Below are 123653 nucleotides of genomic sequence, written 5' to 3'. Positions count from 1 at the left end.
GTGTTTTAAGATTAAGAAAGAAAGTATCACCTGAGATTATTTTAAGAATATTCAACCCCAGATTCCAGTGATATTCAATACATATTGGTTCTGATTAATGGGCAGCTGTGCAGTAGGCAAGTTTTACAGTTTGGAATAAAACTGGCCAATGTACCCCATTAAATTGTGAGGATGGCAGGAGCCCCAACCTTGATTATCTCTAAATACTGGGCCTCGTGTCTTTAGACAATATATTTCATGTAGTGGCTCAAATCACATCAAATATAATCAATAAAACAGACTGAAAGGGCACTCCTGATGTTTTATATAAAGATGTACACAAGATGGCACTGTTCCCTCTCTACAGATAATCATAGCGGATTGTTTCCCCATGAACAGTAGGAGGTGCCATATTGTTTCCCTTAGACCCAGCTCTTCCCTCACAGCCAGGGATTCTGGGTAATATCCCATTTTACCCCATAATCACACAGCTCCCAGCTCTTCCCTCACAGCCAGGGATTCTGGGTAATATCCCATTTTACCTCATAATCACACGGCACCCAGCTCTTCCCTCACAGCCAGGGATTCTGGGTAATATCCCATTTTACCTCATAATCACACGGCACCCACCTCTTCCCTCACAGCCAGGGATTCTGGGTAATATCCCATTTTACCTCATAATCACACGGCACCAGCTCTTCCCTCACAGCCAGGGATTCTGGGTAATATCCCATTTTACCTCATAATCACACGGCACCCAGCTCTTCCCTCACAGCCAGGGATTCTGGGTAATATCCCATTTTACCTCCATAATCACACGGCACCCAGCTCTTCCCTCACAGCCAGGGATTCTGGGTAATATCCCATTTTACCCCATAATCACACGGCACCCAGCTCTTCCCTCACAGCCAGGGATTCTGGGTAATATCCCATTTTACCCCATAATCACACGGCACCAGCTCTTCCCTCACAGCCAGGGATTCTGGGTAATATCCCATTTTACCCCATAATCACACGGCACCAGCTCTTCCCTCACAGCCAGGGATTCTGGGTAATATCCCATTTTACCCCATAATCACACGGCACCAGCTCTTCCCTCACAGCCAGGGATTCTGGGTAATATCCCATTTTACCCCATAATCACACGGCACCAGCTCTTCCCTCACAGCCAGGGATTCTGGGTAATATCCCATTTTACCCCATAATCACACGGCACCCAGCTCTTCCCTCACAGCCAGGGATTCTGGGTAATATCCCATTTTACCCCATAATCACACAGCACCAGCTCTTCCCTCACAGCCAGGGATTCTGGGTAATATCCCATTTTACCCCATAATCACACGGCACCAGCTCTTCCCTCACAGCCAGGGATTCTGGGTAATATCCCATTTTACCTCATAATCACACGGCACCAGCTCTTCCCTCACAGCCAGGGATTCTGGGTAATATCCCATTTTACCCCATAATCACACGGCACCAGCTCTTCCCTCACAGCCAGGGATTCTGGGTAATATCCCATTTTACCCCATAATCACACGGCACCAGCTCTTCCCTCACAGCCAGGGATTCTGGGTAATATCCCATTTTACCCCTTAATCACACGGCACCCAGCCATTGAAGACATCAGTTAAAAAACAAAGAGCACTCCATGGTGGCACGTCTTGGACATAATTATGTATGATGTACATGAAGATTATTGCAGTGACTATTGAAGGTGCCATGCAGGAGGCAAGTTGAAGTTGGCACAGGTGAGTAGAGAAATAATGGCAATTGTGGGGCTTGGCTTCAGTTACTGAAATGTTCTCATTATTAATGGGCCTTTTGTTGTTTCATAATAAGGAGCGTCCAGTTCTGAGTTACTGGAATTGATTTACAAATAAAGTCTTGGTGGCCGAGAGTCTGTGAGCGTTATTTGAGCTTGGCATGTAATGGCAATGAGTCTGCCTGTGCCCAATCCAGACTGCCCTTTGCCACTATACAGTTATGTCTCTGGCAGCCCCATAATAAACTGCCTCTGGGTCTGCTGAGTTAACCCTCTTAGTACCAGTGCGACTCACATCTCCATGGGTCATCAGTGCCATAATCAAGAATTGTAACATTTTCAAGCACTGGTAGGAGCAGGAAAAAAATATAAAAACTGTGGCTGCAATTAATAAAGGCTGAAAGGAAGATTTCTAAGATTTATTAATGTTTATAAATGCCTTGAGCAGCCGTACAGTATATGGCTCTGGGCCCAGATTGGAGTTTTAAAGGGAAAACATACCCTATTTATAGGTAGAATTTTAAATGCAATCTGTTTACTATAATAGATATAATACCTTGACTGCATTTTCTTCCTTATAAGCCTTATTTATCTACATATTTATTTTAGTGGGAGCTGCCATAACTCTGCAACCACATGTTCATATATCTAGAGCAACTTTAAGGGCTCCTACTGACGAGCAGTTGTAGCTGGGCTCCCCTGCGTTCTGTTTTTCTGCGTTCAGCCGCAGGGGAGCGCAGGAATAGACGCATTACATTTTTTTCAATGGGGCTGTACTCACACAGGCGCGTGTAGGCGCCGAACGCAGGTTGAGACGCAACATGCTGCATTTTTCCTGCGTTCGGTGCCTACACGCGCCTGTGTGAGTACAGCTCCATTGGAAAAAATGTAATGCGTCTATTCCTGCGCTCCCCTGCGGCTGAACGCAGAAAAACAGAACGCAGGGGAGCGCAGCTACAACCGCTCGTCAGTAAGAGCCCTTACACAGTCAGAACACTGTAATAATGTTCATTGTCCCAAAGCTTACAAAGCTGATACACATAATGAGTGATGTATGTCTGAAAAGAAACCGGTGCAGTCTGCAGAGTCTAACTCAATTAACTGCCAATTAGCCAGACAGGGTGCGGACTGAATGTGTGTCTGGTTTTAAAGGGACAGGAGGCAATTCATCGATATAATGGAGTGAACTGTGCATTCAGTATTAAAGGAAAGGTAAAATCGCTGTGGGGGTGCTGATAAAACCTATTAAAGGAATTGTTCAGTGTAAAAATAAAAACTGGGTTAATAAATAGGCTGTGCAAAATAAAAAATGTTTTTAATATAGTTAGTTAGGCAAAAATATAATGTATAAAGCCTGGAGTGACTGGATGTGTAACATAATAGCCAGAACACTACTTCCTGCTTTTCAGCTCTCTTGCTTTCCACTGATTGGTTACCAGGCAGTAACCAATCAGAGACTTGAGGGAGGACCACATGGGTCATATCTATTGCTTTTGAATCTGAGCTGAATGCTGAGGATCAATTGCAAGCTCACTGAACAGTTATGTCCCATGTGGCCCTCCTTAGGGCTCTTACACATGAGCGTTTTTACCTGCGCTCCCCTGCGTTCCGTTTTTCGGCGTTTAGCCGCAGGGGAGCGCAGGAATGGACGCATTTCATTATTTCAAATGGGGCTGTACTCACACAGGCACATGTAGGCGCCGAACGCAGGTTGAGACGCAACATGCTGCATTTTTCCTGCGTTCAGCGCCTACATGCGCCTGTGTGAGTACAGCCCCATTTGAAATAATGAAATGCGTCTATTCCTGCGCTCCCCTGCGACTGAACGTCGAAAAACGGAACGCAGGGGAGCGCAGGTACAAAAAGCGTGTGTAAGAGCCCTTATAGTCATTGACTAACTCAGAGTTAGAGAGCTGAAAAGCAGGAAGTAGTGTTCTGGCTATTATGGTACACATCCACTCACTCCAGCCTTTATACATTACATTTTTGCCTAACTAACTATATTAGATACATTTTTTATTTTGCACCGTCTATCTATTTACCCAGTTTTTATTTTCAAACTGAACTGTTCCTTTAAGTCTGCCTAGCAGTTTTGAGGTGGAATTGCCCTTTTTTTTTTTAAAAAAAAAAAAATCACCATAAATTCATTTTAGAAATAATTAATTTATAGATATGTGTAAATGTAATTGTTATTAAAATCAGTGTGTGACTTACTTTTAATTTTCTCTGCACTGTTGACTTTTGAAACAATGTAGTAGAAGCCAGCAGAGAAAAGGACATGGAGAATTGACTTCCGCTACATTGTTTCAATAGTCAGACAAGAGAACAGAAAGGGATACTACACAAATGCTGTTTTCGATTAATACTTTCGACGAAAACATATTGGAAAGTTGCTTAGAATCACATTTTCTTTCTTGTGCAAAAAAAGAAAACTATTTTTGAGTGCAGTTCCCCTTTACTTCAGCACAAAATGTCATGCTTTCCAAACTGTAGTTTGAATAATGTTGCATTAAGAGGTACTCAGTCCTTTTACATTACTACTCTAACAACTGATTTTGTAAAAAAAAAAAAAAAATTTGTGTCAAATGCGGGACCTTGCTGGAGAATAAATCCCAGTGTATATGTATATAAATATATGTAGCACAAGCGCAGCTGCAAAGCTTCTTTGAAAATGATTTTCAGCATTTGGCAAGTTTAGTGTGGGATTAGCTGTTTCATGAAGAGTAATTTTGGCAGATAACATACACACAAACCAACCAACTGAGAGTGGCTCCTGCACTTTGTCTCCTGCCCTTCAGACATCTCTGATATTTTACTGTAAAATCTTTAGGACTATTGCTTACAATGGGGATCAGATAGGATCTGTGCAGCCACTGGGACAGAATGTTCTGTTATACAGATAGCTAGAATCTCAGCTGCCATAAAGCAGGACAGGACTGCTGCTTACAATGGGGATCAGATAGGATCTGTGCAGCCACTGGGACAGAATGTTCTGTTATACAGATAGCTAGAATCTCAGCTGCCATAAAGCAGGACAGGACTGCTGCTTACAATGGGGATCAGATAGGATCTGTGCAGCCACTGGGACAGAATGTTCTGTTATACAGATAGCTAGAATCTCAGCTGCCATAAAGCAGGACAGGACTGCTGCTTACAATGGGGATCAGATAGGATCTGTGCAGCCACTGGGACAGAATGTTCTGTTATACAGATAGCTAGAATCTCAGCTGCCATAAAGCAGGACAGGACTGCTGCTTACAATGGGGATCAGATAGGATCTGTGCAGCCACTGGGACAGAATGTTCTGTTATACAGATAGCTAGAATCCGGCCCGGACTGGCAATCAGTGTGTTCCAGCAAATGCCATAGTTAGTCACTATTTATTGGGCTGGTGGGGGACTATTTGGGCCTCTGTGCAGTTGAAATGCCAGGGCCTATTTTGACTCCCAGACCAGACCTGGCTAGAATCTCAGCTGCCCATGTGCACTTAATGCAGGGCTATCATTATTGGTAGGTAGGTAGGTAGGTGAATGGTGTCTCGCTGAGGCTGACTGATGTCCATGTACAATGAATATCCATTGATTCTGAAATCAGGCAGGGTAGAGTCTTACCGGTGCGATGTTAGAGGGATCCCCCGGATGCATTTGTGTCAAAAACCCTGTGGGACCACATCGTACAAAATTAATCATTTTATTTGGTGATTGCAAATTAACTAAAGCAAGGGCCCTAGGGGCCCACCAAGGCTGGGTCCCACTGGGTTTTTTCCCGGAACCCCGGCAGGCCAGTCCGACCCTGGGTAAAATATTTCATTTGCTGATGGACGGTGTTGGCTAGGGAAAATAAAGAGGAGCTGCAGCTCTTCCAATCATTGATACACTGACTCTGCATTAACAGTCAGAAAGATAGGAAGGCAGTCATTTCTCGTGTCACACATTTTACACTGTTTGTGCGGGAGGAGAGGATAGTCAGCCCATGTATGGCCCCCTTTAAACCAACAGTAAGTACCCAATGATCAGCAAGCTAGCAAGAGCTGCAACACCCGTGTGCTACCCATACGCACCCCTTACAGAGAGGGCACCACTTGCACCTACATAATCTCTATTCATTATTTGAGATTTAGCTGAGATTAAATCTGTGCACTTTTGTTTAGCACCAGTTTAATAAATTGGACATTGCATCTTTTTTAAAAATGTAAATGAATCATTGCTTTGTGTAGTTACACTGACACTGTCCCTGAGAGTTGTAGTTTTCCGACAGCTAGAGCATCCCAGTCTGCTAACGCTCAAGTGGTATTTTGGGGCTACAGCTATAAAAGTGGTAAAGAAACAAACAGAGTATGGGGTCAACTCTTGCAAAATACATCCACCCCTGATAGTTTAATGTTTTCACATTAACACATTCACCCCCAGAGGAATGACAAAAGAGGCAGGCGTGAAAGGCTTAGAACAACACCCCGCAGAGAGAGAGAGTGTGAAATAAGGCTGAAAAGAGATGAGTGCAGGATAAGAGACAGGCAGCAGTGAAAGGGAGAGTGTCAGACCTCACTTATGTCTCTGCCTTTATCCCTGCTCATTCCTCTTGTGCACAATCCTCCTCATCCTCACACAAGTGTCTCTGAACTGTGTCTGAAAGAAGGTGAGGAGAGTTAAACTTCCCCACCCTGCAATGCCAACAGGAAAAAGTAGCACTAGGCAGGATTAAAGGGGAAGTACATGTGGGTACCTGGGGAGAGCTACAGAGGTGAGATGGGCTGGTGACTGTAGTTAAGGGGCAAATAGAAGATGTGTGGGGGAATTAACAAAAAGTAAAAGGAGCTGAGTGACAGGACTGGGGGGAGGAGGGGTGGAAGAGAATTAATGGGGAGGGGAGGAGTAGGCAGAGGAGGAGATGGGAGTTTTAGAGAATAGAAGGAAAGGTACTGGGAGCAGAGCTAGTGATCCAGCAAATGAGACACAGAGACCAGTGACCGGCTGAGGGGGAGAAGGGCAAGAGCTGCTGGAAGGAGAGATCAGGACAGAGGCAAGGGGGAAGGGTAACATAGGAAAGAGGGACAGAGGGGGAATCAGTAGAGAAAAACACAGAAAAGATAAGAGAACCCAACAGAGAGGGGGACAAGGAGGAGAGCAGGGGAACATGTTAGGGCTTTGGGAATTGGACTAGTGGCTGACACAGGAATGAGAAGGACATTGAGGTTTTTCCTGGGATCACAGTAGGCATTCATTTCAGGAGATAAGGGGGTCACTGTAGGGTAGAGCGGGCAGTGAGGGAGACAGAAACAGTGGGGGTTTGGTCAGAGAACTCTGTCAAATTTGGTTAAGAAACAATAAGAGATTCGCTGAATATTTGGGATGAAGAACAGGAGAGGTTTCATGGAATAGGCTTGTGGAGCACAGGAGGGACCTTCCCATGAGGCACAGGAGAGTACTTACTGCAACGCTTTGTTGAAGCTTGTGACTGTGGAAGACTGGGCAGAGGCACAAGAGAGGACTCAAGTTTGGGTGAAGGCAAAAGAAAGGAGGTTGGCTGGAGCGCAGGTGAAGGCTCAGGACTCTACAAAGCTAAGTGGAGGCACAGCAGAAGGCTGCCTGGAAGGTTGAGTAGAAACCTGGAGAAGAAGCAAAGGGGTGGGTTTAATGGAAGATTAAGAAGGGGTGAAGCTGTAGGACAAGTCTTTGGAGCGGTGCGTAGTGAAAGTTGTTGCGGGAGGACTTTGAAGGGGTCTCTGGAGGAAGGTTAGGAGGGGCTAGACAAAAGAAGAGGGTCTCGGTGGGAGCGGTATAACGGGATCTGTATTGAGAGCTCTGGAAAGGCGGAGTTGCAGACAGTGCATCAGTAGGAGCAGCCACTGACTTTGCGATAAAATGTGCTCCTTGGGGGTGGGCCTTTGGATTTTCCTATCGCTTCTTCCGCTTTGCGCACCTGCGCACCCTGCAACTCGAGCGCACACAGGTGAGTGACACTGCTTTGGGGACCTCACTAGCCATTTTCTCTTCACAGAAACTGCGGGTGGGGCTTATTGATTCCTCGCTATACTCTGCTGTCAGTCTCTTCATCTTCCGAATGTGCAGATGATGGCCAGGGAATTTCTGGCTAGCCACGTGCCAAGACTATTTGCCAGACAGCTGTACTAAAGAAAGAAACATTTTCTGGGAAATTGTGGCTGCAGTTTAAATTCAGTGCTTGTGCCACACTGGTATTGGCGATTAGTAGCTGCTACTTGTAGTTTGCAGGAATCACATTTAGTCTTGTAATCCTGTATGCCCAAAACAATGAAACATAAAGATCTGCTGTATAAATATAATATTGCAAACTGCACTGGGGCTGTGACTGATGGGATCTCTGTAAATCCCTATGGAACACGTCAGAACTATATAAATAAAGGATAATAATAACATATTGGCAGCTAATATCTGCTTGTGTAGGGTCGCTTTGAGAATATCGTTTTTATCTTTATAAACCACATTTACAATGTTTACAAACACCTCAGTCTCAGTAGGATCTACTTACTGTGTATAACAAGCAAATCGACATTTGACAGAAACCAATAGGATTGTTAGGATATTCATAAAGGGCCCCTGTCCCTTTAAATCAGTTTGATTGAAAGTATAATTACAGATTCTCAGGAAATTCCCACTTTTCACTTTTCTTACTCAAACATTGACCATGTGCTGTCTGCTTTCCAGACCAAAAAAAAACAGATCAGATACCCTCCACCCCCTTTCACATGCCCCTAGGGCTTCTTTGTCTTGCATTGTTTGTGCCCCCTGCAGTACTTAACCCCCTTCAGTGCTGAGTCAGTCAGTAATGCAAAGCGAGGAACATTCTGCTCCCTAGCTGGAATAGCACTGGGTTAACCCATAGGAATTTCACTGGAGCTACTGTACCAGGGGAAGTGTCACTTAAGTTTGTTTGCAAACAGCACTTTAATTTAACTGTTTAACTGCCTCGGGGGCAAATGTCATGTATTGGTGTTGCTGAGTAACTAAGGGGTTAATGAAAAATATATAATTTACTCATTTACAGGACGGGGGCCAGCTAAGTATAAAATAAAAAGGATTAGGTAAAGCAGATAGTATGAAGGTGTCATGTAGGCCATGGCACCCAGTTTTGGGTGCTGTATTTACTGGCCAGGCAGGGGTTGGTGAGGTAGTAGAAAAATTGCTTCCCCCACCCTGTGCAACAACAACACATGCAGATTGATTCTTTTTCATACTTATACGAAATATATTTCTAAATATTAAAAAAATGACCATTTTATACATTTACATTGATAGAGTAGCATATGATATATGATTGTTAGATAACAGACATGTCTACCTGATGAGGGATGTTGAAACAAACCAGCAGCACACTGATTGTAGTGTAATAAGTGAGATTGGTATTTATTTAACCCATATACATACGAGGTAAGGGCAACGTTTCGCACCCCACTGGGCCCTTTATCAAGTATGCTGGACCTGTTGGGCAAGAAAAGATCATAAGATTAAGCACCTGATACCCTCAACAGGTTTCTATTGGAAGGGTTGAGCACTCCAAATTCTACAAATACCTGATGCGGGATGACTTGGCTTTACATTTAGAATAATAATGTAGAAAATGTTTACTTTAAAATTGGGTTAATCTATAGTTACCCACTCAGTAACTATAGAGGAAGCAGACCCTGCGGCTGCAGGGGGGCCCAGGAGGTATAGGGGCCCCACGAGGCCCTAATTCATATACAATTTCAATAAATATTGGAGAAACAAGTCAACCTCTAAACATTTTGGGGGCCTGAAAAATAATTTGCTGTGGGGCCCAGTAATATCTAGTTACGCCACTGCTGGGCAGGGTCCATCTCTGGTTCCTCATTCTGTATTTACCCCTCACCTTCTCCTCTGTCTGGGCAGGGTCCATCTGTGGTTCCTCATTCTGTATGTGCCCCTCACCTTCCCCTCTGTCTGGGCAGGTTCCATCTGTGGTTCCTCATTCTGTATGTGCCCCTCACCTTCCCATCTGTCTGGGCAGGTTCCATCTGTGGTTCCTCATTCTGTATGTGCCCCTCACCTTCTCCTCTGTCTGGGCAGGGTCCATCTGTGGTTCCTTATTCTGTATGTGCCCCTCACCTCCCCCTCTGTCTGGGCAGGCTCCATCTGTGGTTCCTCATTCTGTATGTGCCCCTCACCTTCTCCTCTGTCTGGGCAGGGTCCATCTGTGGTTCCTCATTCTGTATGTGCCCCTCACCTTCTCCTCTGTCTGGGCAGGGTCCATCTGTGGTTCCTTATTCTGCATGTGCCCCTCACATTCTTCTCTGTCTGGGCAGGCTCCATCTGTGGTTCCTTATTCTGTATGTGCCCCTCTCCTTCCCCTCTGTCTGGGCAGGGTCCATCTGTGGTTCCTTATTCTGCATGTGCCCCTCACCTTCTCCTCTGTCTGGGCAGGGTCAGTCTGTGGTCCATCTGTGGTTCCTCATTCTGTATGTGCCCCTCACCTTCCCCTTTGTCTGGGCAGGGTCCATCTGTGGTTCCTTATTCTGTATGTGCCCCTCACCTTCTCCTCTGTCTGGGCAGGGTCCATCTGTGGTTACTCATTCTGTATGTACCCCTCACTTTCACCCCTTGTCTAGGCAGACTTAAAGAGCTGGTAGCACCAACATCTGAAAGTGAACTGTTTCTGTTTAAACATAATACACTCTTACCCAACATTGGTAAAAGTTTTGTATTTGCTTCACAAACACTACAACAATTTATATAAATAAGCGGCTGTGTAGCCATGTGTGAAGCCATTCAAGCAGTTATTGGGCTGTAGGCCAGAATTTTACAAGGACCATAACAGATTAGCTGCTTAAAACACAATGGTTTTATAGAAGAACCTGAGCAGGAGTCAGATGCATTATGGGCTTTCTTGATTAAAATGAGACAATACGTAGTTTATTTGTAGCTGCTGGGTGAGCAGATGCAAATATAACATATGAAAACAATATTTTCACTCTATGGGGTTAATGGTTTTTTAACCAATCAATAGATACTTATCATAATTGCAGATATGTTCTTGTAGAAGGGTTTTTAGCTTCTTTCTTATGAAAATAATTGTTTATAGATAGCAAAGAAAGGATGACCAAATGTACTAGACTTTGTGGGCGGGCTTAGAAATCAAAGATGGCAGCTTGTATGCAGCAGGCCAGAGAAGAGCCAACGCTTATCTAATTCAATAAATAGTGCAGTAAAGATGTACAAGTTAGGGATAAAATGTTGATAAGCAGAATAGTTGTCTTCAGACATTCAAGGTTGCCCTTTTTTTTTTTTTTTAATTTTTTTAAATTTCAGTGTAATTTACTGATGCACTGAGATTTGTAAATAATAATAATTTGTAAAAATATTTGGAGATTAAAGGCTGAAATGAGTTGCTGATCCACAAATGGCCCAGATACGGGTCAGACCTGATTAGGGGGATACAAGAGAACTTCTTTCCCCAGCTCACAGTGTTGCCCTGTTTTCTGGCCCTTAAATCTGTCACGCTGAAAACGACCAGTTTGTAAGTTAAACACTCGCTGATCTTTTTTGCATTTATATGTGAACGAAAGTAAACAAACCTTTTCTCGCTAATCCCTACAATGGGACCAGTATTCTGGCCCAAAATGAAAAAAAAAAAAAACGCGTCCGTGCCGCGCGGAATCCGCTGCCAAGTTTAACTTTCCAGATTTTTTTTTTATTTTTCTCTTTTGGGGCTTTTTGGCACATCATTAATATGATTAAACATTTTTGCATATTTCAAGTAGGAGAGGAAGCTTGTGGTTACAAAGTTACAAAATGAACAAGTGGGAACACAGGCTGCCATTTTAAGGAGCCAACAAATTCAGTTACAGACGAGCGTTCCTGGTGGACTGTCCTGGGGATCTAATTTATAGAGGACCATATCTCACGTTCACTACTGCGGCAATAGCGGTGGCTCCGGCCATTGGGAATGTTTGCGAAAGTTTGGGCCGGAAATCTGTTTAAGAAAAGCATTTTGTGTAGAGTTAGAGAATATTGGCCTGTTCTACGTACATCACTGCCGTGTGTTTGCACAGTGCTCTGCCCAACCCAATCCCTGAAATGGAACCTATTTCGGCTTTTTTTTATGGTAGGCATTCTGGGACGTGCCTGGTAACTTAATCTCCTTTTTTCCATAGGTTTTGCAAATCAGTAAATGGAAAGGCTGCTCGCCTTTTAAACTCGCTGAATGAGAAATGTACATTAAGTTTTGTTTGTTTTTCTTCTTTATGTATAGTTTGAGGGAATAGCTCACTGCAAGCATAAAATTCCCCCTCTCGTTATTCCTATTTATATGTTTGGGGTGAATGTTTATTTGTGCCCTGGGTACCCCTGGAACTATAGCAGGGTGACACCCCAATGTTTCTATATATCTGTAACCTTTTTATGAGCTAAGGGGGTCCAGTCTGAAGGTCAGTTAGGGGGAGATTTGGGGTGAGTGTTTATTTGTACCCTGGGTACCCCTGGAACTATAGCAGAGTGACACCCCAATGTTTCTATATATCTGTAACCTTGTTATGAGCTAAGGGGGCCCAGTCTGAAGGTCAGTTAGGGGGAGATTTGGGGTGAGTGTTTATTTGTACCCTGGGTACCCCTGGAACTATAGCACGGTGACACCCCAATGTTTCTATATATCTGTAACCTTGTTATGAGCTAAGGGGGCCCAGCCTGAAGGCCAGTTAGGGGTAGATTTGGGGTGAGTGCTTATTTGTACTCTGGGTACCCCTGGAACTATATCAGAGTGACACCCCAATGTTTCTATATATCTGTAACCTTGTTATGAGCTTAGGGGGCCCGGCCTGAAGGCCAGTTAGGGGTAGATTTGGGGTGAGTGCTTATTTGTACTCTGGGTACCCCTGGAACTATATCAGAGTGACACCCCAATGTTTCTATATATCTGTAACCTTGTTATGAGCTAAGGGGGCCCGGCCTGAAGGCCAGTTAGGGGGAGATTTGGGGTGAGTGTTTATTTGTACCATGGGTACCCCTGGAACTATAGCAGGGTGACACCCCAATGTTTCTATATATCTGTAACCTTGTTATGAGCTAAGGGGCCCAGTCTGAAGGCCAGTTAGGGGGAGATTTGGGGTGAGTGCTTATTTGTGTCCTGGGTACCCCTGGAACTATAGCAGTGTGACACCCCAATGTTTCTATATATCTGTAACCTTGTTATGAGCTTAGGGGGCCCGGCCTGAAGGCCAGTTAGGGGTAGATTTGGGGTGAGTGCTTATTTGTACTCTGGGTACCCCTGGAACTATATCAGAGTGACACCCCAATGTTTCTATATATCTGTAACCTTGTTATGAGCTTAGGGGGCCCGGCCTGAAGGCCAGTTAGGGGTAGATTTGGGGTGAGTGCTTATTTGTACTCTGGGTACCCCTGGAACTATATCAGAGTGACACCCCAATGTTTCTATATATCTGTAACCTTGTTATGAGCTAAGGGGGCCCAGTCTGAAGGCCAGTTAGGGGGAGATTTGGGGTGAGTGCTTATTTGTGCCCTGGGTACCCCTGGAACTATATCAGAGTGACACCCCAATGTTTCTATATATCTGTAACCTTGTTATGAGCTAAGGGGCCCAGTCTGAAGGCCAGTTAGGGGGAGATTTGGGGTGAGTGCTTATTTGTGTCCTGGGTACCCCTGGAACTATAGCAGGGTGACACCCCAATGTTTCTATATATCTGTAACCTTGTTATGAGCTAAGGGGGCCCAGTCTGAAGGTCAGTTAGGGGGAGATTTGGGGTGAGTGTTTATTTGTACCCTGGGTACCCCTGGAACTATAGCAGGGTGACACCCCAATGTTTCTATATATCTGTAACCTTGTTATGAGCTAAGGGGGCCCAGTCTGAAGGTCAGTTAGGGGGAGATTTGGGGTGAGTTTATTTGTACCCTGGGTACCCCTGGAACTATAGCAGGGTGACACCCCAATGTTTCTATATATCTGTAACCTTGTTATGGGCTAAGGGGGTCCGGCCTGAAGGAAAGTTAGGGGGAGATTTGGGGTGAGTGATTATTTGTACCCTTTGTACCCCTGGAACTATAGCAGGGTGACACCCCAATGTTTATTGTATATGTAGGAGTGGGGGCACTACCTTTTTTAGTTACTAGTATCGCTTGCTTTATTTTAAACAATGTTCAATAGATTTTAATAGAATATTCATTAAACTTGTCTGTGGTTCTTCCCAATCATACAGGTGTGGATGAATGTGCAGAAGGCATAGATAATTGCCATGTAGACGCTATATGCCAGGATACACCCAGCTCATTCAAATGTATTTGCAAGGCCGGCTTTAAAGGGGAGGGAACTGTGTGTGAAGGTGAGACTTATCGCATGGCCTTTGTTTTTATTCAGTAAACCTTTGTTTTGAATTTTAGGGGTCCCTAATAAGGTGTGACAGCAGAAGGGAGACCATCAGAGTGGTGTGAGGCCCTTACAATTTCTCATAGGGGCCCCTATACAAATAGATACCTTTCCCCCAAAGTTGCACAATTATATTTCATATGATTTTAGAAGTGGAAACATTTTATTTCTGATGATAATGCCTCTTTGAAAAAAATATCTTTTTAGTCAAAGCTTTTTACCTTGAAGAAACTTCCCCTTAGGAAGTGAAATACATTACATAAATGAAAGTGCCCTTAGCCTGTTGGCACATTGTTTGTCACTAAGTGGGATTATGGGTTTAACCCTTTATTTGGAGAGAGTTAAAGAGGGGCGGTGTCAGGCGGTGGGTCATTTATTAAGAGCTGCCAGTGAATACAAATCCCACTCGGAGCTCAAACAAACGAGAGAGAAAGAGAGAGAGGCCCATCAGCACAAACACTCTATTTGCAAGACAATCCTGATTAAAAGACGAGGCAAAGTGTTTTCACTGCTGTCACTGAGCCGTGACCTGCTTGTGCCAGCGTTGCAAGCATTCATCATACTGACGCTGCCCTTTCTTCCACAGACGTTGATGAATGTGATAATGAATTTAATGGAGACTGCGTCCATGAGTGCACCAACATTCCGGGCAATTATCGCTGCACTTGTTACGATGGATTCAAGTTGGCACACGATGGCCATAACTGCCTAGGTAAGGAGCACAGGGTGACATGGGGGTGGCACGACCTGTAATAATCACACTTCATGGTGCCTCCTCTTAACAGTGCTCTGGTTTTTAAAGGGAAAGTCACATTACTGTTAATGTTAACTGATGAGATGGTAGAGAGAATGACATTGAGATACTACTTTTATTTTGATGATTTGAAGTTCACATTTGATCAAAAATAGGCTTTGGTCTGCAACAGATTGAGCAACACAGTGTATTAACTGTTGCCATTTCCCCTGCTTTCACTATCTGACCATGCTGCTTCCATCTTGTCCTCCATTTCCCCCTGCTATCATAACCAACAATCCCCATCTTCTCCTATTGTCTCCATCTTGCCCTGCTGTATCCATCTTGCCCTTCTGTCTCCATGTTGCCCTACTGTCTCTATCTTTCCCTACAATCTTCATCTTGTCCTACTGTCTCCATGTTGCCCTACTGTCTCCAGCTTGCCCTATTGTCTCCAGCTCGCCCTACTCTCTCCAGCTCTCCCTATTGTTGCCTACTGTTGTCTACTATTTTCTTTCTCCATCTTGTCCTACACTCAGCATGGTGTCATACTGTCTTAGCCTACTGTCACTGTGATGCCTTACTGTTTCCAAGGGTCAATCTAGCCCATTGGGTTCCACGGGAAAATTCCGATGAGCCCTGCCTCCATTGGGCCCTAGCCTGGTTTACTTAACCCAATATATATGCTGCTATCTAATGCCTCTGAGCTCAGTCTTATATATGTTTGATGGGGTCTCTCAGGTTAGGCTTCTCTGGTGGGACTGTGGGCCCCAGTCCAGCACTACTGTCTCCATTCTTCCCAACTATCTTTATGTTTCCCTAATGTCTCCATCCTGCCCTTCTATCTCCATCTTGCTCTACAACGTATTCCAGAGTTCCAATCTTCTTATCATGGACTGCTGCTCTTCCATGGCCTCGCTATAAATGGGGCCCAAACCCCTATTTGCACCCCACTAAAGACAACCCTAGGGGCACTTACAATAAAGAAATCAAGCTCCTGATTTATAAATAATCTTCATTTAGCTGAATGAGTGAATGTATCAGGTGAGAAGTCTCACTCTTTCTGTGCAAGTTTTGTTATTTCAAATCAAAGACAACTTCCCGGCTTCTCATTGCACATCCCAGAGTCCTGCGTTTTCCCTTTCAATCAGACGCTCATTGTTAGGATAATGCTAACAATGAATAAAAGGTTTTAAGACCCGTCTCAAGTCAATTACTTCACACATGAAGAGAAAAGGCCTGGTTGACCGGAGTTAACTGGAAGGAAAACTATAAAGTTTGATGAGGTCAATTCTCTTTGAGGATGCAAATGGATTCTCTGCCTCTGAGGACAAAGCCATTGTGTCAGGCCTTTAACAGAAGCTGTAAACTTCTAATAGAAGGGGGGCATGGAGCTATTTGCTTTGTTAAATGAAGAGGTTAATTCTAAGGCAACCATATTATACCCTGGCTCTGCTAACAGTGGCTGAAGAGCCCTTGAGTGTTCCAAAGCTTTGTGCTCTTTCTGTATAGAGCCATTATGATGGGTAAATGAGAGGAATCTATATTGGAACTAACAGGGAGAGGGGGAAATCTGAATTTAACTCCTTACTGAAAACTTGCTAGTCTAGTATACAGATCAGAGTAGCAAAGACCCTGCATATGTCATAGCAGGTATATTATGGAGAGATAGTGCCTGTAGTAGCAGTGGGATACTAGTCTCTGGTAATAGTCTCTGGGAAGGGAGTGTGACTGTGGGATAGCAGGTATAGTAGGGAGAGATGGTGTCTATAGTAACAGTGGATAATAGTCTCTGGGAAGGGAGTGTGACTGTGGGATAGCAGGTATAGTAGGGAGAGGTGTGTCTATAGTAACAGTGGATAATAGTCTCTGGGAAGGGAGTGTGACTGTGGGATAGCAGGTATAGTAGGGAGAGATGGTGCCTATAGTAACAGTGGATAATAGTCTCTGGGAAGGAAGTGTGACTGTGGGATAGCAGGTATAGTAGGGAGAGATGGTGCCTATAGTAACAGTGGATAATAGTCTCTGGGAAGGGAGTGTGACTGTGGGATAGCAGGTATAGTAGGGAGAGATGGTGCCTATAGTAACAGTGGATAATAGTCTCTGGGAAGGGAGTGTGACTGTGGGATAGCAGGTATAGTAGGGAGAGATGGTGTCTATAGTAACAGTGGATAATAGTCTCTGGGAAGGGAGTGTGACTGTGGGATAGCAGGTATAGTAGGGAGAGATGGGCCTATAGTAACAGTGGATAATAGTCTCTGGGAAGGGAGTGTGACTGTGGGATAGCAGGTATAGTAGGGAGAGATGGTACCTATAGTAACAGTAGATAATAGTCTCTGGGAAGGGAGTGTGACTGTGGGATAGCAGGTATAGTAGGGAGAGATGGTGCCTATAGTAACAGTGGATAATAGTCTCTGGGAAGGGAGTGTGACTGTGGGATAGCAGGTATAGTAGGGAGAGATGGTGCCTATAGTAACAGTGGATAATAGTCTCTGGGAAGGGAGTGTGACTGTGGGATAGCAGGTATAGTAGGGAGAGATGGTGTCTATAGTAACAGTGGATAATAGTCTCTGGGAAGGGAGTGTGACTGTGGGATAGCAGGTATAGTAGGGAGAGATGGTACCTATAGTAACAGTGGGATAATAGTCTCTGGGAAGGGAGTGTGACTGTGGGATAGCAGGTATAGTAGGGAGAGATGGTGCCTATAGTAACAGTGGATGATAGTCTCTGGGAAGGGAGTGTGACTGTGGGATAGCAGGTATAGTAGGGAGAGATGTGTCTATAGTAACAGTGGGATAATAGTCTCTGGGAAGGGAGTGTGACTGTGGGATAGCAGGTATAGTAGGGAGAGATGGTGCCTATAGTAACAGTGGGATAATAGTCTCAGGGAAGGGAGTGTGACTGTGGGATAGCAGGTATAGTAGGGAGAGATGTGCCTATAGTAACAGTGGATAATAGTCTCTGGGAAGGGAGTGTGACTGTGGGATAGCAGGTATAGTAGGAAGAGATGGTGCCTATAGTAACAGTGGGGATAATTAAATGTGGCTGTGGGATAGCAGGTATAGTCCTTCTTTTCATCAGCTGAAGAAGCTTGTTGGTTAAGTGACAGTTATTGATAAGAAGACGCACAAGGCCTTTCAGCGAATTAATAAAGATTTATTTTTCTCTTCAGATGTGGATGAGTGCTCACATAACAATGGCGGATGCCAGCATAACTGCATTAACACGATGGGAAGCTATGAGTGTCGTTGTAAAGAGGGATTCTTCCTGAGCGACAATCAGCACACGTGTATCCACCGCTCAGAAGGTAGGGTGTCTGTCCGCCATATTGAATTCTTGGCTTGTTCATGGTTGAAGTGCTGTTACAGGCCAATTTTTACTTTAGGAGACATGAGTTGTATTTGTAGTTCAGTAAAAGCTACTTGGCTGTAGGTATACGTGTACATTATCTCACTTCAGTGGTAATGGCTCATGATGTTATTTCAGGCACTTAATGCTGCTCAACGACATGGCAATAATAATGGGAAGTACCCATCCCATCTAGCCCACAAAAATGTGTGCTGCCGCAGTTTCTTTTAGGGGGCTACTCATAGCGTTTACTTGGAGCAGACCTGTGACAAATTGCCCTTTAGGTACACAAAAAGTGATGCTGTCCTTCTTCTCTGCCAGACAAACAGGAGCTAAGGCTAAGCCCCACTTGTGAATAGGTTAATGTCTCCTAAAGCAGCACAGTGGGACATGTAGAAGCGCTAACTACTGCAATGGAAATGCCCCAAACTGCCCAACACACTTATTATTTATCTTCAGAGCAGGAAACTTAATCCCAACCTTAACAGACCTGAACAAACAATGGAAATAATGCAGAATCTCTTTGATACTTCCTGCTGGGAGAACTGTGTGTAAAACCACAAAGGAAGTACAGAGTGCATGGAAATACTCCTAGCGTATTATGTTTACTGTTTTGCATACTATATTCATATAATGCACAAAAGCCATGAATATCTTGTAAATTATATCCTTATAAACGGTGAGTACTGATGTCATCAGTTATAAATGTTGAGTAGTGATGTCATTTCTGTCACGACTCACTGAAACTTGTGTATTATAATAAATAAAGCACCTCCTGTTGCAAAATTTGAGGATATTAGACGTTACCTCGGAGTTCCATGACCTGTATAAAAACACTCAGCTGTTTTATATGGTCATGAAAATCCTCGGTATCTTATAATATCCCTATAATTTACAAGAGGGGGTACTTTTTTCAATATATATTCGCACAGACATTATATATCATTAGCTCTAATGAACACGGCCTCTTTACCTCCTGTATCTATAGTTTAAAAAAATGATTTGCCTCTTCTGCCTATTTTCAGCTTTCAAGTGGGGGCTACTTTTTATTTCCTATCTTTCTATTCAGGCCTGTCCTGTTCAGTTCATCTTCCAGCCTCTCATTCAAACCACTGCCTGGTTGCTAGGGTTAACCCTAGCAACCAGAGAGCCGCTGCCATTCCAAACAAAGCTGCTGAACCAAAATCTAAATTATAACAATAAAAAAGACTAATTGCAAGTTATCTCAGAATATCATTGTCTGCATCATACTAAAAGTTAAGGCTAAACTAATTTTTATTTTTATTTTTTTAAATTGCCTGGAAAATATTGGCTAAATAGTGTAAATTCCCCATAATAAAATAGAATCTTGCTGGGTCTCACACAAAGTTTTTTTTTTTTTGTTTTTTTTAACCCAAAATACCCCAGGGGCACTTCGTTTTCATCCCTGAAATTGTTTCATTGAAAGTCAGTGAACTTTAGCACAGTACCTGCCACTGAGGGGCCCCTTCTTTGGATGCTGAACCCACACAAAGAATATTCCGTTTCATAAAAAGAAAGAAAGAAGAAAAGTAACACTTAATTTCCCAGATCCCAATATTTGGCCAGCGGTTACACATTTCACAGATCCCTCCCCAAAAAACCTCATTAATGAGACTAATTTGTAATCTTATTTGCAATATTTGCTCTTGATGGACAGTGTAAAGGCTAATGAAAGTCGTTTCATGTTTTGTCCGGGTGCTGGGAGTGAAAGATCTTTGTTCGGGTGATTTTCTCACTGTGGGAAAGAAATCAAAAAGCCATCGGAGCAGAATGATGCAAGGAACACAGAACCAGCTCCTTTTGTTGACTAAAGCCTTTTTAATAGGCGGAGAGAGCTGCGGCGTGAAACTTTAGTGTCAAAGGTGTTGCACGCCAAATAAAGGGCTAATTGGGACGTGATTGAAATTTCACCCATTCCCTTAGCACTTTAAGGTTTGTTTGTCTTGGGAACTTGCGAGACTCTTTAAAGGAAAACTATACCCCTCAAACAATGTAGGTCTCTAGAAAAATATATTGCATAAAACTCATATGTAAAACCCTGCTTTATGTAAATAAACCATTTTCATAATAATATACTTTATGAATTGTTGGTGACATTGGGTAATCATCAATAGAAAACTTCCATTTTAAAAAATAAGGGCAGCCCCCTGGGATCCTATGATTCACAGAGCACACAAACATACCAAACAAACTATACATGTTAGGTCACATGAGCCAATTAACAGACAGAGTTGTGTCTTTTGATTCCACACTTCTTCCTGTTACAGTTAGAGCTGCAGTATTTCTGGTCAGGTGACACACAGACTATTCCGAAATAGTGGTTCAAGGCAAGATATGTAATAGGGGAATATTTACTTAAATATATATATGCCACTTACGGTAATTTGATATTAACTGTCTGTTGCTCAAGTATTCATTTTGGGGGTATAGTTTTCCTTTAAATACAAGTTTATGGCACTTTCCTTCTGGCTTCTTTCATCTGCTTATTATGTACTATTAAAAAATCACACATAATATCACATATACTCTGCACTGATACTGGATATCCGGTAAGACCCATGAAAATCATAGTCTGTATCTTCTCTTATACAGATAGCTAGAATCTCAGCTGCCATAAAGCAGGACAGGACTGCTGCTTACAGTGGGGATCAGATAGGATCTGTGCAGCCACTGGGACAGAATGTTCTGTTATACAGATAGCTAGAATCTCAGCTGCCATAAAGCAGGACAGGACTGCTGCTTACAATGGGGATCAGATAGGATCTGTGCAGCCACTGGGACAGAATGTTCTGTTATACAGATAGCTAGAATCTCAGCTGCCATAAAGCAGGACAGGACTGCTGCTTACAATGGGGATCAGATAGGATCTGTGCAGCCACTGGGACAGAATGTTCTGTTATACAGATAGCTAGAATCTCAGCTGCCATAAAGCAGGACAGGACTGCTGCTTACAATGGGGATCAGATAGGATCTGTGCAGCCACTGGGACAGAATGTTCTGTTATACAGATAGTTAGAATCTCAGCTGCCATAAAGCAGGACAGGACTGCTGCTCACACAGGATCTATGCTATGAGACCTTTATACTTAATTTTAAACAATATGAAAGCATCCTCCCATAGGTATAAATTCAAACTCAGTTAGAACATGTTTTGTTTGCAGATAATCTTTACCCTGATTATCATGTTTATTGTTTATTGATGGAAAAATACAAACAATACTTAGAAATAGGTTAAAATTTCCCCTTTCACAAAAATTATAATTTTTTTGAACTGAGGGAAAACGCATTATAGATCGTAGTTGTTTTATTGTGTTTTTACATGTCCGTTTATTTGGGAGTGAATTCACAATTAGACCTCCCTATACAAAACCTGCTCATTTGTCCCTAGTCACTGGCCATTGAGCCGGCACAGAATATTTCTCAATCTCTTCATCTAAATTACCCCTAATGTGCCCTTTATCTGTCTACCAGCTGAACTTTAACCCCGAAATTGTCATACTCGGCAAAGTCACCCAGAATGGGCAGAAGTAGAAGCTTCATTACCATTTTGTATGGGCTTGTTATGGTGTTTAAAAAGAAGGGGCCCATAAGCAACTTTCCCACATATACACTATTTAAACATTTAGAGCATACCTCCCAACATTTTGGAAGTAAAAAGAGGGACAAAATGTTTTTTTCACACGTATCGCAACAAAATGTTTTGACCATGCCCCTTTCTGTGGCCACACCCCTTAATTACCATGTTCATTTTACAAAATTTGGCAGGTTATGGAAGTTTGAAAATATTTCTCCTTATCTAAACTGTTTTTTTTGTGTCTCAAAATTGTTACAAAGTATCTTATTTGCACTTGTTAGCTATTCTGGGCTCTCTGCCAAAAGCCAATTAAGTTAGAAACGTTGTTTCTTTTTCTGGCTGTTCAGTGCAGAGAAAATAGTGACATTTCAGTACAAATGAGGGACTGCGGGTTGAGCTGTCAAAAGAGGGACTGTCCCTCCAAAAAAGGGACAGTTGGGAGGTATGATTTAGAGTGGTTTCCATTTAAAATTGTTTTTTAAAGTAAAATCTGCCTGGCTGTTAATTCTCTCTGCTTCTGAACCTGAGCCTGACCCTATGAAACAGTGTAGCAGAAGCAGTAGATTAAAATTAACTTTAAGTATGAAAAAGAGCTTGATATTCAGTTTACAGCTGGTTTTCAGCAGCTATCCGGTTGCTAGGGTCCAACTCACCATAGCAATCAGGCAGTAGTTTAAATAAGAAACTGGAATATGAATAGGAGAGGCCTGGATAGAAAGATGATTAATTCAAAGTAGCAATAACAATACATTTGAAGCCTTACAGAGCATTTGTTTTTTAGATGGAGTCCGTGAACCCCATTTAAAAGCTGGCTACAGCAAAATAATACAGGCAAATAATTAAAAAAATATAATAAATTAAAAATGAAGACCAATTGAAAAGTTGCTAAGAATCAGCCATTCTATGACATGCTAAAAAATTAACTCCCTTTAAGAGACGTAGAACAAACTTCTGCTACATTTTTTTTCAATAGTGTGTTTGGTGCTTATTTAGACACATGAGGGCTCTGGATTATCAGGCGCTTTGTTGGGTTTTGTTTTTCTTCTGGTTCCATTTAGACAAGTTCCTTCCATGGCCTCGGGGTCATTTGCTCGGGAAGGAGCGAAATTGTTTGAACCACTGAAGCATAACTAGTCCTCTCAGCCAGGTTATAACTCAACTCCTGACCTTCTGATTACAAAGTGATCCGTCACCTTAACTCTATCCAGGAAACTTGTAAGCAAAGCCAAAGTATTTATTTTATGGGCTGAGAAGGTTGCGCCTGACGTCCCGTGCGACGGCCCAACTAAGCGGCTCGGTTAGAGGTCCCGGGAAATATGTTTTCTTTAGCTCAACCGAAGGATTTGAGAGAATCTGGATTAAACATGCATGGGTTCCCAGCACTGGAATCTCATTAGCTTTGGGGTTTTCATTCGCCAACATCAACTCCTCTGTTTCCAACTTTCTGGTCTGTGGTCAGGCTCCGAAGATAGAGGTCAACCGCCTATCAGACACCACAGTCGAGTATAGTAGGTGTAGAGCAATGGTGCTAGAGCATAAGGTAAATAGGCTTTACAAAGGCCAGTGTATAAAGTAGAACTCTTTTTTAACATACAGACTTCAGTTATTGTGGAGCTATAACATAATTCTTCTCTTTCATGCTAATTTGCCTTACTGTATCTGTTACCCCACAGTCTCACTCCCTTCCCAGAGACTATTATCCACTGTTACTATAGACACCATCTCTCCCTACTATACCTGCTATCCCACAGTCACACTCCCTTCCCAGAGACTATTATCCACTGTTACTATAGACACCATCTCTCCCTACTATACCTGCTATCCCACAGTCACACTCCCTTCCCAGAGACTATTATCCACTGTTACTATAGACACCATCTCTCCCTACTATACCTGCTATCCCACAGTCACACTCCCTTCCCAGAGACTATTATCCACTGTTACTATAGACACATCTCTCCCTACTATACCTGCTATCCCACAGTCACACTCCCTTCCCAGAGACTATTATCCCACTGTTACTATAGGCACCATCTCTCCCTACTATACCTGCTATCCCACAGTCACACTCCCTTCCCAGAGACTATTATCCACTGTTACTATAGACACATCTCTCCCTACTATACCTGCTATCCCACAGTCACACTCCCTTCCCAGAGACTATTATCCCACTGTTACTATAGACACCATCTCTCCCTACTATACCTGCTATCCCACAGTCACACTCCCTTCCCAGAGACTATTATCCCACTGTTACTATAGACACCATCTCTCCCTACTATACCTGCTATCCCACAGTCACACTCCCTTCCCAGAGACTATTATCCCACTGTTACTATAGACACCATCTCTCCCTACTATACCTGCTATCCCACAGTCACCACTCCCTTCCCAGAGACTATTATCCACTGTTACTATAGACACCATCTCTCCCTACTATACCTGCTATCCCACAGTCACACTCCCTTCCCAGAGACTATTATCCACTGTTACTATAGACACATCTCTCCCTACTATACCTGCTATCCCACAGTCACACTCCCTTCCCAGAGACTATTATCCACTGTTACTATAGGCACCATCTCTCCCTACTATACCTGCTATCCCACAGTCACACTCCCTTCCCAGAGACTATTATCCACTGTTACTATAGGCACCATCTCTCCCTACTATACCTGCTATCCCACAGTCACACTCCCTTCCCATAGACTATTATCCACTGTTACTATAGGCACCATCTCTCCCTACTATACCTGCTATCCCACAGTCACACTCCCTTCCCAGAGACTGTTATCCACTGTTACTATAGGCACAATCTCTCCCTACTATACCTGCTATCCCACAGTCACACTCCCTTCCCAGAGACTATTATCCACTGTTACTATAGACACCATCTCTCCCTACTATACCTGCTATCCCTTCCCAGAGACTATTATCCACTGTTACTATAGGCACCATCTCTCCCTACTATACCTGCTATCCCACAGTCACACTCCCTTCCCAGAGACTATTATCCACTGTTACTATAGACACCATCTCTCCCTACTATACCTGCTATCCCACAGTCAAACTCCCTTCCCAGAGACTATTATCCACTGTTACTATAGACACCATCTCTCCCTACTATACCTGCTATCCCACAGTCACACTCCCTTCCCAGAGACTATTATCCACTGTTACTATAGACACATCTCTCCCTACTATACCTGCTATCCCACAGTCACACTCCCTTCCCAGAGACTATTATCCACTGTTACTATAGACACCATCTCTCCCTACTATACCTGCTATCCCACAGTCACACTCCCTTCCCAGAGACTATTATCCACTGTTACTATAGGCACCATCTCTCCCTACTATACCTGCTATCCTACAGTCACACTCCCTTCCCAGAGACTATTATCCACTGTTACTATAGACACATCTCTTCCTACTATACCTGCTATCCCACAGTCACACTCCCTTCCCAGAGACTATTATCCACTGTTACTATAGACACCATCTCTCCCTACTATACCTGCTATCCCACAGTCACACTCCCTTCCCAGAGACTATTATCCACTGTTACTATAGACACCATCTCTCCCTACTATACCTGCTATCCCACAGTCACACTCCCTTCCCAGAGACTATTATCCACTGTTACTATAGACACATCTCTCCCTACTATACCTGCTATCCCACAGTCACACTCCCTTCCCAGAGACTATTATCCACTGTTACTATAGGCACCATCTCTCCCTACTATACCTGCTATCCTACAGTCACACTCCCTTCCCAGAGACTATTATCCACTGTTACTATAGGCACCATCTCTCCCTACTATACCTGCTATCCCTCAGTCACACTCCCTTCCCAGAGACTATTATCCACTGTTACTATAGGCACCATCTGTCCCAATGTAATATAATTGCTATCTTCAGCTGGTGTCTGTAGGGCCCAACAATTTTTGTGGCCCCTGGTTAGTCACCCTTTCACGGACCCTTTGAAATACAGAGTGATCTACAAAATTATCATAATGCTTAAAATATCCACAAGACGGTGGCGTTGTGCTTGTTTTATTGGCAATGAAACGACTCCCTTTAATGAGGGGATCACGTTACTCTTTGCACGGCCTGAGCATGTGGAAGTGACAAGCGATTCTTAAGCTCCAGGTCTTTGATTGCAGACCTCATCTCTTCAGTGTATTTACCCTGGCGTATAACTGCGAGGGAGAATTACGTCAGACGCAAAACTGCGGCTTTGCTTTCCCTAAATTAGAAAACGCCCAGATTTCCTGCACATTCTATAAAAAAAAATTGTAATACATTTTAAACAACATTAACCCATAATAAACCTGTGTATTATAAGAGGTAAAAGTTGCCTGTACACATGTTTTAAATTAGCAACATTTTCTTTTTCTTCCTGTTAATGAGCGAATGCTGAATGTATTTCCGTAGGCCGAGTGTCGCAATGGCGATGAGCAACTGTCTGTTCGCTGGTCAGTATCTCATTGCCAGTAAATAGTCATTTAACATTGGCACCTTGTGAAACACTTTTCCTTGGAAGTCAGACAGAATTCTTCTGGGGTCAGGAATGACATTTATGATCTTCTGAAAAAGTGACACGAGATTCTGGCGTTAAGGAGGCGGCAGGTTTATTAGGCCAGAGCCTGGGAGAACAAAGGGTGGATTTTATGGTTTTGGGGCTGAGCCCCCCCCCACTAGTGAGTTGATAGCAGCCAAGGATGGTTGGTTGTTGTGTAGTGCCTTGAGAATGTAAAAAGTGAATAAACTCTGTGCAGTCATAAAAACATTAGCTCTTGTCATCTCTGATCTTTTCCTTCGTAGACTCCACAATAAAATCCAAATAGCGAGTTTTGCCAGAATATATTGCAACCCAGATTGTGTCTAATGCTTTGCAGGCCGTCTTTATAAAACTAATTTTAAAACATGTTTTGTGTTGTTCTGACTTGTGTATAGGTACAAGAGCGCAGTGATGTGAAACCTAAAAACTGAAATTATTTTGACACCTTTTATTTTCCAGAGGGGTTAAGTTGCATGAACAAAGACCACGGCTGTGCCCATATCTGTAGAGAGAGTCCCAGGGGTGGTGCGTCCTGCGATTGCCGACCTGGGTTTGAACTAGCAAAGAACCAACGCCACTGTATCTGTGAGTATATTTGTATTTATACATATCTGAGGAGGGAGGTGCCATATTGATTCCCTTAGACAGTACAGTATGAGGGTATAGCTTATTGTGTGCCCAGAACATTCCTTCTCTGTATATTTGTATTTATACATATGGGAGGAGGAGGTGCCATATTGATTCCCTTAGACAGTACAGTATGAGGGTATAGCTTATTGTGTGCCCAGAACATTCCTTCTCTGTATATTTGTATTTATACATATGGGAGGAGGGAGGTGCCATATTGATTCCCTTAGACAGTACAGTATGAGGGTATAACTTATTGTGTGCCCAGAACATTCCTTCTCTGTATATTTGTATTTATACATATGGGAGGAGGGAGGTGCCATATTGATTCCCTTAGACAGTACAGTATGAGGGTATAGCTTATTGTGTGCCCAGAACATTCCTTCTCTGTATATTTGTATTTATACATATGGGAGGAGGTGCCATATTGATTCCCTTAGACAGTACAGTATGAGGGTATAGCTTATTGTGTGCCCAGAACATTCCTTCTCTGTATATTTGTATTTATACATATGGGAGGAGGGAGGTGCCATATTGATTCCCTTAGACCAGGGGTCCCCAACCTTTTTTACCTGTGAGCCACATTCAAATGTAAAAAGAGTTGGAGAGCAACACTAGCATGAGAAAGTCCCTTGGGGTGCCAAATAAGGGCTGTGATTGGCCATTTGGTAACCCCTTCATGGACTGGCAGCCTACAAGAGGCTCTACTTGGCTCTATACTTAGTTTATGCAATTAAAACTTGCTTTCAAGCCTGGAATTCAAAAATAAGCACCTGCTTTGAGGACATAGAGAGCAACATCCAAGGGGTTGGAGAGCAACATGGTGCTCACGAGCTACTGGTTGGGGATCACTGCCTTAGACAGTACAGTATGAGGGTATAGCTTATTTTGTGCCCAGAGCATTTCTTTTCTGTATATTTGTATTTTTATGGGTGGGATATATTTGTGATGGACGGAGCTGCCATATTGATTTCCTCAGCTATAAGATGGGCATTATAAGGAAGAAGAGTGCCATGCTAAAGCCTCGCTAAAAAAAACACATGTTGATGTTGTTGCCTCTTATAACACAACTTTGTTTTTTCTTTTTATAAAGATGAATTGGAATAGTTTTGACTGTCATTTAGTATTAGGTTTCTAAACGAATGCCACGTTTGGAAGTCGACTGCGAGCGCAGAAAAGCCATTTCGCAAGAGAAATAAATAAACACTCGGCGTGATAAAAATAAGGGGAAATGGGCCACTGGCGAGCGCCAAACATTTTCGAGACGTCCATGAGATATAAACAAGGGCTTCTCGTGTTAGCGCTAATTCTCTTTTTAAGAAGCGAGGTTGAGAAACGAGGGGGTCCTTGGGGGAAAGACGGAGAAATTAAATAAACAGACGTCTCAGAATGTGTTTCATCAGGGCAAGGGAGAGAGGCCACAAGCAAGGGCGGATTCTCAGATTTCACCACTGTTTTGTTACCCTTAATGAAGGGAGAAGGTCTCATTAGGGAGAAAGGTCTGCAGATCGTTGGCTGCTCTTTGGTCGGAACAGACGGTTTCTGCTTTTAGTTTCTACTTCTGAAACGTGTGCGGAATGCGACTGTCAAAACAGTGAAACATATGATTCCCTTTAAACAAACACTCGCGCTTAGTAGCCCAGCTAATGAGGCTCCAGGTAGAATCAATCACCCGTCTGAAGCGGCTTAGAGTGGAGATGTCAGAAACTCCAGCTGTTGGGAACTGCGCTACCCAAAATTCACAGCAGGCCAGCCACATTTACAGCTGCAGGAGCTGACAGTTTAAATGAAATGTTCTTATATTCAGGATATGTTTTAGTAAAGTGAACAGCTACGTTTGCCCTTTAAACTTGGGTTTAGGCTACTCATCATGGAAGCTCGTTGGATGCCTAGCAGTGCTGTAATAGGCCTCTTGCATGATGAGTAGCCTAAACCCAAGTTTAAAGGGGAAACATAGCTGTTCACTTTACTGAAACATATCCTGGATAAAAGAACATTTAAAGGGATACTGTCATGGGAAATTTTTTTTTTTTCAAAATGAATCGGTTAATAGTGCTGCTCCAGCAGAATTCTGCACTGAAATGCATTTCTCAAAAGAGCAAACAAATTTTTTTATATTCAATTTTGAAATCTGACATGGGGCTAGACATTTGGTCAATTTCCCAGCTGCCCCAAGTCATTTGACTTGTGCTCTGATAAACTTCAATCACTCTTTACTGCTGTACTGCAAGTAGGAGTGATATCAACCCCTCCCTTTCCCCCCCAGCAGCCTAACAAGAACAATGGGAAGGTAACCAGATAGCAGCTCCCTAACACAAGATAACAGCTGCCTGGTAGATCTAAGAACAACACTCAATAGTAAAATCCAGGTCCCACTGAGACACATTCAGTTACATTGAGAAGGGAAAACAGCAGCCTGCCAGAAAGCATTTCTCTCCTAAAGTGCAGGCACAAGTCACATGACCAGGGGCAGCTGGGAAATTGACAAAATGTCTAGCCCCATGTCAGATTTCAAAATTGAATATAAAAAAATCTGTTTGCTCTTTTGAGAAATGGATTTCAGTGCAGAATTCTGCTGGAGCAGCACTATTAACTGATTCATTTTGAAAAATGTTTTTTTCCCATGACAGTATCCCTTTAATTTAAACATTAAAATGTTATGCCCACAGCGCCAGCTTGGAAAGGCTAAGCGTAATTTACATAATTTAATGAAGTTAAATATATATTTATATTATTGCCTTTACTGTTGGGTGGTGCTGCTCATGGTAACAATTCCATATATGACAGTTAGTCTTTGTTTTTCAGTGACGTGTAACCATGGGAACGGAGGATGCCAGCATACGTGCAATGATACGGACAATGGCCTGGTTTGCAGCTGTCATCCAAAATACACAATGCACTCTAACGGGAAAGCCTGCATTGGTTAGTATATCTATATATCTGTCTACACACACACACACACATATACATATATATATATATATATATATATATATATATATATATATATATATATATATATATATATATATATATATATATATATATATATATATATATATATATATATATTCCTTTATAATACAAGGTATATAGTGCAGCCAGTTGTAGGTTGAACATTGAAAACAAAAATTGGATTGGTTGCCATAAGTTACTGCCTAGGTGCAGTAACCCATGGCAACCAATCCAATCCAATCCACCCAAGTGGGTGGAGGCACCTGGGGGTAACAAAAGAGAAAGAAAACAAAGTTGATGAAATTGCAGAATAGAAAGCACCCAGGAGGTAGTGCACAAGCTATAGAGGGAGAAACACATATGAAGATATGAGACCTGAGTTTGGTCAATATGTTGGAATATGTCCTTAGAGACCTTAGAAAATTATTAGTATTGGGGTGACCAAGTATTTTCTTGGGTTATAATGAGGATGGAGAGGGGGATTAGCTGTATTAAAGGCAGAGAGCCCAGAGGTTTAAAGGGTTGTTCATCATAGTATTAACTGTAGTGATATTCTTGGACAATTTACAATTGATTTTCATTTTTATTAATTGTGGTTTTTGAGTTATTTGGCTTTTTATTCAGCAGCTCTCCAATTTGCAATTTCAGCCATCTGATCACTAGGGTCCAAATTCCCATAGCAACCATGCATTGATTTGAATAAGAGGCTGGAATATAAATAGGAGAGGGACTGAATAGAAAGATGAGGAATAAAAAGTAGCAGTAAGAATAAATGTGTAGCCTTACAGAGCATTTGTTTTTTAGATGGGGTCACTGACCCTCATTTGAAAGCTGAAAAGAGTCCGAAGAAGAAGGCAAATAATTCAAAAACTATAAAAAATGAAAACCAATTGAAAAGTGGCTTAGTCCTCACCTCATGGGATTTTCTTGTTGTCCCTATCTAACTTTACATCACATATATTATTTGGGGAGGCTGGTGTTTTGGACCGTTACACAGTCCAATAAACTTCTGACTTTGCCTTGACTTGGTCTTACAGAGAAGGATGAACCAGAGACTAATTCCACCGCTATATCAGACATGGACAAGCGAGTGAAACGGAGGCTGGTAATGGGTGAGAACGGGACTCAGACCTGAAATTGGGAGGTGGGGGAGGATTTGGTTGGTCTCTCTTTTCCTAGTGTAGCAGAAGCCTCCCTCTGCTCTTAATCATAATAATGAAGTACGTGTTATTTATACAGCAGGAAAATGAAGGACTTGATGGATACGCTCATATTATAATTACCCATTTATGTTTAGCACAAGCTCAATTCATTGAATACAGAATAAGGCCATGTATTACCCCTTTAAAATGCCTTCTGGTGGGCCATATCATTTATGAGACTATTGATTTCATTTTAACAACCAAACAATGCCCTGTTGCTATAGCCTGTGAGCTTAGCAACCATATAGGAATCCCAGAGAGGTGCAAAGACTCAAGCTCACTAATACAAAGGGAGGCAACAGAATGAGATGTTCTGTCTCAGCTCTAGTTACAGACTTTCTCAGTTGGATTAACAGTTTGCCGTCATTTTCCTCCCAGAAACCTGTGCCGTTAACAATGGCGGGTGTGATCGCACGTGCAGGGACACATCAACGGGCGTTCGCTGCAGTTGCCCTGTCGGGTTTACCCTGCAGTTTGATGGAAAGACATGTAAAGGTATGTCCTGTTGTACTTTAGGAAACTAAAATGTAACAAACATGTTTACATGTTACAAGTGTAAATAAATAATTTAAAGAACCAGTAACATAACAAAAGTAGATATAAATCTTCCCCCATTCTGTTGAGTTCATTGGTGCTTTAGATAAAACGGCTACTATAAGGATATTAGAAGTCACTGAGGGGTTGTTCTGTGACCATATAAAGGCACAAGGCTGCAGGCTAAGTTATACAGGGAACTCTCAGTATCACTCATGTATTATAAGGGATAATGTACCCCCTACTGTAAATGATAAGGATATTAGAAGTCACTGAGGGGTTGTTCTGTGACCATATAAAGGCACAAGGCTGCAGGCTGAGTTATACAGGGAACTCTGAGTATCACTCATGTATTATAAGGGATAATGTACCCCCTACTGTAAATGATAAGGATATTAGAAGTCACTGAGGGGTTGTTCTGTCACCATATAAAGGCACAAGGCTGCAGGCTGAGTTATACAGGGAACTCTGAGTATCACTCATGTATTATAAGGGATAATGTACCCCCTACTGTACATGATAAGGATATTAGAAGTCACTGAGGGGTTTTGTGGCTATATAAAGGCACTAGGCTGCAGGCTTGAGTTAAATAAGGTTGAATATAAAATAAAACCCTTGAAATTCAAAATACAATGTATAGTTATGGTGTATAATGTATCAAAAGTAATTTGCGTCATCCTTTACACCGTACAAAGCTGTGGGATTTGAATGGTTTGTGTTGTGTTTGGAGCAGATATTGACGAATGCCAGACCAGTAACGGTGGATGTGACCATTTCTGCAGAAACACTGTTGGGAGCTTTGATTGTAGCTGCAAAACGGGCTTCAAATTGTTAACAGACGAGAAGTCTTGTCAAGGTACGTGGCTAATTGCTTGAACGCTCACATAATGAATGAGATGGGGAAGAAGATTGAGGAGCTCAATGGCTTTGCTCTCCCCCCAGTGCTGACCTCTCTTCTCACAGCTGTATCACATTGTGTCCAGACTCACAGACTTGAATGGCACTGGGAAACTCCTTGGCATAGGGAATTTAATCCCATAAAATCAGCTGTTTTGGGAAAGAGAGGAACATGTAACGGATCACGTACAAGCTTGCACATTTGCATTTTACACACTTAGTTATATTTACCCACAAACACCCGCTTCACAAATACACATTAGGAACGCACCATTGTCAGACAAACACAAGGTTCCTGCATGATCTCTGGGCATAGGACCTCCTTTGGTTTCAGGTGGGAACTGTCTGCAAATTAAAGGCAAAGTGGGGCAGATCAGTTGAGATTTATTCCAGAAAGGACTAACAGTATTGCAATGTGCAAAGTAATAATAACAGCATTGTGGGACGGATACAAGGGAGTCTACCTCCAGAGCAAAGGGTCCAACACAGAACAAGGAGTAGCAGTGAGCTTCTTATCAGCTGTGCTGCTTGTGCTCTCACATATAATAAATTAAAGAAAAAATTCCCCAGAATGATGATGTTATGTGTATGTTCCTTATTGCTCCTGCTAATCATCCCTTCTTATTGTTGTCACTCTCTTGCCTATATTAGTGCTTGCACCAGGCACCTACTGATTAGCACTGAGCTTGCAGTTGGTCACTGACTAGTTAGCGGGTGATTAGGGGGCGGAATCATGCTTACAGCAGGAATTACATACAACAGATATTTATCTTCTGAATAAAGTCATTATAATACAGTTATGAGACCTCTTATCCAGAATGCTCGGGACCTGGGGTTTTCGGCATGATGGATCGTCATACCTTAAAGTAGACCCGTCACCCAGATATAAAAATCTGTATAATAAAAGTCCTTTTCAAATTAAATATGAAATCCAATTTCTTTTTTTTATTAAAGCATTCATAGCTGTTGTAAACTCATTTAAAAATATCAGCTCTCAATCAAATATTGCCTGCCCCTCCTCTAGAGGCGGGGCAAGCAATTACTTTCACTTTCCATTCAGCACTTCCTAGATGTCACTGCTCTCCCTACATTCCCCCAGTTCTCTTAACCATTTTATTATGTAGCCATTGAATGGGGATGGACATTCTGGTGCACAAACAAGATTCTGAGATGATGCAAGGAGTGCCTTAATAACAGTGTCCACAAAATGGCTCCTTCCTGGTTGCTATAATTATGAATTCCCAGACTGATAGAAACAAGATTCAAATAAATTATACAGTGTAATTAAAGTTCATTTTGCTTGATTAATATGATAAAATAGGATTTGGAATCATTTTTTTTGGTGACTGGTCCCCTTTAAGTCTACTAGACAATTATATAAACATGAAATAAACCCAATAGGCTGATTTTGCTTCCAATAAGGATTAATTATATCTTAGTTGGGATCAAGTGCAAGCTACTGTTTTATTATTACACAGAAAAAAGAAAAGCATTTTTAAAAATGTGCATTTTTTGATTATAATGGAGTCTATAGGAGACGGTCTTTCTGTAATTCTGAGCTTTCTGGATAACAAGTTATCAGATAATGGATTATTATATATTACTTGCTTTTGGCTTCATATACAGTGGAACAAACACAAATGCTCTTTTTTTTTCTCAAATGACAGATGTTGATGAGTGTTCCTTCGAGCGGACATGTGACCAGACCTGTATCAATTACCCAGGATCCTTTGCATGCACATGTGACAAAGGCTATACATTGTATGGGATCACCCACTGTGGAGGTAGGGGAATCCCGGGGTCGGACTGGCGGGTGTAGGGCCCCACTGGGTTTCTGGGAAATAAAGGCCCACAGCACCCTACATGCAGAGACAGTACTTCATAATTCAGCCCCTGGTTCCAGTTGGGAACAATGTCCTGCTGGAGAGTAGAGGTGGGAGATGTGTCCTAGTTCAAGAGCTTACAGTCTAATGGATCAGGGATACTTTAAAGTATATTGTTGTGGCCCTTCTTTTTCCAAGCTCCAGTCAATAAATAAAAAAAGATCAAGTTCGGGTTCATATTCCTAAGGAGCCATAGAAACCCAGAAGGTTCCACCCTACTATAAACAGCATCACATTGTCATTGGCTTGCCCATCTCTTTGCTTTGCTATTTTTACCTGTGTCCAGGAATGTGTTTGCACAGTGCAGGCTACAATGGGGCTATTATATATATTATAGTCAGATTTACTTGAAGGTGGAAACTCACACTTACTATACAAGAGATGATGTCAGCCTCACACCTATACTATTTAGATATAGGCTTGTGCCAACATTCCTTCTTATTTCTCATAGACTGCATGTGCAAGAGTCCTACTCATACTGATCCCTTTTATCCCCTTTGTTTATTTAGTTGCTCGTCTCTGTCACATGTTCTCGTTTGCTATGCCCGTTGTATCACGTTAATGTTTTTTTTTTTTTTAACAGACGTAAACGAATGTAGCATCAACAATGGCGGCTGCCAGCACGTCTGTGTGAACACAGTTGGCAGTTACTTGTGCCAGTGCCACCCTCGGTATAAACTTCACTGGAATAACAGAGACTGCGTTGGTAAGAAGCCTCGGAAACACATCACGTAACTGCATTGTGTTCCCTCTGCTGTCCCTGGGCAGCTGTGAGGTTTATTTATATATATTGTATACAAGTGTAACTAATACAGACTGTACAAATTTTAGTTCCATGTTGTCTAATTGTATTTAGTGTTGAGAACGTCATTGTTGCACTGTTGAAAAACAGGAGATACTTTATATTTGCAACTATTATTTCTTCCTATTTATATTTTGTTGTCAACATTGTGCATGTCATGCAACGAAACACCCAAGCATGCACTCGCCTTTAGCTGTACTGGATGCTCGCTTGCAAAGCATTGTGGGAAATGTATACTAATGTTTGCTTGTAGTGCATTGGGGTGATACATGCTTTTTAGCATTGGCTAGCTTTGAATTATGGGGAATATCTGCTAGACTTTGCTTCAAACTGAGTGGGATTAATGTTCTGACTATTGCTTATAGCAGAGGCCTTGTTAACAATCATTCTTAGACCAAGGGCAACCTGAACCCAAGGAGTTTGAATTCCCCTTTGGCACCAGCATCCCCCTGCTTCCCAATAAGCTCTGTATAGCAATATATATATCACAAGGTTTTGCCCACTAGCTAGAACTACAATTCCCAGGATCCCTCAGCAGCCATAGGCTCACTTTATGAACTGGACCTCCAGGTTCTCTAGCCTACCAGTCCCTTGCTTTTTCTACTGATAATTCTGTTTTATTCCGTTTAGAGGTAGAGAGCGTCCCTCCTGCTTTTGTATCGCCAAAAGGCATTCTGCGTTGTGTTAAGAATGGTGGGAATGAGAGGTGTTTCCTAAGCTGCCAGTCTGATGTTCATTCTGTTCCTGGTGAGTATGGAACACATGGCTTATACATCGGGACTTTGAAAGTGCCAGTTCTATATACTGCAGAAAGCCCCGCAGGCTACGGATTATGTACCTGGCCAATAGCCATGCTTCCCAACAAATAAAAATTTAAAAACCAGGATATTTTAGGACATATCCATGTACAGTGAACCCAGTCTGACTTTTTTTGTTCATCTAACATGAACAACGATATAAAACACAGCATCAGTATGCTTATGTATTGTACTGTAAATGGACTCTGTAACCATTTATGGCCTGTAAATCAAGCTGGGCAGCTTCACTCTTAGTCAGTGACACCATCTTTATTTTAGATATACAGATATTAGCGTTGCACAGATACTGTCCTATGAAAAAGAGCATACCAATGACATTAATAAACCTTCTAAAATGATCCATATCCATAGTATGAAATCTGTGTGTATGTTCCACCCACTGCTTGAGTTATGGATACCCTGACCCCATAAGCTGCCATTATAGTGCTCTTGTCCCACCCACTGCTTGAGTTATTTATTTTTGTTTGAACCCTTTGTGGTATGTTTGTACCCTTAGGGTAAGGGCACACGGACAGATTCGGGGAGATTAGTCGCCCCAGCGACTATGGGAGTGGCCAGTGCATAAAAGGCATGCTCTGGGTGCAACAGGCTGAGATTTATCATGGGCTTGGGCAAAATCATACCGATTCACATCCTTGGATGTTGACGTCTCTTGGAGGAAACCGCCAGTCAGCTCCAATTGAACCTCCCCGAAAACAAAAACTATCTCAAAAACCAGATCAAAATAATCTAGATTACATGAATGCATTTGTTTCTGCTGCAGTGACTGTTCCCCTTTCACTTGGCAACCCCAGAATGTTGCACCCATCTCATATACTGACAGACACCTTCTTTTTTCTAGGCCTGCAAGATGCCTTCAGCATCACCTGTGGATCTCCTGTGCCTCTCAAATCTCGAAATGGGAGAAATAATGAAACACTAAACACAGGTAATGAGATGTTGTGGGGGAGTGGGCTCGGATCCTGTAGATATTGCAGGGAAATTCAGCCTTGAAAAGATGTATCAAATCTTCAAAATAAATTCTGATAATAAATTCAGTGGCCCATGCTACCTGCCCTCCTGACCTGCTAAAGGACCAGTAACATCATTTTTTTTTAAAAAAAAAAGGGTTTCTACATAACGAAAAAAAAAACCCCACCAAGACACATTTAAATTTAAAGTCTTTATTAAGAAATAACTTATAACAGATACTCCTTGCGCTCCTCTTCTGAAAAGGCTACAAGGCGACGATCCATCGTGCAGCGATCGATTTCTCTTCCCTGGCTATCTCCTATACAAGGCAGGGAGGAGAAATCGAGCGCCGCACGCACTGTAGCCTTTTCTGAAAAGGAGCACAAGCGGATATCGGTAAGTAGAAACAATTTTTTTTTCATGTTACTGGTCCTGGTTGTCGAAATAGACCACCCCCCTATTTGCTTCAACCACACCCCTTAACAGGTAGACATGGCTTTGATCTGCCCAGACAACCACCCAGTACCTGACAAACCCCAGGGTCCAAAATCAGGAGAATTGTGTCTGGCCAGGCTTCCTACTGGAACCCCTTTAACAGTGGCACTGCACTACTGGTAGATCTGTTATATAAATAAAGGAGACTCCCCCACTTACCTTTCCCTGGGCACCTTCATGTCTAAAGTTCGACTTCCCAATATTGGTGCAGGTTAACTAAATGGCACACTAGCTGCCTGGCTCCTAGGGTCGCCACCTGGCCAGTATTTTACCGAACTGGCCGGTAAAAATGAAGCTTGATGCCAATGTTATTAATAGGAAAAAATGGCAAGAATATAGGTATTTTTTTCCAGAAAAGGTGGCAACCCTACTGGCACCAAGGAAATCAGTTGGCACCTAGGGAAGTGGTGACCAGTATGAATATTGTAGAAAGTATTTTGGTTTTGGAAAACTACTAAGAATGTAAGTATCCCCCACTTTAGCCAACTTATATGTTCTAAAGGATGTGCAAGCAAGGGGCATTCAAGGGTAAACCCATGTGCCGCTCACCTCTTGCCACTTCTATATGCTGTGTTACACTCCGAAAAGGGGATCCAATAGGAAATAAGCAGCTTCTTTGTAAATCTATAGACACGCTACTCATTCCCCGTAGACTTAAGCTCCAGTGAGTAGACAGTATGGCTGCCGGCCATCTTGCTGGCAATGGGTTCAAACCCAAAAGAGCAAAATAATTGATCTGTAGAGTGAAGTATCTGCTTTTAGTATATTCAGAAACAGAAATGGTCTTTATTTCCCCTTTTAAGGTTTTATTTTATTATGTGAGTATAAAGCCCGCTTGCACGGATCTCTTTTATAGTGAAAAGATGTTTCCACTGTGAGACCCAAGTGATTTATTAAGCCCATTGCAAACAATTCATATTCTCATGGAAACCTTTTTTTCAATATGCAAATACTGTCACATTTGTCCCAGAATGCAGTGCGAGAGAAAAGCCGAAACGAAACCCAAAACTGATCCACTTGGAAAATTTTCATTTATATAACGATTTCTTAGAATTTGATTTCGCCATGTGTATTTACCAAGTCAGAACGAAAATATCCGCCGTGTTTTACAGACGTGGCGACAGTCAGAACAAGCACGACGTTTAAGGTGAGCGAGGGAACGTGCCGAGTCAGGAGATCAGATGTAAGCCAGGATTTCACTCAGCAGAAAGGATCAGGTAGGAACAAGTCAGGGATTCAGGCCGGTGATCGCTCCGTGGCTAATTACTATTTACATAAGTTAGCGAGTCTGAATTCCATGTCTGTCTATCCCGGTGCCATGTCTCAGAATCTTACTGTGCCCTCTCATCCCAAGCTATGTGTAAAGGTAATTGCTGTTGAAAGCAGTGTCTGTCTTTCCCTTGCTAACCTCTGCACTGCTGGTCCTGACTATGAGGCATATTTACTAATGTGCAAATGTCAAAGACCCGTCAAGAGTTGTATGGGGAAGAGTATTTAGGCAGCACAATTTTGGTACAGGTATGGGACCTGTTATCAAAATGCTAGTGACCTGGTGTTTTCCAGATAACAGATCTTTCCGTAATTTGGATCTTCATACGTTAACTCTACTAGAAAATCATGTAAACCAGGGGTCCCCAACCTTTTTTGGTCCGGGGATTGGTGTAACTGCAAAAAGTTTTGCAAGGCCAGCGGGGTCGGGAGGGTCGGGAGGGGGGTCGGCGTCCAATTCAGGTGCGCCGGCGCATTAATTTCAGCAGCCCAGTTAAGGACTGTTGGGGACCGACAGTCCTTAACATGAAATACATGAAATAAAGCCAATAGGCTGGTTTTGCTTCCAATAAGGATTAATTATATCTTAGTTCGGATCATGTACAAGCGACTGTTTTATTATTACACAGAAAAAGGAAATCATTTTTAAAAATTTGGATTATTTTATTATAATGGGAGACAGCCTTTCCTTAGTTTGGAGCTTTCTGGATAACGGGTTTCCGGATAATGGTCCCATATCTGTACATTACACTCAAAGTGACATATTTATGATTTAAAGTAAAATGCAATGGCACAGTAGTCCGCCAGCCCAGACTCCATTACCCATAGTGCCTTGCACACTTTGAGTTTTCCTTCTTTATGGGCCATGCACTTTTTTTTTATTATTTTTGCCGCCATGTTTTGGACAACCACCCACCCTGCTGCTGTCACTCACTTGCTTATATCCCTTCCCACCAGTCTGTCCACCATTTGGAAACGTGCCCTCCACTGCACCCTAGGCACGTGCCTCCTTTGCCTACCCCTAATTCTGATGCTGTGTGCCACCCATGTGCTGGGTCAGAAGGGTCCTGGGCCAATGACTGGATCATTAAGTGGTCCTATGGAGACTTTTTGGACAAGGACTGCATTGGAATGCTGAGGTGGTCCTTGTCCAATGAGATTTTAAAACCTCAGGTTGGGGCTCCGGAGTTCACCAATTAATACTTGGCCGGATTTGACAAATATGCCTCTATGCAGAAACGGGAAACTCAGCTGAAAGAGAACCGACCCTTGCTACATTGTTACCGTGGGACATGTAGTCAGGACCAGCAGTGCATAGAATACAAAGGGACAGAAAGTTTATGCTTTCAGTAGAAATTACATTTAAGAGATACATTTAACAGACAGAAACAATGATATATATTGGGAAGTTGCTAAGCATTTTCTTTCATTATGCAAGATTGTTTGGGTTTACGTCCCCTTTAACATATTATTGAAGTACTGTATGAATTTAGCAGTAGAGAGTAAATAACTGTGTGATCCCAAAGTGTTTAAATAGAATATAAAATGATACCCTTCTATTTACTGGAGCCTTGTTGTGTTCTCAGGAAGGAGAGAATTTAGGGAAGATTACGGGGTACAAAGAAACCTACATTTACCTTGCGCCACCACCGGGATTCTTAATTCCTGATAATGAATAGGGTGCCGCACCCACATGATAATACTTATACTCCAGCGACAATTACATGGAATTTTATAGTCTGCTGCTCAAACATATCATAAGAGATGAAACAGGGATACAATCACTGAATGAAATTATAGCTTTTATTTGATACATGTTTCATCATATTTATTCCAAACTGTCTCTCCCAATCACAATACTAACAATTAAAGGGAGGTTAAAAAAATTATACTGAAACAATGCAGCAGAAGCCTGCTGAGTACCACGCTTGTAAGGAAGTGCGCAAGGCTTAATTTGTTTCATTGTATCACCAGTCGGAACCAGAGAACTGAAAGGGACAGACACAATGACAGTTACACAGAACTATAAACCCAGTGAGAATGAGGAATGAATGGATATTGGGAAGTTGTATCAGGAGTCAGAAGCAGCAGTGCAGAGAAAGGGACAGACACAATGACAGTTACACAGAACTATAAACCTAGTGAGAATGAGGAATGAATGGATATTGGGAAGTTGTATCAGGAGTCAGAGGCAGCAGTGCAGAGAAAGGGACAGACACAATGACAGTTACACAGAACTATAAACCCAGTGAGAATGAGGAATGAATGGATATTGGGAAGTTGTATCAGGAGTCAGAAGCAGCAGTGCAGAGAAGAGAAAGGGACAGACACAATGACAGTTACACAGAACTATAAACCTAGTGAGAATGAGGAATGAATGGATATTGGGAAGTTGTATCAGGAGTCAGAAGCAGCAGTGCAGAGAAAGGGACAGACACAATGACAGTTACACAGAACTATAAACCCAGTGAGAATGAGGAATGAATGGATATTGGGAAGTTGTATCAGGAGTCAGAAGCAGCAGTGCAGAGAAAGGGACAGACACAATGACAGTTACACAGAACTATAAACCCAGTGAGAATGAGGAATGAATGGATATTGGGAAGTTGTATCAGGAGTCAGAGGCAGCAGTGCAGAGAAGAGAAAGGGACAGACACAATGACAGTTACACAGAACTATAAACCCAGTGAGAATGAGGAATGAATGGATATTGGGAAGTTGTATCAGGAGTCAGAAGCAGCAGTGCAGAGAAAGGGACAGACACAATGACAGTTACACAGAACTATAAACCCAGTGAGAATGAGGAATGAATGGATATTGGGAAGTTGTATCAGGAGTCAGAGGCAGCAGTGCAGAGAAAGGGACAGACACAATGACAGTTACACAGAACTATAAACCCAGTGAGAATGAGGAATGAATGGATATTGGGAAGTTGTATCAGGAGTCAGAAGCAGCAGTGCAGAGAAGAGAAAGGGACAGACACAATGACAGTTACACAGAACTATAAACCCAGTGAGAATGAGGAATGAATGGATATTGGGAAGTTGTATCAGGAGTCAGAGGCAGCAGTGCAGAGAAGAGAAAGGGACAGACACAATGACAGTTACACAGAACTATAAACCCAGTGAGAATGAGGAATGAATGGATATTGGGAAGTTGTATCAGGAGTCAGAGGCAGCAGTGCAGAGAAAGGGACAGACACAATGACAGTTACACAGAACTATAAACCCAGTGAGAATGAGGAATGAATGGATATTGGGAAGTTGTATCAGGAGTCAGAAGCAGCAGTGCAGAGAAGAGAAAGGGACAGACACAATGACAGTTACACAGAACTATAAACCCAGTGAGAATGAGGAATGAATGGATATTGGGAAGTTGTATCAGGAGTCAGAGGCAGCAGTGCAGAGAAAGGGACAGACACAATGACAGTTACACAGAACTATAAACCCAGTGAGAATGAGGAATGAATGGATAATGGGAAGTTGCTTACAATAAGATTTTCTCTCATTGGGCAGTGTTCCCCATTAAATGAGAGGCAAAACCTAAAGTTAAAAACCCCCTACCCCCCTATACATAGACCACGCTCCGTCCTCCCCACAGCGTAAATGTTATCCCGGGCAAATGCCCGAAGTCTTTATTTACCCCTCCGTGCAGATTCTGTCCAGCCGAGTTCACGGGCACCATCTTCAGCCGTTTCGGAAATCTTTGGAATGAGACCAGCGTATTGGCACATGCGCAGTTGGAGCAATTTTCTGCACATGCGCCAAAACTCACAAAAATGGCAGAAGCGCCGGTCTCATTCCGAAGATTAAGGAATCGGCTGAAGATGGCGGCTGTGAACTCAGATGCCTGAATCTGCACAGAGGGATAAGTAAGAAGTTAGGGGCAGTTGCCTGGGGTAACACTTAGGCTGGGGGAAGGGGTAGGGTTTTTTTTAACTTTTGGGTTTGCTTCTCTTTAATGATAGGGAAGGTTTGTTGGGAATGGTCTAAGTTTGTGCCAAGCTCTTTCTATGTGTTGGATTTGTTTGTTCACAGAGAAACACAATGTGGTGTACGAGAGATTCTGCTTTGTGAATATAACGTGCAGGAGCAGAGCCGGCGTCGGACAGAAGGGAGCGGCCAAGGAAACCTTTCTCACTGCTGAATTTGAGATTGAATTAAACCACAAGGAGGTGACAGGTTGGTCCGTAGGTTCCCCTACACACCCCAAAAACCAAACATTAACCACTCGCTTCCTAAACCCTTCCTGCTGCTTCTCTGCAAATAAGTATCTCCTGGTTTTTTTTTGTCATTTGATGGTTCATCGGTAAGACATGGTGGAATCTCGGTGCAAAAGGGTAAATACGCCTCCATTAAAGGAACACAGATGCTAAATGCTCTCTGTTTGAACCCCCTTAGACTCCTGCAGCTTCACCTGTGCCCGGAGGAAAGCGGAAAAAAGGCTGCGCAAGACGATCAGGACGTTACGGAAAGCCATCAGCAAGCAGCACTTCCACACACGACTGTCCGGAAAGGACTTGGATGTCGGAAAAAAGTCTCCCAGGCAGTCGGATTCACAGGAGTTATGTGGCACAGGGCAAGTACGAGTGGACAGCAAATGTGGTAAGAAAATAAGTGATAGATGGGAGGGGATCATTGCGGGTTACACTGCTTAATGTGCACGCATTTCTCTGTATTTGTATTTATACCTAGAAGTTGGAGCTGCCATATTGAACCTCTTTATATAGACTATTGTGTGCCCAGAACATGTTTGTGGTTCCCGTTCTGTATGTGCCCCTCACCTTCCCCTCTGTCTGGGCAGGCTCCATCCATGGTTCCTCATTCTGTATGTGCCCCTCGTCTCCCCCAATGTCTGGGCAGGGTCCACTTGTAGTTCCTCATTCTGTATGTGCCCCTCACCTTCCCCTCTGTCTGGGCAGGCTCCATCTGTGGTTCCGTATTCTGTATGTGCCCCTCACTTTCCCCTCTGTCTGGGCAGGATCCATCCGTGGTTCCTCATTCTGTATGTACCCCTCACCTTCCCCTCTATCTGGGCAGGCTCCATCTGTGGTTCCTTATTCTGTATGTACCCCTCACCTTCCCCTCTGTCTGGGCAGGGTCCATCTGTGGTTCCTAATTCTGTATGTGCCCCTCACCTTCCCCTCTGTCTGGGCAGGGTCCATCTCTGGTTCCTCATTCTGTATGTGCCCCTCACCTTCCCCTCTGTCTGGGCAGGCTCCATCTGTGGTTCCTCATTCTGTATGTGCCCCTCACCTTCCCCTCTGTCTGGGTGGGGTCCATCTGTGGTTCCTCATTCTGTATGTGTCCCTCACCTTCCCTCTGTCTGGGTGGGGTCCATCTGTGGTTCCTCATTCTGTATGTACCCCTCACCTTCCCCTCTGTCTGGACAGTCTCCATCTGTGGTTCATCATTCTGTATGTGCCCCTCACCTTCCCCTCTGTCTGGACAGGCTCCATCTGTGGTTCCTCATTCTGTATGTGCCCCTCACCTCCCCCTCTATCTGGACAGGCTCCATCTGTGGTTCCTCATTCTGTATGTGCCCCTCACCTTCCCCTCTGTCTGGACAGGCTCCATCTGTGGTTCCTCATTCTGTATGTGCCCCTCACCTTCCCCTCTGTCTGGACAGGCTCCATCTGTGGTTCCTCATTCTGTATGTGCCCCATATCTCCCCCTCTATCTGGACAGGGTCCATCTGTGGTTCATCATTCTGTATGTACCCCTCACCTTCCCCTCTGTGTTTTTTCATTCTGCATGTACCACTTACCTTGCCCAGGCGCATCTGTGGATATTTCCCTTGCGGTTTCACCCTATGTTCCCTTTAATTACAAGTTATTAGGTACCGCTGCATTTTTTCACATTTCTTTTGGGAAAAAAAGAGTGTTTCTGCTAAACAAAAGTTCCCTAATTCAGTCTGACAGGCGTTCCAGCTCTGGGACACACTTACACACTGATCTTGCTGTTCAGTTTCAATAATCCGTCATGGTGTTTAGACCCCTATTAAGATACAATCTGACCCCTCTCTTGTACACCTTCAAGAGGAAGCCATTAATCATTCCAATCTGACGTGTAAGTGCGGGGAAACAAAGTAACAACCTGGAGGAAACCAAAATAACCATTTGACATTTTATCTGTGCGAGTTTGGGGTGTTATTCTCAGTCTGTATAAGTACTTTATTGTTGGAAACACTGGCTACATATAAATACAAGTATACAGAGAAGGAATGTTCTGGGCACACAATAAGCTATACCCTCATACTGTACTGTCTAAGGGAATCAATATGGCACCTCCTCCTCCCATATGTATAAATACAAATATACAGAGAAGGAATGTTCTGGGCACACAATAAGCTATACCCTCATACTGTACTGTCTAAGGGAATCAATATGGCACCTCCTCCTCCCATATGTATAAATACAAATATACAGAGAAGGAATGTTCTGGGCACACAATAAACTATACCCTCATACTGTACTGTCTAAGGGAATCAATATGGCACCTCCTCCCATATGTATAAATACAAATATACAGAGAAGGAATGTTCTGGGCACACAATAAGCTATACCCTCATACTGTTCTGTCTAAGGGAATCAATATGGCACCTCCCTCCTCCCATATGTATAAATACAAATATACAGAGAAGGAATGTTCTGGGCACACAATAAGCTATACCCTCATACTGTACTGTCTAAGGGAATCAATATGGCACCTCCTCCTCCCATATGTATAAATACAAATATACAGAGAAGGAATGTTCTGGGCACACAATAAGCTATACCCTCATACTGTACTGTCTAAGGGAATCAATATGGCACCTCCTCCTCCCATATGTATAAATACAAATATACAGAGAAGGAATGTTCTGGGCACACAATAAGCTATACCCTCATACTGTACTGTCTAAGGGAATCAATATGGCACCTCCTCCTCCCATATGTATAAATACAAATATACAGAGAAGGAATGTTCTGGGCACACAATAAGCTATACCCTCATACTGTACTGTCTAAGGGAATCAATATGGCACCTCCTCCTCCCATATGTATAAATACAAATATACAGAGAAGGAATGTTCTGGGCACACAATAAGCTATACCCTCATACTGTACTGTCTAAGGGAATCAATATGGCACCTCCCTCCTCCCATATGTATAAATACAAATATACAGAGAAGGAATGTTCTGGGCACACAATAAGCTATACCCTCATACTGTACTGTCTAAGGGAATCAATATGGCACCTCCTCCTCCCATATGTATAAATACAAATATACAGAGAAGGAATGTTCTGGGCACACAATAAGCTATACCCTCATACTGTACTGTCTAAGGGAATCAATATGGCACCTCCTCCTCCCATATGTATAAATACAAATATACAGAGAAGGAATGTTCTGGGCACACAATAAACTATACCCTCATACTGTACTGTCTAAGGGAATCAATATGGCACCTCCTCCTCCCATATGTATAAATACAAATATACAGAGAAGGAATGTTCTGGGCACATAATAAGCTATACCCTCATACTGTACTGTCTAAGGGAATCAATATGGCACCTCCTCCTCCCATATGTATAAATACAAATATACAGAGAAGGAATGTTCTGGGCACATAATAAGCTATACCCTCATACTGTACTGTCTAAGGGAATCAATATGGCACCTCCTCCCATATGTATAAATACAAATATACAGAGAAGGAATGTTCTGGGCACACAATAAGCTATACCCTCATACTGTACTGTCTAAGGGAATCAATATGGCACCTCCTACCTAAATGTATAAATACTAATATACCAAGGTGAAGGACTGGAGCAGCATTCTCTAGCAAGTCAGAGGGTTAATCCCTAGAACTTTTTGGTTAACCCCCAGAGTTTCTTTTGAATAAATAAATGTCTCCAACACAATGAGAATGAATTTGCGTCAGTTGAATGTCGCCCCACGTGGAGATGGCGGGACCCTGACCTTTTTTTTATTAGGTTCAGTTTCGGCTGCCGAGATGCCATACTGTTTGTCTGGGGCATTCATTACGTAAAAGCCACAACTTTCAAAAGAGGCAAAGAGCTTTTTAAGGGCTTTTTTAGCCATTAATCCCGGCCCCCCGTGGGGCTTACTTTGCATTATAAAACCTCTCGGGTATTAAAGAAAACAGCTGCGTGAGTCTTAGAATGGGTTCTTATTGGTCACTGGAGACGTATAAAGATGGGCGCTACGGTAATGAACTCTCCGAAAGCCAATTGCCGATTTTACGGATCTGGAATAAAAAGAACGAGCTGACGACCAGAATAACATTGAAATTCCTGGCCCCTTTTAATGTGTATTGTAATGCACCATGTCTCTTTCTTACTGTCCTGAAATTTCTCCTCATTCATTGTGTCCAGAGCTTTATCTGTGTCTAATTGTGTATCTCCTGCTCTAAGTAAAACAAGTGAGTAGAGGGACACTGCAAGTTTGATGCTCTTTATCAACACACCTACCCCATAGCTCAGGGAAATCAGAGTTTGCATCACGTTACTTTGCCTTTAATAAAGCCTCCTGCACATACAGAATACTGCAAGTCTCACGCCTTATTCTCCTTATTTCTCAGTCAACTGCCAGGCGGGGACTTACTATGACGGTGACAAGGAACAGTGTGTCTTGTGCCCTAATGGAACATATCAGACTGAGGAGGGGCAGATAACCTGTGAAACTTGCCCCGGCCCTGAGACAAGAGAGAACCAGAGGACAGCAGGAGCTCGCTATATAACGGAGTGTGTAGGTAATACTGATTCACACTAACATTAATCAGGGTATTATAGTAGCCCAGAACATTCCTTCTCTGTATATTTGTATTTATACATATGGGAGGAGGGAGGTGCCATATTGATTCCCTTAGACAGTACAGTATGAGGGTATAGCTTATTGTGTGCCCAGAACATTCCTTCTCTGTATATTTGTATTTATACATATGGGAGGAGGGAGGTGCCATATTGATTCCCTTAGACAGTACAGTATGAGGGTATAGCTTATTGTGTGCCCAGAACATTCCTTCTCTGTATATTTGTATTTATACATATGGGTGGAGGAGGTGCCATATTGATTCCCTTAGACAGTACAGTATGAGGGTATAGCTTATTGTGTGCCCAGAACATTCCTTCTCTGTATATTTGTATTTATACATATGGGAGGAGGGAGGTGCCATATTGATTCCCTTAGACAGTACAGTATGAGGGTATAGCTTATTGTGTGCCCAGAACATTCCTTCTCTGTATATTTGTATTTATACATATGGGTGGAGGAGGTGCCATATTGATTCCCTTAGACAGTACAGTATGAGGGTATAGCTTATTGTGTGCCCAGAACATTCCTTCTCTGTATATTTGTATTTATACATATGGGAGGAGGAGGTGCCATATTGATTCCCTTAGACAGTACAGTATGAGGGTATAGCTTATTGTGTGCCCAGAACATTCCTTCTCTGTATATTTGTATTTATACATATGGGAGGAGGAGGAGGTGCCATATTGATTCCCTTAGACAGTACAGTATGAGGGTATAGCTTATTGTGTGCCCAGAACATTCCTTCTCTGTATATTTGTATTTATACATATGGGAGGAGGAGGTGCCATATTGATTCCCTTAGACAGTACAGTATGAGGGTATAGCTTATTGTGTGCCCAGAACATTCCTTCTCTGTATATTTGTATTTATACATATGGGAGGAGGAGGTGCCATATTGATTCCCTTAGACAGTACAGTATGAGGGTATAGCTTATTGTGTGCCCAGAACATTCCTTCTCTGTATATTTGTATTTATACATATGGGAGGAGGAGGTGCCATATTGTATCCCTTAGACAGTACAGTATGAGGGTATAGCTTATTGTGTGCTCAGAACATTCCTTCTCTGTATATTTGTATTTATACATATGGGAGGAGGTGCCATATTGATTCCCTTAGACAGTACAGTATGAGGGTATAGCTTATTGTGTGCCCAGAACATTCCTTCTCTGTATATTTGTATTTATACATATGGGAGGAGGGAGGTGCCATATTGATTCCCTTAGACAGTACAGTATGAGGGTATAGCTTATTGTGTGCCCAGAACATTCCTTCTCTGTATATTTGTATTTATACATATGGGAGGAGGAGGTGCCATATTGATTCCCTTAGACAGTACAGTATGAGGGTATAGCTTATTGTGTGCCCAGAACATTCCTTCTCTGTATATTTGTATTTATACATAACAGAGTACCACACTCACTGGGACTTAATACAAAGAAAAAAAAGCTTTATTATAAAAAAATAAAACATTTCCAGCACAAAGTGTGCTCTTCCTCAGGGACAAAGACATTTTTAACTTGAATTTTGGGAAAACTGTAAAAAATAAAAAAAATGGAAAGCAATTGAAAAAAGTCTTTGTTTATGGAGAATAATCTGAAAACAACTGAACTGGAAAAAGTATTTGGAAAATGAACAACCCCTTTAATATCAGCCTATGGGGCCTTTACATGGTACAAAGTCTGCATTGTATCTACAGAGGCTTTTACATGATTATAGTGCCATCTAGTGGTCAGCTGAAGGTAACTGCTCTCTTATTCCAGTTGGGTCTTTATTCAGAACCATGACTCTCTGCAGCAGCACATACATTGCATTATTATTATTACTATCATCACATATTTATAAAGCACCAGCACATTCCAGAGCACTGTACAGTAGAAGTGTGTATTAATACAAGATCATAGGGCAGCCTTTTATTAGAATAATATGGAGCATTCATGAATACTGTTTTGAAGAAGCAATATTTTTTCCACCCAGAACATCATTATTTCACATAGTTCTACATTTTCAGGTAAAATAAATGCCTTTGTATTTTGCTCCAAATGAGAAATCTCCCTCTTTTGCCACATAGGTGTTTGCCCACCGGGCGAGTTCTCTTCTGATGGTTTCAGACCATGTGAATCGTGTCCATTCGGCACCTACCAGTCTGATGGGGGACGTACTTCTTGCTTTCCCTGTGGGGGTGGCCTGACCACCAAGCACTCCGGATCCACTTCATTCCAAGACTGCGAAACGAGAGGTAACTAAATTGCTCTGGAGCCGTTTGGTTTATCAGTGCAGCCATCAGCAGAGAGGAACATACAGGATCCTGATTGGCAGGCGCTGTATTGTGTCTCTCTCTCCAAAAATTAAATTTTAAGGGTTATTGCTTTTAAAATATACCCAGTGTCAATATGTTAAGGTTAATACACTTAGAAATGTAAATAATTTAGAATTCTAAGCTGTTTTCAATATATAATAAAGGGTTAATTCCCGCCCTTCCCTTGCACCATTATCCGTGCAGCTGAATTGGCTCATAGAAATATTTCTTTCCGGGCACAGAGATCAGAAGCACACCCTTCCTCTGACCCTAGCAACCAGAATGCATGTACGTTTCAGTTTAAAATTAAAAAAAAAACATGCATAAAATGTAAAAATTACATCGAAAAACTGCATATCATCTTCAGCAACTACTTCTATTGCACTAGTTATGCCCCTGCATGTACATTTCAGATTAAAAATTTAAAATCATGCATCAAATTTAAGCAAACTGCATATCGTCTTCAGCAATTACTTATATTACATTTGTTCTGTAAGAATGAGGAAATGTCAGTATTTATAACACAGGAACACAAAAAAACTCCTCCATCCCCTCCTTCTCTAAATAAAGTGACCAAATGCAAAGGGGTTTGTGTGACTAATGGGATCTCTCTGTAATTGTGTTCAGTTCAGTGCTCCCCGGGACATTCCTACAACACCACCACTCACAGATGCGTCCGATGCCCCGTGGGCACTTACCAGCCCGAATTCGGGCAGAATTACTGTGTGTCCTGCCCGGGAAACACCAGCACCGACTTCGACGGCTCCACCAACGTAACTCAGTGTAAAAGTGAGTGAGTGATTTTTACTCTTCCAGATAAATCAGGGAGTTTCCATTCAGTATAATTCTATTCCAACCCAACAGTATCACCCCCCCCCCTTCTATCACCCACTTATTATTATTTTTATCGGCTTTAACAGCAATTATTCTCATTGACATTAGAGTTTCAGATGATCTACATTGAGTATGTATTTTGTTTGCTTCTTGTGTCTCTCCTAGCTAAATAAGTCATAGGCATCACCAGACAGCAGTGCTGTAAATATAATATAATATATGGGTCTTAGGGATTCAATGTCGCACTCTTATAGTGGGGTCACATAAACACCTCCCTGTGAGCCTGTTAATTTACTTATTTCAGTTCAGCTAAAGAAAAACAATATCTCATGCTATTGAAAGCAGTATTTCTTTATTTCTGTTCTCTGATTTCTGACTCTTAAAACATTGAAGCAGCAGAAGTAAGATCTCTTCCAGGACTTTTTTCTACATTGTTTCATGAGTCAGCCCCATCAGTGCAGGGAATATAAACAAGCAGGCAAGACTGACAGACAGACAATAGCAATGACAGTTACACAGAACTATAAACCCAGTGAGAATGAGGAATGAATGGATATTGGGAAGTTGTATCAGGAGTCAGAAGCAGCAGTGCAGAGAAGAGAAAGGGACAGACACAATGACAGTTACACAGAACTATAAACCCAGTGAGAATGAGGAATGAATGGATATTAGGAAGTTGTATCAGGAGTCAGAGGCAGCAGTGCAGAGAAAGGGACAGACACAATGACAGTTACACAGAACTATAAACCCAGTGAGAATGAGGAATGAATGGATATTGGGAAGTTGTATCAGGAGTCAGAAGCAGCAGTGCAGAGAAGAGAAAGGGACAGACACAATGACAGTTACACAGAACTATAAACCCAGTGAGAATGAGGAATGAATGGATATTGGGAAGTTGTATCAGGAGTCAGAAGCAGCAGTGCAGAGAAGAGAAAGGGACAGACACAATGACAGTTACACAGAACTATAAACCCAGTGAGAATGAGGAATGAATGGATATTGGGAAGTTGTATCAGGAGTCAGAAGCAGCAGTGCAGAGAAAGGGACAGACACAATGACAGTTACACAGAACTATAAACCCAGTGAGAATGAGGAATGAATGGATATTGGGAAGTTGTATCAGGAGTCAGAAGCAGCAGTGCAGAGAAAGGGACAGACACAATGACAGTTACACAGAACTATAAACCCAGTGAGAATGAGGAATGGATGGATATTGGGAAGTTGTATCAGGAGTCAGAGGCAGCAGTGCAGAGAAAGGGACAGACACAATGACAGTTACACAGAACTATAAACCCAGTGAGAATGAGGAATGAATGGATATTGGGAAGTTGTATCAGGAGTCAGAAGCAGCAGTGCAGAGAAAGGGACAGACACAATGACAGTTACACAGAACTATAAACCCAGTGAGAATGAGGAATGAATGGATATTGGGAAGTTGTATCAGGAGTCAGAAGCAGCAGTGCAGAGAAGAGAAGGGACAGACACAATGACAGTTACACAGAACTATAAACCCAGTGAGAATGAGGAATGAATGGATATTGGGAAGTTGTATCAGGAGTCAGAAGCAGCAGTGCAGAGAAAGGGACAGACACAATGACAGTTACACAGAACTATAAACCCAGTGAGAATGAGGAATGAATGGATATTGGGAAGTTGTATCAGGAGTCAGAAGCAGCAGTGCAGAGAAGAGAAAGGGACAGACACAATGACAGTTACACAGAACTATAAACCCAGTGAGAATGAGGAATGAATGGATATTGGGAAGTTGTATCAGGAGTCAGAGCAGCAGTGCAGAGAGAGAAGGGACAGACACAATGACAGTTACACAGAACTATAACCAGTGAGATGAGGAATGAGTGGATATTGGGAAGTTGTATCAGGAGTCAGAGGCAGCAGTGCAGAGAAAGGGACAGACACAATGACAGTTACACAGAACTAAAACCCAGTGAGAATGAGGAATGAATGGATATTGGGAAGTTGTATCAGGAGCAGAGCAGCAGTGCAGAGAAAGGGACAGACACAATGACAGTTACACAGAATATAAAACCCAGTGAGAATGAGGAATGAATGGATATTGGGAAGTTGTATCAGGAGTCAGAAGCAGCAGTGCAGAGAGAAAAGGACAGACACAATGACAGTTACACAGAACTATAAACCCAGTGAGAATGAGGAATGAATGGATATTGGGAAGTTGTATCAGGAGTCAGAGCAGCAGTGCAGAGAAGGGACAGACACAATGACAGTTACACAGAACTTAAACCCAGTGAGAATGAGGAATGAATGGATATTGGGAAGTTGTATCAGGAGTCAGAGCAGCAGTGCAGAGAAAGGGACAGACACAATGACAGTTACACAGAACTATAAACCCAGTGAGAATGAGGAATGAATGGATATTGGGAGTTGTATCAGGAGTCAGAGGCAGCAGTGCAGAGAAAGGGACAGACACAATGACAGTTACACAGAACTATAAACCCAGTGAGAATGAGGAATGAATGGATATTGGGAAGTTGTATCGGAGTCAGAGGCAGCAGTTCAGAGAAGAGAAAGGGACAGACACAATGACAGTTACACAGAACTATAAACCAGTGAGAATGAGGAATGAATGGATATTGGGAAGTTGTATCAGGAGTCAGAAGCAGCAGTGCAGAGAAGGGACAGACACATGACAGTTCACAGAACTATAAACCCAGTGAGAATGAGCAGGCAAGGACTGACAGACAGACAATACAATGACAGTTACACAGAACTATAAACCCAGTGAGAATGAGGAATGAATGGATATTGGGAAGTTGTATCAGGAGTCAGAAGCAGCAGTGCAAGAAGAGAAAGGGACAGACACAATGACAGTTACACAGAACTATAAACCCAGTGAGAATGAGGAATGAATGGATATTAGGAAGTTGTATCAGGAGTCAGAGGCAGCAGTGCAGAGAAGAGAAAGGGACAGACACAATGACAGTTACACAGAACTATAAACCAGTGAGAATGAGGAATGAATGGATATTGGGAAGTTGTATCAGGAGTCAGAAGCAGCAGTGCAGAGAAGAGAAGGACAGACACAATGACAGTTACACAGAACTATAACCCAGTGAGAATGAGGAATGATGGATATTGGGAAGTTGTATCAGGAGTCAGAGCGCAGTGCAGAGAAAGGGCAGACACAATGAAGTTACACAGAACTATAACCATGAGAATGAGGAATGAATGGATATTGGGAGTTGTATCAGGATCAGAGCAGCAGTGCAGAGAAAGGGACAGACACAATGACAGTTACACAGAACTATAAACCCAGTGAGAATGAGGAATGATGGATATTGGAAGTTGTATCAGGAGTAGAGGCAGCAGTGAGAGAAAGGGACAGACACAATGACAGTTACACAGAACTATAAACCAGTGAGAATGAGGAATGAATGGATATGGGAAGTTGTATCAGGAGTCAGAAGCAGCAGTGCGAGAAAGGGACAGACACAATGACAGTTACACAGAACTATAAACCAGTGAGAATGAGGAATGAATGGATATTGGGAAGTTGTATCAGGAGTCAGAAGCAGCAGTGCAGAGAAAGGGACAGACACAATGACAGTTACACAGAACTATAAACCCAGTGAGAATGAGGAATGAATGGATATTGGGAAGTTGTATCAGGAGTCAGAGCAGCAGTGCAGAGAGAAAGGGACAGACACAATGAAGTTACACAGAACTATAAACCCAGTGAGAATGAGGAATGAATGGATATTGGGAAGTTGTATCAGGAGTAGAGCAGCAGTGCAGAGAAGAAGGGACAGACACAATGACAGTTACACGAACTATAAACCCAGTGAGAATGAGGAATGAATGGATATTGGGAAGTTGTATCAGGAGTCAGAAGCAGCAGTGCAGAGAGAGAAAGGGACAGACACAATGACAGTTACACAGAACTATAAACCCAGTGAGAATGAGGAATGAATGGATATTGGGAAGTTGTATCAGGAGTCAGAGGCAGCAGTGCAGAGAAGGGAAAGCAGACACAATGACAGTTACACAGAACTATAAACCCAGTGAGAATGAGGAATGAGATGGATATTGGGAAGTTGTATCAGGAGTCAGAGGCAGCAGTGCAGAGAAAGGGACAGACACAATGACAGTTACACAGAACTATAAACCCAGTGAGAATGAGGAATGAATGGATATTGGGAAGTTGTATCAGGAGTCAGAAGCAGCAGTGCAGAGAAAGGGACAGACACAATGACAGTTACACAGAACTATAAACCCAGTGAGAATGAGGAATGAATGGATATTGGGAAGTTGTATCAGGAGTCAGAAGCAGCAGTGCAGAGAAGAGAAAGGGACAGACACAATGACAGTTTACACAGAACTATAAACCCAGTGAGAATGAGGAATGAATGGATATTGGGAAGTTGTATCAGGAGTCAGAGGCAGCAGTGCAGAGAAAGGGACAGACACAATGACAGTTACACAGAACTATAAACCCAGTGAGAATGAGGAATGAATGGATATTGGGAAGTTGTATCAGGAGTCAGAGGCAGCAGTGCAGAGAAAGGGACAGACACAATGACAGTTACACAGAACTATAAACCCAGTGAGAATGAGGAATGAATGGATATTGGGAAGTTGTATCAGGAGTCAGAAGCAGCAGTGCAGAGAAAGGGACAGACACAATGACAGTTGCACAGAACTATAAACCCAGTGAGAATGAGGAATGAATGGATATTGGGAAGTTGTATCAGGAGTCAGAAGCAGCAGTGCAGAGAAGAGAAAGGGACAGACACAATGACAGTTACACAGAACTATAAACCCAGTGAGAATGAGGAATGAATGGATATTGGGAAGTTGTATCAGGAGTCAGAAGCAGCAGTGCAGAGAAGAGAAAGGGACAGACACAATGACAGTTACACAGAACTATAAACCCAGTGAGAATGAGGAATGAATGGATATTGGGAAGTTGTATCAGGAGTCAGAAGCAGCAGTGCAGAGAAGAGAAAGGGACAGACACAATGACAGTTACACAGAACTATAAACCCAGTGAGAATGAGGAATGAATGGATATTGGGAAGTTGTATCAGGAGTCAGAAGCAGCAGTGCAGAGAAGAGAAAGGGACAGACACAATGACAGTTACACAGAACTATAAACCCAGTGAGAATGAGGAATGAATGGATATTGGGAAGTTGTATCAGGAGTCAGAAGCAGCAGTGCAGAGAAAGGGACAGACACAATGACAGTTACACAGAACTATAAACCCAGTGAGAATGAGGAATGAATGGATATTGGGAAGTTGTATCAGGAGTCAGAAGCAGCAGTGCAGAGAAAGGGACAGACACAATGACAGTTACACAGAACTATAAACCCAGTGAGAATGAGGAATGAATGGATATTGGGAAGCTGTTTAGTATGAGGTTTTCTGTCATTAGGCAACAAAAGAAAAAGGGTGGTGTTGCCCTTTAAATTGATTCAGAGGCACTGGGCATCTCAGACAGATGTGATATTTCACATCATAAAGTTGTATAAATCACTTTGCCGAGCTGCTTTCAGCACAATTCCCTGCACCCTGCAACTCCCCTTACCCTATATAGTTCCTCACATTGTAAATATTTGCAGTTCTAGGTGATGTCACTGGAGTCTAACTACGAATATCACTGCATTACTTGGTCATCTAATTCCCAGCTCCAGAATACTAATGTCCTGTAATGTTTATAAAATCATTTTAGCAACAGGAAGTGGAAGCTTTGAGACAGGAAGTGCTTCCAACAGAAAAGATTCCCGAATGCTGCAATATTCTCATATCTGTTTTGGGAATTATAATGCAGCCTTATGTAACGGTAGAAGTAGACCTGCTATTGATTTAATGTTGAGTTTAGTTCCCCTTTAACTTACCGATATTGTTGTAGTTTTGTGATGCCAATTGCACCCAGTCGTGCCAATGTGATCCTTGTTTTCAGACAGGCAGTGTGGAGGGGAACTCGGAGACTTTGCCGGATACATCGAATCCCCCAACTATCCGGGAAATTACCCGGCAAACACCGAATGCACTTGGAACATTAATCCTCCACCCAAGAGGCGCATCCTGATTGTGGTGCCGGAAATATTTCTGCCCATAGAAGATGACTGCGGAGACTATCTGGTGATGAGGAAAAGCGGTAGGTTTAGCAAGTTTCATTGAAACAATGTTGCTTGTAAGGCAGTGTTTTATTTCATCTTTAAACAATGTCCGTTCTCCTTCAGGTGTGACTTCTGGTACATTTCAGGAGTCAGAACCAGCAGTGCTGAGAGTATAAACAGCCTCCCAGACACTGCTGTCTGTAACAATTATAACTTTAAATCCACTGAAAATGTTTATTCATTTATAATTTACAGTCTGGTCATTTCCCTATGGGACCAGACTGTAAATTATATCCTTGTAAACGGCGTGTTCTGACGTTAATAACAGGGGCCCAGGCTGCCGAATTTGATGCATCGTGTTCGAATTTATCGCTGCACGTCTGAATTTGACGCCGGCGACCAGAATATAGACTCTGACCCCCCCACAAAATGTAGATTATAATGCATAATGTACCCCCTACTGTAATTTATAAAGATATCAGAAGTCACCTCGGAGTTATGTGACCTGTATAAAAGCACTCAGCCTGCAGCTATACGGTCACATAAGTCCTTGGTGACTTAGAATATCTTTATAAATTACAGTAGGGGGTACATTATCCACTATATAAACGGTGCTTAGTGATGTCATTGGTTATAATCGAAGCTTAGTGAAATCATTTCTGTCACATGACTCACTGAAACTTGTGTATTATAATAAATAAAGTACCCCCAGTTGCAAAATATAAAGATATTAGAAGTTACCTCAGAGTTCCGTGACCTGTATAAAAACTAGGGATGCACCGACTCCAGGACTTGGTTCGGGATTCGGCCTTTTTTCAGCATGATTTGGAATCGGCTGAATCCTTCTGCCCGGCCGAACTGAATCCAATTCCTAATTTGCATATGCAAATTAGGGGTGGGGAGGGAGAGTGCGTGACTTTTTGTCACAAAACAAGGAAGAAAAAAATGTTTTCCCCTTCCCACCCCTAATTTGCATATGTAAATTAGGATTCGGTTTCGGAATTCGGCCGAATCTTTCAGGAAGGATTCGGGGGTTCAGCCGAATTCAAAATAGTGCATCCCTAATAAAAATTCAACCTTGTGCTCTTATATGGTTATGGAATTCCTCGTGACTTATAACATCCATTTATGAGAGGGGGTACTTTATTCACTATATAAATTTTATTTATGCAATTTTTGTGTCAACATCCCCAGCCTCAGACCAAGCATTTCTGTTTCTCCCCAAAAAGCTTCTTCCAATTCTGTGACCACGTACGAGACGTGTCAGACCTACGAACGCCCCATCGCCTTCACCTCGAGATCCAAAAAGCTTTGGATCCAGTTCAGAACGAATGAAGGGAACAGCGCCAAGGGCTTCCAGGTTCCGTATGTTACGTATGACGGTAAGAGAACAGAATCAACTGAGGAATTAAATTGAGATTATGTCTGTTTTGTAGTTGATTCCAAATTTCTAAATGATCCCTTTGGTAAATGAGGAGCTGTGTGTAACTGTAGTACAAGTTGATCCAGGGACCAGTCCAATTACATTTTGGAGTCAGGAAGGAAGTTTTTCTCCCTCTGAGGCAAATTGGAGAGACTTCAAACTAATGGGGTTTTTCGTCTTCCTCTGGATCAGGGGTCCCCAACCTTTTTTACCCGTGAGCAGCATTCAGATGTAAAAAGAGTTGGGGAGCAACACAAGCATGAAAAATGTTCCTAGGTGGTGCCATATAAGGGTTGTGATTGACTATTGGTAGCCCCTATGTTGACTGGCAGACTACAGAAGCCTCTGTGTGGCAGTACACCTGGTTTTTATACAACCAAAACTTGCCTCCAAGCCTGGAATTCAAAAATAAGCACCTGCTTTGAGGCCACTGGGAGCAACATCCAAGGGGTTGGGGAGCAACATGTTGCTCACGAGCTACTGGTTGGGGAACACTGCTCTGGATCAACTGGCAGTTAGGCAGATTATATATAGACTTAATGTTGAACTTGATGGACTTGTGTTTTTTTTTACCCTAACTTACTGTATTACAATGTATATTATTTTAGGGCACTTTGGTTTCCCTCAAGGGATTAAAATTGTGTTTTTTTTTCTGGATTTCCTGCTATAACAAGTAGAAATCCATGGACTCAATAAGGAGAACATTAAGAAGTTGTACTACTGCACTCTTGTAGGGCAATAAGAGCGGTGCCTTGGCTTTCTTTGCTAATGGTGGGCTGGTTCAACACCAAAAAATATGACTTTTGGAGGGGAAAAAAAATGATCCTCAGGACATCGAGTCCCAGAAATTGTCAGTATACCTTTTAAACCAGAGAAAACCTTTTATACATAGAACCTTAGGCATAACCAATAGGAAATGAATCATGTGATGTTACTAAGGAGGATTTATTATACAGCCCAGTGGCAGATATAATGGTGTATAATGCCTGCGCTCCTCCCTCTGCCTGTTATATACTGTATTTACATCCCACAATACATTTGCTTCTTGCAGAAGATTATCAGGAGCTGATAGAGGACATTGTCAGAGACGGGAGATTATACGCTTCGGAGAATCACCAGGAAATTCTCAAGGTAATTCATGTTCCATTGCTCATTTCTGTATCAATAAATGAATGGATACCTGTTAATAATATTATTATTATATATGTGTATGTATGTGTGTGTGTGTATGTATATATATATATATATATATATATATATATATATATATATAATATATATATATATATATATATATATATATATATATATATAATATATATATATATATATATATATATATATAACAAACAAACTGTCCAGATATTTTCAAATCAACAATTTATTTAAACGTCACTTGTGTTTAAACTCATGTACACAACATTTGAGTGGGTACTATTACCTATTATTATATAAACTATTAGATATATATATATATTAGGGATGCACCGAATCCACTATTTTGGATTCAGCCAAACCCCCTAATCCTTTGCGAAACATTCGGCCAAATACTGAACCAAATCCTAATTTGCATATGCAAAGTAGGGGTGGGAACAAAACGTCACACGATTTCCCTCCCCTCCCCTATTATGCATATGCAAATTAGGATTCGGATCGGCTGGGCAGAAGGATTCGGCTGAATCCTACTGAAAAAAGCCAAATCCCGAACCAAATCCTGGATTCGGTGCATCCCCAGTATGTATGTGTATATACAGTTATGGGATCTGTTATCCGGAAACCCGTTATCCAGAAAGCTCCGAATTATAGAAGGACTATCTCCCGTTAACTCAATTTTATCCAAATAATCCAGATTTTTAAAAATGATTTCCTTTCTCTGTGTAATAATAAAGCAGTCGCTTGTACTTGATCCCAACTAAGATATAATTAATCCTTATTGGAAGCAAAACCAGCCTATTGGGTTTATTTAATGTTTACATGATTTTTCTAGTCGCCTTTAGGTATGAAGATCCAAATTACAGCAAGATCCGGTATCTGGAAAATGCCAGGTCCCAAGCATTCTGGATATCAGGTCCCACACCTGTGTATTACCTTAACGGCCCACTAGAGGGAGCCCTGCAGCTGCTTCAGTGCTGTTACAGAATTTGTTTTCTCTTTTCCTCTTAAATGTTTGATCCCTTTCCTAATGTCCATGCCCTTTTTTTCTGTTTTAGGATAAAAAGCTGATCAAGGCCCTATTCGACGTCCTGGCCCACCCGCAGAACTACTTTAAATACACAGCACAAGAATCGCGGGAGATGTTCCCCAAATCTTTCATCCGACTGCTGCGCGCCAAGGTGTCCAGATTCCTACGGCCTTACAAGTAAACCCACTTGCCTTCCCACTGACGGACTTTATACAAATTTCATTATTAAGCCGACGGTTTCGCTCGCTCGATATCACCCCTCAGAGCCACCTGGAAATGATGTTTTCCCAAATGTATTGTAAATATCCAGATAATAGACTTTATTGTGTTGCCTTTAGCTGAATTCCTATGGGATATAGAGATGTTTCTAGGCTACTGGCCTCCTATATCAGACAAGAATTCTGGGAAATATATAATCTAGCCAATCCAATTGCTTCTACTAGTGCAAGCATGCTTTAACAGCAACGAATTTGAAGTATGAAGCTCAGGATGTAAGCGACTGCCCAAATCTTCCAAAATATCTTCCTCCCGGGGATATGGGGCCCTCCTGCTACAACAGACCCTCATCGTCAATAAAAAATCAGATCCTTCCTCAAAGATGATTGGAATACAACTCCCTCCATTCTGTATTGGAGTAAAACATTGTAGCAGGTCATTATAACAGAGATGGACATTTCCTTTTTGGGGTTCACCATGCAAGCGTGTAACGGACTCCAGACACACGGACGTTTGGTTTTGGATTTCTTAAATCAGCAACTGCAAAAAAAAAAAAAACACATATTTTCCCTTGAACTCTCATGTTTTGTATTGTAAGAAATCATAGATCCCTTGGTCTATAAGGAGATAAAGCAACGTTGGTTCGATGGAGGATCCTTAATAAAGGTTTAGGGTTTTTTTGTTGCACTGGTATCTAGGATTAAATTCCCTGGCAACCAAATGCCGGAACATGGGACTGCTGAGCAAAAAAATATTAAAAAAAGTGAATATCAATGTGACCCACTGTGAAAATGGGAAAAGGTTGGATCTGCTGTTCTAAGTAAGTTTGGATCCAATCCCTCAGATCAATGAAACAAACAGAAACCTTTGAAAACAAACTTTGCAAAAAAAAAAAAAAAATCGCAGAGATTCCGACTTTAACCCAAGACCAAGGTTTCGTCACCGAGGAGCTGACGCTTTATCCGGGGGGCCGCGCTGATCATAAACGAGAAAAAAAAACACGACTCTTTAAATTGTACATAATGTAAAAACTTGAGTTTATAAATACAAATCTTCTCTGTCGGATTTAGAGAAGGGATTGGTGTATTTAAAGGCACGGCAGGACAGGAATAGAGTATTTTTGTAGACTATAAAAGCGATTATTCGCCTCTCTGGGATTAATTGTGAGGAGTGAGGGACCGTCACACACGTGATCCACCTCCAACCAGCAACTGATTGTTTCCTATAACATTTCTTGTCATGTCATTCTATTTTTGTACCTTTATATTCATCCTCCGTATGGAACCCAATAACAATGTATCACTGAGCCTTCTTTCACATAGCGGGACCTGATTCTTTATGTAATTGGAACTCTGTATATATCCATAAGGAATAAAATCACAGTAAATTATACCACAGTCTTTGTACTCTGTCACCCGTATGTTTATTTATGTAGATTAATGTATTCCTAGTGTGTATATATATATATATATATATATATTCCATCTATTTGTAGTTGTTGCCGCTGCATTTCCCGCTGTTGCCAGGCTCCGCTGTGTTACAAACCAACTTTAACTACAAGAAGGATTTGTGAAGCTCAGCCGCCCACTCACATTTATTCTTCCAGATGAAAGAAAATATTTGTGTTCAAGGCAAAGCTGTTTGTAGAACAATGGAAACGTGTGCGGCAAACTCACACTTTCTTATTTCAAACATGATGACAAACGAGAAAACGAGAAATCCTGCACCCACAGAACCAGTCCAGAACCCCATACAATGTAAATAGGGATCAGATAAGATCTGTGCAGCCACTGGGACAGAATGTTCTGTTATACAGATAGCTAGAATCTCAGCTGCCATAAAGCAGGACAGGACTGCTGCTTACAATGGGGATCAGATAGGATCTGTGCAGCCACTGGGACAGAATGTTCTGTTATACAGATAGCTAGAATCTCAGCTGCCATAAAGCAGGACAGGACTGCTGCTTACAATGGGGATCAGATAGGATCTGTGCAGCCACTGGGACAGAATGTTCTGTTATACAGATAGCTAGAATCTCAGCTGCCATAAAGCAGGACAGGACTGCTGCTTACAATGGGGATCAGATAGGATCTGTGCAGCCACTGGGACAGAATGTTCTGTTATACAGATAGCTAGAATCTCAGCTGCCATAAAGCAGGACAGGACTGCTGCTTACAATGGGGATCAGATAGGATCTGTGCAGCCACTGGGACAGAATGTTCTGTTATACAGATAGCTAGAATCTCAGCTGCCATAAAGCAGGACAGGACTGCTGCTTACAATGGGGATCAGATAGGATCTGTGCAGCCACTGGGACAGAATGTTCTGTTATACAGATAGCTAGAATCTCAGCTGCCATAAAGCAGGACAGGACTGCTGCTTACAATGGGGATCAGATAGGATCTGTGCAGCCACTGGGACAGAATGTTCTGTTATACAGATAGCTAGAATCTCAGCTGCCATAAAGCAGGACAGGACTGCTGCTTACAATGGGGATCAGATAGGATCTGTGCAGCCACTGGGACAGAATGTTCTGTTATACAGATAGCTAGAATCTCAGCTGCCATAAAGCAGGACAGGACTGCTGCTTACAATGGGGATCAGATAGGATCTGTGCAGCCACTGGGACAGAATGTTCTGTTATACAGATAGCTAGAATCTCAGCTGCCATAAAGCAGGACAGGACTGCTGCTTACAATGGGGATCAGATAGGATCTGTGCAGCCACTGGGACAGAATGTTCTGTTATACAGATAGCTAGAATCTCAGCTGCCATAAAGCAGGGCAGGACTGTTGCTTACAATGGGGGCAGAAAAGCTCAAACTGTCTATTAGACAATGTGGATCAGCACAGAAACAGTCCTGAGTAAAAAGTCGGGACGCCTGCAGGTTAGTGACAGTGTTAGGGGTTTGTAAGCTGCAAATTGTGTGTGAGAAATCGCAGGCGCAGTTAAAGTGATCCCAACAGCTGCAAAGCCTCTGCTGCAGTAGCAATGGTTTATTTAAAGGGGAAGTTCACTTATGTATTATATGGAATACAAACTGTAAAGTATTACTAGGCTTTGCATGCACTTAATTTTGGCTTCTGCTGCATTGTCTCAGTAGTCAGAACAAGCGGTGCAGTGGGTAGAAAATAAACAGGACATTTGCTATTCACAGAGCACTGACTCCACTGATCCCTGAATTAGAACGACTGGGTAATGAATGAGTTAACTCCGCTGTGCCATGTTCCAGTGAGATCAGTTTGTGCCGCTCCAGTGCCGGGTGTTAATTAGTGAGAATATTGGTGCGATTCTGTAGCAGTTTGGAGAAAGCTCATGTGTAAAATGATTAACCCTTTCCCAGCTGACGGGAGGGGGGGGGAGGCGAGTGTCTTGGGCTCTAAAGGTTTTGTGTTCGGCAACAAGAGAATGAGACGGCAAACACCAGCTCTATATTCGATATCATCCCCTTTATCAATCCCTCTCCTTCTCCATAATCCTCTTCATCACTCTCTCCTCTCTATCTCCATCATCGCTCTCTCCTCTCCATCCACCTCTCCTTCTCCATCATCCCCTTCATCCCTCTCTTCTTCTCAATCATCCCCTTCATCCCACTTTTCTCCATCATTGCCTTTATTCCTCTCTCCTCTCCTTCATCATCATCCCCTCATCCATCAACCCCTTTCACTCCTCTCTACTCTCCATTATTCCCTTCATCCCTCTCTCTTCTCCTTCTCCGTCACCACCCCTTCTTCCATAACCCCCTCTCCATCATCCCTCTCTCCCTCAGCATCCTGTTCTCCTCTCCTTCTCCATCATACCTTTCATCCCTCTCACCTCCATCATACCATTCACGCCTTTCTCCTTCCTCATCATCCCCTTCATCCCCCTCTCCTCCGTAACCCCCTCTCCTCTCCATCATCCCTTCATCCCTCTGTCCCTCAGCATCCCGTTCTCCTCTCCTTCTCCATCATACCTTTCATCCCTCTCACCTTCATCATCCCCTTCACCCCTTTCTCCTTAGTCATCACCCTCTTCGTCCCTCTTCTCCTCTTTATCCCTCTCTCTCCTTCATTATCCCCTTAATACATTTCTCTTCTCCATCATCTCCTTCATCCCTCTCTCCTCCATCATCTCCTTCACCCCTCTCTCCTCTTTCTCCATCATCCCCTTCATCCCTCTCCTTCTCCATCATCCCCTTCATCCCTCTCTTCTTTCTTTTCTCTCCTCCTCCATCATCTTCTTCACCCTTCTCTCCTCTGTCATGCTCTTCATCCCTCTCTCCTCTCCATCATCCCTCTCTCTCTCCTCCATCATCCCCTTCATCCCTCTTTCTGCTCCATAACCCCCTTCACCCCTTTCTTCTCTTCTTCTTCATCATTCTCTTCATCCCTCTTTTCTCCTTCATCCCCCATCCCCCTCTCCTCTCTTTCTCTAGCACCCCTCTTCATCCCTCTCTCTCCATCATTCCCCTAATACCTCTCTCTTCTCCTTCTCCAACATCCCCTTCATCCCTCTCTCCTCCATCATCTTCTTCAACCCTGTCGCTTTTCTCCACCATCCCCTTCATCCCTCTCTCTTCGTCTCCATCATCCCTCTCTCCTTCCCTTTATCCCCATCTCATTTCCTTTCCCATCATCTCTCCTCTACACCCCATTATCACTTCTCACCTTTTGCATCAGCCCATTTTCATACTTTACTTCTGGTCTCCATCCTCCTGTTTTCCATCTTTTCCCCAGAGCTCCATGTGTCTTGTCTCTCCTTCTCCATCATCCCCTTTATTCTAGTCATTCCCATGGGATTATGAAGCAGCAGCAGTTACACAGCCCCCCCATGACCCCCCATGTGACAGTAGAATTGTCAGACAGAGGAAGAAGTAGATATAAAACAATAGAATATAATGGGGGGGGGGCGACATAATGACACGTTCCTATTGAGAGTGGAAATGGGATTGTGGAGGGGTCAGTTTATCAGTGGGGGGTGTAGAAGTGATGAGCCCCATTATTATCTCACTCCCTGGGACCCCCCTGTGTCACTGACAAATCTGAGCTTCACACTCGCTCCTCCCCCCCGTGTCCCGGAGCATCAGCGGATGTCGCAGCTTCAGTATAAAGTCGCACTCACCACTCGCCGCTCCTCACGTCTTACTGTCGCTGCTGCTGCTCCTGCCAGAGATTTGTCGCTCAGCCGAGAAGATGTTTTATTCGGGGATCCTCAGTGAGAGCGGCCGGAAAGACGCGGATCTGAGAGACGCTGCGACAATTCGCCAACAGAGGAGAATGAAACAGGCGGTTCAGTTTATTCACAAGGATTCGGCCGATCTCCTGCCCCTGGATGGGATGAAGAAGCTGGGGGCCTCCAAGGACACTGTAAGGAGAATCACTTGTCACTTCTCTCTCTCTCTCTATAAATATATAAATATACTGTAAATATACTGTAAATACACTGTATATGGCGCTCACTGACTGCGACTCACACATGGGAGGCTCCTGCCCCACAGAGCTGACTATCTATTACTGTCTGGGAGGAGTAAGAAGAGGAGAGGAAGAAAAGTCAGTCTGGTTGGGGAGGAGAGAGGCTGTAGGGGTTACTGAGGGTGCTGGGAGTACTGAGGGTGCTGGGAGTACTGGGGGTACTGGGAGTACTGGGGGTGCTGGGAGTACTGGCTGATGTAGTTGGGGAGAAGAGGAGAAGTGGGTGATACTGGTTCAGTCCTGGTTGGGGAGAAGGGGGTGCAAGTTGGTTCCTGGGTGGGAGATAAAGGCTGAGCCAGTGATTAATGACTCGGGGGATTTTGTCTGGAGAAGTCGGACTTTGTCTCCTCTGATTTCATTCAATTCTGTGTCTGATTCTTTATAAATAGAAACCTGAATATCATTTCATTTTGTCTCTACAATAAACTCATTCCCTTTGTAATAACATCATCTCCTTCTGCCCCCACCGCCCCATATATTTCTTATTTATGGAAATATAATTTTTAAAGAATGAAAACAAAGAGAGTTGGGGCCGTAAACTGCAAATCTACAACTTTAGTGTCATTGGAGTGCGGGGAGGGGGGTATCTTGGGGACTCAATAGTCCATTGGTCAGATGTTGTGGATTATACAGTATGGGGGTACATTTGGGATCTATTCATTGATTATTCTACAAAATGGGGGGGTACACTCACCAGGTCGCCCGATTAAACTCGACTCATAAAATTCACATTGAGAATTAGCCAATTAATATTAATCAGATAAAGCTGCAAATTGTACTGGGGGTTGTGACTCAAGTAATATTTCATTCTCCCCAATAAGCCACATGTGGGGGGGTTGTTATGTTTGTGATTATTAAGGGTCAGGGGCCAAAGCCCAAGTGCAGAAACCCTGGGATTTATTAAATGATATTCTGTTCATTTGATATAATGGGGGTTTATATGACTGGGGGGGGGCAGCAAAGTCATAAATGCCCAGTCTTCTCTTCTTCTTCTTCTTATTGAAATGTAACTTCCACTTACCTGATCCAAAGTCACAAAGACCCGTCTGACCAACTGTAGCCCCCACTTGTCTGATACTGGGGGGCAATGGGGGAGACTATGGCCAAACAGTTGGGGGAGAAAAGGAAAGGAGAGGGGATGAGAGACAGAAGGAGACAAGGGAAAGGGGGTTAGGGAGTAGAGAGACAAATGGGGAAGAGGAGAAATATAGAAGGGGAGAGAAGAGGGAGGATGGGGGAGAGTAAGGCCAATCAGTTGGGGGAGAAAAGGAAAGGAGAGGAGAGAAGTACAAGAAGGAGGATAATCGGGGTCATTAAAGAGAAGAGAGAACAGGAGTGAAGAAGGAATGAAACAGAAAATAAACATTTATAAGAAGAGAAGAGACAGAGAGACAATGGAAGGAGAGGGAAAGGAAACATTACTGAAACTGAATACATTTTGTTCCCATAAGAACCAGCCTGATACAGTGGTACAAATATAAATAGATCTAACAGCCAATTAAAATGCCCCCCCTCAATATCTTTGGCCAATTATGAGTCAGGCTGAGGATTCTGGGAACTGTAGTCAGGTCAGTGGAATAGAGGGGGCAAGAGATGTTGGTGCCACATATGCCGTGTGAGTGACTAATGTACCTGCTGGTTCAGACTCAGCACTCGCTCATTATTCTCCCAGACACAAACACTGAGAATAATCACCATAACAATCTGCCGGCAGCACCGCGTCTCCTGTCTCTCACATCCCACTCTGAACCCATTGGGAACAGTAAATTGTAGGAATAACATTCTTTTATCTTTTATTCATATGTGTCTTTCTTTCTGTCTGTCCATATCAGTAAGGAACTTCATAACCTGACTGCCCTTACAGTAAAGAACCCCTTCCTATGCTGATGGTGAGATCTCCTTTCCTCCCCACCAATGAATCACTCATTCCCCCTCTCTTGGTAGGGAATCCCATAACCTGACTGCCCTTACAGTAAAGAACCCCTTCCTATGCTGATGGTGAGATCTCCTTTCCTCCCCACCAATGAATCACTCATTCCCCTCTCTTGGTAGGGAATCCCATAACCTGACTGCCCTTACAGTAAAGAACCCCTTCCTATGCTGATGGTGAGATCTCCTTTCCTCCCCACCAATGAATCACTCATTCCCCCTCTCTTGGTAGGGAATCCCATAACCTGACTGTCCTTACAGTAAAGAACCCCTTCCTATGCTGATGGTGAGATCTCCTTTCCTCCCCACCAATGAATCACTCATTCCCTCTCTCTTGGTAGGGAATCCCATAACCTGACTGTCCTTACAGTAAAGAACCCCTTCCTATGCTGATGGTGAGATCTCCTTTCCTCCCCACCAATGAATCACTCATCCCCCCTCTCTTGGTAGGGAATCCCATAACCTGACTGTCCTTACAGTAAAGAACCCCTTCCTATGCTGATGGTGAGATCTCCTTTCCTCCCCACCAATGAATCACTCATCCCCCCTCTCTTGGTAGGGAATCCCATAACCTGACTGTCCTTACAGTAAAGAACCCCTTCCTATGCTGATGGTGAGATCTCCTTTCCTCCCCACCAATGAATCACTCATTCCCCCTCTCTTGGTAGGGAATCCCATAACCTGACTGTCCTTACAGTAAAGAACCCCTTCCTATGCTGATGGTGAGATCTCCTTTCCTCCCCACCAATGAATCACTCATTCCCTCTCTCTTGGTAGGGAATCCCATAACCTGACTGTCCTTACAGTAAAGAACCCCTTCCTATGCTGATGGTGAGATCTCCTTTCCTCCCCACCAATGAATCACTCATTCTCCTCTCTTGGTAGGGAATCCCATAACCTGACTGTCCTTACAGTAAAGAACCCCTTCCTATGCTGATGGTGAGATCTCCTTTCCTCCCCACCAATGAATCACTCATTCCCCCTCACTTGGTAGGGAATCCCATAACCTGACTGTCCTTACAGTAAAGAACCCCTTCCTATGCTGATGGTGAGATCTCCTTTCCTCCCCACCAATGAATCACTCATTCTCCTCTCTTGGTAGGGAATCCCATAACCTGACTGTCCTTACAGTAAAGAACCCCTTCCTATGCTGATGGTGAGATCTCCTTTCCTCCCCACCAATGAATCTCTCATTCCCCCTCTCTTCGTAGGGAATCCTTTAACCTGACTGTCCTTACAGTAAAGAACCCCTTCCTATGCTGATGGTGAAACCTCCCTTCCTACAGTACATGTCCTTGTGTCCCCATCTCTCTAGAGACCAGAAGTTCATCAGAGAAAACAATATAAATCACGTCAGCTCTATGGCAGCTCTGTTCCAGTTAACTTGGTTCTTTGCAGCTTTAATTAAACTATTGATTCTATTAATTAACTTGGCTGCCACTTTCTTTGCCCTCTGTGTAATTTATTTACAGACGGTTCCCAATCCTGTACTTTGTATTCAATGTGCCGTCATTACAATGTGTTCTCCCTAAAGCAGCCGCATAACATCCTGCAGAGGCGCTTGCTGGACACCAACCTGTCAAAACTGAGGAGCAATCGCTCGCCCTGGACACCCAAGAACGACGTCTCGGCCCAGAGTAAAAAGCTGAACCAGGTCAAGAGTGTGAACCCGAGGAAGAGCGAGGAAGATGATATGATCTACGTGTGTTGTCAGGTAGGGACCCCAAGAACATTCCATAATATCATTTATAGATTCTACTTTATGCCACTAGGTGGCGCATGTAGTGAAAATGAACAGAGGAAACTTTCTTCTAAGAATTTTGGAAAATGGCATTGCTGCAAAGACTCCCCTCTGGATAAACTCCAATACTTCCTGCAGGTGGTCTCCATAGGCTTCAAGGTCTCAATCTGACCTGGAGGGACCAAGGATGAAGGCTGCTCATATTTATAGTCTTTCAACAATACTGACCCAACCAATGTTCTGTCTTGGATTCAGGAAGGATTTGTTGACCTTCTGGGGCTGATATTCAGGTGGAGAATGTGGAGGAGGAATTGGTGGGCCCTCTGGTACTAGTGGGGCCCTTGGTGATCTGGTCTATGGAAATTAGTAGGATTGTGGGAATAAAGAATTAGACAATGGAAATTAGTAGGATTGTGGGAATAAAGAATTGGACTATGGAAATTAGTAGGATGGTGGGAATAAAGAATTGGTCTATGGAAATTAGTAGGATGGTGGGAATAAAGAATTGGTCTATGGAAATTAGTAGGATGGTGGGAATAAAGAATTGGTCTATGGAAATTAGTAGGATGGTGGGAATAAAGAATTGGTCTATGGAAATTAGTAGGATGGTGGGAATAAAGAATTGGACTATGGGAATTAGTAGGATGGTGGGAATAAAGAATTGGACTATGGAAATTAGTAGGATGGTGGGAATAAAGAATTGGATTATGGAAATTAGTAGGATGGTGGGAATAAAGAATTAGAGTCATTCCTGCAGGGTTAAATGTAGAGTAGAGACAGTATTGGCCTGGCTCTTTAAAAAAAAAAAAAAAGAGTTAAATTGGTGCCTGGGAGTTGGAATCAGTTGTCGGATCTGAAATAAAACACATTTCCCCATCTCGAGCCAAATAATCCCAGAGTCAGGACATTATAAGGAAAAAATATCTCATTTATAAACGTGTTGGATCCGGGGGTGAGGGGAGCGGATAAGGAAGCGCAAACATGTCACTTTGTCTTTCCTCTCCCCCCCCCCAAATCACTTGGCTCCCCTCTGTCTCCTCTATACAGTGCGCTGGGATGGAAGTCAGAGCCTTGATTGACACGTCCTGTCAGTACAGCCTTATACCCGCCCCCTGCCTCGACCGACTGGGGTAAGTGGCTCCATCAGGGGTAAGTGGCTCCCTTATATTAAGCTTATGGAATAACATCCCCCCCTCCATCTCTCATGTGGTTGTGGCACCAATGGACATGGGGACTGAGAATTATAGTCATGTGACCCTTATGGGTACTGGGGGTGCCAGTCTTAAGCAATAGGGCAGCTCCCTCCAATATGTATAAAATTTACAGAAAAGGAACTCAATCCCCCCCCCCCCCTCCCACTGCCTATAAATAGGGTCATTTCATTCATTGCAGTAAAACAGAATTAAAAGGCAGATTAGGATTCAGCAGGCGCCTTGAAATAAAATTTTCATGGAGGTACAAATTGTTCTTCATGTTCCTGTTCCTTTGTACCGGGCATCAGACACACCGGCCCTATAATAATATTCCTGTAATGATCCCGGGGCCTCGCTCAGATATGGCCTTTGTTGCAACTTGCACAGAACCAGGAGTGACAGGGAAAGTGGAGCAGAAAGCTGAGATGTACCAATTAGGGCAATGGAAAAGCCTCTCTCTGTGGCAGAATGAGGTCACGGAACTGGGATCTTACTGAGAAGAACGTTCTACTGAGAGACGCTCACTCCCTGCCCTCCCCTTACACAACTCTAACTGGCAGTTCCACAGATATTTCTGCATTATCCACAAATAGATCTAATAGTATATGCACAAGAGCAGTGATGAAGACAGTAGGGCAAGATGGAGACAGTATGATAACATGGAGACAGTAGGGCAAGATGGAGACAGTAGGACAAGATGGAGACAGTAGGACAAGATGGAGACAGTAGGGCAAGATGGAGACAGTAGGACAAGATGGAGACAGTAGGGCAAGATGGAGACAGTAGGACAAGATGGAGACAGTAGGACAAGATGGAGACAGTAGGACAAGATGGAGACAGTAGGGCAAGATGGAGACAGTAGGACAAGATGGAGACAGTAGGGCAAGATGGAGACAGTAGGACAAGATGGAGACAGTAGGGCAAGATGGAGACAGTAGGACAAGATGGAGACAGTAGGACAAGATGGAGACAGTAGGACAAGATGGAGACAGTAGGGCAAGATGGAGACAGTAGGACAAGATGGAGACAGTAGGGCAAGATGGAGACAGTAGGACAAGATGGAGACAGTAGGACAAGATGGAGACAGTAGGGCAAGATGGAGACAGTAGGGCAAGATGGAGACAGTAGGACAAGATGGAGACAGTAGAACAAGATGGAGACGGTAGGACAAGATGGAGACAGTAGGGCAATATGGAGACAGTAGGATAACATGGAGACAGTAGGGCAAGATGGAGACAGTAGGACAAGATGGAGACAGTAGGACAAGATGGAGACAGTAGGACAAGATGGAGACAGTAGAACAAGATGGAGACGGTAGGACAAGATGGAGACAGTAGGGCAAGATGGAGACAGTAGGATAACATGGAGACAGTAGGGCAAGATGGAGACAGTAGGACAAGATGGAGACAGTAGGACAAGATGGAGACAGTAGAACAAGATGGAGACGGTAGGACAAGATGGAGACAGTAGGGCAAGATGGAGATAGTAGGGGAAAATGGAGACACTAGAGCAAGATGGAGACAGTAGGACAAGACGGAGACAGTAGGACAAGATGGAGACAGTAGAACAAGATGGAGACAGTAGCACAAGATGGAGACAGTAGGACAAGATGGAGACAGTAGGGCAAGATGGAGACAGTAGGACAAGATGGAGACAGTAGGACAAGCTGGAGACAGAAGAACAAGATGGAGACAGTAGGGCAAGGTGGAGACAGTAGGACAAGATGGAGACAGTAGGGTAAGATGGGAGACAGTAGGTCAAGATGGAGACAGTATGACAAAATGGAGATAGGAGGGACAGATGTAGACATTTGAGGTCTGGTTTCTCATCCAGGAGCCCACCAACCAGTGGACAAACTTTCTGCTGGGTCAGTGTGTAACAGAAGGACAAGATGGAGACAGTAGGTCAAGATCAAGACAGTAGGACTAGATGGAAACAGTAGGACAAGATAAAGACAGTAGGACAAGAAGAAAACAGTAGGACAAGATAGAGACAGTAGGGTAAGATGGAGACAGTAGGACAAGATGGAGACAGTAGGGAAAGATGGAGACAGTAGGACAAGATGAGACAGAAAGGCAAGATGGAGACAGTAGGGCAAGATGGAGACAGTAGGACAAGATGGAGACAGAAGGGCAAGATGGAGACAGTAGGGCAAGATGGAGACAGTAGGACAAGATGGAGACAACAGGACAAGATGGAGACAGTAGGACAAGATGGAGACAGTAGGACAAGATGGAGACAGAAGGGCAAGATGGAGACATTAGTTCAAGATGGAGACAGTAGGATAAGGTAGAGACAGTAGGTCAAGATGGAGACAGTAGTATAAGTTGGAGACAGTAGGTCAAGATGGAGACAGTAGGGCAAGATGGAGACAGTAGGACAACATGGAGACAGTAGGGCAGGATGGAGACAGTAGGGCAAGATGGAGACAGTAGGACAAGATGGAGACAGTAGGTCAAGATGGAGACAGTAGTATAAGTTGGAGACAGTAGGTCAAGATGGAGACAGTAGGGCAAGATGGGTAAGATGGTGATAATAATATTAGTTAGAGTCGGTAGGGCAAGATTACTTTCTGTTAAAAAACAACTCCCAGTACCCACTGACAGACAAATCCCTTCAAATAGCGGTGGGGAGCTGGGAGTTGCAGTATAGTTGGGGGGGGTGCAATGTCAACAGTTCAATCTTGTCTTTTCATTTTGAGTTTAGGCTGAAGGAACATTTCCGCTTGTATAAGAAAGAGGAGGAACCTCCGTCCCTACCGTACAGTGTAAAGGCCATTGGGCAAGTGGAGCGCGTGGCGGTGATGTTGGGCGGAGCCACAGTAGAATGTACAGCCATAGTGATAGGTGAGGAGTCTCAGCATGTGTCACATGGTACAACTGAATCAGTGACGGCCAAGTGATAGTAACAGCCTGGGATATAGCACTTGTACCTCTCCATAGAGGGGTGTTGGGAGTAGTAACTATGTAGTAACTGGTGAGAGATTAATATCAGGTGTCAGAATTAGCCCCAGTGGGTGTAACTCAATGTCACATGGACCAGTAATTCCCAGCACTAAGTATAGAGGGCGCTGCTGAGACGTTGCCCAGGCTCCTCATTCCCACTCACTGCCAGTGTCACATCAATGTGATTTTCTGCCTGAAATAGAGATTTAATGTCATCACAATAATCACATGTTTTATACTTTATCTCTAGATAATAATGACAGAAATCTCTCTCTTGGGCTCCAGACCTTGAAGTCTCTGAAGGTAACGGCATCTTTACTAAATAATAAATAATCAGCCAATCAGCTGTCAGCTTAGTCATCAGCTACAGACTATTACTCAGCTGATTGGTTTGTTTAACCCCCAATCACTCCAACGTCTCTGCCTTATAATTCCCTTTCCTTTCTGCAGTGTGTCATCAACCTGGAAAAGAATAATATTGAAGTGGGACAAACGGACAAAGACATCATCCCATTCATTTCCAACAGAAACACAGTCAATGAAGATCAGTAAGTTCATTTAATATCCCAACTGTGCCCTCACTGTATTATAAGGGATAATGTACCCCCTACTGTAAATGATAAGGATATTAGAAGTCACTGAGGGGTTGTTCTGTGACCATATAAAGGCACAAGGCTGCAGGCTGAGTTATACAGGGAACTCTGAGTATCACTCATGTATTATAAGGGATAATGTACCCCCTACTGTAAATGATAAGGATATTAGAAGTCACTGAGGGGTTGTTCTGTGACCATATAAAGGCACAAGGCTGCAGGCTGAGTTATACAGGGAACTCTGAGTATCACTCATGTATTATAAGGGATAATGTACCCCCTACTGTAAATGATAAGGATATTAGAAGTCACTGAGGGGTTGTTCTGTGACCATATAAAGGCACAAGGCTGCAGGCTGAGTTATACAGGGAACTCTGAGTATCACTCATGTATTATAAGGCATAATGTACCCCCTACTGTAAATGATAAGGATATTAGAAGTCACTGAGGGGTTGTTCTGTGACCATATAAAGGCACAAGGCTGCAGACTGAGTTATACAGGATCTGTATATCTATCATGGGATCTATAATGTGGATCTGATACAATCTATTTATTATTTCAGCACCTCGGAGGGGTAACAGAGAAGAGATTCACCAACGAAATGACCAAAATGTTCCTCTGGTGCCAGTTCAGAACAAGACACAGAATCGGATCAGGATTAATGTGCCAACTCCGTGTTCCTTTTGTCTCCCTCGTTCCTTTTTTGTGTTCTACATCTCAGATGATGATATAGATTCATTTATTCTGATTTTCTGGTATTTAAAGGAATGGTTCAGCTTTACGTTTGTTATAGAATGGCTAATTCTAAGCAACTTTTCAATTGGTCTTCATTATTTATTTTTTATAGTTTTTGAATCATTTGCCTTCTTTTTCTGAGTCTTTCCAGCTTTCAAATGGGGGGGGGGGTCACTGACCCCATCTATAAAAACAAATGCTCTGTAAGACTACACATTTATTGTTATTGCTACTGTTTTTTACTCCTCTTTCTATTCAGGCCTCTCCTATTCATATTCCAGTCTTTTAGCTAAATCAGTGCATGGTTGCTAGGGGAATTGGGACTCTAGCAACCAGACGGAACTGGAGAACTGCTGAATAAAAAGCTAAATATGTCAAAAACCACAAATAATAAAAAATGAAAACCAATTGTAAATTGTCTCAGAATATCCCTCTCTACATCGTACTAACAGTTAATTTAAAGGTGAACAAACCCATTTAAACTTTATTGCTCTGGGTTTGATGCTCATTAACCAGTCACACTCCAGACGGACGCTACTGTGCTGCAATGCCATTGGATGTGGCTTTACGTGAAACGCGTGCGTGTCCTGCCCTGTAGCCTTATACAAGCCATGTCTGCTCAGACAATCTGCCTCCTAACGATGCTCATTATTGCTAATATTTATACGGCAAAGTCGCAGATATTTAGGAATTCAGGCACATTTTTTTAAAGAAAATAACCAGCTGCATTAGGGCTGTGCTTTTTAAAGAGCCAGTACCTCAATATTCCCTGCAAGCTCCATGAACTGAACCATCACTAAACTGATCAGGTGTTTAATTACACAAAAACTCTGTATCACTGATTCATTTGCATATAGGAATATAAAAGTAAACAATTGCTGCCTTTAACCTCATTCACATCAACCAATCAAATCCTAGAACACCTTTAGCCTCAGTAATGTGTTTCCCATTGGAATGAGAAGGACCTGCTGCTTTAACCGGGTCCAGCTGAGCCCGTTTTTAGCCAGGGGGCACCCCTACACCCCTTCATTTCTTTCATATGATTATTTATGTGATAATCTGCCCTTTGTGTGACAAGCTTATTTCTAATAAAGTGTACTTTTACTCTACCTGCTGTGTCTAACCTGTGTGTAACCTGTGTGTAGAATAATAAATAATATAGAAGTAGCAAAATGAATGAATTCTGGCATCACTGGGTCATAAAAGTTAGGGAGTGTCACTCATGTATTATAAGGGATAATGTACCCCCTACTGTAAATGATAAGGATATTAGAAGTCACTGAGGGGTTGTTCTGTCACCATATAAAGGCACAAGGCTGCAGGCTGAGTTATACAGGGAACTCTGAGTATCACTCATGTATTATAAGGGATAATGTACCCCCTACTGTAAATGATAAGGATATTAGAAGTCACTGAGGGGTTGTTCTGTGACCATATAAAGGCACAAGGCTGCAGGCTGAGTTATACAGGGAACTCTGAGTATCACTCATGTATTATAAGGGATAATGTACCCCCTACTGTAAATGATAAGGATATTAGAAGTCACTGAGGGGTTGTTCTGTGACCATATAAAGGCACAAGGCTGCAGGCTGAGTTATACAGGGAACTCTGAGTATCACTCATGTATTATAAGGGATAATGTACCCCCTACTGTAAATGATAAGGATATTAGAAGTCACTGAGGGGTTGTTCTGTGACCATATAAAGGCACAAGGCTGCAGGCTGAGTTATACAGGGAACTCTGAGTATCACTCATGTATTATAAGGGATAATGTACCCCCTACTGTAAATGATAAGGATATTAGAAGTCACTGAGGGGTTGTTCTGTGACCATATAAAGGCACAAGGCTGCAGGCTGAGTTATACAGGGAACTCTGAGTATCACTCATGTATTATAAGGGATAATGTACCCCCCTACTGTAAATGATAAGGATATTAGAAGTCACTGAGGGGTTGTTCTGTGACCATATAAAGGCACAAGGCTGCAGGCTGAGTTATACAGGGAACTCTGAGTATCACTCATGTATTATAAGGGATAATGTACCCCCTACTGTAAATGATAAGGATATTAGAAGTCACTGAGGGGTTGTTCTGTGACCATATAAAGGCACAAGGCTGCAGGCTGAGTTATACAGGGAACTCTGAGTATCACTCATGTATTATAAGGGATAATGTACCCCCTACTGTAAATGATAAGGATATTAGAAGTCACTGAGGGGTTGTTCTGTGACCATATAAAGGCACAAGGCTGCAGGCTGAGTTATACAGGGAACTCTGAGTATCACTCATGTATTATAAGGGATAATGTACCCCCTACTGTAAATGATAAGGATATTAGAAGTCACTGAGGGGTTGTTCTGTGACCATATAAAGGCACAAGGCTGCAGGCTGAGTTATACAGGGAACTCTGAGTATCACTCATGTATTATAAAGGATAATGTACCCCCTACTGTAAATGATAAGGATATCCATCACAAACAACCTTCATATTTAAATGAACTAACTACTAGATGATGCAGGGAAAGAAGAATAACCCCATCCAATTCCAATTTGTATTAGAGGGGGGCACAAATTCTTTCCTAACCTCAATTGGACGATGAGACCAGTATCTGCATCAATATTGTGCCACAAGCTCATTCATTATATAAATAAAGAAATATATAAATAAAGAAATAGATAAATAAAGAAATAGATAAATAAAGCAATAGATAAATAAAAAAATAAATAGATAAATAAAGAAATACATAAATAAATATATCAATGAATAGATAAATAAATAAATAAATACATATACAGTAGTTATAGTGATCAGTGCAGATAAGTTATACAGATTCTTTGTTTAAAGAAAGTTTAAAATAAAATGTTGCTATTGGGATTGATGTGACATTTCATTCAGCACATCCTAATTAGCCCATAATCCCCTCCCTAGAGTCCAGCATGGGGGGGTCCCGCTGTGCCCCTCGGTGAAAATAGAACAAGTTGTTTCCCAGTCGCCAATTAACAAGGAAGAGGGGGAACATATTGTGGCATTTAGATGGGGGAGATTAATGAAAGAGCCGCAGATCTCAGCAGGTCCCCCCACATCTCACCTGTTTGTGCCCAGGAACCCCCCGGCTTGGGGAGAAATTCCCTATTTCAGCTCCACACGTCACTCATGAAATTATTTAATAACCAGGGAGGAGAAATGAACAGGAAAATCACTGAGTCACTGACACAAAACAGAACCAGAGTCGCTCATACTGATTCTCGTCTTGTACAGGATGAAATAATAGAGAATAACTTTGTCTATTTCATTACTGTCCCTTATATATTTATATATAGTGATCATATCCCCCTTATATATTTATATATAGTGATCATATCCCCTTATATATTTATATATAGTGATCATATCCCCCTTATATATTTATATATAGTGATCATATTCCCCTTATATATTTATATATAGTGATCATATCCCCTTATATATTTATATATAGTGATCATATCCCCCTTATATATTTATATATAGTGATCATATCCCCCTTATATATTTATATATAGTGATCATATCCCCTTATATATTTATATATAGTGATCATATCCCCTTATATATTTATATATAGTGATCATATCCCCCTTATATATTTATATATAGTGATCATATCCCCCTTATATATTTATATATAGTGATCATATTCCCCTTATATATTTATATATAGTGATCATATCCCCTTATATATTTATATATAGTGATCATATCCCCCTTATATATTTATATATAGTGATCATATCCCCTTATATATTTATATATAGTGATCATATCCACCTTATATATTTATATATACTGATCATATCTCGTTATATATTTATATATACTGATCATATCCCCCTTATATATTTATATATACTGATCATATCCCCCTTATATATTTATATATAGTGATCATATCCCCTTATATATTTATATATAGTGATCATATCTCCTTATATATTTATATATAGTGATCATATCCCCTTATATATTTATATATACTGATCATATCCCCTTATATATTTATATATACTGATCATATCCCCCTTATATATTTATATATAGTGATCATATCCCCCTTATATATTTATATATAGTGATCATATCCCCTTATATATTTATATATAGTGATCATATCCCCTTATATATTTATATATAGTGATCATATCCCCCTTATATATTTATATATAGTGATCATATCCCCCTTATATATTTATATATAGTGATCATATTCCCCTTATATATTTATATATAGTGATCATATCCCCTTATATATTTATATATAGTGATCATATCCCCCTTATATATTTATATATAGTGATCATATCCCCTTATATATTTATATATAGTGATCATATCCACCTTATATATTTATATATACTGATCATATCTCGTTATATATTTATATATACTGATCATATCCCCCTTATATATTTATATATACTGATCATATCCCCCTTATATATTTATATATAGTGATCATATCCCCTTATATATTTATATATAGTGATCATATCTCCTTATATATTTATATATAGTGATCATATCCCCTTATATATTTATATATACTGATCATATCCCCTTATATATTTATATATACTGATCATATCCCCCTTATATATTTATATATACTGATCATATCCCCCTTATATATTTATATATAGTGATCATATCCCCTTATATATTTATATATAGTGATCATATCTCCTTATATATTTATATATAGTGTTTGTATCCCCTTATATATTTATATATACTGATCATATCCCCTTATATATTTATATATACTGATCATATCCCCCTTATATATTATATATACTGATCATATCCCCCTTATATATTTATATATAGTGATCATATCCCCTTATATATTTATATATAGTGAAGATATCTCCTTATATATTTATATATAGTGATCATATCCCCCTTATATATTTATATATAGTGATCATATCCCCTTATATATTTATATATAGTGATCATATCCCCCTTATATATTTATATATAGTGATCATATCCCCCTTATATATTTATATATAGTGATCATATCCCCTTATATATTTATATATAGTGATCATATCCCCTTATATATTTATATATAGTGATCATATCCCCCTTATATATTTATATATAGTGATCATATCCCCCTTATATATTTATATATAGTGATCATATTCCCCTTATATATTTATATATAGTGATCATATCCCCTTATATATTTATATATAGTGATCATATCCCCCTTATATATTTATATATAGTGATCATATCCCCTTATATATTTATATATAGTGATCATATCCACCTTATATATTTATATATACTGATCATATCTCGTTATATATTTATATATACTGATCATATCCCCCTTATATATTTATATATACTGATCATATCCCCTTATATATTTATATATAGTGATCATATCCCCTTATATATTTATATATAGTGATCATATCTCCTTATATATTTATATATAGTGATCATATCCCCTTATATATTTATATATACTGATCATATCCCCTTATATATTTATATATACTGATCATATCCCCCTTATATATTTATATATAGTGATCATATCCCCCTTATATATTTATATATAGTGATCATATCCCCTTATATATTTATATATAGTGATCATATCCCCTTATATATTTATATATAGTGATCATATCCCCCTTATATATTTATATATAGTGATCATATCCCCCTTATATATTTATATATAGTGATCATATTCCCCTTATATATTTATATATAGTGATCATATCCCCTTATATATTTATATATAGTGATCATATCCCCCTTATATATTTATATATAGTGATCATATCCCCTTATATATTTATATATAGTGATCATATCCACCTTATATATTTATATATACTGATCATATCTCGTTATATATTTATATATACTGATCATATCCCCCTTATATATTTATATATACTGATCATATCCCCCTTATATATTTATATATAGTGATCATATCCCCTTATATATTTATATATAGTGATCATATTCTCCTTATATATTTATATATAGTGATCATATCCCCTTATATATTTATATATACTGATCATATCCCCCTTATATATTTATATATACTGATCATATCCCCCTTATATATTTATATATAGTGATCATATCCCCTTATATATTTATATATAGTGATCATATCTCCTTATATATTTATATATAGTGTTTGTATCCCCTTATATATTTATATATACTGATCATATCCCCTTATATATTTATATATACTGATCATATCCCCCTTATATATTTATATATACTGATCATATCCCCCTTATATATTTATATATAGTGATCATATCCCCTTATATATTTATATATAGTGAAGATATCTCCTTATATATTTATATATAGTGATCATATCTCCTTATATATTTATATATAGTGATCGTATCCCCCTTAACTGTCTCTTCTCCAGTGTAACCAATCACAACTTGCCTTTCCCTATAACTGATCCCTTCCATTCCCTTTATCAGTTTAGTTGCTCTTCTCTGTACTTTCTCTATTTAATATTTCTTTTTTAACCCAAAACTGCACCTTGTGTTCTGGATGAATCGTTCGTATGATGAGGAATAATATATTGATGAGTGAATACACTGCGCGTATTAAAGAGGTGAAGAGGTTTATTTGCAGTATAAACACTATACACACATTTACATTTCTATCCTTTTTGTGGTTTCATTTCAGTGAATACGAATGTTATGAATTAATCAGTAAAACCCTTGAGTCTGGGGCAGAAGGAAGCAGGCCCGGACTGGCAATCTGTGGGTTCTGGCAAATACCAGAGGGGCTGCTGTACGGTTCCATAGAAAGTTACCAAATAGTGGGCTGGTAGGGGGCTGTTTGGGCCTCTGTGTACTTGGAATGACAGGGCCTATATTGACTCCCAGTCCAGGCCTGGAAGGAAGAGACGGGGGAGCAGGTGGGCCGGGGGGCCGGGGGGCGTCTCGCTGAGCAAATGGAACGAGTGAGTCAGTGACAAATTGCAAAGAAGATTTTCTCATCGCGTTGCCATGGAAACGTGGTACAACTAGAGCGTCTTGTGTTCGGGGAGAGAGGAACAGAAAATCAATATTAGTCAGCGAAAAACACAGAATAATGTTCCTGTATTTAGTCTGTCAGCTCCGTAATGGGCTCATTCACTTTATCACAATAAGAGAATAAAATGTTGGCATGGGTGTAAGTGGGCATTTCCCCCATAGTTCAACCCTGGGAGAATAAAGTCTGACTAAATATTTAAAGGGGAACCAAACCTCCGTCGCAATTGTTCTTTAATTTTTTGAAAAGCCACAACCACCCCCCTTTGCAAAAGTATCAGCACCCCTCCCAAAATCCATGAAACCTCCCAGATTCTGCAGGAGGGACCCATTTGTATATCCCTTTGTGTGAAGGACAAGGGGGACAGTCAGAGCATCAGTGTGTCTGGGGGTACAATAGGGTACAGCTGGGGGTGTCACACAGACATGGCTACAAACCACATAGAATCATCCCCAAATAGGCTGAGAACTCCCCAATATAATGCCCCCCAAAACTGCCACATTGCAGTACAGTATTGGGGGGCTGCTAGCTTCAGCTGTGATTATTCTTTTATCAACTGGGATGTGGGTGATTATGGAGATCTTGTCCAGGTCCTCAGGTCCTTTCCCAGTGCTGTCACTGAACTACAACTCCCAGCATGTGTCATGGGATAATGGGAGTCACAGAAACTAGGAGACAGCAAGAATTTCCAACCGGAAGCCTGTGGACCACCCGAGGATTTTTATATTTCCCAGTCTGCTTAAAGGGGTTGTTCACCTTTAAATGAACTGTTAGTATGATGTAGAGAGGGATATTCTGAGATAATTTGCAATTGGTCTTCATTTTTTATTATTTGTGGTTTTTGATTTATTTAGCTTTTTATTCAGCCGCTGAACAATTATGGGTGGTTGCTAGGGTCCCAATTCCCCTAGCAACCATGCATTGATTTGAATAAGAGACTGGAATATGAATAGGAGAGGACTGAATAGAAAGATGAGGAATAAAAAGTAACAATAATAATATATTTGTAGCCTTACAGAGCATTTGTTTTTTAGATGGGGTCGGTGACCCCCATTTGAAAGTTGAGTCAGAAGAAGAAGGCAAATAATTTAAACTTAAAGGCTCCGTTGATATCACTGCATGATTTTAATTAACTCCAGCCGCAGTTTCCAATTTCAATAGGAGTTTTATTCTTCTCCTGTATTTCTTACAAGGTGCAGACGCAGAATCTCTCCGCGCAGTTCCGGAACCAGGTCGCCGCGCTCGCAGCCTCCGCCCGGAAAGGTATTCGCGCTGCACTCAGAGCCGGAAGTCGGCCGGAAGTGGGGTAGCGCCAGTGTCTTGTGATGCAAATAGTCAGCTGATTGTGTAGGTGAACTATTAGTTGTGATGATGGATCAGTACTGGGCTCTGCTTGTGTCTCTGCTGCTGGTGACGGTTGCGCAGGAAGGGTCTGGCGATAAAGTGAGTCTGGGGTTGGGCCTAGTGATTGTGGGCAAGTTGGGGAAGGGGTTGGGGCCTTGGGGGTCAGTGGAAGAAACACTGGAGTGTGTGGGGTTAGTTTGTGGCTGTAGGAGGGTCAGTTAGTGTCAATGATTGGGGGGAGGGGTCAGGACTGACAGGGACAAGTTATTTCACAACTACTTCTGAAATGCAGGAAAATCTGCCCAAACCTGTAGCCCATCAGCCCCCACAATCCTCCTGCCCAGGGCTCTCATGTCTTATTTCCAACACCTACAGTGTCACCAGCCCAACACAGGCCCTACACCTACACTGACCTTACACCTAAACCGGCCCAACACCTACACCAGCCCAACACTGGCCCTACACCTACACAGGCCCTACACCTACACAGGCCCTACACCTACACAGGCCCTACACCTACACAGGCCCTACACCAGCCCTACACTGGCCCTACACCTACACAGGCCCTACACCTACACAGGCCCTACACCTACACAGGCCCTACACTGGCCCTACACCGGCTCAACACCTACACCGGCCCAACACCTACACCTACACAGGCCCTACATCTACACAGGCCCTACACCAGCTCAACACTGGCCCTACACCTACACAGGCCCTACACCTACACTGGCCCTACACCGGCTCAACACTGGCCCTACACCGGCCCAACACCTACACCTACACAGGCCCTACATCTACACAGGCCCTACACCAGCCCAACACCTACACCGGCCCAACACCTACACCTACACAGGCCCTACATCTACACAGGCCCTACACCAGCCCAACACCTACACCAGCCCAACACAGGCCCTACACCTACACAGGCCCTACACCTACACAGGCCCTACACCTACACTGGCCCTACACCGGCTCAACACTGGCCCTACACCGGCCCAACACCTACACCGGCTCAACACCTACACCGACCCAACACCTACACCTACACAGGCCCTACATCTACACAGGCCCTACACCAGCCCAACACCTACAAAGGCCATACACTGGCCCTACACCTACACCAGCCCTACACTGGCCCTACACCAGCCCAACACTGGCCCTACACCTACACCAGCCCTGGGTAACTCCCATTGCATGCTGGGTACTGCAGTCTTACATTTAATTTGGTAGTCTGCAAATTGGTAAACAAAAACTACATTACCCAAAATGCATTGGGACATGCAGGATTGGCACATTAGGTCAAGAAAAACTTTGGCTGGTTTCCAAAGTACAAACCAGCCAAAGGCCCAAAAAGTACCCAAAATCTGTACCTTGGCTAGTTTATACTTTCAAAACCCAACTGGACTTCAAATTAGTAGCCCAATTTGGCTAGAAAACTGCCAACCGTGCCCCTGGCAAAAATGGATCAGAAGCCCCTGACCAACTGCAGGGCTGCAATCATGTGACTTCCTGTATCATAAATCAGCTCAGTTCATGTAGATTAGAGGGGACTGTTACCCCCAGGGGACGTGGCAGAACCGTGACCCAGATGTTTCCCCCGGGTGTTGGGCCCCAATAAAGGGAAATTACTGATGTGGGAAACAGAAATGTCTGTTGTGTTCCAGCAGGACAGCGGCAGCTCAGTGGACGCTCGGTGCAAATGTATTTGTCCCCCCTATAAGGACAAGAAAGGAAATATATTCAACAAAAATGTGACCCAGAAAGACTGGTAAGTGTTTCCTTCATTGGGGGGAACTTTCCCTATTGCACCCCTTATTATTCCGAGGTGTAAGGGGAACAGAATTAAGATTCAACTGAATATCCCATTTATTTATATTTATACAAACGGGTGCAAGTGTAGGATTTGGGTCTGTATTCGGCCGAATCTTTCTCGAAGGATTCGGGGGTTTGGCTGAATCCAAAATAGTGGAGTGCAGCCCTACAATTTTTTTTTCAAATCTCTTTGTATAATAAGGGATACAGAAAGAAAAAGGAGGGGAAAAAAGAAAAGCATGAACATTTTTATGCAAACGAGGTTAATTTGTACTAGGGATGAGCCAAATCCACTATTTTGATTCAGCGGAAACCCGAATCATTTGCGAAAGATTTGGGCGAATACCGAACCGAATCCTAATTTGCATATGCAAATTAGGGGTGGGAAGGGGAAATCATTGTTTTCTTCCTTGTTTTGTGGAAAACTTGAATGGCGGGCAGGCACCGCTCCGGAACCCCAAAATCATTCAGTCAGTGGAATCCAAAATTTTTAAATAGTACAAAAAAAATCTTTATTTTACATTATGTATAAAAGATAAAAGCCTGACGCGTTTCGTGTCCCTCAAGGACACTTAATCATAGACTGATTCCTTGTTTTGTGACAGTCACACGATTTCCCTCCACCCCCTAATTTGTATATGCAAATTAGGATTCAGATTCAGTTTGGCCGGGCAGAAGGATTAGGCCAAACCCAAATCCTAATATGAAAGGCCGAATCCTGAACTGAATCCTGGACAGTGCATCCCTACTTTGTACAAATAAAAGCAAAAGCTGACAACAAATCATCACTATGTTATACCACTTTGTTTTGGGGAAAAACAAGAGAATAATAAAGAAAACTGGAATTAAAGGGGCACACACACTCTGTATAAATATATGTATTGTGTTGTGCAGTGACTGTCTCCATGTGGTGGATCCTATGCCGGTTCCGGGGGCCGATGTCGAGGCTTATTGTCTGCGCTGTGAGTGTAAATATGAAGAGAGAAGCTCCTCCACCATCAAGGTAATGACCCCCCTCTCCCATAAATTATAACCAGCCTGGAAATAAACTCCAGAGCCAATAGAACTAAGGACCAACAATTGCATTAAAGCCAATATCCTTATATGAGCATATTGGGGGGGAAAGATGCAGCAAACAAGCAGATCTTATGCTGTATGGCCGCCTTTATTCCCTGAACCAATCACATGGGTCGGCTGCAGCCAATCAGGTTATTGCTGCTCATTCTACCCATTGACACTAGAATGATTTTCTGAAACAAAGCTGTTCTCTTTGGCTTTTAGTAATGGGATTATAAAACAATAAGATCTCCGGCAAGGCTGAAACTGCAGGGGGATCCAGTAAGGAGTTCAGACAAGGTGGAGGCTATAAAGCCAAATTGAAATGAGACCTACACTAATGAGCATTGATTGAACTCAGGGGTGGGTGGGTCACAGCTCATGGGGCTCTGACAGGTAGCCGGGCAGTGGTGAGGGTATAAAATATGACTTTCCCATGTGCCCTTGCTCAGGTGACTATTATAATCTACCTGTCTGTGCTGGGGCTGCTCCTGCTCTACATGTTCTACCTGACCATAGTGGAACCCATATTAAAGAGGAAGCTGTTTGGTCATTCTCAGCTCATACAGAGTGAAGATGATGTGGGGGTAAGTCTCAGCTTTCTAATTGGAGTAGACCTGTCAATCATCCACTGGTACCGCCCCATCTGCGCTGTATATTTGTATTTATACATATGGGAGGAGGAGGTGCCATATTGATTCCCTTAGACAGTACAGTATGAGGGTATAGCTTATTGTGTGCCCAGAACATTCCTTCTCTGTATATTTGTATTTATACATATGGGAGGAGGGAGGTGCCATATTGATTCCCTTAGACAGTACAGTATGAGGGTATAACTTATTGTGTGCCCAGAACATTCCTTCTCTGTATATTTGTATTTATACATATGGGAGGAGGGAGGTGCCATATTGATTCCCTTAGACAGTACAGTATGAGGGTATAGCTTATTGTGTGCCCAGAACATTCCTTCTCTGTATATTTGTATTTATACATATGGGAGGAGGTGCCATATTGATTCCCTTAGACAGTACAGTATGAGGGTATAGCTTATTGTGTGCCCAGAACATTCCTTCTCTGTATATGTGTATTTATACATATGGGAGGAGGAGGTGCCATATTGATTCACTTAGACAGTACAGTATGAGGGTATAGCTTATTGTGTGCCCAGAACATTCCTTCTCTGTATATTTGTATTTATACATATGGGAGGAGGAGGTGCCATATTGATTCCCTTAGACAGTACAGTATGAAGGTATAGCTTATTGTGTGCCCAGAACATTCCTTCTCTGTATATTTGTATTTATACATATGGGAGGAGGGAGGTGCCATATTGATTCCCTTAGACAGTACAGTATGAGGGTATAGCTTATTGTGTGCCCAGAACATTCCTTCTCTGTATATTTGTATTTATACATATGGGAGGAGGAGGTGCCATATTGATTCCCTTAGACAGTACAGTATGAGGGTATAGCTTATTGTGTGCCCAGAACATTCCTTCTCTGTATATTTGTATTTATACATATTTCCTTGTTCTCTTAGTGCTTGGGGGGGGTATCTCTCGGGGTGATTTGGCTGATCTTGAGAGATGGGGTCTGTACAGTAGAATTGTTAATAAATCTGATTGTGTTTGTCGCTCAGGATCACCAGCCCTTCGCTAATGCCCACGACGTGCTGGCGAGATCAAGGAGTCGGGCCAATGTGCTGAACAAGGTGGAGTCTGCGCAGCAACGCTGGAAGCTGCAGGTGCAGGAGCAGCGCAAGTCTGTTTTCGACCGCCATGTTGTGCTGAGTTAATCGGACAAGAAGAACCAGATTCTGAGATCCCGGCGTCGTCCGTCCTTCTGCCCAATGAAAAGGCTGGTTTTCTGCCCAGAGCTTGACATTAGCGCCCCCTGGTGGGCAAAGTGAAGATTTTGTAAATAATGGGTTAATGTTATTGATGATTAAATTATTCCTTAAGCTCCGCCCCCAACTAATTAGCTCACATTCTGCAGCTTCATTTAATGATTCCCGTCACTGTAATTAAAGTCACACGCTGGTTCGGTTGCTAATTAGCGCTGCTGCTCGTTTTGCCTCCGCACGCGGTGCTCGGACGCTGCTGTTTCAGTGGAAATGACACCGTGTTGCTGCCCGGGCAGGAGTCGCAATTCACTGTTACTAACGAGCTGCGGAGAATGGGGGTCATTCACTACCTGCTTTTTTTGTGCAAAATTACGTTTAATAGCATTTTTGTGGTTCACCCCCCTATGATTTACCCATAGAACTAACACTCTAGTTCCTGCTCCTGGGAAACTCTCTTCTCCTTGGTCAGGAAGAGGGTGGGGCTTGGTCTTACGCCCTTGTGCTGGGCTGTTCTCTTTCCCATGGATAAGCAGGGGGTGGAGCATAGTCCTTCCTGTTTCTGGGCTGATTTCTTTCCTATGGTCAAGCAGAGGGTGGAGCTTGGTTCTGCTGGGAAAATCATTAAAGAGGTTGTTCACCTTTGAATAATCTGTTAGTATGATGTAGAGAGGGATATTCTGAGACCATTTGCAATTGGTTTTCATTTTTTATTATTTGTGGTGTTTTGACTTATTTAGCTTTTTATTTATTTACAGCAGCTCTCCAGTTTGCAGTTTCAGCCATCAGGTTACTAGGGTCCTAATTCCCCATAGCTAGAATCTCAGCTGCCATAAAGCAGGACAGGACTGCTGCTTACAATGGGGATCAGATAGGATCTGTGCAGCCACTGGGACAGAATGTTCTGTTATACAGATAGCTAGAATCTCAGCTGCCATAAAGCAGGACAGGACTGCTGCTTACAATGGGGATCAGATAGGATCTGTGCAGCCACTGGGACAGAATGTTCTGTTATACAGATAGCTAGAATCTCAGCTGCCATAAAGCAGGACAGGACTGCTGCTTACAATGGGGATCAGATAGGATCTGTGCAGCCACTGGGACAGAATGCTCTGTTATACAGATAGCTAGAATCTCAGCTGCCATAAAGCAGGACAGGACTGCTGCTTACAATGGGGATCAGATAGGATCTGTGCAGCCACTGGGACAGAATGTTCTGTTATACAGATAGCTAATGGATGGGATACAGCAGTCTATGACATGTGAGAGTGTTAGCTCTGCAGGACAGTCGTACATACAGGGTTGGTATATTCTGGCTCGGTGCCCGGTCCCTTGTGTTCCTACAAATATCAGGAAACATTATCGGGGGGCGGATCAGTAAGTGGGAAGCACAAAGGGATCTGTGTTTGGTGTTTTGCACTTGCTCCAGCAGCAGCTCTCCAGTTTGCAGTTTCAGCCATCAGGTTACTAGGGTCCTAATTCCCCTAGCAACCATGCATTGATTTGAATGAGAAACATGAATAGGAGAGATCTGAATAGAAAGAGGAGTAATAAAACGTAGCATATATATATATATTTGTGTAGTTTTTGAGATGGGGTCAGTAACCCTGTTTGAAAGCTGGAAAGAGTCAGAAGAAGAAGAAGGCAGATAAAAAAACTATTAAAAAAAGAAGACTAATTGAAAGAATTAGCATTTCCATAAAAGTAAAAGGTAAATTTAAAGGTGAAGCACCTCATTAAGCTGAGCGAAGAGGAGTTAAGTAGGCGGGTGCAGGTGCTTCCAGGGTTAATGCAAATGGCACAAGCTCTTTAGCTGTAGGACTCGCGCATCACTTTATATTTGGGTCCGAGATATCTTTGGTCCGGCACCACGTGGGTAAATGAGGTGGGTTTAGTTTTATGTTTGTTTTGTGTCTTGAGCTCTAATTCCCGACGGGCTGTTTTCCTCCCTCTTGTCACCTGTCAGTCTCCCCCAGTCCCATGTCTAAACTCAGACAGCATTACACTCTCTTGGCTTCTGTTCTCTCCCTTTTCCCAAAACGCCTTTCAATGCCTTGTCTTCTGCAGACTGTATTCCTTAATTCCTTAGTCCCACCCCTTCCCTCAATGTATTCCTTCCCATTGGCTCTTAACCTCGCCCCTTCCCTTACACTGACCTATCAACTTCACACGTCACTGTCCTGATTATTTTTTACTGTTAGAGACTGAATAATAAATCTGTACAGTTACATTCCTGCTTTTACTTGTTATTTTATCTACTTTGGAATACCTCTAAATTGCCTAAGTTCCGCCCTCTCCCTGTATCTCTTCTCTTGCTAAAAAGCAACCGACCCTTCCTTGAACCTATCTAGTGTATCTGCCAGTATCGCTCTTGCTTTAAAGAAACAGTAACACCAACAAATTATTGCTCATGTAGAGTTCCAATAAATAGCCAGGGCGGGCAGCCAATCACACTGAAGAGTGGGGGGGGGGCAGCCAATCAAAATGAAGTGGGGTAATAGGGCTCAGTTGCACTGGTCACTATACAGGGCTGTGGGCTGAAACCTCTCCTAAAAACAGATAAATGCCTTTGCACAGGGCAGGATTGGGGGCAATAATATCCCAAGGATCAGTGAGGGGTACTGGGCAGGGGTGAGTGATAATGTGGGTGCCAATGGCCGGTACTTACAGTATGTACAGTATAGATTCAGATATAAAGCAATCGCTCGCTACAACTATTGTTATAACTGGGAAGGATACGGCTCAGAGACTTTGTATTCGTTTCACACTTGCCCCCGACTGTTTATAGTGAACACACGGGGGGCTAAAGGGCAGGAATGGTGATTGGCAGAGTGAGGTGCTATTTATATGGGTGCAACGCTGCACATTGTCACTGCTGGTTCTGCTGCGGGCGCAGGTAAGAGCAATACTGAGTTAGTTTCATCTTCTTTTGCCATTAATCAGAATTAAGGTGGGGTCACTGACCCCGGCAACCTGCCAGGACTTTTAGTGGAAACAAGTCTATATGATTGCTTCACTTGCAAAGACTAATCCCCAATTTTATTTTATATATATATATATATATATAAATACAAGTATTTCAATAGAAAAATTGCGTAACAATGACCATAAAAAGAACTAAAACCGAGGAACTAACTGCTCCACTGGTAAAGACTAATCCAAAAAATTTTTTTTAACTTTATCAAAGGTAAAGGATGTAAGTGTGGTGATATCATTACAAAATGGTGTTATTCGGGTTACAAGGGCTTAAAAAGTCAATATGCTAAATCCGTTATTTTTCAGGGTCTTCCAACAGTAACTCTATGCACTAGTAAATCAGTCATCTAATTTGCACTTCAACGTTTCAATGTATCATTAAGTACAAATGCCTTATTTCTATGCAGATAATCCCCAGTAATGGATAGTTTTATCTATACTCTTCTACAGATTTTACCTATAGAGCCACAAAATATTGGGAATGTGTCTGTGCCAGTTTGTGTGAATCCTATTGCCCCATACCCACAAGATGGCACTCACCTGCACCACCCACCAGACCAGCCCTGAAAAGTCTTATATCAGCACCAGTAGTGCCCATTCCCTACTATCCTGCCGCACATATGGCAAATACGATGGTTGCTATGGGCCTGCCTATGTCCGAAATAGGAATGAGAGACAGAGGCAGAGAGTGAAGAGTGTCAATGAGGGCTACACCAAGCTCAGGAGACAACTGCTCCAGGAATATGCGGAGAAACGTCTCAGTAAGGTCTCCGAGCAGCAATCTGCTACATCCGCCACCTACAGGAGGTCCTGAGTCGAGGGCAGGGTGCAGATCCAAGGGTCGTCACCCAGGAACATCGCAATGGAAGATAAGCATCCAACGGCCAACAGAAGAGGTCCTCCCATGTCTAGAAGAAGACATTCTAGCATACAATATGATGATATTTTACTCCCTAGCAGGAACCTTATCCGTATATAACACAAGTTTATTATGAAGATGATGTCACAAATGCGAGGCAATATGGTATTGTATCAGGCAAACATGGAGTTCTTCTCAACGAGGTTTTATCTCCTCTGATCCATATGAATATGTTGTAGAACGCTTGAATCTGAGTCAAATGATGGGGCTGCTGTTTGTTGCGGATGAATTATTCAACATTGATGGTAATTAAAATATTAAAATGTAATTAAGAATATTATTTGCATATATAGTGGAAACTTTTTTCTTTACTAGATTTTGGCAATTTTTCTCATGAGGCTGAAGCAGAACCAAAGCAAAACTACAGTAGTACTTAGGAAGAGTCTGGAATATCAGGTATGGTAGGGCAAGATGGAGACAGCAGGACAAGATGGAGACAGTGGGACAAGAGGGAGACAGTGGGACAAGATGGAGACAGTAGGGCAAGATGGAGACAGCAGGACAAGATGGAGACAGTGGGACAAGAGGGAGACAGTGGGACAAGAGGGAGACAGTGGGACAAGATGGAGACAGTGGGACAAGATGGAGACAGCGGGGCAAGATGGAGACAGCGGGGCAAGATGGAGACAGCGGGGCAAGATGGAGACAGCGGGACAAGATGGAGACAGCGGGACAAGATGGAGACAGCGGGGCAAGATGGAGACAGCGGGGCAAGATGGAGACAGCGGGACAAGATGGAGACAGCGAGACAAGATGGAGACAGCGGGACAAGATGGAGACAGCGGGGCAAGATGGAGACAGCGGGGCAAGAGGGAGACATTAGGACAAGAGGGAGACAGTGGGACAAGATGGAGACAGTGGGACAAGAGGGAGACAGCGGGACAAGATGGAGACAGCGGGACAAGATGGAGACAGTGGGGCAAGATGGAGACAGTGGGGCAAGAGGGAGACATTAGGACAAGATGGAGACAGTAGGACAAGATGGAGACAGTAGGGCAAGATGGAGACAGTGGGACAAGATGGAGACAGTGGGACAAGATGGAGACAGTGGGGCAAGAGGGAGACATTAGGACAAGATGGAGAGAGTATGACAAGATGGAGACAGTAGGACAAGATGGAGACAGTAGGACAAGATGGAGACATTAGGACAAGATGGAGACAGTAGGGCAAGATGGAGACAGTAGGACAAGATGGAGACAGTAGGACAAGGTGGAGACAGTAGGACAAGATGGAGACATTAGAGCAAGATGGAGACAGTAGGGCAAGATGGAGACAGTAGGGCAAGATGGAGACAGTGGGCCAAGATAGAGCAAGATGACAGTCACTAGGACAAGATGAATACATTAAGGAAAAATATAGATAGCAGGGCAAGAAGGTGACAGTAGCACAAAATGATGAATGATGTAGAACAGAAGAGGCAGTTGGTGACAATTCAGCACAATGGTGAGAGTAGAAGATGGAGACAATGGGACAAGATGGAGACAATAGGCAAAGGTTTTGTCATTCACTTGTAACATAATCAAGAAGTTACCATGTCACAACACAAGGACCTGTTCTCCAGGGAAAACTCAGTCTTTACAGTCAGCCATAGTTTCCAGCTCATTACTCTTTTTCATGGGGACAGGTTGCTAATGTTAAATAAAATACTCAGCCTACAGGGGCAGCACAAAAACTCTTCTATTAGTTATTACTCTCACTATCCACATCCAACAATTCTGTGTCGTTTATCCCTCTTTCCCATGGCCAAACAATGGGGGCCACTAACCTCTATGGGCCACGGAAAAGCTAAACTGGGGTTTAACTTCTTACTTTTCTGATCTCCTCTACCTATTTCAGTAATTACCCTTTAATCCTTCACTCTCTGAGCTACTTTACAACATAATATATAAACCAGAAGAGTTTGGAGCAGAAACGTCTCCTGCTGGTAAAGTCTTTGTACTGCAGATATTCCTGTAACTGAGCTGCCCTGGAGCTGCCATAGTAACTCACATTCCTGCTATAGTAACAGCCAAACAATACACCGGCCCTTGGAGATCACTCAGTCTTCTGCGAGACACTAACAACACAGGCCATTCCCACACTGAACCGGATCCTTCTCTCTCTGGTAAGAGACCTCAGCGTTACTACTCTCCTTTCTATTAACATGACAGGCCCCACTTTTCCTGCTGACCCCCAATATGTTTTCCCAGTAGTTTTAATGCTACCAACATACTATTAGTTTATTAGTATTAGTTTATATAGTGTATAGTAGTCTGTAGTTGGTGCCTGTAGTAGGGAGAGATGGTGCCTATAGTAACAGTGGATAATAGTCTGTGGGAAGGGAGTGTGACTGTGGGATAGCAGGTATAGTAGGGAGAGATTGTGTCTATTGTAACAGTGGATAATAGTCTCTGGGAAGGGAGTGTGACTGTGGGATAGCAGGTATAGTAGGGAGAGATGTGCCTATAGTAACAGTGGATAATAGTCTCTGGGAAGGGAGTGTGACTGTGGGATAGCAGGTATAGTAGGAAGAGATGGTGCCTATAGTAACAGTGGATAATAGTCTCTGGGAAGGGAGTGTAACTGTGGGATAGCAGGTATAGTAGGGAGAGATGGTGCCTATAGTAACAGTGGGATAATAGTCTCTGGGAAGGGAGTGTGACTGTGGGATAGCAGGTATAGTAGGGAGAGATGTGTCTATAGTAACAGTGGATAATAGTCTCTGGGAAGGGAGTGTGACTGTGGGATAGCAGGTATAGTAGGGAGAGATGGTGTCTATAGTAACAGTGGATAATAGTCTCTGGGAAGGGAGTGTGACTGTGGGATAGCAGGTATAGTAGGTAGAGATGTGTCTATAGTAACAGTGGATAATAGTCTCTGGGAAGGGAGTGTGACTGTGGGATAGCAGGTATAGTAGGGAGAGATGGGTGTCTATAGTAACAGTGGGATAATAGTCTCTGGGAAGGGAGTGTGACTGTGGGATAGCAGGTATAGTAGGGAGAGATGGTGCCTATAGTAACAGTGGGATAATAGTCTCTGGGAAGGGAGTGTGACTGTGGGATAGCAGGTATAGTAGGGAGAGATGGTGCCTATAGTAACAGTGGGATAATAGTCTCTGGGAAGGGAGTGTGACTGTGGATAGCAGGTATAGTAGGGAGAGATGTGTCTATAGTAACAGTGGAATAATAGTCTCTGGGAAGGGAGTGTGACTGTAGGATAGCGGTATAGTAGGGAGAGCATGGTGCCTATAGTAACAGTGGATAATAGTCTCTGGGAAGGGAGTGTGACTGTGGGATAGCAGGTATAGTAGGGAGAGATGGTGTCTATAGTAACAGTGGATAATAGTCTCTGGGAAGGGAGTGTGACTGTGGGATAGCAGGTATAGTAGGGAGAGATGGTGTCTATAGTAACAGTGGGATAATAATCCCTGGGAAGGGAGTGTGACTGTGGGATAGCAGGTATAGTAGGGAGAGACGGTGCCTATAGTAACAGTGGATAATAGTCTCTGGGAAGGGAGTGTGACTGTGGGATAGCAGGTATAGTAGGGAGAGATGTGTCTATAGTAACAGTGGATAATAGTCTCTGGGAAGGGAGTGTGACTGTGGGATAGCAGGTATAGTAGGGAGAGATGGTGTCTATAGTAACAGTGGGATAATAGTCTCTGGGAATGGAGTGTGACTGTGGGATAGCAGGTATAGTAGGGAGAGATGGTGCCTATAGTAACAGTGGGATAATAGTCTCTGGGAAGGGAGTGTGACTGTGGGATAGCAGGTATAGTAGGGAGAGATGTGTCTATAGTAACAGTGGATAATAGTCTCTGGGAAGGGAGTGTGACTGTGGGATAGCAGGTATAGTAGGGAGAGATGGTGTCTATAGTAACACTGGATAATAGTCTCTGGGAAGGGAGTGTGACTGTGGGATAGCAGGTATAGTAGGGAGAGATGGTGCCTATAGTAACAGTGGGATAATAGTCTCTGGGAAGGGAGTGTGACTGTGGGATAGCAGGTATAGTAGGGAGAGATGGTGCCTATAGTAACAGTGGATAATAGTCTCTGGGAAGGGAGTGTGACTGTGGGATAGCAGGTATAGTAGGGAGAGATGGTGTCTATAGTAACAGTGGATAATAGTCTCTGGGAAGGGAGTGTGACTGTGGGATAGCAGGTATAGTAGGGAGAGATGGTGTCTATAGTAACAGTGGATAATAGTCTCTGGGAAGGGAGTGTGACTGTGGGATAGCAGGTATAGTAGGGAGAGATGGTGTCTATAGTAACAGTGGATAATAGTCTCTGGGAAGGGAGTGTGACTGTGGGATAACAGGTATAGTAGGGAGAGATGGTGCCTATAGTAACAGTGGGATAATAGTCTCTGGGAAGGGAGTGTGACTGTGGGATAGCAGGTATAGTAGGGAGAGATGGTGTCTATAGTAACAGTGGGATAATAGTCTCTGGGAATGGAGTGTGACTGTGGGATAGCAGGTATAGTAGGGAGAGATGGTGCCTATAGTAACAGTGGGATAATAGTCTCTGGGAAGGGAGTGTGACTGTGGGATAGCAGGTATAGTAGGGAGAGATGTGTCTATAGTAACAGTGGATAATAGTCTCTGGGAAGGGAGTGTGACTGTGGGATAGCAGGTATAGTAGGGAGAGATGGTGTCTATAGTAACACTGGATAATAGTCTCTGGGAAGGGAGTGTGACTGTGGGATAGCAGGTATAGTAGGGAGAGATGGTGCCTATAGTAACAGTGGGATAATAGTCTCTGGGAAGGGAGTGTGACTGTGGGATAGCAGGTATAGTAGGGAGAGATGTGTCTATAGTAACAGTGGATAATAGTCTCTGGGAAGGGAGTGTGACTGTGGGATAGCAGGTATAGTAGGGAGAGATGGTGCCTATAGGAACAGTGGATAATAGTCTCTGGGAAGGGAGTGTGACTGTGGGATAGCAGGTATAGTAGGGAGAGATGGTGTCTATAGTAACAGTGGATAATAGTCTCTGGGAAGGGAGTGTGACTGTGGGATAGCAGGTATAGTAGGGAGAGATGGTGTCTATAGTAACAGTGGATAATAGTCTCTGGGAAGGGAGTGTGACTGTGGGATAGCAGGTATAGTAGGGAGAGATGGTGTCTATAGTAACAGTGGATAATAGTCTCTGGGAAGGAGTGTGACTGTGGGATAACAGGTATAGTAGGGAGAGATGGTGCCTATAGTAACAGTGGGATAATAGTCTCTGGGAAGGGAGTGTGACTGTGGGATAGCAGGTATAGTAGGGAGAGATGGTGCCTATAGTAACAGTGGATAATAGTCTCTGGGAAGGGATTGTGACTGTGGGATAGCAGGTATAGTAGGGAGAGATGGTGTCTATAGTAACAGTGGATAATAGTCTCTGGGAAGGGAGTGTGACTGTGGGATAGCAGGTATAGTAGGGAGAGATGGTGTCTATAGTAACAGTGGATAATAGTCTCTGGGAAGGGAGTGTAACTGTGGGATAGCAGGTATAGTAGGGAGAGATGTGTCTATAGTAACAGTGGATAATAGTCTCTGGGAAGGGAGTGTGACTGTGGGATAGCAGGTATAGTAGGGAGAGATGGTGTCTATAGTAACAGTGGATAATAGTCTCTGGGAAGGGAGTGTGACTGTGGGATAGCAGGTATAGTAGGGAGAGATGTGTCTATAGTAACAGTGGGATAATAGTCTCTGGGAAGGGAGTGTGACTGTGGGATAGCAGGTATAGTAGGGAGAGATGGTGCCTATAGTAACAGTGGATAATAGTCTCTGGGAAGGGAGTGTGACTGTGGGATAGCAGGTATAGTAGGGAGAGATGGTGCCTATAGTAACAGTGGATAATAGTCTCTGGGAAGGGAGTGTGACTGTGGGATAGCAGGTATAGTAGAGAGAGATGGTGCCTATAGTAAGAGTGGGATTAAGCTGTTTATATTAATTCATTGAGTTTCCTTTCTCAGAGGGGCTACAGGATGGACGACTGCACGAGGTTCCTGTGCTCCAATCACAAGTATTGCACTGTCGGTTCTACACTCAGCACCCACTTCTGCCGCAGTCTTGTTGGACACCCCGAGGCAGTTTGCGGGTGTCCCATCCCACCGCACCCTTGGGTGACCCACCACTCCGCCCCACACAGGTACACAGGGTGACATTCAGGGTCAGTAGAATTTAAAGCTGCGGGTCAATACTCTGCATGGCTTGTTCTGACTGTTGAAACAATGTAGCCTTTGGGATATGATCAGGGCCCCCAGCTGGAAGGGAACAGGTTGGACATTCCTCATTATATAACTTTCTTTCCTCCTGGGACCCCGAATTTCATTTATGGCCTAGGGCCCTCTATCCACTAACTGTGACCCTACTTTTTCTGCAGATATCTGTGTTCAAGTCATTACCCGTGTGTCTCCCATGTGAGCTGTAAGAAGGTGGAGGTGCCCAGTGGGACCCCCTTTCTGCCCACTCTAACGGCACACGAGACGGTGTTGGCACGGAGGAACCACGATGGATTCTATTACCTGGGCTCCATAAAGCAGGAGGTGAGACCATGTTCTACACATGAACCCATTGGGGCACGGGGAGCTCTAGGTCCAGTAATTGTATGTACATCTGCTCTGCAGGAGGAACTCGGGGTGTTCCTGGTGGAGTTCAGCAGTCCATGTGCAGAAGAAGAGAGGTTCCGGTCCAGGCTGCAGAAGACACAAGCCACCGACATTCTCCAGTATTATGAGGCCCTGAGACATTCGGTTCTCCCAGGAGACAACGTGTTGGCCCCTTGGGAACCCGAGTTGGTCAGATACGGACCAGGAACTGTCACTCTGGGTCTCGAGACCAGGGATCCATTAAGAGGTACCGGCAATAAACACTATATAAATATATTCTGTGTATTAAGATAGAAGGAAAGGTAGTGCTGCCATGTTGCTTATTACAGTAATGACATTTTGCTTCTTGTTGAATAAAGCCTGTGAAGACGAGGAGCTGACTGTCAGTTTCTGGAACGGGAAGAAGACAAAGGTTCCCCTGGGAGTGGCGGTTTGGATCTCTCCCTCAGCCTATCGGAGGGTTCTGGACCTGCTCCACCATCCCATCAGCACCACAGACAGGTTCCAGGCCTCAAACTCCACCACCTACGTCATCACAGACCGTTATACCACCGTGCCCATCTCCATGTGCCCGGCCGAACGCCTCTACAAACACAAGTGCCACCCCCACGTCACCCATCAGCATTGCTCTTGCTGCTGCTTCCCCACCCACCCCAGGTGCACCTGTTGTCACAACCCCCGGTGTCAGGATTGGTGGCCACTGTCCCCCACCACTACGGTCTATGTTAATAGGAGAAAAGGAGATGATGATGATGGAAGAACCTACAGATCTACCAGAAGTGGAAGCCCCAAACGAGGAGAAACATCTCACCACTCGGTTTCCTCTGAAGATGAACTTGATGAAAACGATGATGATGAAGATGAGGAGGAGAGTGACAATGAGACGTGGCTCTCAAAGACCACCCAGACGACATTGGTAGACAGTGGAGTGAATACGGACTCCAGCCTATGGGATAAACCTCAGCTTGATATTAGTGACCGACCTGAATGGAAGTACTGGAAACACAACCAGCCGGAGCCATTCTATCGGAAACCAGGTATGTCTTGCACCTCTTAGTTATTGTGTTACCCCTCACCAGTGGTACCCTCTATGTCAGTTCTAGGGGTCCATACTGCAGAGGTTATATAGAGGTGTAGGGGTAAGTTAAGCCTAGTTCCTAAGCGCTGGGTTACAAAGAACAACAGAGAGAACCTTAAGCAGTGGGCAAGTGCCCTCTCAGATGGTTTGACATTTCCAGAATGGCTCTAGTAAAACAGGGTGGTTATATGTACAGGAACGATGCCCTCGTCTCAGAACCTTCTCAATTGGGCCACTTGGCCTGCCTCTCATCATGAAAGCTCAGCCTTCTCTTATTGGCCCATTGTCTCTGCATTTCTATTCTATGTGTTCTATGCTAATACCTTACTTCTCACCTTCTCTGTCTTCTCCTTTCTAGTCTTACTTGTTCCCTTCTGCCTTTCTCTGACCCTCTCCTCCCATCACTTTCATTTCTTTTCTTCTACCCTTTCCACCACTTCACCAACTTTCTCTTACTCTTCTTCCAAAATGTGTCTTTTCCCTTCATCATATTCTTCCTTAATTTCCTCTTCTTTCAGATTTCCTTCTCCTCTTAACAAACATCTTCTCCCTTCATTCATGTTCCCTCATTATCTTGTACCCCTCTTCTGGACTTTCCCCTTCCCTCCTCTGCAATCCCATTCTTTACCAGGTTGTCTTCTGCTTCTTCATTCCTTCCATTGTCTTCTTCTGTATGGTCTTCTTCTACCTGCTCCCTTAGCATTTCTCCTTTGGTTTTTCCTTTGTACCCTTCAGTCTATTCTCCCCTTTTCTTCTGATGCCTCTTCCTATCTTCTTGTCATTTTGCCATGTCTTTAGCTCCCCTGTATGTTCTCCTCCATTCTCATTCTCTCTATTCTCTTCAGTTTCTCTGTCTTTTTATTCTCTTTTCCATTTTACTTTCAATTTCCTTTCCAGGTACATTAGCAGTGTGTCCTCTTGTGAGTTGTAAAGATACTATGTGTTGTAAAGAAATCTGTTTTTCTGCCCATTTTAAATTAATTCACCCCAAAATAAGACCCCATTTTAGACTGTGCTTCACTCACAGCCCAGGCCGGCTCATTTACCCGCCAAGAGTGTTCCATTAAGATCATTTCTGTCAGATCCAGGGACTGGAGTCAGGAAGGAATTTGAGAGGCTTCAAATGTTTTTTTTCACCTTCCTCTGGATCAACTGACAGTTAGACAGTTATATATAGACTTAAGGTTGAACTTGATGGACATGTGTCTTTTTTCACCCTAACTTACTATGTTACTATGTATGATGGAACTGCAGTTGTTAAGCTGATTCATTGATCCCCATGTTCTGTTGGTTTATAAGGAGGCAGAGTTTCTAAGCAGAAAATGGACAAACCAGATTCCAGGGCCCTGGTCTCCGACACAGCAGGACTGGCCAATCAGAGCGCCCTGTTTGATACAATCAGTGATGCCCCGCCCAGGAGACTTACAGTGAGGGATCTATTAATTCACAAGGACTTTAATCCCTCCTACAGGGTAAGTACAGACTCCATCTCATCAGATAGAGCAGCACTTGTGCCTTGCTTTATGGCTGAGATTTTAGCTTTTATCCTCCTTATTTCCAGCCACAGGCCCCCCCACTGCTCCAAAGTCTGGGAAAAACAGAACAGGAAAAACTGATTCGCCAACAATCTATTCTAGAGAAAAAGCAGAAGAACAAGATCCGACACATGGAATGGGAAGAGACGAGAGAGAAGCAAGTGGAGCAAAAGTACAGCGACAGCCAAGAGATACACAGGTACCCTGAACCCCAGGAATAGCTGTACCCCAACTCTGTACAGAAACAATATGGCACCTCCTACCCGTATGTATAAATACAAATATACAGAGAAGGAATGTTCTGGGCACACAATAAGCTATACCCTCATACTGTACTGTCTAAGGGAATCAATATGGCACCTCCCTCCTCCCATATGTATAAATACAAATATACAGAGAAGGAATGTTCTGGGCACACAATAAGCTATACCCTCATACTGTACTGTCTAAGGGAATCAATATGGCACCTCCTCCTCCCATATGTATAATACAAATATACAGAGAAGGAATGTTCTGGGCACACAATAAGCTATACCCTCATACTGTACTGTCTAAGGGAATCAATATGGCACCTCCTCCTCCCATATGTATAAATACAAATATACAGAGAAGGAATGTTCTGGGCACACAATAAGCTATACCCTCATACTGTACTGTCTAAGGGAATCAATATGGCACCTCCCTCCTCCCATATGTATAAATACAAATATACAGAGAAGGAATGTTCTGGGCACACAATAAGCTATACCCTCATACTGTACTGTCTAAGGGAATCAATATGGCACCTCCTCCTCCCATATGTATAAATACAAATATACAGAGAAGGAATGTTCTGGGCACACAATAAGACACTGTACTGTTTGTATGGAAGGAAGAAGACATTGCAGCGCTTGCAGAATGAGGAGCTGAAGTTGAAGGAAGAAGAGAAGAGACAGGGGCAAAGCCGGAGGGCTAAGAATGAATTGAGGGAACAGAAGGAGAGTCGCTTTCAGACTTTGGCTGCAGAAGAGAAACAGAGAGAGAAGCGCAGGTTGGATCATCTCAGAAACGTTCGGGAGAAGATTGACCTAAAGGAATATGAGAAATGTGCAGCCAATGAGCTGAAAGAAGCGGAGATTGTGGTGAGTTAAAAGAGTGGGGGTCACATTACAGCCAAGCCGACAGGAGTGTGAGTGACGGTTGAGTGGGAGAGAGGTTTGTACAAGTCATTCTGATTGGGTGAGACATTTGGTGGTGAGTGGGATGGAGCAGACTGTATGGATGGAGGGTGGGGGGGGACAGTTTATGAATCAGAAAGGGTTAAACACACAGATATGAATGGGGGCTGCCCGCGGGTATAACCCTGACCCCCAAGTCTCTCTCCTCTGAGTGCAGGATTCCCGCAGGCGGAGGGTGGACAATCACTACAAAGAAGTGGCGGAAAAAGTCTTCCAGGTGGAGCAGCAGAAAACCCAACGAAGCGGAAGGTACAAGGTTGAGGTTTAATTCCCGGGATCAGATGGGAATGTCAGCACTTTAATCCTCAGGGCACTTATCCCCAACTATGTACTTCCACTGTACCAGCCTGTCCAGAGCTAAATTAGATTGTCAGCTCTTATGTCAAGTGATTTACAACCCTCGGCCTCCACCGACAGGCTTCAGACCCGTGTTCTGCCCCAAACATCAGACAACTCTGCAGATCACGGGGAAGGCACCACGAGGTTCTCCAGTTACTGGAAACATTGGAATGAAATTTTATTTATTCTAATGTGAGAGAAATCTGGAAATCTGTGTAAATGTCTTTCCTAATGTTATTCCTAATGTTCTATTGATTCTATTACTTCTGACTCCCAGGAGACTCCTTGTTACTCTGTTCCATGTCAGACTGTCGTGGGACTAAATAAGTAACTGAATAAAGGTCCATCAACTGCACATCAAAATCATGGAAAGAGATGTCTGTAGGAAAATTATAATATGAGTAAATGTCCTAAGGCATGATAGAGACTGTAGGACACGATGGAGACAGTAGGACAAGAGACAGTTGAACAAGATGGAGACAGTAGGACAAGATAGAGACAGTAGGACAAGATGGAGACAGTAGGACAAGATGGAGACAGTAGGACAAGATGGAGACAGTAGGACAAGATGGAGACAGTAGGGCAAGATGGAGACAGTAGGACAAGATGGAGACAGTAGGACAAGATGGAGACAGTAGGACAAGAGACAGTTGAACAAGATGGAGACAGTAGGACAAGATGGAGACAGTAGGACAAGATGGAGACAGTAGGACAAGATGGAGACAGTAGGGCAAGATGGAGACAGTAGGACAAGATGGAGACAGTAGGACAAGAGACAGTTGAACAAGATGGAGACAGTAGGACAAGATGGAGACAGTAGGACAAGATGGAGACAGTAGGACAAGATGGAGACAGTAGGACAAGATGGAGACAGTAGGACAATGGAGACAGTAGCGCAAGATGGAGACAGTAGGGCAAGATGGAGACAGTAGGACAAGATGGAGACAGTAGGACAAGATGGAGACAGTAGGACAAGATGGAGACAGTAGGACAAGATGGAGACAGTAGGACAAGATGGAGACAGTAGGACAAGATGGAGACAGTAGGACAAGATGGAGACAGTAGGACAAGATGGAGAGGTCTGAGAGTCACTGCCATTCCCAGCACAGGATGGATAATACATGTCTATACAAGAGACCTGAGAATTTCCTCTAGGAACCAGCGAAACCAAATCTCAGAATTAAAAAATCTTTATTAAATATAATTGTTATAAAGACAACAATGTGTCTTTATATAGTGGGAACGGAGCACCAGTCTCCACCGTAACTGGGCAGCAGCGACTGGCACAGCCTCATTGCATTGCTATACATAATAATGGTGCCATTCAGCAGCTGTGAACTACAACTCCCAGAATTACTAAATCTTTAGATACTGGAACTTGCATATCACTTTCAGCATGTGATGGGAGGCTCTGTAGCAGCAATACAATAGATGCAGGATGAGTTGCCTTTTAATAGTCAAATACTGCTTAAGATACTGCTGCGGGAAGGGTCTCTGGACACTCCTCTGCTCAGTTCTATCTCTCCAGTCACACTGAGCAACACAATTGAGCAGAGAAATGTTAATTAAGCATATGAGGATCTGTCTGGGCAGGAGGCACTCCATCACACAGTCCAGATATCAGCTGTCATTAACTGCTAATATCATGAAAACAAACAGAAAACAATCATTACTGCAAAAGTGCGGAGAAGGGCATTATAAGTAAATTATACTGGAGGGTTGATGTCCCACAATTACCAGCGCACCCCAAGATAAACGTCTAAAAGTAAATTCAGGACCTCGGATGATTGTCAGCGGACGTTGGGATGGAGTAAAGTCATTCGATTAAAACACAAATAACGATATAAAGTGCATTTTTCATTAATAGGAAATGTTCGTCTCACCCTGATTAGCTCTGGAATTCAGTTAATTGCACCAATTGTCACCCTGCAACTGGGTGTTTTCCAGGGAGTTCTTATATGTTCCTCCGACCAGCGAAGGTGGGAAAGCGTTACTGTCGGACGGGCAGAATCGCCAGCGCTGGGGGAGGGGCATCACAAGCTGAAGGTTAAATCCACGCTTTGTCCGGGGCAAATATTCACCACGTGAGTCTGTCTCTGGGCCCTGGGCAAACCCGCTGAGACACTGTAAGTTCCCGGGGCCACTTCAATAGCGATATCTCGGGGTCTCTCCTGAGTGGTGATGGGGGTGAAGGCCGGTGCATTTGTCCGCTGCAGAATAAAGAGATCAAAGTGACCACTCCCTTATTATTTGTTTCTGTCATGCATATGAGTGTGCACTCACGTGAGTGTGCCATGTTATTATCTCTACAAGCACTCATAGGGTCAGGAACATTCACACAAGCTCCCTGCTCACCTGAGCGACCCCTCGCTGGGATCCTGTTTGGATGCACTTCCTGCCGTGAAACCTGCACGTGTGCACCACTTCCTGTTGGCTCATCCTGTGATTGGCCAAGCAGTCGTGATACATCTGAAAACAAGGAAACCAGTAAGCAAATGAAAATATTATATACAGGCTATGGACTGTAACACGTCATATACAGGCTTTGAACTGTAACACGTGATATACAGGCTATGAACTGTAACACGTGATATACAGGCTATGAACTGTAACACGTGATATACGGGCTATGAACTGTAACACGTGATATAAGGGCTATAAACTGTAACACGTGATATACGGGCTATGAACTGTAACACGTGATATAAGGGCTATAAACTGTAACATGTGATATACAGGCTATAAACTGTAACACGTAATATAAGGGCTATGAACTGTAACACGTGATATAAGGGCTATAAACTGTAACACGTGATATAAGGGCTATAAACTGTAACACGTGATATACAGCTATGGACTGTAACACGTAATATAAGGGCTATGAACTGTAACACGTGATATACAGGCTATGAACTGTAACATGTAATATAAGGGCTATGAACTGTAACACGTGATATACGGGCTATGAACTGTAACACGTGAAATAAGGGCTATGAACTGTAACATGTGATATACAGGCTATGAACTGTAACACGTGAAATAAGGGCTATAAACTGTAACACGTGATATACAGGCTATGAACTGTAACACGTGAAAGAAGGGCTATGAACTGTAACATGTGATATACAGGCTATGAACTGTAACACGTGAAATAAGGGCTATGAACTGTAACACGTCATATACAGGCTTTGAACTGTAACACGTGATATACAGGCTATGAACTGTAACACGTGATATACAGGCTATGAACTGTAACACGTGATATACGGGCTATGAACTGTAACACGTGATATAAGGGCTATGAACTGTAACACGTGATATAAGGGCTATAAACTGTAACACGTGATATACGGGCTATGAACTGTAACACGTGATATAAGGGCTATAAACTGTAACATGTGATATACAGGCTATAAACTGTAACACGTAATATAAGGGCTATGAACTGTAACACGTGATATAAGGGCTATAAACTGTAACACGTGATATACAGCTATGGACTGTAACACGTAATATAAGGGCTATGAACTGTAACACGTGATATACAGGCTATGAACTGTAACATGTAATATAAGGGCTATGAACTGTAACACGTGATATACGGGCTATGAACTGTAACACGTGAAATAAGGGCTATGAACTGTAACACGTGATATACAGGCTATGAACTGTAACACGTGAAATAAGGGCTATGAACTGTAACATGTGATATACAGGCTATGAACTGTAACACGTGAAATAAGGGCTATAAACTGTAACACGTGATATACAGGCTATGAACTGTAACACGTGAAATAAGGGCTATGAACTGTAACATGTGATATACAGGCTATAAACTGTAACACGTGATATACAGGCTATGAACTGTAACACGTGAAATAAGGGCTATGAACTGTAACATGTGATATACAGGCTATGAACTGTAACACGTGAAATAAGGGCTATGAACTGTAACACGTCATATACAGGCTTTGAACTGTAACACGTGATATACAGGCTATGAACTGTAACACGTGATATACAGGCTATGAACTGTAACACGTGATATACGGGCTATGAACTGTAACACGTGATATAAGGGCTATGAACTGTAACACGTGATATAAGGGCTATAAACTGTAACACGTGATATAAGGGCTATAAACTGTAACACATGATATACAGCTATGGACTGTAACACGTAATATAAGGGCTATGAACTGTAACACGTGATATACAGGCTATGAACTGTAACATGTAATATAAGGGCTATGAACTGTAACACGTGATATACGGGCTATGAACTGTAACACGTGAAATAAGGGCTATGAACTGTAACATGTGATATACAGGCTATAAACTGTAACACGTGATATACAGGCTATGAACTGTAACATGTGAAATAAGGGCTATGAACTGTAACATGTGATATACAGGCTATAAACTGTAACACGTGATATACAGGCTATGAACTGTAACACGTGAAATAAGGGCTATGAACTGTAACATGTGATATACAGGCTATGAACTGTAACACGTGAAATAAGGGCTATAAACTGTAACACGTGATATACAGGCTATGAACTGTAACACGTGAAATAAGGGCTATAAACTGTAACACGTGATATACAGGCTATGAACTGTAACACGTGATATACAGGCTATAAACTCTAACACGTGATATACAGGCTATAAACTGTAACACGTGATATACAGGCTATAAACTGTAACACGTGATATATGGGCTATGAACTGTAACACGTGATATACAGGCTATAAACTGTAACACGTGATATATGGGCTATGAACTGTAACACGTGATATACAGGCTATAAACTCTAACACGTGATATACAGGCTATAAACTGTAACACGTGATATATGGGCTATGAACTGTAACACGTGATATACAGGCTATAAACTGTAACACGTGAAATAAGGGCTATGAACTGTAACACGTGATATACAGGCTATAAACTCTAACACGTGATATACAGGCTATAAACTGTAACACGTGATATATGGGCTATGAACTGTAACACGTGATATACAGGCTATAAACTGTAACACGTGATATATGGGCTATGAACTGTAACACGTGATATACAGGCTATAAACTCTAACACGTGATATACAGGCTATAAACTGTAACACGTGATATACAGGCTATAAACTGTAACACGTGATATATGGGCTATGAACTGTAACACGTGATATACAGGCTATAAACTCTAACACGTGATATACAGGCTATAAACTGTAACACGTGATATACAGGCTATAAACTGTAACACGTGATATATGGGCTATGAACTGTAACACGTGATATACAGGCTATGAACTCTAACACGTGATATACAGGCTATAAACTGTAACACGTGATATACAGGCTATAAACTGTAACACGTGATATATGGGCTATGAACTGTAACACGTGATATACAGGCTATGAACTCTAACACGTGATATACAGGCTATAAACTGTAACACGTGATATACAGGCTATAAACTGTAACACGTGATATATGGGCTATGAACTGTAACACGTGATATACAGGCTATAAACTCTAACACGTGATATACAGGCTATAAACTGCTCTGTAGCCTCTTACAGGTGACAAGTGGAACTGCAAGTGACACCGTTTGGCTCATTTATAAACAGTGGGCAAATTTGCACCTGGGCAGTAACCCATAGCAACCAATCAGTGATTAGCTTTTTTCAGACAGCTGCAGGTTGAACACTGAATACAATCATCTGATTGGTTGCCAAGGGTTACTGCCCAGGAGCAAATTTGCCCACTGTTTATAAATGACCCCCAGTGAATTCTGCATGAGCTGGATTATATTTTTAACGGCCACTGGATTCTTTGGGCTTGTAAAGTTGTTGGGAGGCAATAGAAATAAAAAAAAAAAAAAAGTGGTTACGGCGCACTGCTGGGTGGTTTGGCGCATGAAGTCGGCCATCACTGCAAACGCTTCTTCCAGTGTAGCACCTTCCTCTGCAGCCTGCGACCGAGACACAATATTTTATTTAAATATCAATGGTGACATATATAATGTATATAATCAACTGTGAGTCAGACTCACTTACCTCTATAAGCTCCGCCTCCTGCGGCCCTCCTTCCCATGAACAGGACCAGCCCACTTCCCTGCACCTCACTCTCTCCAGCAACTCCCGGCCAAGCTCAGCCGATCGCTTCAGTGAGTCTTCCATGCGTCTGTATCGGCCGTCCATTGGGCACAAGCTGCGCGGGGGGGAGACGAGGGCAATGAGAATATTACAGTGATGGTTCAGTCCAGAAAGGAAAAAAATTGGGAGCCCCTCTCAGCCTCATAATAATTGACTCCACGAAATAGTTAAAAAACATAAAAATGTTCCCAGGAACATCCGAGTACTGAGTTTCTGAACAAAGATTTTTAGTGAAGCAGTTTTCAGTTGTATCAATGTGAAAAACTGGCTGTGCAAAAATTTGGGTACCCTTGTAATTGAATGCATGTAACTGCTCAATACTGATTACTGGCAACATCTAATTGGTTGGATTAGCTGGTTAAGCCTTGAACTTCATAGGCACTTATGTCCAATCATGAGAAAAGGTATTTAAAGGGATACTGTCATGGGAAAAAACATTTTTTTCAAAACACATCAGTTAATAGCGCTGCTCCAGCAGAATTCTGCACTGAAATCCATTTCTCAAAAGAGCAAACAGATTTTTTTATATTCAATTTTGAAATCTGACATGGGGCTAGACATTTTGTCAATTTCCCAGCTGCCCCTGGTCGTGTGACTTGTGCCTGCACTTTAGGAGAGAAATGCTTTCTGGCAGGCTGTTGTTTCTCCTACTCAATGTAACTGAATGTGTCTCAGTGGGACCTGGATTTTACTATTGAGTGTTGTTCTTAGATCTACCAGGCAGCTGTTATCTTGTGTTAGGGAGCTGCTATCTGGTTACCTTCCCATTGTTCTGTTGTTAGGCTGCTGGGGGAAAAAGGGAGGGGGTGATATCAGTCCAACTTGCAGTACAGCAGTAAAGAGTGACTGAAGTTTATCAGAGCACAAGTCCCATGACTTGGGGCAGCTGGGAAATTGACAATATGTCTAGCCCCATGTCAGATTTCAAAATTGAATATAAAAAAATCTGTTTGCTCTTTTGAGAAATGGATTTCAGTGCAGAATTCTGCTGGAGCAGCACTATTAACTGATTCATTTTGAGAAAAAAAAAATTCCCATGATAGTATCCCTTTAAAGTCCAGGGTCGGATGAATTCAACCCAATATGAACAAATTCTTCAGGATAATGTTCAAGCATCAGTCACAAAGTTGAAGTTCCGCTGCAGGGGTCGGATATTCCAACAAGACAATGACCCTAAACTCACTTGGAAATCTACAAAGACATTTATGCAGAGGGACAAGTACAATATTCTGGAGTCCCCCGACTTGAATATGATGGAAAATCTATGGGATGAGTTGAAGCAGACTGTCCATGCTCGGCAGCCATCACATTTAACTGAACTGGAGAGATTTTGTATGGACCAATGGTCACAAATAGCCACATCCAGAATCCATCTCATCAAAGGCTATAGGAGGCGTCTAGAGACTGTTACATTTGTAACTAAGTATTGATGGAATATCTCTGTTGGGGTGCCCAAATTTATGCACCTGTCTCATTTTGTTATGATGTATATTGTATATTTTCTGTTAATCCAATAAACGTGATGTCACTGCTGAAATACTACTGTTTCCATAAGGCAAGTTATATATTAAAAGGAATTTACTCAGAAAATGATAAACAAAAGTGCAAAGAATTAGGAGGGGTTCCCAGACTTTTTCATAGGACTGTACTGGGAGGGCCTGAGATGTTGTTCTCTGTCCCTTTATATTACACTCAGTCCCCCTCTCTATTACACAGGACTTTATACACAGGGAGACAAATACAGGGGGGGGGGTGTTACACACAATATAAAGTACAAGATACAAATGTCTCATTACAGACATACAGGCAACACATAGATTATAAGCTCTTTGGCCCAGAGGCCTCATTACAACCTACAGTGACTCTCCCAGTAATTACTTATTTATTCTCCTTTATTTATATCAACTCTCTGAGCCTCTGTCCTACAATATAAATACACAGTTATGTGCCACTCCCTGCAACAACTCCCAGTAACAACTCCCAGTAACAACTCCCAGTAACAACTCCCTGCAACAACTCCCTGCAACAACTCCCAGTAACAACTCCCTGCAACAACTCCCTGCAACAACTCCCTGCAACAACTCCCAGTAACAACTCCCTGCAGCCACTCCCAGCAGCAACACTGACCTGTTTGATCTCCTGTCCCAGGGCCGATACTGAGCACTTCCTACAGGTGCAGCGAAGGCTCAAACTATATCATCTGAGAAGAACGAGTCTGAAGCAATAAGCCTGTCCCACACTGCCACCTCATGGTTATATATGGAATTACAGCAGTGCGGGAAGTGGCTGTAGAAATATTTATTTATAGAGACACTGTGTTATCTGAGCTCCTTCCAACCAACGGCTGTTTTACCTACATGATTCCCTGGGGCTTATATCTGATCCCCTCTGTAAGCAGCAGTCCTGTCCTGCTTTATGGCAGCTGAGATTCTAACTATCTGTATAAGAGAGTGTATATATATATATGTGTGTATAAATACAAATATACAGAGAAGGAATGTTCTAGGCACACAATAAGCTATACCCTCATACTGTACTGTCTAAGGGAATCAATATGGCACCTCCTCCTCCCATATGTATAAATACAAATATACAGAGAAGGAATGTTCTGGGCACATAATAAGCTATACCCTCATACTGTACTGTCTAAGGGAATCAATATGGCACCTCCTCCTCCCATATGTATAAATACAAATATACAGAGAAGGAATGTTCTGGGCACACAATAAGCTATACCCTCATACTGTACTGTCTAAGGGAATCAATATGGCACCTCCTCCTCCCATATGTATAAATACAAATATACAGAGAAGGAATGTTCTGGGCACACAATAAGCTATACCCTCATACTGTACTGTCTAAGGGAATCAATATGGCACCTCCTCCTCCCATATGTATAAATACAAATATACAGAGAAGGAATGTTCTGGGCACACAATAAGCTATACCCTCCTTCTGTACTGTCTAAGGGAATCAATATGGCACCTCCCTCCTCCCATATGTATAAATACAAATATACAGAGAAGGAATGTTCTGGGCACACAATAAGCTATACCCTCCTTCTGTACTGTCTAAGGGAATCAATATGGCACCTCCCTCCTCCCATATGTATAAATACAAATATACAGAGAAGGAATGTTTCTGGGCACACAATAAGCTATACCCTCATACTGTACTGTCTAAGGGAATCAATATGGCACCTCCCTCCCATATGTATAAATACAAATATACAGAGAAGGAATGTTCTGGGCACACAATAAGCTATACCCTCATACTGTACTGTCTAAGGGAATCAATATGGCACCTCCTCCTCCCATATGTATAAATACAAATATACAGAGAAGGAATGTTCTGGGCACACAATAAGCTATACCCTCATACTGTACTGTCTAAGGGAAATAATATGGCACCTCCTCCTCCCATATGTATAAATACAAATATACAGAGAAGGAATGTTCTGGGCACACAATAAGCTATACCCTCATACTGTACTGTCTAAGGGAATCAATATGGCACCTCCTCCTCCCATATGTATAAATACAAATATACAGAGAAGGAATGTTCTGGGCACACAATAAGCTATACCCTCATACTGTACTGTCTAAGGGAATCAATATAGCACCTCCTCCTCCCATATGTATAAATACAAATATACAGAGAAGGAATGTTCTGGGCACACAATAAGCTATACCCTCATACTGTACTGTCTAAGGGAATCAATATGGCACCTCCTCCTCCCATATGTATAAATACAAATATACAGAGAAGGAATGTTCTGGGCACACAATAAGCTATACCCTCATACTGTACTGTCTAAGGGAATCAATATGGCACCTCCTCCTCCCATATGTATAAATACAAATATACAGAGAAGGAATGTTCTGGCACATAATAAGCTATACCCTCATACTGTACTGTCTAAGGGAATCAATATGGCACCTCCTCCTCCCATATGTATAAATACAAATATACAGAGAAGGAATGTTCTGGGCACACAATAAGCTATACCCTCATACTGTACTGTCTAAGGGAATCAATATGGCACCTCCCTCCTCCCATATGTATAAATACAAATATACAGAGAAGGAATGTTCTGGGCAACAAATAAGCTATACCCTCATACTGTACTGTCTAAGGGAATCAATATGGCACCTCCTCCTCCCATATGTATAAATACAAATATACAGAGAAGGAATGTTCTGGGCACACAATAAGCTATACCCTCATACTGTACTGTCTAAGGGAATCAATATGGCACCTCCCTCCTCCCATATGTATAAATACAAATATACAGAGAAGGAATGTTCTGGGCACACAATAAGCTATACCCTCATACTGTACTGTCTAAGGGAATCAATATGGCACCTCCTCCTCCCATATGTATAAATACAAAATATACAGAGAAGGAATGTTTCTGGGCACAAATAAAGCTATACCCTCATACTGTACTGTCTAAGGAATCAATATGGCACCTCCCTCCTCCCATATGTATAAATACAAATATACAGAGAAGGAATGTTCTGGGCACACAATAAGCTATACCCTCATACTGTACTGTCTAAGGGAATCAATATGGCACCTCCTCCTCCCATATGTATAAATACAAATATACAGAGAAGGAATGTTCTGGGCACACAATAAGCTATACCCTCATACTGTACTGTCTAAGGGAATCAATATGGCACCTCCTCCTCCCATATGTATAAATACAAATATACAGAGAAGGAATGTTCTGGGCACACAATAAGCTATACCTCATACTGTACTGTCTAAGGAATCAATATGGCACCTCCTCCTCCCATATGTATAAATACAAATATACAGAGAAGGAATTTCTGGGCACACAATAAGCTATACCCTCATACTGTACTGTCTAAGGGAATCAATATGGCACCTCCTCCTCCCATATGTATAAATACAAATATACAGAGAAGGAATGTTCTGGGCACACAATAAGCTATACCTCATACTGTACTGTCTAAGGGAATCAATATGGCACCTCCTCCTCCCATATGTATAAATACAAATATACAGAGAAGGAATGTTCTGGCACACAATAAGCTATACCCTCATACTGTACTGTCTAAGGGAATCAATATGGCACCTCCTCCTCCCATATGTATAAATACAAATATACAGAGAAGGAATGTTCTGGGCACACAATAAGCTATACCCTCATACTGTACTGTCTAAGGGAATCAATATGGCACCTCCTCCTCCCATATGTATAAATACAAATATACAGAGAAGGAATGTTCTGGGCACACAATAAGCTATACCCTCATACTGTACTGTCTAAGGGAATCAATATGGCACCTCCTCCTCCCATATGTATAAATACAAATATACAGAGAAGGAATGTTCTGGGCACACAATAAGCTATACCCTCATACTGTACTGTCTAAGGAATCAATATGGCACCTCCTCCTCCATATGTTAAATCAATATACAGAGAAGAATGTTCTGGGCACACAATAGCTATACTCATACTGTACTGTTAAGGAATCAATATGGCCTCTCTCCATATGTTAAAACAATATACAGAGAAGAATGTTCGGCACACAATAAGCTATACCTCATACTGTACTGTCTAAGGATCAATATGGCACCTCCTCTCCATATGTATAATACAAATATACAGAGAAGGAATGTTTGGCACACAATAAGCTATACCCTTCTGTACTGTCTAAGGGATCAATATGGCACCCTCCTCCATATGTATAAATACAAATATCGAGAAGATGTTCTGGGCACACATAAGCTATACCTCATACTGTACTGTTAAGGAATCAATATGGCACCTCCTCCTCCATATGTATAATACAATATACAGAGAAGGAATGTTCTGGGCACACAATAAGCTATACCCTCATACTGACTGTCTAAGGGAATCAATATGGCACCTCCTCCTCCCATATGTATAAATACAAATATACAAGAAGGAATGTTCTGGGCACACAATAAGCTATACCCTCATACTGTACTGTCTAAGGGAAATCAATATGGCACCTCCTCCTCCATATGTATAAATACAAATATCAGAGAAGGAATGTTCTGGGCACACAATAAGCTATACCTCATACTGTACTGTCTAAGGAATCAATATGGCACTCCTCTCCCATATGTATAAATACAAATATACAGAGAAGGAATGTTCTGGGCACACAATAGCTATACCCTCATACTGTACTGTCTAAGGGAATCAATATGGCACCTCCTCCTCCCATATGTATAAATACAAATATACAGAGAAGGAATGTTCTGGGCACACAATAAGCTATACCCTCATACTGTACTGTCTAAGGGAATCAATATGGCACCTCCTCCTCCCATATGTATAAATACAAATATACAGAGAAGGAATGTTCTGGGCACACAATAAGCTATACCCTCATACTGTACTGTCTAAGGGAATCAATATGGCACCTCCTCCTCCCATATGTATAAATACAAATATACAGAGAAGGAATGTTCTGGGCACACAATAAGCTATACCCTCATACTGTACTGTCTAAGGGAATCAATATGGCACCTCCTCTCCATATGTATAAATACAAATATACAGAGAAGGAATGTTCTGGGCACACAATAAGCTATACCTCATACTGTACTGTCTAAGGGAATCAATATGGCACCTCCTCCTCCCATATGTATAAATACAAATATACAGAGAAGGAATGTTCTGGGCACACAATAAGCTATACCTCATACTGTACTGTCTAAGGGAATCAATATGGCACCTCCTCCTCCATATGTATAAATACAAATATACAGAGAAGGAATGTTCTGGGCACACAATAAGCTATACCTCATACTGTACTGTCTAAGGGAATCAATATGGCACCTCCTCCTCCCATATGTATAAATACAAATATACAGAGAAGGAATGTTCTGGGCACACAATAAGCTATACCCTCATACTGTACTGTCTAAGGGAATCAATATGGCACCTCCTCCTCCATATGTATAAATACAAATATACAGAGAAGGAATGTTCTGGGCACACAATAAGCTATACCCTCATACTGTACTGTCTAAGGGAATCAATATGGCACCTCCTCCTCCCATATGTATAAATACAAATATACAGAGAAGGAATGTTCTGGGCACACAATAAGCTATACCTCATACTGTACTGTCTAAGGAATCAATATGGCACCTCCTCCTCCCATATGTATAAATACAAATATACAGAGAAGGAATGTTCTGGCACACAATAAGCTATACCCTCATACTGTACTGTCTAAGGGAATCAATATGGCACTCCTCCTCCCATATGTATAAATACAAATATACAAGAAGGAATGTTCTGGCACACAATAAGCTATACCCTCATACTGTACTGTCTAAGGGAATCAATATGGCACCTCCTCCTCCCATATGTATAAATACAAATATACAGAGAAGGAATGTTCTGGGCACACAATAAGCTATACCTCATACTGTACTGTCTAGGGAATCAATATGGCACCTCCTCCTCCCATATTATAAATACAAATATACAGAGAAGAATTTCTGGGCACAAATAAGCTATACCTCATATGTACTGTCTAAGGAATCAATATGGCACCTCCTCCTCCCATATGTATAAATACAATATACAGAGAAGGAATGTTCTGGGCACACAATAAGCTATACCTCATACTGTACTGTCTAAGGGAATCAATATGGCACCTCCTCCTCCATATGTATAATACAATATACAGAGAAGGAATGTTCTGGGCACAAATAAGCTATACCCTCATACTGTACTGTCTAAGGGAATCAATATGGCACCTCCTCCTCCCATATGTATAAATACAAATATACAGAGAAGGAATGTTCTGGGCACACAATAAGCTATACCCTCATACTGTACTGTCTAAGGGAATCAATATGGCACCTCCTCCTCCCATATGTATAAATACAAATATACAGAGAAGGAATGTTCTGGGCACACAATAAGCTATACCCTCATACTGTACTGTCTAAGGGAATCAATATGGCACCTCCTCCTCCCATATGTATAAATACAAATATACAGAGAAGGAATGTTCTGGGCACACAATAAGCTATACCCTCATACTGTACTGTCTAAGGGAAATAATATGGCACCTCCTCCTCCCATATGTATAAATACAAATATACAGAGAAGGAATGTTCTGGGCACACAATAAGCTATACCCTCATACTGTACTGTCTAAGGGAATCAATATGGCACCTCCTCCTCCCATATGTATAAATACAAATATACAGAGAAGGAATGTTCTGGGCACACAATAAGCTATACCCTCATACTGTACTGTCTAAGGGAATCAATATGGCACCTCCTCCTCCCATATGTATAAATACAAATATACAGAGAAGGAATGTTCTGGGCACACAATAAGCTATACCCTCATACTGTACTGTCTAAGGGAATCAATATGGCACCTCCTCCTCCCATATGTATAAATACAAATATACAGAGAAGGAATGTTCTGGGCACACAATAAGCTATACCCTCATACTGTACTGTCTAAGGGAATCAATATGGCACCTCCTCCTCCCATATGTATAAATACAAATATACAGAGAAGGAATGTTCTGGGCACACAATAAGCTATACCCTCATACTGTACTGTCTAAGGGAATCAATATGGCACCTCCTCCTCCCATATGTATAAATACAAATATACAGAGAAGGAATGTTCTGGGCACACAATAAGCTATACCCTCATACTGTACTGTCTAAGGGAATCAATATGGCACCTCCCTCCTCCCATATGTATAAATACAAATATACAGAGAAGGAATGTTCTGGGCACACAATAAGCTATACCCTCATACTGTACTGTCTAAGGGAATCAATATGGCACCTCCTCCTCCCATATGTATAAATACAAATATACAGAGAAGGAATGTTCTGGGCACACAATAAGCTATACCCTCATACTGTACTGTCTAAGGGAATCAATATGGCACCTCCTCCTCCCATATGTATAAATACAAATATACAGAGAAGGAATGTTCTGGGCACACAATAAGCTATACCCTCATACTGTACTGTCTAAGGGAATCAATATGGCACCTCCTCCTCCCATATGTATAAATACAAATATACAGAGAAGGAATGTTCTGGGCACACAATAAGCTATACCCTCATACTGTACTGTCTAAGGGAATCAATATGGCACCTCCCTCCTCCCATATGTATAAATACAAATATACAGAGAAGGAATGTTCTGGGCACACAATAAGCTATACCCTCATACTGTACTGTCTAAGGGAATCAATATGGCACCTCCTCCTCCCATATGTATAAATACAAATATACAGAGAAGGAATGTTCTGGGCACACAATAAGCTATACCCTCATACTGTACTGTCTAAGGGAATCAATATGGCACCTCCTCCTCCCATATGTATAAATACAAATATACAGAGAAGGAATGTTCTGGGCACACAATAAGCTATACCCTCATACTGTACTGTCTAAGGGAATCAATATGGCACCTCCCTCCTCCCATATGTATAAATACAAATATACAGAGAAGGAATGTTCTGGGCACACAATAAGCTATACCCTCATACTGTACTGTCTAAGGGAATCAATATGGCACCTCCCTCCTCCCATATGTATAAATACAAATATACAGAGAAGGAATGTTCTGGGCACATAATAAGCTATACCCTCATACTGTACTGTCTAAGGGAATCAATATGGCACCTCCTCCTCCCATATGTATAAATACAAATATACAGAGAAGGAATGTTCTGGGCACATAATAAGCTATACCCTCATACTGTACTGTCTAAGGGAATCAATATGGCACCTCCCTCCTCCCATATGTATAAATACAAATATACAGAGAAGGAATGTTCTGGGCACACAATAAGCTATACCCTCATACTGTACTGTCTAAGGGAATCAATATGGCACCTCCTCCTCCCATATGTATAAATACAAATATACAGAGAAGGAATGTTCTGGGCACATAATAAGCTATACCCTCATACTGTACTGTCTAAGGGAATCAATATGGCACCTCCTCCTCCCATATGTATAAATACAAATATACAGAGAAGGAATGTTCTGGGCACATAATAAGCTATACCCTCATACTGTACTGTCTAAGGGAATCAATATGGCACCTCCTCCTCCCATATGTATAAATACAAATATACAGAGAAGGAATGTTCTGGGCACATAATAAGCTATACCCTCATACTGTACTGTCTAAGGGAATCAATATGGCACCTCCTCCTCCCATATGTATAAATACAAATATACAGAGAAGGAATGTTCTGGGCACACAATAAGCTATACCCTCATACTGTACTGTCTAAGGGAATCAATATGGCACCTCCTCCTCCCATATGTATAAATACAAATATACAGAGAAGGAATGTTCTGGGCACACAATAAGCTATACCCTCATACTGTACTGTCTAAGGGAATCAATATGGCACCTCCTCCTCCCATATGTATAAATACAAATATACAGAGAAGGAATGTTCTGGGCACACAATAAGCTATACCCTCATACTATCTGACTGAGCTCTGTGTCTAATTGTTCCCGACAGGGCTGAGTAAAGTTTAATGGATCATATCCGGTACTTACAGACTGGTTACATGTTCTATTTAAGATCATATAAAGAGCAGGGGGGTTAATGCTGGAGACCCCCGTGCTGTTCCAGCTGAATGTGTTTCACATCTTTTTCATTTTTCCATTTCGTCTCTTGTGCCCTGGGACTGGATTTTGCAATGTGAGTCACGTGCGGATCTGATCTGGGGCATTGGAATTCCTCATTCAGGGTCCGAGACGCCCGTCAGGAAATAGCTGAACACCGGGGGGCGACATTTCATACTTGTCAGGGATTTTATAATGAGCTGGAATTTATTTTGTACTGTCAGTAAAAGGGACAAATGCTGGTGTATTAATATATACAGTATATATATTGATATTGTACATCAGTCAGGAACCCCACTGTCCCTCTATACTCCTGCACCCCCAAACCTTGGGATAATGATCTGTATCTCACACATATATTGATATTGTACATCAGTCAGGAACCCCACTGTCCCCCTATACTCCTGCACCCCCAAACCTTGGGATAATGATCTGTATCTCACACATATATTGATATTGTACATCAGTCAGGAACCCCACTGTCTCTCTATACTCCTGCACCCCCAAACCCTGGGATAATGATCTGTATCTCACACATATATTGATATTGTACATCAGTCAGGAACCCCACTGTCTCCTCTATACTCCTGCACCCCCAAACCTTGGGATAATGATCTGTATCTCACACATATATTGATATTGTACATCAGTCAGGAACCCCACTGTCCCCTCTATACTCCTGCACCCCCAAACCTTGGGATAATGATCTGTATCTCACACATATATTGATATTGTACATCAGTCAGGAACCCCACTGTCCCCTCTATACTCCTGCACCCCCAAACCTTGGGATAATGATCTGTATCTCACACATATATTGATATTGTACATCAGTCAGGAACCCCACTGTCCCTCTATACTCCTGCACCCCCAAACCTTGGGATAATGATCTGTATCTCACACATATATTGATATTGTACATCAGTCAGGAACCCCACTGTCCCCTCTATACTCCTGCACCCCCAAACCTTGGGATAATGATCTGTATCTCACACATATATTGATATTGTACATCAGTCAGGAACCCCACTGTCCCTCTATACTCCTGCACCCCCAAACCTTGGGATAATGATCTGTATCTCACACATATATTGATATTGTACATCAGTCAGGAACCCCACTGTCCCCCTATACTCCTGCACCCCCAAACCTTGCGATAATGATCTGTATCTCACACATATATTGATATTGTACATCAGTCAGGAACCCCACTGTCCCCCTATACTCCTGCACCCCCAAACCTTGGGATAATGATCTGTATCTCACACATATATTGATATTGTACATCAGTCAGGAACCCCACTGTCCCCCTATACTCCTGCACCCCCAAACCTTGCGATAATGATCTGTATCTCACACATATATTGATATTGTACATCAGTCAGGAACCCCACTGTCCCCCTATACTCCTGCACCCCCAAACCTTGGGATAATGATCTGTATCTCACACATATATTGATATTGTACATCAGTCAGGAACCCCACTGTCCCTCTATACTCCTGCACCCCCAAACCTTGGGGATAATGATCTGTATCTCACACATATATTGATATTGTACATCAGTCAGGAACCCCACTGTCCCCTCTATACTCCTGCACCCCCAAACCTTGGGATAATGATCTGTATCTCACACATATATTGATATTGTACATCAGTCAGGAACCCCACTGTCCCTCTATACTCCTGCACCCCCAAACCTTGGGATAATGATCTGTATCTCACACATATATTGATATTGTACATCAGTCAGGAACCCCACTGTCCCCTCTATACTCCTGCACCCCCAAACCTTGGGATAATGATCTGTATCTCACACATATATTGATATTGTACATCAGTCAGGAACCCCACTGTCCCTCTATACTCCTGCACCCCCAAACCTTGGGATAATGATCTGTATCTCACACATATATTGATATTGTACATCAGTCAGGAACCCCACTGTCCCTCTATACTCCTGCACCCCCAAACCTTGGGATAATGATCTGTATCTCACACATATATTGATATTGTACATCAGTCAGGAACCCCGCTGTCCCTCTATACTCCTGCACCCCCAAACCTTGGGATAATGATCTGTATCTCACACATATATTGTTATTGTACATCAGTCAGGAACCCCACTGTCCCTCTATACTCCTGCACCCCCAAACCTTGGGATAATGATCTGTATCTCACACATATATTGATATTGTACATCAGTCAGGAACCCCACTGTCCCTCTATACTCCTGCACCCCCAAACCTTGGGATAATGATCTGTATCTCACACATATATTGATATTGTACATCAGTCAGGAACCCCACTGTCCCCCTATACTCCTGCACCCCCAAACCTTGCGATAATGATCTGTATCTCACACATATATTGATATTGTACATCAGTCAGGAACCCCACTGTCCCCCTATACTCCTGCACCCCCAAACCTTGGGATAATGATCTGTATCTCACACATATATTGATATTGTACATCAGTCAGGAACCCCACTGTCCCTCTATACTCCTGCACCCCCAAACCTTGGGGATAATGATCTGTATCTCACACATATATTGATATTGTACATCAGTCAGGAACCCCACTGTCCCCTCTATACTCCTGCACCCCCAAACCTTGGGATAATGATCTGTATCTCACACATATATTGATATTGTACATCAGTCAGGAACCCCACTGTCCCTCTATACTCCTGCACCCCCAAACCTTGGGATAATGATCTGTATCTCACACATATATTGATATTGTACATCAGTCAGGAACCCCACTGTCCCTCTATACTCCTGCACCCCCAAACCTTGGATAATGATCTGTATCTCACACATATATTGATATTGTACATCAGTCAGGAACCCCGCTGTCCCTCTATACTCCTGCACCCCCAAACCTTGGGATAATGATCTGTATCTCACACATATATTGTTATTGTACATCAGTCAGGAACCCCGCTGTCCCTCTATACTCCTGCACCCCCAAACCTTGGGATAATGATCTGTATCTCACACATATATTGATATTGTACATCAGTCAGGAACCCCACTGTCCCTCTATACTCCTGCACCCCCAAACCTTGGGATAATGATCTGTATCTCACACATATATTGATATTGTACATCAGTCAGGAACCTCACTGTCCCTCTATACTCCTGCACCCCCAAACCTTGGGATAATGATCTGTATCTCACACATATATTGATATTGTACATGAGTCAGGAACCCCACTGTCCCCTCTATACTCCTGCACCCCCAAACCTTGGGATAATGATCTGTATCTCACACATATATTGTTATTGTACATCAGTCAGGGACCCCACTGTCCCCCTATACTCCTGCACCCCCAAACCTTGGGATAATGATCTGTATCTCACACATATATTGATATTGTACATCAGTCAGGAACCCCACTGTCCCTCTATACTCCTGCACCCCCAAACCTTGGGATAATGATCTGTATCTCATACATATATTGATATTGTACATCAGTCAGGAACCCCACTGTCCCTTCTATACTCCTGCACCCCCAAACCTTGGAGATAGTTACTGATAATACACAACAGTCAATGGCTTATGCTGGGGGCAGACTAATTTGAAGAATAATAAATATGCAGTAACTCCTCCTATAAGGGGCCCCAGTTGACCCTAGTTGCCCCGCTGACAATCATTATCTTTCGCCCGTGTCTCTCCCCAGGGCAGTGAAGCTGTAAATAATCAGAGTAATATCCGGTAGAATCCAGTCATTCTCTAATTATGGGGGTTTTGCCCCCCAGTGCAGGACAATGACACAGGCGGGGGGATCTGCTCAGATAATAAGGAA

General features: G+C 42.5%; 5 protein-coding genes and 1 long non-coding RNA gene across 12 annotated transcripts; 4 read left to right on the top strand and 2 right to left on the bottom strand.

Moving 5' to 3' along the window:
• The first annotated feature begins 6617 nt into the window (after positions 1–6617).
• Positions 6618–62045, top strand: scube2.L (signal peptide, CUB domain, EGF-like 2 L homeolog). Of its 4 annotated transcripts, XM_041589693.1 has the most exons (23): positions 6625–7690; positions 13944–14066; positions 14697–14822; positions 18016–18150; positions 26811–26936; positions 29784–29900; positions 30971–31045; positions 31514–31630; positions 32403–32525; positions 34234–34350; positions 35033–35155; positions 35882–35998; positions 36911–36997; positions 38628–38732; positions 42822–42965; positions 43185–43388; positions 47372–47542; positions 49674–49841; positions 50529–50690; positions 56673–56870; positions 58062–58214; positions 59307–59386; positions 60466–62045. In XM_041589693.1, exons 1-23 carry the CDS (start codon positions 7603–7605, stop codon positions 60616–60618), a joined length of 3012 nt encoding a protein of 1003 aa, XP_041445627.1. In that variant the 5' UTR covers positions 6625–7602; the 3' UTR covers positions 60619–62045. The 4 variants fall into 4 exon arrangements, 3 of the variants coding, with proteins under 3 accessions (XP_018112744.1, XP_041445627.1, XP_041445628.1); XM_018257255.2 differs by lacking the exon at positions 47372–47542 and having other exon boundaries at positions 6623–7690; XR_005966846.1 differs by lacking the exons at positions 59307–59386; positions 60466–62045 and having other exon boundaries at positions 6618–7690; positions 56677–56870; positions 58062–58200.
• On the bottom strand, positions 60732–65451 carry LOC121402897. The gene is made up of 2 exons (XR_005966847.1): positions 65303–65451; positions 60732–61193 (listed from the first exon to the last, which is right to left on the bottom strand). It is a non-coding gene; the product is annotated as an uncharacterized LOC121402897 (long non-coding RNA).
• On the top strand, positions 65062–76352 carry nrip3.L (nuclear receptor interacting protein 3 L homeolog). Of its 2 annotated transcripts, none has more exons than XM_018256860.2 (7): positions 65062–66001; positions 69573–69749; positions 70824–70906; positions 73676–73815; positions 74165–74217; positions 74365–74462; positions 75071–75366. In XM_018256860.2, exons 1-7 carry the CDS (start codon positions 65828–65830, stop codon positions 75084–75086), a joined length of 741 nt encoding a protein of 246 aa, XP_018112349.1. In that variant the 5' UTR covers positions 65062–65827; the 3' UTR covers positions 75087–75366.
• A 7246-nt stretch (positions 76353–83598) lies between these two features.
• tmem9b.L (TMEM9 domain family member B L homeolog) lies at positions 83599–88512 on the top strand. 2 transcript variants are annotated; one of them, XM_018257254.2, is made up of 5 exons: positions 83599–83776; positions 85348–85448; positions 86387–86495; positions 87001–87135; positions 88187–88512. In XM_018257254.2, exons 1-5 carry the CDS (start codon positions 83702–83704, stop codon positions 88340–88342), a joined length of 576 nt encoding a protein of 191 aa, XP_018112743.1. In that variant the 5' UTR covers positions 83599–83701; the 3' UTR covers positions 88343–88512. The 2 variants fall into 2 exon arrangements, with proteins under 2 accessions (XP_018112743.1, XP_018112741.1); XM_018257252.2 differs by having other exon boundaries at positions 85345–85448.
• A 5777-nt stretch (positions 88513–94289) lies between these two features.
• Positions 94290–103511, top strand: LOC108713720 (uncharacterized protein C11orf16 homolog). Its single transcript, XM_018257249.2, has 9 exons — positions 94290–94386; positions 98219–98394; positions 98629–98791; positions 98873–99101; positions 99214–99891; positions 101232–101404; positions 101494–101666; positions 102339–102588; positions 102842–103511. The coding sequence occupies exons 2-9, from the start codon at positions 98231–98233 to the stop codon at positions 102950–102952; spliced, it is 1941 nt and encodes a 646-aa protein (XP_018112738.1). The 5' UTR covers positions 94290–94386; positions 98219–98230; the 3' UTR covers positions 102953–103511.
• Positions 103512–104197: 686 nt separating this feature from the next.
• On the bottom strand, positions 104198–111421 carry LOC108713721 (A-kinase-interacting protein 1). Of its 2 annotated transcripts, XM_041589692.1 has the most exons (5): positions 111319–111421; positions 109093–109246; positions 108927–109007; positions 105379–105492; positions 104198–105233 (listed from the first exon to the last, which is right to left on the bottom strand). In XM_041589692.1, the coding sequence occupies exons 2-5, from the start codon at positions 109234–109236 to the stop codon at positions 105057–105059; spliced, it is 516 nt and encodes a 171-aa protein (XP_041445626.1). In that variant the 5' UTR covers positions 109237–109246; positions 111319–111421; the 3' UTR covers positions 104198–105056. The 2 variants fall into 2 exon arrangements, with proteins under 2 accessions (XP_041445626.1, XP_018112740.1); XM_018257251.2 differs by lacking the exon at positions 108927–109007.
• Between the last annotated feature and the right edge of the window lie 12232 nt (positions 111422–123653).

Source organism: Xenopus laevis, chromosome 4L (genome assembly GCF_017654675.1).
Source record: "Xenopus laevis strain J_2021 chromosome 4L, Xenopus_laevis_v10.1, whole genome shotgun sequence".
NCBI classification, from domain to species: domain Eukaryota; kingdom Metazoa; phylum Chordata; class Amphibia; order Anura; family Pipidae; genus Xenopus; species Xenopus laevis.
Note: the sequence above shows the minus strand (reverse complement) of the source record. Positions and strands in the feature narration are given on the sequence as shown.

Excerpts from the sequence above, each read along its gene's own strand:
- scube2.L (XM_041589693.1), top strand. The coding sequence starts at position 7,603 with ATGTGCTCCTTGGGGGTGGGCCTTTGGATTTTCCTATCGCTTCTTCCG. Across the intron at positions 29,901-30,970 it reads TAACGGGAAAGCCTGCATTG|AGAAGGATGAACCAGAGACT; the intron begins GTTAGTATATCT and ends TTGGTCTTACAG. Across the intron at positions 43,389-47,371 it reads ACGAGTGGACAGCAAATGTG|TCAACTGCCAGGCGGGGACT; the intron begins GTAAGAAAATAA and ends CTTATTTCTCAG.
- nrip3.L (XM_018256860.2), top strand. The coding sequence starts at position 65,828 with ATGTTTTATTCGGGGATCCTCAGTGAGAGCGGCCGGAAAGACGCGGAT. Across the intron at positions 69,750-70,823 it reads TGATCTACGTGTGTTGTCAG|TGCGCTGGGATGGAAGTCAG; the intron begins GTAGGGACCCCA and ends TCCTCTATACAG. Across the intron at positions 73,816-74,164 it reads ATGTACAGCCATAGTGATAG|ATAATAATGACAGAAATCTC; the intron begins GTGAGGAGTCTC and ends CTTTATCTCTAG.
- tmem9b.L (XM_018257252.2), top strand. The coding sequence starts at position 83,702 with ATGATGGATCAGTACTGGGCTCTGCTTGTGTCTCTGCTGCTGGTGACG. Across the intron at positions 85,449-86,386 it reads AATGTGACCCAGAAAGACTG|TGACTGTCTCCATGTGGTGG; the intron begins GTAAGTGTTTCC and ends TGTGTTGTGCAG. Across the intron at positions 86,496-87,000 it reads GAAGCTCCTCCACCATCAAG|GTGACTATTATAATCTACCT; the intron begins GTAATGACCCCC and ends GCCCTTGCTCAG.
- LOC108713720 (XM_018257249.2), top strand. The coding sequence starts at position 98,231 with ATGGACGACTGCACGAGGTTCCTGTGCTCCAATCACAAGTATTGCACT. Across the intron at positions 98,395-98,628 it reads CACCACTCCGCCCCACACAG|ATATCTGTGTTCAAGTCATT; the intron begins GTACACAGGGTG and ends CTTTTTCTGCAG. Across the intron at positions 99,892-101,231 it reads GCCATTCTATCGGAAACCAG|GAGGCAGAGTTTCTAAGCAG; the intron begins GTATGTCTTGCA and ends TTGGTTTATAAG.
- LOC108713721 (XM_041589692.1), bottom strand. The coding sequence starts at position 109,236 with ATGGACGGCCGATACAGACGCATGGAAGACTCACTGAAGCGATCGGCT. Across the intron at positions 109,008-109,092 it reads AGGAGGCGGAGCTTATAGAG|GCTGCAGAGGAAGGTGCTAC; the intron begins GTAAGTGAGTCT and ends TCTCGGTCGCAG. Across the intron at positions 105,493-108,926 it reads AAACCACCCAGCAGTGCGCC|ATGTATCACGACTGCTTGGC; the intron begins GTAACCACTTTT and ends CCTTGTTTTCAG.